This window comes from Wyeomyia smithii, chromosome 3 (genome assembly GCF_029784165.1).
Source record: "Wyeomyia smithii strain HCP4-BCI-WySm-NY-G18 chromosome 3, ASM2978416v1, whole genome shotgun sequence".
In the NCBI taxonomy this organism is placed as follows: domain Eukaryota; kingdom Metazoa; phylum Arthropoda; class Insecta; order Diptera; family Culicidae; genus Wyeomyia; species Wyeomyia smithii.
The window spans coordinates 95,739,117-95,883,295 of record NC_073696.1 but is presented as its reverse complement, the minus strand read 5'-3'; the positions used below and the strand labels follow the sequence as shown (position 1 = coordinate 95,883,295).

Below are 144,179 nucleotides of genomic sequence, written 5' to 3'. Positions count from 1 at the left end.
TGCTGGGTCTCTATCGTAAACACCGCAAACCTCAGCAAAAAACAGCATTTCAGGGAAACGGCTATTATTCCACAGATAATTGATATTTCTGAACGTGTTATTTTGTTGTTGATTAACATAACTTTCAGAAAGTTACTACTTGTTTACAATAAAAAAGAGCTAAACGCTTAAAAATGCAAGTGCTTTGTTCTTTTTTATCGAGCAAGAAGGTATATAACCCCTTATTAGCAAAACAATAATTCTCTTATTTGAATCTATGTTTTCTGTAGTCCCCCTGTCAATTTGGCAGCACTGTAATGTCAGAAAATGTAAATAAATACAAACAAAAGTGTTTTAGCTTGTTGTTCTCACTAGCGAAATCGGAGTTATTGGATTGAATAAGCGTCTAGCAACATATTTCTGATGAAATACACTAAGATCGCTTTTTATGCGTTTTTTTTTACGCGGGTTTCTTTTGACGCGGCTTTTTCCGGATTCCGGAATTTACGCGGTTTTGTTACGCGGATTCCGGAATTTACGCGTTTTTTTACGCGGATTCCGGAATTTACGCGTTTTTTTACGCGGTTTTTTTTACGCGGCATGTATCCCCCGCGTAAAAAGCGACTTTAGTGTATCGGTAAATTTCAATAACCATTATCGTTCATTCAGTTGTTACTTTCGGGACATAACGCTTCCCGTAGCTCGGGGCAAAGAACTCTTTGTAAACAAATTTTTTGCTTACATTTTTTCTTGTTGCCAGCAATGTCCGGAAGTCCAATCGGCGGTCATAGACCATTGAACAGCTACAATCGGGGTTAGAGGCAATCAAAAACAGTATTTCCCAAGACCATACCGCTCGAGTGTATCGATTTCCAAAGAAAACCATGTCGTAGATGACAAAATCGCCCCATTATTGTAAGGTCCCCTTGATGAGATGCGTTTCATCCCATTTGCATGGTGAGGGCTGTTTTACCCCAGCAAGGGTGCATTTTGCCTACATTGGCGTCTTTTCTAAACACTCTTTTAAGGTTAACTTTTTTGTCCGTGGGTAAAAATTGATGAAAAGCTGGATATAACTAGTTTGTAGTGTATTATTTACATGTGCAAAATTTCATAACAATCGGTTCAGTGGTTATTGAGATGTCATCGAAACAAGAAGAAAATCGCGAGAGAATTTTGCGCCCCGAATCACCCATATAACTGAGTCTCGGGTGGTAAAATCGTTTAAGGAATCCCAGACGACCGAGCGGCGGGCTGGAAGTGGAAGAAAATCGAAGCAAACTGACTCTGTGATGGCCCGGAAGGTAAAAGGCTCTGAAGGCAAAAGGCTCTGAAGGCAAAGTGTATTCAAGGTCCGGAAGGCACCGAACCGACGCGATCAACAAAACACGGCGGTCAAATCCCGTGCGAGGTATCGAGAGTGGCCCACGAAACCGATGTGTGTGGATATGATTGATGTAAGTTTATCAAGGCAGACGCAAAGCAAATACCGGAGCTGGAGTTCTACGTTGCCAAATCATGGTCTGATGTCCCGGAAGACATAAGGAAGAAGAAAGTGGACAAATTCACCAAAAAGTACTTGCTCTGGCAGGCCACATGCCTCCAGAAGCGTCTGATGCTCTTCCTGCGGTCCCACGGAGGCAAGACATTATTTTTGCCGGAAATGGCATCATGCCATTACGGGCGATCGATGATGGATTGGTACAGAGCCAATAACCTTGTTTTTGTACCAAAACCCGCCAACCCCTCAAATTCACCAGAAATTCGTCCGGTGGAAAGACTTTGGGCCATAATGAAGACCAAAGTTCGAAAATCGTCCAGGGTGTTTAAGAACGAGTTGGAGTTGAGGAACGAATGAATAAAAGTGACCAAAAAGGTCAACTCCATCATTAAACAAAATGTACTGTGGGGTCGTAAGGGAAAGGTGCGGGCTTTCAGCAATGGAAGAAAATTGAATATAGTAATTATGACGAAACATAATTCATATGTTTCAAGAAAAGCCAATTTTGTTTTTTCCACAATGTTTTAGCATCTGATGCGAGTTTGAACTAATAAATAAGGGTTTTGATATTTTGATCAGTATATAACATTGGTTGGTTCTGGTTGGTATATAACATTGGTTGGATCAGTATATAACATTGGTTGGATTGGTTGGTTCTCAGCTTTAACAAAAATAAACTCTGTTAACTGGTATATTTTACCCCAGAAACTTCTAATTGTGCTATGCACTAAAAGTTAACCGCGAAGACTGTGTTTATACACAGAAGGATTTTCTCAACTATACTTTTACTTGATTTACTTGTTTGGCTCCAGTCTCTATTAACCAAATGATCAATTACAAACCGTAAGAGCCTTATAGATCCATGAAGCAATACTTTTTTTTATGGAAAAACATGCCGTTTTCGACAAAATTTTTCAACTTATGTAGTTATTTACAAAGGTAACAAATCGCAAACCCGAGGTTGGATATAATGAACAGGTTAGCGGTTTGATTTATGGCAGATAAGCATTTGAAGATAAATGCGCGGCATCGCCAACAATAAACAATACCCTTGTTTTCTTTAAATCGCTGCTACCAATATGGTAGCGTTTGTATATCGATGCGCAGGTAAACCCACCAAAGCCTTCAAAGTAACTGCAGCTCCTTGCGCACTTTACCTGTTCTGATTGATGTGATTAGACCCCTCAGGATAGCATTAATTGTATATTTCATGGAAACGGATAGCAACGGATTTTGGAATGTTCACAGAGTCGTGCGCTCAGCCGTAGCAATTGCGTCTGATTTATGTTTGTAGCTGGTCGGAGCTTTGACTTTTCAACAGTTATTTTTATGTAATCATCCAAGCTTCAGAAAGACAAATATGCTAGTTATAAAAGTTGAAGGTAAGGTAATGAAAGCTTTCTAATTCTCAAATTGGTGTTATTTTAAACTTCTACAGGAAGTTTTACTAGAAAACTCGTAAATAGTTAAAAATATCAACTTGAATAGAAACACTTTCTTCTATGAGAGATGATTGAATAAAGTTACTTGCTGATTCGTCATTATTCCCAGAATGAATAAAAAACTTCAAGCAAAACTACATCATCGTAAATTTCACTGAAACAGTCATGGACCTACGTCCGACCGGAGAGCCGATCTGCCCCACTGTGCGTGCGCGGCGCCCAGCTTGAAAGTTGAAGCGTAAACTCTCAATTCTAGATGTCACAAATCCTACTTACATATTTTATTATGTTTGCACAAACCAGCCGTTTAGCAAACATCACCCCAAAGCCACAAACTGCACACGCATCCCGGCCTGATTTATATCAAACCACAGAAAACGCATAGGCCAAAGCGGAAAAGCACCATAAATGCTAGCGAGTTGCCACGGATGTGCCATATTGCACCATTATGCTTATTTTTCTATGTTTATAATTTCAGGATATATCCAATCGAAAAGCTCCGAAAATGGACATGGAGCAACATAAAATATCAACGGCGATGTACGACGCTTAGAGAAATCGACAACTCGATGGAAATCATGTCCTTTTCGTCGTTGGATGGATGTAATCTGCATTTGTTTTTATGAGATATTAGCTTTATAGGTTTCCTCGTTCCTATTCTATTAAGCTAAATGCCAACCCAAACGATTGGCCTAGAGTGAACCTGTGTCCTTCTCTCTATGCATTAGAACCCTTGTTCTCGGGAAGGGAAGGAAAATTGCGTTTATTTACAATACTACCGTGGCTCATGCAGTGGCAGCAGTAGCAGCAAGCTGCTACTGTTAAGTATGGCTTTACGTCTCATTTGGTCTCGCAAAATGCTTGCCTTCATATTCATCACCCCTTTTTCGGTTTACGGATGTGTCCAGAAGCTAAATTATTCATAAAGTCCGTCGTCGGCTCATGCTGGAAAAGAAGTTGCCGGAATATGGTAAATTTGTTTGTTTATAAGCTTTGGGGATTAACCATGTTTACAATCAGTGTGCCACCGTGCGTCTTGTCCAAATGAGTTTATTCACGCCTGGTGCCGGCATCACACTGGCTACCGTGGCGATAACTCAATCGCAAAATACCCTGAGACGAGCTCGAAAGTACACACTGGCGGGTTGTGATTTATAATACAAAATTGCTGACCTTTCACTCGAAGTATGAGGAAATACAAAATCTAACTTAATACAAATGGTAATTTAATTAGAACAAAGTTTCGTAATCATTTCTGTTATATAAAATTTCGACAATTCTTCCATAATGTTTGTTAACTTTTTAGTTTGACCTATTTTTCGCAAATTTTGGAGGTACTAAGAAATGGCTCAGAAATGGCAAATAAATTGCTGTTCTCATCCTTGTCTTGCGAGGTAGTCAGTATCATCATTGTCCATACTTGGTTCTGTCGGGATAACTCGCGTAGTGCTGCGCTGCACTTCCAAAATTTTCCAAAGCGACCCGAGAAGATGCCGATTTTCACATACCTGTAGTTACGTTTAAGACAGGTCTTGACGCAGATAAGTATACATAGCATACACTTCTGCTTGAAAAAGGGTGGGCCAGATACCCATTGGAATAGTTTCCTTAACACCGAGCCCGTAAACTCCGGAGCCAGTGTTGGATTCTATTTTCGAACCATCTGTATAAAAACAGATGATGTCTGATGGAAGTGCAGGACCATCATATGGCCACTGATTTCAATCGCCTTATCGAACGCCATGCAGTCTGATACTGTGGTGACTAAGGGTGTGAATTAAAAACCTGATCGCCTTAGAGAAATTGTTTTGTTTTGTTGAAGCCTTATGCACCAAGTTTTGCCTCTTCCTTCTTCAAGCATGGCTCCCAAAGCTGCTGTTGGTGTGGTGTGCATGGCACTGGTAATGGAGAGACAGGCCAGTCATTAAACTTCATTAAGCTTGGCTTGGGCCACTGGGGTAGTGTGGGCGAAGGGCGGTCCGTACGTACGTTTCACCTTCAGAAAGGTGACATCCGTGAGATTTATTATCAATTAGATGGAAATTTGCTCCTAGGAGTATATTTTGAAGCAATTTTCCAAAAATGGGTAGATTTAGTGCAAAAAAAAACGAGCGTCGAAATCATTTTGTTATCAAAAATTGTGAGAGTTAGAATTTTTGATAACAAGATGATTTCGCTGCATCCTAGTGGGGGTGACACCCAGGGAAAGCAGGGTGACACCCAAATTTTACGCCCCGGGTGTCACCCGATCACGTTTCGGCACTGGCTTGGGCTGTCATTTGATTTACCTTTGGCCACCACACGAGAGCGGCGTAGGTAATTCTTAGCCGTGCAATGGTTATATAGAACCAGAAAGCCAACTGTGATTTTAATCCCCAGACTTTTGCAAGCTCAAATTGCCGTTGTAGCTTTTTTTAATGGGTAGTCAATTTGAGCCGTCCAGAGTGATACCCAGGTCAGTAAACAACCATTCAGTAAAGGAGGAGACAGAGTGTGCACCTGTCGTTTGATGAAGGGTACAATAACTGTTTTAGCGGGATTAATGTTCAGCTCGTCCTGAGTGCACCAACTCAGGGTAATGTCTAGTGCCGTCTGAAGGAAGTTCGACATTGTTGAGTCACATTTTCCGTGAATTATGAGGAGACCTTTGTTGGCGAGTACCAATGCGGTTTTCGAGGGGGACGCTCCACGACGGACCAAATGTTTACCTTGCGACAAATCCTCGATAAATTTCGAGAATACAACTTGCAGACGCACCATCTGTTCATAGACTTCAGGGCAGCGTACGATTCAGTCAAGAGAAATGAGTTATGGCAGATTATGATTGAACGTGGCTTCCCAACAAAGCTGATTCGTGCCACCCTTGAAGGTTCTACATCACGCGTCAAGATAGCCGGTGAGATATCGGACTCGTTCGTGACGTTAGATGGTTTGAAGCAGAGTGACGGGCTGTCGAACTTATTGTTCAACAACGCATTGGAAGGTGCTATACGGAGGGCTGGTGTGCAGAGAAGCGGCACCATCATTAAGAAGTCGCACATGCTTCTCGGTTTTGCGGACGATATCGACATCATTGGTATCAACCGTAGAGCTGTGGAAGAGGCCTTCGGACCTCTCAGGAAGGAAGCTGCGAGATTAGGGCTCGTCATAAACTCGGCCAAAACGAAATACATGGTGGCTGGCAGAGTGCGTGGTAGTCCGTCGGAGGTTGGTGCTGCGGTGGTGCTAGATGGGGAAACATTTGAAGTAGTCGACGAAGTTATTTACCTAGGAACATTAGTGACATGTGACAACGAGGTTAGCCGTGAGATAAAAAAGCGGATAGCAGCCGCAAACAGGGCCATTTACGGACTACGTAACCAGGTAAGGTCCCGCAGTCTGCAAATCCGTACTATACTTGCACTCTATAAAACACTGATTCTTCCGGTGGCTCTCTACGGCCATGAATCATGGACGCTGAAAGAGGCTGATCGGCGAGCTCTTGGTTTTTTTGAGCGTAGGATTTTGCGTTCAATCCTTGGCGGCAAACTAGAAAATGGTGTTTGGCGCAGACGTATGAGCCACGAAGTGTACCAGGCATACAAATCGGCGGATATAGTCAAGCGGATAAAACACGGCAGGCTTCAGTGGGCTGGGCATGTAGCGAGAATGCCGGATGAGCGCCAAGCGAAGGCTATATTTAGCAGGAATCCCGATAGAGGTCGTCGACTTCGAGGTAGACCCCGCACTCGTTGGATGTGTGCTGTCGACGAGGATGCACGCGAAATAGGTGATAGGGGCGATTGGAGGATAGCAGTCCAAGACCGAGAGACATGGCGACGTATTCTGGATTCGGCACTGGATCGATAATCGGTCTGTCGCCTTAAAAGTAAAGTAAAAGTAAAGTAAAGTAAGTAATAACGTTTGCGTTAAAAAATGGACAAAAATTGACGATTTTTCATGAGTTTACCTTCACACACGCTGACGAAACTACGCATGCAGTATCAATTATATTAACCCATGAGTCAGCAAAAAAAATGACAGCTCTATCAGTCGAACTTTAACCGTGATGGCGAAAACAATAAAGCTACTCTGTACAGAAATGTGCGCTGTTGGCGTACCCCTGCACAGCGCGCCGTCGTAGAACAACAACACAGTCGGAGCCGTGCGCATTTCCAAAGAAGTGACAGTGCTCGATGTCAGTACGGTGAGTCGGCAAAGTTGGTCTTTTCTTCTTCATCCAGCGAAACGAGCGAAAGCAGTTATAACCTAAGTGATTAAAATTAGAATTAAAACTATATATACAGTACGGTTGGTGTCTCCTGTGAGTCATATTTTTTGGTAAAATTTACAGTCATACTCTTTGGTAAAAATATTGATTAATTAATAATTCACTAACTTGAACCTAAAATATAACAGGTTGTTGAAAGTGCGGTCACCCATATACCACATTCTGCGTGGGTAGTTAGGCTTAAAGTTCTGATACTTATATACTACGGTAACTAAATTAGAAGATACGTGAACATTATAAAAAACTCTAAATCTAACATTTTAGTACGGAAAAGCTTAAATTCTATTAGTACGGATAAATTTCGATGATCTGGTGATAGAACTAAGCGGAACTAAACGTAAGTTGATTTTCTCTGTAAATTAAAAACTAAGAATTTGATATTAATAATTGCTAAATCCTGTATGTGTTTGTTACAGGAAAATAATAATCATCCTATTAAGTAAACGGTTCGTGTTTTATTGGGAGATTATTATTTCGGAAAATTTTCCTTTTTTGATCCCGTTGGTTTAACCAACAAATTATTATTTTCGTTTATATACGAGAAATCCAGTCAAGTACGGTAATGTCGACTCGAAATTTGATGCTTAAACAAGCAAGTGACGAGAATTTGAATATAACCGTTCGGGGCGATCATGCCAGGTGTGCCGTGGAGGAGATACAGATGATATGGTGAGCTGTGATGTGTGCGAGAAATGGCATCACTTCGCGTGCGTTGGGGTAACGCAGGAAATTGAGCAACATCCCTGGAGCTGTACCAAATGCGAAGTTGCAACCGGTGTCCAAATGTCGAGCTCAAACGCCAATAAACCTTATTCGCAAACTAGTAGTCAACGCCAGAAGCAACAAGCAGCTGAAACCGAATCTTCAGCAGACCTCCAACAAAAGATATCAAAACAAGGCGGTACAGCGAGACCAGCCGCAATTGTTTCATCAGTTGGTGAAAAAAAAAGCAAGATAAATCACACAAACAGCAGCGACAGCGCAATCCTGTACCATCTCAGTCTGGTTCAATCTTCGATAAAAAGCCGCACAAGAAACCGGCATCGCTTGCGTCTGGATCATCTTGCCGATCGACGCAGGCACTACTGAAGCTAAAGCTGCAGAAGCTGGAAGAAGAACAAGAACTCGAACGCCGACAGGCTGCAGAAAAATCTGCCAATGAGAAGGCATTCCTAGCAAGGAAATATCAACTGCTTGAAGAGATGGTGAATGAAAAAAGTTCGAGTTCGGCCCGTAGCTACGTTAGTGAATGGGTGGATAATCTCACAAGTTGTAATGGTTCCCAACGAAGCGTTAGCGTCGCGAAATCTGACGTACAGCGAGATGTACAACGACCGAAGCAACAAATGATTGCAGGGCCTCGTCACCACAGTAGTCTGGCACATGTTCCCCAAGTGGACAATTCAGCACAACGTTCACTTACACATCAACAGCTAGCGTCGAGACAGGCAATCTCCCGGGAACTTCCAACGTTTTCCGGCAATCCTGAGGATTGGCCTCTATTCTTATCATCGTTCAACAGCACGACGGAAATGTGTGGTCTTACAGATGCAGAGAATATGATTCGTCTTCAAAAGTGTTTGAGAGGGCGTGCATACGACGCCGTTAAATGTCGACTTATGCATCCGGCTAACGTCAATGGTGTGATGGCGACGCTGAAAATGTTGTTTGGTCAACCGGAAGCTATTATACATACGCTAATTGCAAAAATTAACTGTTTGCCCGCTTTGCGTGAAGATAAATTGGAAACCCTTGTGGAATTTGCAGTAAGCATTGAAAATTTCTGCGCAACTGTCGATGCCTGTGGAGTGGAAGAATATCTGTAGAATGTATCCTTGCTTCATCAGTTGGTTAATAAGCTGCCGCCGACAATTGAACTAAATTGGGCCCAGTATAGGCAAACAATACCAACAGTTAATTTGGCTGCGTTTAGTCATTGGTTGTACTCTTTAGCAGAGGCTGCTAGTGCTGTGACAATTCCAAACATTCTTGAAAACGTCCATCGTGAAGGCCATGGAAGTAAAAAATGTAACGACTTTGTAAACGCGCACTCCGAAAACCCTACTTAAAAAAACAGTTTCCACGAACCAAGACTGCCTGGTCTGTAATGGAACATGCAAAACTCTGGGTAAATGCAAACGCTTCCTAAGCCTATCACGTGACTCGCGCTGGGCAGCTGTGAGAGAATTTGGTCTCTGTCGCCGGTGCCTGCGACGACACAATGGTGGATGCCAAACGAAAGTGTGCGGAAAAAATGGATGCAATTTCAAGCACCATGAATTGTTACACAACGACGAATTGCAAACTCCTAGACCTTCCGTAGGAGCCCATTTGAATGATTCCTCATCAAATCAGTCAACTTCTCGCGCATCCGATGAAGGGTGTCATACTCATCAGGTCAAGTCCAGCCAAACGTTATTCCGCTACCTGCCAGTTATGCTGCACGGAAAATATGGCTCTGTACATAGCTTTGCTTTTTTAGATGACGGGTCAGCCCCCACATTGCTTGATAACGATCTGGCTGACGAGCTTGGACTTGAAGGGCAGGTAAAACCTCTTTGTTTGCACTGGACCGGTGGAACACAGCGTCAAGAAGATACTTCGCGGGTTGTCAACTTTGAAGTTTCGGGAGTAGGCGAAGGAACCAAAAGATTCAGCATGAGCAGAGTACGTACAGTCGATCGTTTGTTACTTCCATCGCAATCACTAAATATAGAAGAACTATCTCGCCGGCACCCGTACCTTCGAAACTTGCCGATCTCCTCCTATGAAGCGGTGCGACCGAGAATTTTGATCGGTATGAAGGATCAACACCTCACACTAGTCCTCAAAAGTCGGGAAGGTGGTCCAAAACATCCACTTGCTGTAAAAACCCGCCTAGGTTGGACGGTTTGCGGTGGGGGAGACATAGATGACGCACCAAACTTGGTGCATTCAACCTTTCACGTTTGTGCCTGTGGCAACCAGTCAGACGAAGACTTGCACCAAGCGATGAAAGCGTACTTTTCCCTAGATAGTTTTGGTGTCACTAAAGCTTCAGAGCCTCTACTTTCTAAGGAAGATCAGAGGGCACAATCTCTTCTTCAAAACCTCACTAGATTCACAGGTACACGCTTCGAGACCGGACTACTCTGGCGATATGATGAAGTTCGCCTACCCGATAGCCGATTAATGGCTCAGCGCAGATTTAGATGCCTAGAAAAACGCATGGCGAACGACTCTAAGCTTGCCGAAGCATTAAAGCAGAAAATCGTGGACTACATAGACAATTTTATTGGAGAGAAGATAACGGCCAGTTGTCAGTCTACGTAATGCGCGTGATGACCTTCGGCGCGTGTTGTTCCTCAAGCAGTGCCCAATATGCAAAAAACATAAACGCAGAGCGAATGAGCGGACAATACCCAAAAGCAGCGGACATCATTCAAAGGCGTCACTACGTGGACGACATGTTGATAAGCGTCGATACGGAAGAAGAAGCAATACAGTTGGCAAGGCAAGTGAGGTTCATACACGAGCAAGGAGGCTTTGAAATCAGAAACTGGACCAGCAATTCTCAACGAGTGTTGGCAGCTTTGAATGAAGGCAGAACCATCGAGAAGAATCTTGACATCTCGCCGGAGTTGGCAACAGAAAAGGTGTTGGGAATGTGGTGGTGCACTGCATCCGATGTTTTCACCTATAAAATTGGATGGAACCGTTATGAACAATCTCTTCTGCAGGGTCATCGACGTCCAACCAAACGTGAAATGCTTCGAGTGTTGATGTCCATGTTCGACCCTCTAGGGCCAATTGCACATTTCTTGATGTACCTGAAGGTTCTCCTCCAAGAAGTCTGGCGGTCCGGTGTAAATTGGGATGAAGAAATCAATGATGCACTCTTCACTAAGTGGCGTGCATGGCTCCAGGTTCTCCCACAGGTAGAAACACTCAAAATTAGACGTTGCTACCGTAAGCGACTCCCAGCAAGTTGTACCGCAGGGGAGCTACATACGTTCGTCGACGCGAGCGAAAATGGAATGGCCGCTGCATGCTATATACGTTTCTCCCAGGGTGAAACCACCGAATGCAGTTTAGTAGCTGCTAAAACCAGAGTAGCTCCCTTAAAGTTTTTTTCAATCCCAAGGCTTGAACTGCAAGCAGCAGTGCTCGGCGTGCGATTATCGCAAGCCGTTGCTGACTCTCTATCAGTCAACATAACACGACGAATATTTTGGTCAGATTCCCGTGACGTTATATGCTGGGTTAATTCGGATCATTGCCGGTTTATGCAATTTGTAGCACATCGAGTTAGCGAGATATTGGACTCCACAGAAGCAGCAGACTGGAGCTGGGTTCCCACCAAACAAAACGTGGCTGACGACGGCACGAAATGGGTGCATAATCCGGTTATGTCGTCTGAAGACCGCTGGTTTACAGGACCAGAGTTTCTTTGGCGCTCGGACAGGGATTGGCCGTGTCAGCCGTCAATAAATGGTCAAACTGAAACTGAACTACGCCCGTACCGCTACTGCATTTTCAGACAGCCAAGCCGCTTTTTTGCGTGAGTAAATTCAGCAGCTGGAAAAAAGTGACTAACATAATGGCATACGTCTTTCGTTTTTCTCGCAACTACATTGCAAATTTCAAGAAGCAGACAGTAACTACTGGTCCGCTAACTTTGAAGGAGATTTCCAACGCTGAGGACTATTTGATCCGGCAAGCTCAAGCAGACGCCTATCCGGACGAGCTCGCGCTTTTGCAGAAGAAACAGCACAGAACTCACGGCATTACGCTGCCTAAAAATAGTCCTTTGTACAAGCTTACCCCGTGGATCGATGAGCGAGGAGTTATGCGAATGCGCGAGCGGATTGCCGCTTGCCATTATGCTACCGCGGATGCCAAGAATCCAATCATTTTGCCCCATACACACCACACCACTTTGCTTATTATCGCACACCACCACCAAAAATATCACCATCAAAACTATGAAACCGTAATCAACCAAATACGTCAAAAATATTGCATCTCTCGACTCCGCGCTACCGTTACTCGAGTACGTAATAACTGCCAGCAATGTAAAAACGAAAGAGTATCTCCACAGCCTCCCATAATGGCTGATCTTCCCCCAGCAAGACTAGATGCTTTTACACGACCGTTTACTAACGTAGGCATCGATTACTTTGGCCCACTTGACGTTGCTGTAGGAAGACGTACCGAAAAGCGTTGGGGAATGCTTGTTACCTGCTTAACAGTCCGAGCAGTCCATATTGAAGTCGTCCATTCACTGAACACCAACTCATGCATAATGGCACTACGAAACTTCATCTCTCGTCGTGGCACTCCGCGGACGATCTATAGTGATCGCGGAACCAACTTCATTGGAACCTACCGTGTGCTGAAACAAGTTGAGATGTCTTTCAACATGCACGATATGGCTAAGGAGTTTGTTTCTTCAGACACCGAATGGGTCTTCCTACCTCCCTTATCACCGCACATGGGCGGGTGTAGGGAAAGGTTGGTCGGCACTGTGAAGCGGAACCTTATGACGATCTTGCCACCCCATAAATTGTCAGATGAAATGCTACGTAACGCATTAACCGAGATCGAAAATTTAGTTAATTCACGTCCGCTGACTCACGTTCCAATAGATAACGATTCCGCTCCGGCGCTGACACCGAATCATTTCCTGCTGGGATCATCGGATGGAACTAAACCGCTGTGTACACTCGAAGATAGCGGTACCATGTTACGGCGATGTTGGCGTACTTCACAGATCCTCGCGAACCAATTCTGGCGACGTTGGGTAAGTGACTACTTCCCTGTGATCACTCGCAGAGCGAAATGGTTCGCTAATGTGAAAGCGATTGAAGTGGGCGATGTAGTGGTAATCGTTGATCCAAAGAGCCCACGAAACTGCTGGCCCAAAGGCAAGGTAATTGAAGTCTGTCGTGGCAGGGATGGCCTACCTCGATCAGCAACTGTAAGAACGGCGAGCGGTATCTACGATCGACCGGTGGTCAAGCTGGCCGTGCTAGATGTACGGCGCGACGAATAGTAAGCCGACCTGGAGCTCGACGTACCTGGGGGGAATGTTGGCGTACCCCTGCACAGCGCGCCGTCGTAGAACAACAACACAGTCGGAGCCGTGCGCATTTCCAAAGAAGTGACAGTGCTCGATGTCAGTACGGTGAGTCGGCAAAGTTGGTCTTTTCTTCTTCATCCAGCGAAACGAGCGAAAGCAGTTATAACCTAAGTGATTAAAATTAGAATTAAAATATATATACAGTACGGTTGGTGTCTCCTGTGAGTCATATTTTTTGGTAAAATTTACAGTCATACTCTTTGGTAAAAATATTGATTAATTAATAATTCACTAACTTGAACCTAAAATATAACAGGTTGTTGAAAGTGCGGTCACCCATATACCACAATCTGCGTGGGTAGTTAGGCTTAAAGCTCTGCTACTTATATACTATGGTAACTAAATTAGAAGATACGTGAACATTATAAAAAACTCTAAATCTAACATTTTAGTACGGAAAAGCTTAAATTCTATTAGTACGGATAAATTTCGATGATCTGGTGATAGAACTAAGCGGAACTAAACGTAAGTTGATTTTCTCTGTAAATTAGAAACTAAGAATTTGATATTAATAATTGCTAAATCCTGTATGTGTTTGTTACAGGAAAATAATAATCATCCTATTGAGTAAACGGTTCGTGTTTTATTGGGAGATTATTATTTCGGAAAATTTCCCTTTTTTGATCCCGTTGGTATAACCAACATGCGCGTTAAAAGAACTGTACCCCGTCGCGTCGAAAAAAGCATTTTGTGGCAGTTCTTGGACACCGGAAACGCCCGTTCCGGCACCTACAACATCTTGGCACTGTTGGAAAACAACCAGAGCATTGAAAGAAAGCCTAGTTCCGGACGGCCGACGACCCTGAGCGACAAGAAGCTCCTAAGGATGCTGAAGAGGAAGACCGAGAGAAAAGTGGCTATATCGCTGCGTGCGCTTGTCCAGGAGGTCGGTGCAACCGGCAAAACAGTGAAAAAATACCTGGCGAACATGAGAGCAGCAGTCCTGTCCACTGGTCTCGGAGCTACAGGCAATGACGCAGCGGTAGCGCCTGGATAAGATGGTCAAGTCGATTTTCCCGGCAAATCACGACGTGGCGGTGGTAATGGACGACGAGACCTGTCTCACCCTGGATGGCAACGACTATCAGGGAACTTCATATTTTACCTCTCCCACGAAGGAAGTGAGCACCGAAGCGAAGTTTATTTCACAAACCAAGTTTCCCAAGAGAACGAGAAGGGGATGTCAAAATTGCTCCTCCTTCGCTCCGGGCTGGCCGTGAACGGGGAAATTTATAGTACGAAGTGCCTGCCGGAAGTTCATAAAGAAATACCAAAAGGCTGAAGACGCAGTGTTTTGGTCGAATCTGGCGTCGGCCCACTACTCGAAGCAATGAGGAGGTGGAATGGCTGAATGTCGATGTGGTACCCAAGTTAGCGAACCCGCCCAGAGTCCCCAAGTTGAGTCCCATTGAGGATTGCTGGCCAAGCCTGAAGCGTTAGATCTACTCCAACATTTTTTCGCGAAAACTGAGGAGGAATTGATGAAAAAAAACGAAGAAAGAACTCAAAACATGCCTACACGCATGTTCGTCCGCCATGTCGAATGTTCCGGTTAACTGCTGGAAGGCCGCTCGGAATGGCAAAGAATTTTTTTACAAGTAAGCTAACATAATAACCTTCCATGGGAAATTTATCAAACTCAATTATCTGTCCAAGGTTTTTTGCCACCATACGAAAAAAGTCCATTTTCTTTAACGTTAGCAACAAACTTACACTTCACACAAACTTACACAACAATAATAGAACTAAACATGCAAAGATTGTAACATTTTGTTAACCGAAATACTTTTAAAACATTTGTATTTCGTATAGGAGGACCTTTGATGGGAAATTTTTGCTTTCAAATTAGAGGAAAATAGTTTGAAAAACTAAGAATATGTCAAATTAGAAAATTTCAACCCACTGTCGTTTGATTAGGGAGCAACTTTTTTGCCCATGAATTTTTATTTTGGTATAAATCCGAAGTGGGCTGAAGTCTCATTAACTTTCGTTGCAACATAAACTAATATGTGTATATGTACTATATCTACTTTCTCTAGCCGCGTTAATATTTTACGTTCAATTCGAGTACCTACTAATTATTGAAATAAACTTCTTGCTATAGGACCATTTCAAATAGATGAAATTAAAAATAAAAAACAAATCCCTCCTTTTTCAATGACATGAAAGTCTTTTGAGCATACTGGTAACCAAGCCTTTCTAAATGTTTCAAGATTGCCTGTATTTCATCAATGTTGTTGTATTGCTTCGGCATAACGGTGTTAATCCGTCTCACAAGGATTCATCGGAAATATTTCACTGGATTTTAATCCGGACTGAATTCTGGTCTTTCCAGCAAACCATGATTTTTCCACCAACCATTATTTTGTTGAAAAACAAGTATGTTGCGACGGTACTTTGAAATGTCTATATGGTACCAGGTAGTTTTGCAAAACTCTAGGTGAAATCCAACGAGTTCATCTTGCAAGATGTTAACACCAAATTAAGCTTACCTATGGAACAAAATCTAAGCTAAACCATTAAACATCCTCCTTCAAAATCACGCGTGGAAAAGTATTTCAGTTTCTTTGTAAATTTCCCAGTCCCTTTTCGGGCTATCGGGCCGTCCAAGTTAAAGTTCCTTTAGTTGGATAGGATTACGTACGTTGATAAAAAATCAGAATTAATGGAATTTTGTGTGGATTCATAGGGAGTTGCGTAGCCACTAGGTTACAGAGTCTGCTTTGACAACCGGGTTGTCGTGGGTTTGACTCTTAGTAGAATATGGCTATTCGATATCAAAATAATTTAGGCATGGATTTATTCTCATGCACCGTATTTGCTTTTCCTTTCGCTGAATTATATAATACCGCGGTGTGACCCCCCCCTAAGTCCTTTAGATAATAAAACTGGCCAGAAGGATAGCCAATTGAAATTTCTCCCGGGAAATATAATTGGTGATACTTGAGAGCAAAATCATTTCAAATCGCCTGGAAATACGCGAAAATTTAATCGACCATTTTTTATTTGAATGAAACTTTGCACACGTATTTGGCTTAGCAAACTGAGCATTTTTCACAGATGGAAAGATTTTTTACACCCATGAGTTACATTCTAAAAGGGCGTATGCCTTTTGGCATAGGTTTTATTCGAAGCATTGTAGCCCCGAAACCGTTGGTTGTATAGAAAAACTACCTGAGAATGAGTTGTAGGGAATTAAAAATGCACCATAAGAAAAATATATACTGTACAAAAAAAAATTTTTTTGACCAAAAAAAATTAAAAATTAACATTAAATTTCAATTTAAAAAAAACAGAGTTGAATTTTTTTTTATTTTTTTTCTAAAAAAACTTGACGTTAATACGCAACTTTTAAAAAAAGTCCAGTATGAAGAAATGAAAAATATTTTTATTATGGTAGATTAATTTTTTTATAAAAATTCTAATTTAAACATTTTTCAAAATATTTGTATTCTGATGATTTTAAAAGATGCAAAAAGTCATTTTGAATCAAAAAGCTCTCGATAGTAAACATTCTAAAGGCATCGGTTTTCGAGTTATTTTAAATTAAAGCTCAAAAAATTATTAATATTTCGGAAAATACACGTTTTTCTCAATTTGTCCGTGGTTCTCCAGCAAAAACCATACCTTCATTGGAATGCTTGATCAAAAATATACAATTCATTCTTTGACAACAAGACGATTGGGCGAACGGTTCTCAAGAAAAGAGTTAAATGTTCTAAGTGATATAAATATATATAAGAATCAAATATTTATTTTCGAGTTTTATTATCTTAGGAACATATTTTTTTATGACATAGATACTTTACAGAACTAGTTTCACCTTATATTTTATATACATCATAAGTAAATGATTCGTCATCTCTTGAAAACAGCTTTTTTTGTATCTTATTTTCTGAAATCGGAACAAAAGAGTAATACTTTTGTGTGGCAGCTATTATTGTAGATTTTTTGAAAATATTGCTTCATTCTGTTACTCCTTGTTCATATTCTTCATATGATACCCAACTAAATGACTTTTTTGATGATTTTTTATTACCTTTCTGATTAGACCAATCATACAATTCCTTTGCGCTTGTAATGGGATGTTCATGTTCTTTAGCTAAACTTGCATTTCCTGCCATTCGTTTTAATATGCCACCAATTGCATCGCATGGGCCTTTACCATGTGAAGTCGCAAAAAAAAATGCCACTCTGCATCGACGTTATATTTTGTTGCAAAGTTTTTTCTATTTTTATATTGTGAGGCAGCTCCATCAGACATTAATATCGCTTTTTTCAACTCTATTGTTGTTTTAAAAAAAGATCATTAATTTGGCAATGAACACCTGAACCGCAACAGTATCATGATGGAGTACTTCCGATATTATGATGAAGCTGATATTCTTAAGTGTTCCAGATTCTGAATAGTTAACAACGAAGGGATGAATGGTGGCTTGACTATTATTCCAATAACTACACGAATCACAAATTGATAAAGACGTATTAAAATGAGCTTGACTGTTCAATATTTTTAATTTTGCGATAACGTTTTCGTTTAATTTGCGTAAGCTTGATGAGCACCGATGATCAGGAAAGGGTTTACAGCATTTGAACTTGGTGTATTCCATTTTCACTTTATTCATCTTCACAAAATGCAAACTGTTACTAACACATCTGGAGTAGTGCAATCGTATTAATATACGAAAACAGATATTATAGGTAACCCAGTAGTTATTGGTTGCGTACTTTACAAACAGTTATTATTAGTAAACAAGCAGGTAGTGTTGCACGACAAACATATTTTTTTATAAAACATTCGGCAAGGGGAACGTGTAGGTAGGCTAAGGTTTAGCGCTTGAGTTATTTATCCAATCGTTTTGTTGTCAAAGAATGAATTGTATATTTTTGATCAAGCATTCCAATGAACGTATGGTTTTTGCTGGAGAACCATGGACAAATTAAGAAAAACGTGTTTTTTCCGAAATATAATTAATTTTTCGAGCTTAAATCTAAAATAACTCGAAAACCAATGCCTTTAGAATGTTTACTACCAAGAGCTTTTTGATTCAAAATGACTCTCTGCATTTTTTAAAATCATCGGAATATAAATATTTTGAAAAATGTTTAAATTAGAATTTTTATAAAAAAATTAATCTACCATAAAAAATTATTTTTCATTTCTCCATACTGGACTTTTTTTTAAAAGTTGCGTATTAACATCAAGTTTCTTAAAGAAAATAAAAAAAATCAACTCTGTTTTTTAATTGAAATTTAATGTTTATTTTTAATTTTTTTTTTTGGTCAAAAATATTTTTTTTGTACAGTGTATATTTTTTTATGGTGCATTTTTAATTCCCTACAACTCATTCTCAGGCAGTTTTTCTATACAACTAACGGTTTCTGGGCTACAATGCTTCGAATAAAACCTATGCCAAAAGGCATACGCCCTTTTAGAATGTAACTCATGGGTGTAAAAAATCTCTCCATCTGTGAAAAATGCTCAATTTGTTAAGCCAAATACGTGTGCAAAGTTTCATTCAAATCAAAAATGGTCGATATTCGACCTTAGGTCATTTGGCGCGATCTTGCTCTTGACTAGAATAGCGAGCGTCGGTACTCGAATAAATAATAAGCATAGCATTTCACAATAGTGGTATAGCTTTTTTATAGCAGAAATGCGGGATACAGCAGACACCCGGGCATATCTCACAATATATTAAAGCTTCTGGTCGCATTAACTAATTTCTTACAGATAGCGATCCAATTGTAGAATTTGACACCAGTTTTTCCTTTATTGTACAGTTTTGACTTTGACCTTCATTTGGCCTTCATTGTATACTTTTGAAAGAATTGTAGAATTTTACAACAATACCAATGTGGAGCCAATTTCACCTCACTCCACATAAAGCTTCAACATCGCCGGTGCAGTTCGAGGAGCAAACGCGCTAAGGAACGGTACGATCATCACGAAATCTCACATTATCCTTGAATTCTTGGACGACATTGATATCATCGGTATCGACCGTAGGATCGTTGAGGGGTCCGGCGAGCTTGGGATTTATCATTAACTTTGCCAAAACAAAGCACATGGTAGCTGGCAGGGAGCGTAGGAGCTCCGATGGTGTTCTTGCTGAAGTGAAGATGAGGAATGATCTGAATGGTTGATGGATTCGTTTATCACGTGACATGTGACATGTGACGATAATATGAGCCGTAAAGTGACACGACAAGTTGCAGGTAATACAGTTTTTTTTTAAGGGGGGATTTGTTAGTAGCTTAAGTAAAGCAAAGCAAAGCCTTGGTGCTACATTCCGATTCGGAACTTGACCTTCTGTTTTCTATACACATACTTCGCAGCCAACCGTTAAGTGTACAGGACAATTGCGGGGCTAGCGCTACGATCCTACTGACACTAACAGTCTCTCCCGAGACAAGACTCGAACCTACGACGACTGGCTTGTTAGGCCAGCATCGTACCTCGAGACCAGCTGGGAAGGCACCCCCTTAAGCTTAAGTATTTATGATAAAAATTAGTAAATAATGAGTATGTGTGTCCAATCACAAATGAGACTTCTCAACACTGTTAGAAATTTGTATTTTAATTGTTAGGATTTGTTTGCCTTCGCAATTAGGACTTATCATTCGTAGGGATTTAAACCTACTTGTCAAAAAAGGGGAAGTAAATTTACAACTAACTTAATTGCTAACTTATTGGCTATAAAGAGAGCTTATCGTAGCAATTGAGGATTGCAACGATTTTTGTCGAAAATTGTTAATAATTTTATTTGACATAGCTTCTAATGGTTCAACACCAGTAAGTCTATGTAATTCGAGTGTACCAAATCAAGGAGGACGCTTCAAAATCATTTTCAGAATTTTATTCTGAATCCTTTGGAGCGTTTTCTTCCTTGTTGAACAGCAACTTGACCAGATCGGTACAGCATAAAGCATTGCTGGTCTAAAAATTTATTTGTAAATCAAAAGTTTGTTCTTCAAACAAAGTTTAGAATTCCTGTTAATGAGAGGATATAAACATCTCATATATTTGATGCACTTGGCTTGTATACTCTCAATGTGCTCTTTGAAAATAAGTTTTCTATCATAAATTAGTCCCAAGTACTTAACCTTGTCAGACCAACTTAAAATAACCCCATTCATCTTGACAACGTGATTATTGTTTGGCTTGAGGAAAGAAGCCCTAGGCTTATGCGGAAAAATTATCATTTGAGTTTTAGAAGCATTGGGAGAAATTTTCCACTTTTGCAAGTAGGAAGAAAAAATATCTAAACTTTTCTGCAATCGACTGCATATGAACACTTTTTCCTTTTACGGAAATGCTTGTGTCATCGCAGAACAATGACTCTGTGCATCCTGGAGGCAAATCAGGAAGACCTGAAGTGAATATGTTGTACAGGACTGGACCCAAGACTGAACCTTGAGGTACACCTGCTCTGACAGGAAATCTATCAGGTTTTGAATTCTGATAGACAACCTGCAGAGTTCGATCAGTAAGATAATTTTTTAAAATTTTGATTAGGAAAATTGGAAAATTAAAAGTTTGCAATTTCGCAATCAAACCTTTATGCCAAACACTGTCGAAGGCTTTTTCTATGTCTAAAAGCGCAGCTCCAGTGGAATAACCTTCAGATTTGTTAGCTCGTATCATATTAGTAACTCTGAGCATTTGATGAGTAGTGGAATGCCCATGGCGAAATCCAAACTGTTCATCTGCAAAAATTGAATTTTCGTTAATGTGTGACATCATTCTGTTAAAAATAATTCTCTCAAACAGTTTACTTATTGAAGAAAGCAAACTGATTGGTCGATAACTTGAAACTTCAGCTGGGTTCTTATCCGGTTTTAAAATTGGAGTAATTTTTGCATTTTTCCATAATTTGGGAAAATATGCGATTTTGAAGCAGCAATTGAAAATTTTCACTAAAAATTCCATTGTGCTCTCAGGGAGATGTTTGATTAATATGCAGGTAATACAGTGTGGCAGGCTTCAGTGGGCTGCATATGTAGCGAGAATGCCTGACGAGAGAGTCGTCAAAAGTATTTTTAGTAGAGAAGCAAGAAGAGGTCGTCGATTCCGTGGTAGGCTTCGCACTCGGTGAGTGTTCCCGGTAGATGAAGATGCACGATCTACTGGTGTACGAAGTAATTAGGCCGGTAGACGGTACGTCGGCCAACAAAAAAGTAAGCAAGTAAGTAAAGTAAGTACAAAAGTCAAGGTGTTCACAGTGGACGGCCTATTCCGAATTATCCAACGGTGGTTTAGAAAAATGTTCGCTCGTTAGATAGATTTAATTATGAACGAAAACTGAGTAGTCTTCCTTCAAAGTGATATTCACCGTGGACAAAATGAACTGCAAAAGTTTAGTTCACAGAAGCTGTAAATCGGCCCCAGTTCAAGATACGCTACACATGAAAGCAATCGATGACAGTGATTTTGGTAGGTGGCACCCGAAAAACACATTAAATACTTTACGCACAGTAGATGACATGCTGATAGTAGAACTTGTGCTGGTTTTGTGGTGAATTCGAAATTTTCATATCAGAAATGCACCCTTTAAGCAGTTTTGTCATCCTTCAGTTACGTCGGCAGACGAATGAAGCGGGGTAATCCTTGTTTAATCCAGGATAAATTATATGAAAGTTTTATGTGTCCATTTAGACTACCTCTGGTACAGGAGGCTGGCAACAAAGCGGATAAGAATGTGTTTTGCTGCCTCGTTAGTACGATTTGAAGGGTGTCGTTTGGGCAGTTATTTTCATGTATGTATTTATAATCTTTAACGTTTCGCACTTTGTGATCTCGAATACAACTATCAAGTCAAATTATTAACGGATGTTCAGTACAAACTAAGCCTGCACAAATTTATCTAGCGAGGCAGATTTTGCGAGTAATTTCAAGAGTGAAAGCTTTCTTCTTATGTACTAAGTTAAAGAAAGATTGTGTATAGTTACCATGGTTGATGAGCTCTTACTTTTAATTGCCGGCTAATGCAGGTGTCCGATTTCTCTCGCCATACCACATTCTCAAATCTCCAGACTCATAAAATTTGATTACCTTCGACATGTAAAAAAAAATCTGCTATACTGGTCTAACTTCGGTTCAAATTGTAACCACAATGTATCCGGGCGGAGCCGAGCACAAATGGTAACACCCGAAACCGACGCAACGAATGGCAAAGGCACCGTTCAAAGCGTACGTTCGTCTTTCTAGAATTTTTCCAGACTTCTCCTTATTCTGTCCGCAAGTATCCAAAAACCTCATGTTCATAATTGTCTCAACATTCTGTACCCCCATCCTCCCCTCACGACAATGAACGTTCGTTTTGAATGACACCACAGAACTTACCATCATGCGGGAAATATAAAATGCCCGCACAGTGGAGGCGAGTTGCGAATCCGTTTTTTTTACTTCTCTTCTCCACTAACTACAGCATATTTGCGAACTCTTCCCTGGCAAACTTGGGCCGTATTGTTTATGCAATAAAGAAATTCCCCGCATTCTCCAAAGCGAAACGTAAACCCTCCATTCAAGCGGGAAACATTTATATCATGTTCTCGTCTCTCGTTAGTCAATCATTCATCAGTTGCTGCTCCTGCAAATTGCCATAATGAGTAATACGACGTTGTACCTTCCCAGCTCTTCTCCGGAACCTTTGAACTCTGATGCTCTTGGTGATACTCCACGGTGTTTGTGCGTGGAAAAATCCACCAATGTCTTCCAATAACAAATTTGAGACGGAGCACCCGAAGCACGGTTTAAAACAAGGGTGCCCGTGGAGAACACAAGTTGTGCTATCACCATCGCGTTCAAAAGAAAATTGCCATCAAAAATGTGAATTAAAAAACAAAATTTCTAGAGAATTTTTTTTTAGAGATATTGGAGGAGAATATATAAAAAAAGAAAATAAGGATAAAAATAGAACAATCAAATAATTAAAGAAAAAGAGAAAATGTTAAAATTACTCACCAGCTAATTTGATATTTCAAAATGATTGAAGTAGAGAGTAAAAAAAGGTATTTCACGTCATTTTACCCAGTCGTTAGCAGCACCTTTCCTCCAGTTAGCAATGAAACTTTAAGCACACACAAAATTTCAAAACTATAAAATGAAAACACGATAGTCAAAATTATTTTGCTTAAAAACATATCTTTCAAAATACTGAATTTTGAAATTCTTCAAATATCTGGATTCCAAAAACTCAAACGCTTTTTTTTCCGTTATTAAATTAATGGCAACGATGGAATTGAAATATTTATTTTTGTCGTTTTAAAATTGTTTTGTTGTTTTAAATTAACTGTCGTTGAACTTGTATTATTTTTAGGAGGCTTTGCTGTATTCGGCATTCGCCTCTGTTTTTATTAATTATTTTAACAATTTTTTGACGTTTCGGTTTGCTTATGTTTCAACCATCTTCAGAAAACAAATTTTACCCGAATGCACAAACTTAATAATTGAATTTGGAAAACCAGGGGAGCACGGTGAGATGGTTGAAGCGATGAGTAAACCGAAACGTCAACAAATTGTTTAAATAATTAATGGAAGCTCACCGAAAGTCATTTTTAATCCGACAAAAACCACAAATCATGGAGTAAACAAAGCTCGACTTATCGCCAACGTTTCTTCGCTGTTTTCAAGTACCTATTACATTTTAGAGCGAAGTTTTTGAGAAGTTGTCAAGGAAACTTCATCCCTGTAAAAGGACCTCTTTACAAAGCATGGATAATTTATAGAAGATCTAAATTATTGAGGATATTAAAAAAAAATATTTCAATTTTATAGAAAAATTTCCATATTTTATATGAAAAGTTGGAAAAGTTTTTACATTTTATTCTTTTAACAAAATTTCAATGACAGTCCAAAAATTTTCGGAAAATTCAAACGTATTAGATTTTATTCAAAAGTAAACAAAACTGTACATTTTGTAAAAATCGTAACAATTGCCCACATTCAACTTTTCAACCAAAATTTTAAAAATGCCTACGAGCTTTTAAGTGGAAGCTTATAAAAAAAAATTTGGAAAACAACTTAAACCTTTTTTAAAAAGTCGTCCAGATGTCAAAACACAAAATTCGGGAAGGAAAATGCAACAATGGAAGTAAACGCAAAATAAAATGTGAATCAAAAAAAAGAAGGAAAAATTGGAAAGCCAAATGAAAGGCGATAAACCGAAAATCCAATAGTGATGTACAAAAGAAAATGAGAAAGTTTTAACAAATGTTTAGTTGTTTAATGCCAAATAAATATATTTCGAAATATTTCCTGATTATTTTTTTAAAGAAAGCTGAACTCAAGGCGTACGCAACATCCTCCCATCGGGCATGGGGTGGGATGGGATACAAACGAACGTTTCCAAATTCGCATCCACGATGACTGTTTTCTCCGAAGAAGACAGCCAATAGCAAAAACTCTCCGCGCTCTCCGATCTGCTCAGTGCATGTATACCGTTTTGATGCATAAGACCGGGGCACGGTGCATTCCGTTGCATTTTCAAAAGTGCGCGCATATTCCTCTCTTTTGCTCTCTCTTTCTCGTCACTTACAGACTCGATCATTGTGCTGCGCTGGACCCAACGGGAACCATCTGTTTTCCTTATGAAACATATAGGTACATGCTAGTATTGTATACAGCCGAGGCGATCTCGCTACAATAGAGTCGAGCTAAACTTTTGCCGCGGAAAACCCTCATCAGCCCATAGTGCGAAGCGAGCTAAAGCCAGGCACGTTTTTTCGCTTCAAGAGCTTGGATACAGAGAGTAATGCAAGTGGCGGTTCAGTTCATTCTTGACTTTCGAACGGTTTGGGTGTTCTTTCGGACCTTTTCCGCTGGTAGTGATTTGGTGAATTTAACGATAGTTTTCTATTGAAATTTACAGAGTGTGGAAGAAGTTTACAACAGCACAACAGCAATAACTTTCGCATGAAAGGTGAATTTTTAGCGAGTTCCTAAGACTAAATCGTATAAAATGCTAATTTTAAGCCATGCAAAGTAGAGTTCGGAAAAGTTAACATTGTCCAGTGTTGTGCAGGGATATTCATGAGAGCCGCCTTGTGTGCATCCATACAAACGATTCTTCGAGAGTGAACCACTTCAGATGCTGCACACACCGATTAGCGCCTAATTTAACGATCTGTTGAAAGAGGCTAACGAATACAGTTCAAACCGGAGAATTCGCAACGTGCAGAAAGCGAATAAAAACAAAATAATATGTTTGTGCAAAAAATTCAGTGAAACCGGCTTAAGGAAAATAAAGAGCATGGAAAGTGTAAAGATCGGTAGCCAGGAGAGATGTTTGCCAGACGTTTTGAGTTAAAAGGAAAAGATCAACGTACAAAATTGTGCAGTTCATCAAAATCACTTTGAGTGGCGGTGGAATAAATATGTAAACAAAGAACGGCCCTATGCTCCGTTTTGGCTGCCGTCTTTCGGTGTTCGAGGCTTTATCACTTTGGCAATCACGCGCTTGGTGTACTCTGGACAGTCAAAATAAATATGCGATAGTTTCAGTCAGATTCGAAAACAGCAATAGTCAAACAGAGCACGAATTTACGACTTCGAATGGAATCAGAACTATACTACATCTCTCTCAGGTCGTGCGTCGTTACTCCAGTGACTTTTGGAAATTACACAATGCATTGTTGATATTACCGTTCAGTTGTGTACAGTTGCTTGAATTCATTTGCATTCTAGAAATATTTCTGGAAAAGATTGAAGTTTCAAGCATACGATATTACTAGTATGTTATATATATTCAAAGCACTTATCCCAAAGTGGGATGCAGCAGTGTCAAAACATAAACAAATATAAATGAGCCTGATGCTCATAGCAACCACATTACACATTGCATCGTAAAGCGGTTGCTATGGTTAGTCTTATAGACTTTAAATTTAATAAAAAATCTCAGAAAACCTGTACTTTCACAAAGTTTTCAAACAACACGTATTAGTATCGAAAAGATCACATCATTGTCGCACTTTCAACGCTTTTTTTTTTCAATTGTGCGTTCTTCAAGTTATTTAAAAAATCGAAGTTTTTTCTCTCAACTATTGCATATTGAATTCAGTGATTTCTTTGAATCAGCCATGGGTTTCACATAAAATTTTGGGAGATGGCACGCTTTTTTGCACTAAATTGACACGGTTTTTAATTTAAAAGGCTATTATTCTCAACACGATTTTTCGCAACTATTTTTAAGACGTGGTTTTGTGATTGAAATTATTTAGTTTTTTTTGGGTACTCCATCATTATTTACGCTGGTCCCAAGAATGGAAAAAAATGTTATGCTAATGCTCAAAATAGTTGCCCTGAAAAGATTATAGCTTTTTAACCATTCCTGTGAATTATGTAGCCCCTAGTGTATGCAGAAGGGCGTCAAAATGCCACACAGTAAATGCTCGCAGGGGTTCGTCGCTTCTATGTTGGCTTACGGGAAAACTCATTTAGGTCTCTGAAAAAGTTATCTTTGCAGGGGTACCAAAATTCACAGGAAAATAGAGAAATAAGTGAACAATTACTCATCTTTTCATACTTATCTTGTCGACAAAGTTTTTCATTGTCTAAAACAGATTGAACCTTTTAATATTTTTTTTTTTAAGTTGTTCATAATCACGAAGAATTTAATATGAAAAAATAAACTGAACATGTCCAATAGAACTTTATTCATAATCTTATTTTTGTAATGTAAGGCCATAGAGAAAATCATATATTACGCGAAGTAAAACTAACATTCAACTATTTGTAGTAGAACCGTTCGTTTAAAAAGATACATTTTAGCATTGCTATTACTGCTGACCGCAGAATTCTCAATCATGCTGAATATAAAGAAAAATTGCCAAACATAACGAACCTGTTCCATCATAAACCTTCAGCAAATTGATAACATCTCTTCTAGCTACCGGTTGGACTTTCAATCTGTCCCGGCACAATAAATCCATGTTGGGCACTACCCTACATTAGTATATGTTTAATTATCGTTGAAAAACTGTGTACATTTGTGAGAAGAGTAGAAAAACACGTACCCAATCAGCGAACCGTGTACCCAACAGTAGTGTGTATTGCGAAAGCCAGCGGCCGTGTCAAGTGTTTGTGCTTCCATGAGTCAAACGCTCAATGTGTGTTTTTCCGACTATTTCTAAACATCGAAGAAAAATCAATCCAGATTAAACGTTCCGACCGCCGGCCGACCGACCGATAGCAAATAGTGAACCTGCATCCAGCAATAGCAACAACAAAAGCAACTTAAAACGCAACCGGTTCCTGCCCGCCTGCTCGCTTGCCTGCCTGCCTGATCGACGGCACGCCAAACGAGGACGGGGGTAAAAAGGTTCATTAAGCAACACCGACAACTCCAAAAAGGTTCGTGGTAATTAATGGTGTTTAAATTTTCCCAACTATCTTCCCCATCGTAGCTATATATGAGGAGGGCGATAAGCGTACATGAACCCTTCACAAGTTCACAGCCTCTGTAGATACCGATTTATCTAGGCAGACTCGCAGCTTCATATCAAGACGTACGTTTCTCTTTAGCATTAATCCATCTGTCGGTTGATCGAATCCTTCCCGGGGTGACGACGAAGTGCGGAGGGGGAAACAGTTGGAAGGCATTCCGCATCAAAGTACTTACTGCTGCATAGCTCTATGGACAAGTGATGGCGGCGTTCATCCATCCATTGGTACATTTCAAACTCTATAAACAATTATTTACATTGACATTATTTCCAAGCGTAATGCACGATTCGTGTACTTCTCCAAATGTTTTGTTTATTTTTCTTGAACTTCTCCGGTAGTGTTGTGTGTCGCTTGGAAATGCCAATGTGCGGCACAGATCTGGCCCATATGCCGGCGGAACGGAAAATATGAATGGTCATAATTTCCTCGAATGCCACCACAACCATTTCGAGCTCGACTTTATCTGACGTATATGGCCGGTTAAACTTTGTTAACGATCACCCTTTTACAAATGTGCGCATATATGCAAGGAATATACAGACAAGGTTTTTAAAAAGTTGAAACAATCGTTTAGTTATATATTAACAAAATTAGAAAAAATAGTTAATTTTTCACAAAATGAGAAGATAATTTCTCTTGCACTTAAAATTCAGCTCACTAGAAAATTTAGCTCGGTAATCGCTGAATGATAAGCCCATATTAGCGTAACATTCGCTAATCGCTAATCGTCAACTTAATACTACGTACCGGACAGTCAGATTTTTTACGCAGATTTGTTACGAGTTTTTTACACGAATTTTTGAATTGACGCGTTTGTTTTTACGCTGATCAACGCTGTTTTTTACGCGTTACCGCATTAATTAAAAAAACTGTTGCGGATTTCCGAATTAACGCGGGTTTTAAAACGTCCAAGTGTTTATGGAGTAAAATACTTAGTCGGAAAACCTCTCCGCCCTCCGAAAGATCCGGAATGACCTTCAAAGAGGACAATTTTAAATACTGGTCGTAGAGCGTCTCGGGTTTTTTTTCTAAATTATTTCTAGGTGGTTTACTCCACGCGGATTTTTAATTACCCCTTTTTTACTCGGATTTTTTAATTCACGTTGTTTTTGACGCGACTTTTCGTATCAACGCGATTTTTACGTGTTTTTTAACGAGGTATGTAACCCCCGCGTAAAAAAAACTGTCTGTATCCAGAGCCGGATTTACAACTTTAGGGGTCCCGATCCTGAAGCCTTCTGTGGTTGCTTTTTGATCAGATTTATCTTCAATAAGGCGTCGTATACAAACTACGTAACGCTAAAAATCTAGATTTCAGACTCCCCCCCCCCTTAAAAATACGCAACGCTGAAAAACTCAACCCCCTCCAAATTTTTGATTTTGACATAATTGTCTCAGCCAACCCCCCTTCCTCCCACCTCCCCCTTTATGCGTTACGCCTAAATACCTTTTTCTCAGTTGCGTTTGAAATCATTAGACTCAAAAAAACGTCAATGCAACAGAATAGTTTTTTTTCCTCAATTTTTGGTGTCCCCAAAAATGTGAGAACCCTGGGCCCCCTACAAATTCGGCTCTGACTATGTTTATTGCTCAATTTACAATAAAAGGTCCAAAATTCACGAAACTTGTATACTTGTGTGTGAAATAAATACTTTTAGGGATGTTGAAAAAAATCTATTTTTATCTGGATCGGGGAAGTAGAACGGAAATTGCCATAATTTCAAGCGCATTGCAATTTACATAAATTTTTGTCCTGCCAAAAATTTAAGCCAGATCACCATGAACTTGTTCCTCCAAATGTTTCTGTGGCTTGTACGATAACTGGAACCCCATTCTAGGGTGAAAAACTAACTTGTAATGTAAGTAACTTCCGCAGTAAAGTGTGTTTATTATTCGAAGCAATTCATGTACGCCATTAGCAACTTTGTAAATAGTTTTTAGTCATTTCTCTACAAAAATAGCAAATCAGCGATTAGAGTTTCGAAGGCAGAAATTTAAGCGACGCTAACAGTTCACTAACCAGCTCAAAAATTAGCGAAGTCTCTAAACCGCTAACTGAATATTAGCGTCGCAGTTAGCGAATTAGCGGAATAGTGCCCACCACTGCTAAATTGGCAGTTACTAGAACTTTACTTAACAGCTCTCTGGTAAACAAGCTTTAGATTAATTTATTCTAATTCTTCAAAAATTATTTCTTTTGAAGTATTTTTAACAATTGGAGATTGTTTTTTTTTCTTTCACCATTGCTGACAACCATTACGAGTTCAAAACATTAGCAGGAAGGCGATGAAAAGCTTTCAGTGTTACCTGGTCAACTAGCCATAGAATTTTTTTTTCTAGACTGTTTACTATACTTTATTACTAATCCGTTAAAAAAGGGGGTCCACATGAATAGTTCCAAGATTTTTTTAGCATAGGTTCGTCTCTGAACTGCACCGTAGTGATACTTATTGTCAGTGATTTTAGCCTCAAGGTTACAGAGTCTGCTTTGACAAGCGAATGGCCATGAGTTCGAATCTTAGTACAATTCGGCCATTCGGTATCATAGGGACTTTCACACATGAGTCTATTTTCAGTGTAAATATTTTTCCCAGTAAATGTTTTCCCCAATCCTTCAGAAAAGCGTTGCTGAAGTATCGGTGAAAATATTTTTCAAAAAGTGTGTTTTGCTATTGAGAAAAAATAACTTCCAAGTGAAAAGTGAGTAGTGATTTGAACCCTCACGGTGGATGGGCACTGTACGGTAATATTTGTCTCCATAGTGTTTTCGCGAACTTTTTCACGGCAATTATACATGCAATATCAATATGATTTGTATTGCCCATTTTTAGCATAGCTAAAAGAGTGTAATGCTTGTTTATATGGAATTCTGGAATAATTTTCAAATCCACGTTTTATGAGCACCAAACTGTAGGGCTATTTGAGCTGTTAACAAATGTTATTTCTCAACTGTTCGAATAATACGTAAATTTTGCTCCAAAGTAAATGAAATACGTACTTCAGGGTTCATTTTGACGTAGGACTACGTCTAACCGCACTATATAGAGATACATTCTGAGGAAACAAAAACCAAGGTGTAACGCTGGTATAGAGGAAAGCCAAATTCACTTCATCTTGATATTAGAGTTCCGACATTTGTATTTGTATTTTTCAATTAATTTTTTTTTGCATTAGCATCTACAAGAAAATATTACTTTCCATAGCCTTACTTGTAATTGAACAACACTATGCAACATTAATTGCTGTGGTCAATGTTGTGCATCACTCTAGCCCGGTTTATTTATGAAGATAACAGAAATATTATTACTTTCAAATATGGTATCTTCGTTGTTCTTTGGTATCTTGAAACTGATTTAATTTTTTTCTGATTGATTTTGTATACTGATGGAATGTTTAAATTGGCCTAACATGTTCATAAAATTCTATGATAATTTGAAATTTTCTGTGAATATACATTTTCTACTAAAACTGTAATTCGTTATCGATATCGAGCCTAAATCAAACAGAGCTTCAAAAGGAAATATAAACCTATTGTAGTCCTACGTCAACTATGCGGTCGTGTCTTGGATACCACCCTTCTACTATTTCTCAAAATTATGACACAAATAAATTGTGACAGATATGACACTTGGTTGCCCCAGAAAATTGATCAAACAAATTGAGTTAATACAATAATAAATAAATAAATATAACTATTTCAAATACACTTTCTACAACTGCTAGTACATTATACTTGATTTAGATTTTTTTTTTTTTTAAAAAGCGTGATAAAAACGAAAAAAATGAATTTGGCGAGTAGTGAGAAAACGAATGTTGATAAAATTGAAACAGCACTGTAGCAATGTTAAAATTATAAACGAAAGGTCAGTTGATGAACCGGTGTGTAATTTGGTTAATTCGTATACGATGTGAATTATATCATGCTCGTTGGTGATAAAAATGACTTGTTACATACCATCTGAAAAAAAATTGTATTGGTATGAGCTTCCGACACATAAGACGGATCTGATGATGAACCAATATAATACTATATTGATGTAACAACAACATTATTAATTCATGATGATCTCGCAATCCACTTTTCTATTTTTTCTCATCAAATCTAAAATAAGAGAAACTGTTTTCTCGATTTTGGTAAGAATAGCATATTAGCTAATTTTTGAATTATGGGCAGTTTAGTCACATTCTATTTGCCCTATTGTGTGGGCTCGGTCGGAAAGAATTAATATGCCTCCTTTTTTAAAGTGACTCCTGAAATTTAGCTCAAAATTTGGTCAAGGGTTACTTACGATGAGTTTTTCAGATTATTTTGAAAAATGTTTGAAATTCATAAAATTTTTTTTTTAATTATTTATTTTTATGCTATAGCTATGGCGGACGAAAACATGCGTGTAGGCATTTTTTGCGTTCTTTCTTCGTTTCATTTATCAATTCCTCCCGAGTTTTCGCGAAAAAAATGTTGGAGTAGATCTTACGCTTCAGGTTTGCCCAGAAATCCTCCATGGAACTCAGTTGGGGACAGGGTTCATCGATTTGGGTATCACATCAGTATTTAGCCGCTCCATCTTCTCCAACGATCGCTTCGAGTAATGAGCCGACGCTAGATCCGGCCAGGACACCGCGTCTTCGCCCTTATGGTATTTCTTAGTGAACGACACACCTTCCGGCAGGCACTTCGAACCATAAATTCAACCGTTCACGGCCAGTCCAGGGCGAAGAGCGGCTTTGACATCTCCTTCTCACTGATTGTCATTCACAGCCGCACCTTCTTGAGAAACTTGATGTATGAAATGAACTTCACCTCGGAACACACTTCCTTCGTGGGGGAATTAAAACATGAAGTGCTCTGCCAGTCGTTGCCAACCAGGGTGAGATGGATTTCGTCGTCCATCACCGTCGCCACGTCTCGAGTACCGCCAGGAAAATCGACATGACCATCTTATTCAGGCGCTGCCGCTGCGTCATTGCCTGCAGCTTCGAGACCAGTGGACGGAACTGCCGCTTCCTGGCATGTATGTCCATGTTCGCCAGTTATTTTTCAAACAGTGTTGAACCGACCTCCCGGCCAGGCGTACGCAGGGATGTAGCAACTTTTCCTTTGGTCTTCCTCTTTAGCATCCTTTGGAGCTTCTTGTTGCTCAGAGTCGTCGGCCGTCCGAAACTGGGTTTTTTTTTCGATGTGCGGATTGTTTTTCAATAGTACCAAGATATTGTAGATGCCGGAACGGACGTATCCAACGTCCACAAAGTGCCGCACAATGTCCGTTTTCGACGCGGGGTACCGCTCTTTGAACGCGCACACTTCTAAACGGAGTAGCTTCAATGTTTTTACCTTCACGGTTAGAGTTCAATTTTTTTCTGCTGACTCATGGGTTACTATGATTGCTGCGGCATGAGTAGTTTTGTCAGTGTGTGTGAAGGCAACCCATGAAAAATCGGCAATGCAAACGTTAACCTAATTGATAGCAGGAAAGCATGGTACATTGAGCATTAGTAGTAAAATATCAACTGAAATTATTGGCGCACCTGTACGTTAACCCAAAGTGTTTGTCATAGCTTTTTGGTGAGGTTTGTACTAGTCAAAAACAAGATTTATTTATTGATCGTTCGAAGTTAAAATTTCTAGCTACTTCAATTTTCTAGCAGTAACTGATGTCCAATGAATAAAAAGTTTATTTAACATGTTAACATCTCAATCTATCTTGGAAGATTATCAAGCAAAATGTAAGCTTAGTCTTGTTCTTCTAAACGATTTATTGTTTAATATTTAATTTGTTTGAAGATTTCTGTTTGGATTAAAAGATGGAAAACACATATTTTTTGTTGTATATTATTAACAAAAAAAAATACCAAATGCACTTGGAAATAACACAAATTCTGTTGATTTGAATCATTTTCTACAGATGATCAGCGCAAGAAAAACCACGTTAATTGGAAACCTGCGTGAAAACACGCGCAGATTCCGAAATCCGCATAAAAACAGTATATATAAATTCCAAAGTCCGCGTAAAAACCGCCTGAACTTCGAAATCCGTAAAAAGATGCATAAAAACGCAAAAAAGGGACTTTAGTGTATTTTATTTTTATGATTGGCCAGATAAGTAAACATAATCGAATTAACTTTAACTCGACACTTCCATAATGAAAGGAAATCACTTACTTTGCGGCATACTGTTTCGACAAAATATCCAAGTGTTAATCGTAGTGCCAGCTTGCGCCTACACTTAACACAGAAAAATGTGCTGGAATTTATTTCCAAACTTCTTCTTTGGGGGTGGAAAAATTATGACCAAACTTTCGTTTATTTCGAGTTTTATTTTTATGACGTCTGGTTTGTTCGGAAAACGCAGGGATGTAGCAACTTTTCCTTTGGTCTTCCTCTTTAGCATCCTTTGGAGCTTCTTGTTGCTCAGAGTCGTCGGCCGTCCGAAACTGGGTTTTTTTTTCGATGTGCGGATTGTTTTTCAATAGTACCAAGATATTGTAGATGCCGGAACGGACGTATCCAACGTCCACAAAGTGCCGCACAATGTCCGTTTTCGACGCGGGGTACCGCTCTTTGAACGCGCACACTTCTAAACGGAGTAGCTTCAATGTTTTTACCTTCACGGTTAGAGTTCAATTTTTTTCTGCTGACTCATGGGTTACTATGATTGCTGCGGCATGAGTAGTTTTGTCAGTGTGTGTGAAGGCAACCCATGAAAAATCGGCAATGCAAACGTTAACCTAATTGATAGCAGGAAAGCATGGTACATTGAGCATTAGTAGTAAAATATCAACTGAAATTATTGGCGCACCTGTACGTTAACCCAAAGTGTTTGTCATAGCTTTTTGGTGAGGTTTGTACTAGTCAAAAACAAGATTTATTTATTGATCGTTCGAAGTTAAAATTTCTAGCTACTTCAATTTTCTAGCAGTAACTGATGTCCAATGAATAAAAAGTTTATTTAACATGTTAACATCTCAATCTATCTTGGAAGATTATCAAGCAAAATGTAAGCTTAGTCTTGTTCTTCTAAACGATTTATTGTTTAATATTTAATTTGTTTGAAGATTTCTGTTTGGATTAAAAGATGGAAAACACATATTTTTTGTTGTATATTATTAACAAAAAAAAATACCAAATGCACTTGGAAATAACACAAATTCTGTTGATTTGAATCATTTTCTACAGATGATCAGCGCAAGAAAAACCACGTTAATTGGAAACCTGCGTGAAAACACGCGCAGATTCCGAAATCCGCATAAAAACAGTATATATAAATTCCAAAGTCCGCGTAAAAACCGCCTGAACTTCGAAATCCGTAAAAAGATGCATAAAAACGCAAAAAAGGGACTTTAGTGTATTTTATTTTTATGATTGGCCAGATAAGTAAACATAATCGAATTAACTTTAACTCGACACTTCCATAATGAAAGGAAATCACTTACTTTGCGGCATACTGTTTCGACAAAATATCCAAGTGTTAATCGTAGTGCCAGCTTGCGCCTACACTTAACACAGAAAAATGTGCTGGAATTTATTTCCAAACTTCTTCTTTGGGGGTGGAAAAATTATGACCAAACTTTCGTTTATTTCGAGTTTTATTTTTATGACGTCTGGTTTGTTCGGAAAACTTTCTCGTCAAAAATGATTATGTTTCTTCTGGAAGTTCGGTTAGACTCCCAGCAACGGTTCCTCATACGCTCCAAGGAATCGAATATGTTAGAAAAGAATGCAATTACTGTGATTCTTGAGGCTGCCGATGTTTGCGCTAACTTTTTTAAATAAAATTGATAATGACATACACGTGTTTCGTGCCTTGTTTTTAGTATTGTCTTATTTTACCTATTAGAAAAAAAATCAGTGACCAAAACAGTCCTTAGAATTGAGTTCCGAAAATCATATACGAGTAAGTATACCATAAATAGTAAGGTTAATCGAACCGAAAAAAAAAACGATATAAATTCGGCCTCATAACTTTTATTACTCGTCGATTTTCCCTTTTTTCTTCGCCGGCGGCTGGGAAATAAACGAAATTTGCTGTCAGCCGGTCACCCCAAACCCAATTCTGCCCAATCACCCCCTCCCCCCTCAGCTGCTTCATCAACTACTTAGCGGACGGACGGCTGGTAAGCATAAGCAGTTCAGCAAACCGTACGCTCATAACTTGGCGTCGGCGGCATTCTGTGTACTTTGGAATCGATTCGTTTAATAATGTGAAAAACGCAGTTTTGTTTTTATTGGATTCCGCTCTTTCCCACATGTGCGCCGTCGGCAGTGCTCCGAGCTGCGGGAAGTGTCGATATTATGTCTTGAAATAATTTTTAACCTGAGAATTATTACAAGACTTGATTTAGTTTATTATCCCTTTTAGTCAAATTAGTTATTAGATATTAAAATGAGTTTACTATATTTGGTCGTTTGCCATGCATTCTTGATTACAAGAAAACGTAACAACTAGAAATGCTAATGCTTTTTTGTACCAGTGGATACCACGATAGGTTTCGGGTTGCTAAGTTGAAGTTGGGTGCTTGCCCGGAAATCAAGGCGTTCAAAAAAGCACGCGCACATTTTTATGACTCTGTACAATCAGAAATTAAGTGAGACTTAGTGTTACGTATTCATTAATATTTTATGTATCCATCCACATGAAGCCGCAAAATAAACCATGCAGAAAGGGGCTAATAAAACTATACTATCAAATTAAAATAGGAGCCATTTAGGACCACAATATAACTCAAAAAAAATTATTTACTTTCCACTTTTACCATCATTTCATCTGAATCCAGAAATTTGGGTTTTCCAGTCCACAACTGTTGTGTGATTGGAAGGAAGAAAATTAGAAAAAAAAAGAATTAGCGTGAAAGCTGAGCTCAATATCAAGCCATTTCGGTCTATTTTAGGCTGCCTGCACTAAACGTTGCTCAATACTCTAATTTATGCATATGAAAATATATACAATTACATACAATACAAACAATACTAAATTTATGCTGCTTGCGACAAATTTGAAAAGTATATTATTGTAAAAAATATTACAACAGATTTCAAATTTTTGTTTTCACTCAAATTAATAAAATTTTCATTCACATGAATTGTTTTTCAAGTTTGTGAGTCCATTCAGCCCAAACTCTTACGGTAATAAAAGAATGCTCAAATTTCAAGCCATCTAAGTTTTTTTTTAAATTGCTTCAGTACATGTCAATGATTTTGATCAATAATGTTACAAAAAGCACGTTACGTTGCCGTTTTTGATTATCACCTATATTATAATTTGTCCAGGATAACAGTTTGAAAAATTTCATAACTTTTTCACAAACTGCTTTTCAGTTTAAATCAACTGTGGGTTGAAAATGTAAAATTTTGACAATGAATATATCCGCTTTATTAAGTATCATCATCATATCCAATAAAATAGCGTAAAATGAAATCATTCATACAATTTCCATCAGTTTGTTTGGTTCGAGTTTTTTCAGAGTAAAAAATGATAAGTGTTATTTTCAAATTGTACACTACTGAATTCTATGCACGTGATGTAACATTGGTGAATTTGTTGAAACTTTTTTCATCTCGGGTCACAAAGGCGCGCGTATGTCCGTCGCGATGGCAATGCTTAATGTGCGCCAAAACAACGCATTCTGGGGCTGGTGGTAACTGAGAAAAAAAAAGAGAGACAGATTTCAGTAATAGCCAGCTTGCAAAGGGACTGAGCAGCACAGATGAACGACAACAAAGAATTGGAGTCGAAAACAGGAAAAATTAGGGGGATTATACGGAGAAATGTTTCTCGTCGTCACTGAAGCCGGTGGTACCTCTCTCTCCCCAACGCCCATTGACTGCCAGAAGGGTGGGTGAATCTTGGAAAGAAGAAACAAACAAGACGGTTACGTTTGCTTTTTTTCGCAACATCGATAATTTCCCAACTTTCGCATTACACGGCTCATTAAAACGTTTATTTTATTTATTTTGTCAATTTCTCAAACACTCTCTGGCGAAGACATGTACAAATGCGTGTTTCCTTTTCACAAGTTAACAATGCCGCTTATGGATAGCCGCGCTTAGCGTCTTGTGTTGTGCTGCAGCATAGAAATCACAGTCACGTGGATGCAGTCTTGCGCTTATTCTTGGCATTCAAGTGTCATCATTTTAGTGCACAATAGTACTCAACTAGAATGCTAATTGAGCTGCCACGAGGTACGTCAGCCGGCAAGGCAGGCAGTCTGGTGTGGAAGATATCGCGGTTTTGTACGAGGATAGCAATAAATCTGCGAGAAAGAAAAAGTGACGTCCCATCCTCTCTCGACCGTGTAGCCGAGTGAAAAGCACCTACCTATCTATACGGCTATAATTTATGCACTCACGAAGATGCACCATCGTTTCCAAGCATGCGTTTAATGCATCGCGGTCGTTCAAATTGCATCTACCATAACATTGCTTTTATGGCTGTGCAAGCGCATATTCATCAACCGGTGAAGTACTTCAAATCTTTTGTATGGCGGGCTTGTACTTAAGCGAGAATTAAAATACTTTAGCATGACGCAAGCCGCCGGTGTGCTGATACAAAATAATGGCTGACTCTGCGGAAGAAAATCTGAGCGATGCCTTTCACAAAACCTTTTTCGATAAATTCATCTTACTTTTCGGTTGGCTAAAGTTGTCATCTTTTTCTTTGAACGTAAACATCAAAATTGGACAGGTAGAATTTGAAATTATTGCTCTTATATTCAACAGTACTTTCTAGGGTAGCGAACGACTTCGCCAGTGGTTTTCTTCAGCAGAATCCTGCATAAGATTGCTGCAGCAAACCTGCCGAAGAAAACCACTGCTTAAATCGTTCGCTATCCTATATAAGTATCGTTTTGTGGGTGCGGTTCTTTCTTTTAAAAAAAGGCATCGTTTGCATGATCTCTAGCATTGCAGACTAAGGCGCCCGGTTTTTTGGGATTATAGTTTAAAGTACCTGTATGAACAGGCATCGAAATAATCAATTATTATTCCTCGAAAAAAGAGGGGTGTGAGCTGTGTAAGCATTTCAGAACCTACGTTAAACTCAAAATAAAATAAGAAATTGCTAATAATTTCAAGTCATACTGAGCAACTTAGGTAATTAGATCGCTTCTGACAGCAACTGATCAGGAATCAATCCCATTCGTTATTTGGAGGCAAAAATCTTCTGCTTCATACAAAGCAATCCCGTTGGCGCCGGTTCATTAGTTCTGGGAGGAGTTGCCTCTTCAGAATGAAGTGGCTAACAGATGCTGACGAGAATAAACAGCAGAATGAAACTTATAATTCAAATATATTGTTCTTCAAAATCTGATCAACCGTTGTGTGCTCGACAGAAAACACCTGTATGTTCCTTTACACCCGGACTGCCGCGAATTTTTATTTTGTGTTTTTCTGCAATATTTACCAGGTCTCGACAATTTTTCTAAGTAGTGAAGGTGGCCTAAATGCCGATTTTCCTCCAACGTGATTTCCATGATGCGAACTTGTGTTGTTCTAGTCCAGAAAAAAATGATGATTTTTCCAAAGATGACTAACAAGATACCTGACTCTTGCAGAATTCATCATACATGATTGTCGCTGCGCGTGAGCAAAAGTCGAACTAATTTATACACTGTTAATATGATGTATACGTCAAAATCAACTGACGACAACGCCAAGACATGACTGCTGAAACGTGAAACCATTTTTTTCAGTATCCATGTGGACGACTGTACGGTGCTGGCACCCGAAAAATTATAATAATGTGTTCGAATGTTTAGTTCTCAAACATGAAACTTTCCGGAAGAATCAAGAATTACCGGCGCATCATTTAAAATAAAGCGTACCATCAGAACTTCCTGATAACCGCTATGAGCACGCTCTACATCCAAGTTTTCCACTCTTGCCGAGGTTAATAAAGCAAAAATCAGGTGCCCCGGTGAACCTGATCATATGAATAATGGTTCTGAAACCTGGCTTGCAACATATCAAACTTTAAGTTTTGGTAAAATGGGACCTGAAAATAGATGTAACCTCTTAATATAAACCCCCACTCTGACAGTGAATTTCACACTTTTCTTTCGTACTTTGAGAAGTGCAAAAAATATGGCAATGGCATTAAGTGCAAAAAATGACAATATCTTTAATCTGCATGTTATCTTAAGCGTCGAGCTGACCAAACTGCTACACCTTTTTCATATACAATCTTGAACAGCTCAACGATCGATGACGGACTATGCACGATAAATCGGTTTTGCTCATAGAGACAACTTTATAAGAATTTAAGGCATCAGATGGCAGCACTAACCGTCGGAAATCGGTCGTGTTCAAAACGTATGAAAAATATGGAAGTTAAGTATCATGTTCTAGTTATCTTTGGTTTGAAGTTACCACTATTTTTTTCATATAGGGGAACTGCTCCATTATTCATCTCATTAAGCCGATAATCACGAAGAATGCACTGATTAAACTCCGAGTATGAGAGCTTCGTAGCCGCAAGACTACAGAGTCCGCTTTGATAAGCGAGTGGTCGTGGGTTCAAATCTTAGTAGAATCAGGCCATTTGGTTGTCAAAGGACTTTAACATGGGTTCATTCTCAGGCTCTCTACTACATACCCTTCCTTCAAGCTGAATTCTATAGTACCCTTGCTGACTTTCAACCTAACAAAAAAGTCCCTCTTATAATAAAACTGTTCTGAGTAACGTATAATAGTTCTCTTCAGGGAATTGTAATTATGACGCGGTCTTGGCTGGAGGAACGAGGTTTCGATAAGACTCCTTCCTCTTGACAAAAATATAAGTCCTACTTATAATAAACCTGACCAGAGGTGTAGCATTGAGTGCCTCTTCAGGGAATTGTGATTGTGACGCGGTGTTGGTAGGAGGAACGAGGTTTCGATAAGACTCCTTCCTGTTGACAAAAAAGGCCCTCTTAGAATAAACCTGGCCAGAGAGGAACGTTAGGTGTAACCTCAGTTCAGGGAATTGTAATTTGGCGATATTGGTAGGATAGAAAAGAGGCTCGGCGGTATAGTAGAGCAGTAAAATTGAAATGAAAGGTTAAACTCTCACACACAAGCACGGATATAAATAAAATAAAAAGCGTATCATTCACTTCAATAATGATACTGCCAATAATATGAAGTGCGGAGTACAGAAAACACCTGGGCAATATCACAATAGATCAAAATTTCTCTGGTCGCAGTGATGAGTCCACACAGAAGAAAAAAACTCCAAATATTCACGAAATCATTGAACAAATGAACTAAATATGCTTACGTGCTCCTATGGAATCGTTTAGCATTGTATGTGTAGTAAAATTAGCTAGATTTATCCTAAATTTTGTGAAACAAACCATTTTTCACAACGCTTCCATATTTATCTCAAAACTTGAAACATTGCTCAAATATTCATCTCACGACGCCCCCATATTCATCACACTGTTAATCATGAATGAATCACATTATCACGAATGAACGTAGCCGCAGCCCGTCGTAGTAGGTTACCTAGATATCCGCTGCAGTTGTTTACATGCAAAATTGGTAACCTAGGTAACCACTACAGCGCTGTAGATTTATGTCAATTATGTCGGAAAAATTCAACATTTTCATTATGATTTTTCAGAAACTGAGATGCTGATTTGGCGACTTTTGATTTTCTTCAACGCAGTGAAAACAAATGAAAATACATACAGTTGAAATTTAGGAATTGTAGAAATTCATCTGATATATTTCTGCTAATTCAAGCTTGTTTTAGGAAATTTGAGGAGAACATTTCAAGAATTAAAATACTCTCAGTGTAGTGAGTGATTTTGTTTAATGATTAAAATAAAAAGTGGTCCGCTAGTGATGAAAAAAACTTTGGTTGGGTCCTGAACGAGTCCCGTTGTAGCCGTATCGAACAATGCGCGGATTTTATTTTCTGAGGTAGGTGATTGAATTAAATGAGTTTTCGAGTGCAGATTCCCGACTATAATATTAAATTTGGTGCTTTTAAGTGAGTTTTTGAGGGTTATACTTTATGAGGAATCTAAAGTGAACTAAGAAGAATCCATTCCATGGATTGGTTTAAGAAGAAAATACGCGATTTTCCTGTTTACAATTGTGTTTTCATGTTTTATGAGATGAATGTATGGGCTGAGACTAATAATGAAGCAGTTCCCCTATCTGCCGATTGCAGCCAATTGCAGCTCGCAATTGTGAAGAAATTTGCGATTTATTTAATGACCTCACGAACCGTTAGCTTGACGGACTGTACATATCAATGGTTGCTACTCCGTGATTGGTCCGAATCAGTAAAATTGCACAGTGAATCAACTGAATGGGGCTGGGAGTTATCAACCATTCTCATTGTACAAGTTTTAGTGACTCAATACTTTGAAGGATCAATAGCGGCGCCGGCCACGTCCTTGCAATCAGGCGGGAAGAGGAAAGGGATGTAGGCGTGACCTTTGCTTTTCAAAGACCGTGTTAACCTTTGCATCTCCACAAAGGTCACAGAAGAGTGTTTTTTTGTTAGAATGGAAGGATACGTCGGATCAAGATTCACCTTGATGAGTGATGCGATTATGCCTATAATTCGGACTCGTTTTTTAATTTTGCTGCTTCCGGTTTATCCTGTGTCGGCTAATTAGAGAAGCACTATTAGATTGTTTATATTGAGTACTTGACAGACAGTAAGGACGCTTTTTGGGGCCACACACAAGGGTGTGTGGCTTATTTCACTACAACACAACATTATATGACTTTCTGATTCGAGACCAACGGACCAAATGTTGATTCTAAAATCCCCATGAAAATTGGAGGACAAAGAGAAACCTTTAAGACAAATTTGAATATAGTTGTAAGGATTAGTTTTATCGTGCAGTTATATCCCCATTTATGAACAGTGAATAACGCAAGTGAAGAAAAACATGATTTTTTTGGAGGCATCTAAAACCCTTTCCAAGACGTCCTGAATTTGATTTATCTTAATGCAGTATGTTACTGTGTGAAAACTTATAGGCTTTGGTATGACTCTTATAAAACTTTCTTGAAATATGTTTTTGGCTTTGAAGCATAGAAATAGTTACTTGGGATGCCTTCTAAATATGAATGTTAGTTATTCTCTGCATCAATGGTATTTTCGGCAGAAGTAGACGCTCTCGATATTGCTCGAAATTAAAGGGTGCTAATTCAAAAATCATTTCTTATATTTCTATTATGACTCGAATTTTCTGGAACGCAAAAAGCAGAAATACCAATGTCAATGTTAATTTAGGAAATGACGGTTACGAATCATCGCGATGTGTCGCGTTCTTTTTTTTTCTAAATTGACCCCTTTTTTCAAAATTTTTGGAATTTTCGAAAACAGTTATGTAACAAGTTAGATAATCCATTTTCACAAAAAAAGTAGGAGGTTGTATCCAAGACACGACCGCATAACTGACGTAGAACTACGCATACTATTAACAAATGCATTATTGTAAGTGTTTCATTAATGATTCATAAAGTCTAAACGCTTGCTTTGTGCTGCCTCAACAGCGCGGGAATAAAGACACTGAAATCACGAGCTGTAAAAGCTGTTTCACATTCAGTAAATTGCTAGTATCCAGCACAAATTGCTCGCTTGAGTTGTCAAAAAATGATTAACCTTCAAATACTTGTTTATTTGCCTTAAGCTGCCTCAGTAGTGGGGCAATAACGGCAGTCTGACGACACACGCTGAGAAGTGAGAAGAACCGCTCTGCTCCAGAGACATGGTGACCAACCACAGGGCAAGTGATTTGTTTGATTTAAAGGCAGCCACAGGCACAACCCGCTGCAATCCGGTGTTACTGCTGAGTGCTAATATCTGCTGCTACTGCTGTCAACGTTGTGGACGGTCCAGCCAGCTTACCTTCCGACTGATGAATGTAGCTGATTTTTACCAAAAACACTCTTTTATATCCGAAGGTTGCTACGAAATAGGCCACGCCTTTCTGTTCAGTTTTACCATTCTCTAATGTTCTATAGACGAATTATTCCACAATTCTAGAGAAACATTTCAAAAGGTCCTATCTGACATCGATGCTTGTCAGAGAAAAATGAACTTGAAGTTTTGTGAATCCTTTTCAATTTCCAATTAAAACCGAAATAAGATTCCATCCCTTTTATTATCTCAAATGTAAAAAAAAGAACGTCATCTGAACTTCTAGTGCTTTCTCAATCGATTCAATTCTTTTTTCCAGTTTTTATTGATGGTTTTGTTACATAGGACCTATGTTGTTTTCGTTATCACATAGGACCTATCTGATTGGTCTCTTAGTAACTATCAATGACACATTGGACCTTTGATTTAAATGGCTTCAAAGGCTTTATATGAAACAGTATATCATTATGATTAACGTTTGATATCCGAATTCGAGATTCATTTCCATGAAAATATTGTCTATCATTTCTTATGAAAGTTTGGTTTTTTAAACCAACATTTTTTTTTATTTAATTCTCTTTCCTAAATCAAAATTAATAGTATTCAATTAATCACATGATTTTTCAGTGAGGCAGCTGGGGTGTAGTGGTTTGTGAAACGGTCGCTTAAGACGAAGTGAGGGATCAAAGGGAAATGACAATGTCAAACTCGATTCAAAAGAAAAATGTCATGTTGTAGGTTATACAAGAACATTGAAAATACGTAAATATCTAACACTAATTAATTGAATGATTTATTTGTTTTGTTACAATGATTATTATAATTTATTCCATTTGCCTATTATCAAAATTATTTACTATGCGCATCGTTTTCTTCGGGATCCAGATTTCCATCGAAGTGACTATAGAACATAGGGAAAAAATGTGTGTTTGAAAACATAAGGTCGTCGTTTACCAAAAGGCCTTCTGAATTTGCTGGCAATATACAGCTGTCGTTCGAATCATTCTCGTGGGAATCCTGAATCGCAAAATCTGGCACTTGAAACTCGTCCGCTGGACACAGGGGGGGCGCTCTGTCCGTGGAGTTAAGGTAGCAGCCTCGGAGAAGGAAGGTACCATAGTTACAACCAACATATATGGTGTCACGTTTAAAATATTCTGAATAGTCAGAATTAACAGCAATATTCTTCATAGAATCAGTAACCTGCAACTAGTTGTTTTTCCATTTTTCATCATTTTCAATGATGTTCCTTGGCTGGCAATGATTCAAAAAACCCCTATGACAGTGTGCGAAAGTTTTGTAAATTTTCCTTCTACTCGAATGAGTCCATGAAACGTCTGTTTCCATCTGGAAAATTCTTCATGAACAAATAATCGCGACGTGAACGACTCTATGAGACTTCGTGAGGGGAACCTACAACGATGACGAGGAGATGTTCGAGATCTGTGAATCATATTAGAGGTAATAATGTAGCATCTAAGCTAAACATTTTAATTAAGATTTACCAGGTGCACGCTAGTCGTCCGTACCGCTACGTTTTCGGCGTCTTCTGTGGACATCGATTGCGACTTTATTTTTACTTTTTTTCACTTTCTCAAACCGGTAAAGAATATTACACAAAGCTCGAGGTCCAATCTGCATCTGTCAAAGTTTTTGTTCGTATAACAGATTGGCCTACTAGTAGACAAACGTCCAATCAGAGAGCTGTGCGATATTGTATTATTATTCAAATTGGACGTTTTCTTGCAAGCTCTGGAACTTTTATGGATATCAAAAATCTATTGACGTGGGACTACGTCTTTGTTTACTATACTGGGATGCATTCTGTAAAATTGGAAATAAAACTGGCAAATGTTGCGTCAGATTTCAAACGGTAATAACAGCATAACCACATGATGGATAACACTAACCAATATGTTGTTGGATAGATAAAATGTGTAACAATTTTTTAATATGCTAGTTATCACTCTAATTTCATTGCTAAGCGGTAAAATTGATAAAAAGTTTCAATAACAAATTTACGCGAACAATGACCCAATTACATGCGAGCATTCCTAGCACAGACGACGTGAATGGACACCATCCGCTCCCTGTGATATTCTCTGTATCAATATCGAAATAAAAATTGACATAGTCCCCCCGTCCCAATAGGTCAATTTATGTTTGCTTCCATGAGCTTAGACTAATATGATGTCTCGAAGGTAAAGTTTTCCAAAAAGTTTGAAAAGTTTCATTTCTATACGTGTACAATCGAGAAAAAACTGCAATGCTGCTGTTGATGGTGATTGAAAGTTTATCTCATAAATATAATTACCATAAATTACTCAACAAGAATTTTTAATTTTTGCAACAGATATTTATTTAACTTTATCTTCGATAATCACTAAGTAATCATAGATATTATCGAAAGAGTAAATTCCTAAATATATACATTTATAGAAGAGTAAGGGTTTGCGCTTGTGAATTTTTTGTTTATTTGCTAAGATTCATTCAGAACATCTTTTTACATTTCAGACAAAACCATTCATTATGATAACGTCAGTATTATTGGATTTGGTTTTTTAGGATATTGAGTTAATTCTGGCTTCGACGCATTACGAGAAATTATTGGTGCTTCTTCAACAAGCACGATATGCTTGTGCCTTGTCAAATACATGTGGTTTGCACAAAAATATACTACGGGCATAATAACGTCAGATATAAACGATGTTCTTTCGAATGTTGTTGAATATATTTCAAAAATTTATTTCCAGGGGAGGCTGAAAATAAAAATACGTACAGTCGCTGGGCAAACACATTGATTCTGTCTGCAGACTCTGTATATTTTGTAACAAAAAGTCCCCTAATTACAGTGTATAGTCCCACGTCACCATTTCATACAACCCTAGGGCTGTATACCTTGTAGTATTTTTTTCTCAAAGGAACTTATAGACAAGAAGCTCTTTCATGCGAATAAACATAAAATAGGTTTTGTTTACAAATGTCAGATAGGACCTTTTGAAATGTTCCTCGAGAATTCGCATTTGATTTTTGTATACAGCGAATAAACACCGATGGTGCTCTCACACACGCAAAGATTTTAACCCGTATCGTGTTGCGGTTTGTAACATCAAGCGATTTCGTTTGCTCACTGTTGCGTGTTGCATCATGTTGCAACTGAGCAGCTGGGAGATGACGAAATTCTGTTCATGTTGAATGATTGAATCGACTTCAATTTATTCCTGTAAAGTCGAATGAACCATTTTTGTTAAGGCGTTCTAACAGAACAGGACAGTTTGTTGTGCCCCAATAGTGGGGGGCACAAGGTAAATAAATAAAGTAAATTTTTTGATCGTGACAGAATTTGATTGCTAGAACCCAGCACAGAATGCTTGTGTTATTGCCAAAAAATTATTAACCTTCAATTACTTGTTTATTTGCTTTGAGAAAGACATTTTGCTGTTCAAAATCTGTAAAAGCTGTTTCGCATTCTGTAAATAAGACGGCTGCGACAGATTGTGTTTTCTTGGATTCAGCACAGAGTGTGTTGTTGCCAAGATAAAGCAAAACTTTATCGCGGAAAGAATACCGAAGCCCTTAACTGGCATATCGAGACGTTTGGTGCTACCTCGCTGCTGCTTAGATACGTAATGTGATTTCCCGAAAAAAAATTAACGATCTATTTTGCGGTGAGAACAGTAAACGGACAATGTTTTTTTATTGTAATTGTAAAAAACACGGCATTTTTACTGTAAGCTTGCAAACGATTGTTGTCATTACCATGCTTTAACAACGTTTTTTGTTGAAATGAAAAACATTGTCAATGACTTCTAAATGTATGGGAAAAATGCCTGGATATATACTGTTAAGATACATAACGACCCCCCTTTTTCATGATAAAAATGGCAAAAACGATGTTTTTTATTGTTCTGGACAATGATATTTAATGTAAAATTGATGTATTTACAATGAAAAATATAGTTAAATTATGGTATAACTATGTACAATTACAGCAACTTTTAAGGTTTTTGTAATGTTTTTTTAATGTTGTTTTTTTCGGGTTGTTTACTCGTGCAACCCGTTGCTGCTACTACCGCAATTCGCGGCCAACTAGTTATACTATTCTGTCGACCTTTTTAGAGAAAGGTAGCAAGCGACCAATCACAGGACGTTATTTTCGTTTCAACAAGGCTTGACAATTTTCAATTGTACAACAGTTCGCATAATCAATCAACACTTTTCTACATTTGGGTGGATGCGTGTACAATTTTCCAATCATTTGCTGCAAAAATCGAGGAAATCGGTTGAAAACAAACCGATTTATAAGCATTTAAAAAGGGACATTTTTCGTCCCCTTTTCTTTAATAGTTTTCCTATTTACATCCCCATGTGGTACGCTAAAGAAAAACGTAGTTCTATGTCAAAAAAATCAGCGAAATCGGTTCGATAGATGTTGATACAAACGTACCACCAGTTAAAAAACATGGTTTTGAGAGAAACGCTGTCAACAGCGTAATACTCACTATATTAGTATCCAAGACATGTAAAATATATTTCCAAATATATTATAATCAATGGTCAAAATACCCGAGCAAAAAATTACGATTTATTTTTATTTTCCGATCTTCCAGAGTAGGGTCCCCCCTTAAACTATTTCAATTTAAACCTAACAATTGTCAGATGTTTAACGGTTGCAACGACTAGATGATTTCTCTTCTCACCTCACTGAGCTTCAACCAAAGAAAATCGACTCTTTTTTTTCTATTTTCGTCAGGTTCAACCTATTATGGTCAGGAGTAAATAATGTGTAAGATCGTCAATTTCTTACATAATGGTTCTTCATAAAGCAGAGCACCTTCCTGCAAAATGCGAAAGATTAATTCTCTTTGACCTTATTAAGCCCCCGGACGATATTAGGTAAAACCTGACGATAATACAGCCGATACCCTATAGAACAAGCAAAGTAAAAATATTTCTCTAACCACAGCCTCCAGTAATGATAAAAGTAAAACAAAAAAATTGATTTGTAGCTACCCGGGTATCTTCCCCTGGCAAGTAAAAGTTAAACAATTTTAATGCACCTCAACCTCACTGATTTTTTCTAGTCACTCTATAAAAAACTAATGATGTCAAAAGATACCTTTTCTGAAATCAAAAGAACGGAAAGGTCAAGTTTCTTAAGCAGAATGTTAGCGCCTTTGCTTCAAGTTGACAAGAACTTTTTCTTTTTTTAACGGCAAATGAAATGAAAGTTTGTTAGTAATATTTCACTTCTTAATGAAATTCACCAATAAAAACCTTACACACGATGTGTTTAAACTCCCACTCCAATTCGTGCTGCTGTGCCAACCATAAAGCACACACATCTTGACCGGATCATGACAGGCAAGAAGCTTGGTAACGCGGCATAATGCTATTATCAGACCAGCAATTACGCAAGCTTCCTTTCAGTTTTGGCTGACAAACTCATCACAAACGGCATACGACGGAAAAGGGACCGATGTCTCTATGACAAAATCCCACAGAAGTCGGAAAAGACTGTTCTCAGCGTCAACAAGCGTGAGTGCCTGCGACGACGACGACGTCTTCGTCGTCGTCAACACAATAAGGGCAAACCGACAAACAGGCAATAAATAAAATATCAGATCACGTTGGTGATATTGGCCGTAGAAGGAACATTTTCAGTCTGATCTGTGTTCCGCACGGCATCCGGAGGGGTTGCCCTGCTAAACGACAACGCGTGCTCTTGTCGTACTTGGTGATATTCTTCGCCACCCCTAACCTCCGCTCACTTTCGGTTTATTCGAGAAGGATATATTCGACACATCCTGTGCAGTACGACTTGAGGCGCGTAAACAGCAGATGTTGACAAAACATTGTCTCCAGCCGGAATTGTTTTCTCGACCTAGGGAAATCGGGGATGAGATGTGCTCGAGCTATAGGTTGGCTAGAAGCAACCTCCTAGAAACCGAAGCAGAACAGCACATTTAATACCGTTTTGCTCTGCATGAAATCAGAATCCTCTTTTGGGAATCATACCTTACAAAACAGCACCAAGCGGGGATGTTATTTGATCGTAATCATATTTATTTATTGAGAGACAAACTGACGACAGCTACTCAGGCTTGGCAGAAGTCAATCAATGAATGATTTATTTGACATCTGTAACCGAGTAGTTAATAAAGTATTTATGGCTTCTCCGGGGAGGCAGCGTTTTACTGTTTTCCCAATGAAAAGCAGAATGTATTTGTGTATAACAATACACAACGAAACACAAAAATTTGTATGCCTATTATTCAAGGAAGAAACGCAATTTAGTTTGAGTTTTAAACATGACAATGAAGCACAGAGTGGTTTGTCAATTTTAAATTTGTACACAAAGCAAACGGTCATATTTGTTGTTCAATTTCTTCCACACTTCTGTATCTTACTCTGGTGTCCTGCATAATTATTCCTGGATATTGATCGGATAATATTCCCGGTTTGCACAGTACACAAGAACGAGTCACGGCTGCTAATTACTTTCCGGTTGACCGTAATACGAACAAACAGGCTGAGACAGCTAACGAACTTATTAACCTGCTGGAAACCGGCATCGTGTGCGGTCGAAACTGCGAGATGTACATCCGAACGCACGGATAATGAGCAATTATAAGATTATTTATTTACTATATTTCATAAAATAATGGTAATAAACTCGAAATGTAAATAGTAATCATCGCTTGGTATATTCTGCTCAATCTGCATTGTAGCCAGTACGCATCTTCGAGCGTCCTGAATGCAATCCAAGCCGACATCAGCGTCGACTAAAAAGTATTTCGCATTTGCACAGATCCAACGTCGAATCTACAGACGAAGCGAACGGCGCACATTCCTGTGAGGTGAAATGTACGTTTAATTAATTTTAATCGAGAAAAATACATAAAATTTACGATGCAGGGCATTGGTAATTAGTAACAGTGAGCCGGTGCGTGAATTCTATTTCTTTTTTCTTACAACCTACGCGGGTTTGAAGTAAGTCATTATAGTGATGACAAAATTTCGTAGGTACCTAATACATACAATGAGTACTAATGAATTTTAATATACTTTATTGTGTGCTGTAGGACCAGCTACAAATAATTACGAATGTAGGAGATGTTAGGCTAGCCTGTACAAGTCAATGATCCTTGGTTGGTTTAATCTGTTGTGGTCGGCTCTGCCCACCTTAGTTTTATGTACAGACAAATTGAAAACAAAAACTAAATCTTAGTCTGCTGCTGGTTCATTCGCGTTCCTCGAAGAACGTCGCACTTAGATTAATCTATTCAATTTTTGATGAAGGTTTTTTATCGTGCTTCGTGATGTATGGATTACGGAGGTGTGGTGTCGTGAGTAATAAAATTCTATCAATGGTCATTAGTGTAATTGAATGTTTTAGTGACATCATAATGCTGTTAGGTGTTCAACCCATACAATTGAGATTCAATTCAGAAGCTTTTAATCCGCTTTGCAGTGTTGCAAGTTATCAGCGACAACGGATTTTTGTGAAATAAAGCTTGCTTCAGATACAAAGTTAATAAGATAGATTGAAATTTACATCGAATCGCCTATAAGGAATTACCTCCATCGTGTATAACATAATTTTATGTGCGATTTGAAAACTACATGACAAAAAGGTTTTGACGTAGAACTACGTTTCTCACAGGAAGTTCGGTTACATACTACATAGGGATGTAAAATGAAAATCTAAAACAGGAAAAAGTGAAAAATAAGTCCAATTCCGAATGTTAATAAATCGATTGGAAAAATCCGATATAAAATTGAACAACAATTGTCCTTATAAGGATAACAAACAAATTATTGAAGATTCAATATTTAATCGTTTTGCGCTAGAATTAAAAGTAAAATGTTATTTTAATCTGCATGCACTCTGACTGTTGAAACTTGTATGCGTTGTATGGTGTTTGTTCCATTCCTGTTCAGTGCTGTATGAGCAAACTGAAATTCGGTAGCACTTCAACTCCTCTTTTGCACAAAATTTTGAACAAATTCAATACAAGTTATGTAAGAAAGAAACTTATGTAGTTCTATGTCAACCTTGCGGTCGTGGATTTGCAAACAACTCGTAATTCTCTCATGAGTAACACTCGTAATTTTTTAGAATTATTTCTTGGTTGTAGATTCTAAGATTGTTCAGAAAAGCCAATCATTTCAATCACACAGATTCTAACTTCTTTCCAAACGAACAAAAATGCAGAATATAATCGTGTATGAAAATTTGCCTCATTTTTGCATTTCATGCATTTTAACATAGAGATCCTTCTCCTGAACAACGAATATATTTTAAAAACCAATTTGCAGCTCGGGACCGAGCTCTGGAAAATTTTACATTTCCAGTATATATGGATGTGTGCCACGGAGCATAGCGTATTTTCGCACACTGAATCTCACATTTTGCACAAAATTATTTCAAAAATTGTCACAAGAATATTCACACGTAAGCCAAAAGAATTTTTGCGCCCGGTTGGTAAGTTTTATGTGAAGTACGTTGAAATTTGAAACACTTCGATGTTAAAAATACGACAGTCCGTATAAAATTAGGTGACCCAGTTATTGATCTCCAAGCTCTTCAGTTAAATCAAGTGAGATGAATTGTTCATCTGATTGATGTCTTTGGCAATTTTTTGTTTGTTTCTGCCGTGAGTCTCCTCTTCATGATTGCCCAGTATTTCTCAATAAGGCGGAACTGGGGGCAAACACACTGGACTCCTTTCTCTGCATACTATGCTTGAGCAACTTCGCTGTAATGACTGCTCGCCAAATCTTGCTAAAATATCGCGGGATGGTTGTGGAATCGAATGAACGGCAAAATTCATTTTTGGAGACACTCTTTTCGGTACAGTTTCGACGTCATTGTCCTATTTGTAACGAAAACTTTCGTTTTTCTGCCACACTTGCAAATGCCCTGCCAAATCATAAATTGTCGTGCAAATTTGTCGATAAAAAACAAATTTAAATTTGACTGGAACATCCCCCGAGCCATTGTCAAGTACAACTTTTGACCTGGGATTAACCCGAAACTAGCCTTGACATAGGTTTCATCGTCCTTCAGAAGACACCCGTCGAACCTGGTTAGCACCTGGTCGTATAGCTTCCGAGTACATGTTTTGGCTACATTATTCTGTTTTAGGGTCCGGTTTGGTTGCTTGCTCAGACTTCCTGAAATCTCGCTCGCACAAAGAAGAGACAGTGTGCTTTGCGCTACAATTCTCGTTTCTCATTCAGTCGCTTCGTGCTGTGTGCAGCGTGCGAGCAAGAAAAGTTACCATTCGTACGAGCCATGTCTCGTCGCATGGGAATTTTTATTGCGACGTACACGAAGATATCTCGTCTCTCAACTTAACGAGTGCGGTGCATGAGCGTCGCGTACTTGAGACAGCTTGCGTGCAAATTCTCGTGAGCTCGTCTCGCGAGCTTGCCTCGCATGTTGCTTTGCGCTAATGGTGCGAGAAGGAAATTGATTTTGCGCAGAAGGATACAGGCAGGGAATTTTATGTTTTTTTTTTATTTACGGTGTTATAGCAGCATGCATCAAAACACCGTTAGAATTATCAATGATATAACCTAGTTCATTTATTTATCAATTCAAAATTCTATGATTAATTCATCCGACTTTTGTTAACATGAATTAAGAATGTTTTGTTACTATACCTATTATGCTAACGGTACGAAAATGCACCGGATGCAGAGTGTGACGTTGGTTAACAGAAGTGTTCCTTTCGTCGGTTTAGATGTCATTCACTATCTTATGATAGAACTCTGTTTTGTAGTTCTAAGGATAAAAATGAGGTTTGAAATTACAACATAAGTTTTTCGGGAGTTAAAAATAGTAAAACCATTGAAATTCCGGAATCCGCGTAAAAAAACCGCGTAAATTCTGCAATCCGAGTGAAGAGGAACCGAAATCCGCAAGAAAAAAAAATACCGCGTAAATTCCGGAATCCACGTAAAAAAACCGCGTAAAAAGCGACCTTAGTGTATAGATATTGCAAATCAGGTTCTGAAGGTTCGTGATAATCTGATCTTAGTAATATAGTTTTGTGAATTCTTCCGATTAATACACCTTCAGAAGGGTCTGACGGCATATATCGTATGTAGGTACGGTAGGCAGCCTACACACCAGAGGGGCGCAGAGACACTCACCGTTAAGGCAACTGTCAACATCAAAACGGATAACGGCAATGCAAAATTATACAGCTCGCCCGTTTTGATGTTGACAGTTTCCTCAACGGTGAGTGCTTTGTCATTTCTCTAATATACAGTTTCACTAAGGTACAGTACGGGCGTCTCGCTCAGTTCGTAAAGCGATAAGACATCGTGTGGTGCGCCGCAGTCTCTTACCGAAGAAAAAAAGAAAAGAAACCTCTCGTCGTTTCAGTAAAAAGCGCGTGTACAGGAAGTCTGTGTACACGAGAAAGTCTCACGAGCTGTAGCGCACGAGCTGTATCAAGTATGTACAGTACGGGCGTCTCGCTCAGTTCGTAGTGCGATGAAACATCGCCTTGCGCATCGCAATCCGAACCGAAAGAGAAGCGAAAGAGCAACCTGTAAATTGCATGTGACTTGTCTCGTCTCGTCGCACATACATGGAAATTCTACGAGCGAGAGAAAGATTTCTCTCGTCGCTTGAAAAAAAAAGCGCGTGCACGGGAAGTCAGCTTGATATGTCTTGATTCCTTCCAGAAGTCGAATTCTACTCACGGTACTATAGACAGCACCGAACTTTCTGGCCGAATCGCGGTCCGGCTGATTGGGATTCCTCTTGTCTTCAGAATCTTACCACGCAGTTTCCGGTCGACAGTTCCACTCCGATGAATGGCTTGAGGCTTCCGAATCGTCGTCAATTCCTTTCACTGCTTGATAATGCGCCATACGGTATTTCTGGGTATTTTCAGCTATTTAGCTAACCTGCATCTAGGATGAACCACAATGGATTTTAGAAATAACTATACACAGTTGTTTCCCTTCTTTCGGCTTATATGTTAATTGTTTACAAAATAAAGTCGTTTTGCGGAATGTCAAAAATGCATAGGAGTCATTCCATACGAAGTGTACATGCCACTTGGACACGACCATCACAGATTTTGTTCAAAGTTGGGGGAATTATTCATCTACTGTCTCTTTGGAAAAATCCCAATTTTGGTGTCGATTGAAATACCCCCCGCTCTGCAGGACCCCCTCTTTATTGCATAGTCACGCATTTTTTGTCAAAAATCTCTTTTTTCTTTTTCTTACAATTCATAGACGTAAGATGTCCGAAAAATACTGATAGATGATTTTTGAAGAAAATAAACCAAGAAATCCAGAAAAAATATAAATTTTGACCGCAAGTGTTGCCAGATAAATTATTTTTGTATTTGAAAACTTAATTTACATTTTTCGGCAAATGCAGCCATTTTTATTTTAAATTTGATAATTTCATCGTGTTCCTTGAAAATTTTTACATAAGAAACAACTATCACCCCGAGGTAATATGAGCCAATCTCGAGGTATAACGTTTTTACGTAAAAGTTGTAAATTTCGTAATTATTTTATTTTATAATTTATAGACGTAAGACACCAGAAAAATAGTGATAGGTGAATTTTGAGGAAAATAAACCAAGGAATCCAGAAAAAAGTATTGTTTTTGCCCGGAAGTGTTGCCAGATAGATTATTTTTGTTTTTTAAAATTAAATTTGCATTTGTCGGCCAATGCAGCTAATTTTATTTTAAATTTGATGGTTTCATCGTGTTTCTCACAAAAATTTTACGTAAGAAGCGCTTACCACTACGTGGTAATATGAGCCAATCTTGAGATATAACATTTTTACGAAAAATTAATTACAAAATTCAGAACTATTTTCGTAAAAATACAATATCTCGAGATTGGCTCATATAACCACGGAGTGATAAGTGTTTCTTACGTAAAATTTTCCAAGAAATACGATGAAACCATCAAATTTGAAATAAAATTAGCTGCATTTGCCGACAAATGCGAATTTACTTTTAAAATACAAGAATAATCTATCTGGCAACACTTCCGGTCAAAAATAATATTTTTTTCTGGATTCCTTGGTTTATTTTCTTCAAAATTCACCTATCACTGTTTTCCGGGTGTCTTACGTCTATAAATTGTGAAATAAATTAATTACGAAGTTTAAAAATGTTATATCTCGAGATTGGCTCATATTACCTCGGGATGATGGTTGTTTCATATGTAAAATTTTCCAAGTAACACGATGAAATTATCAAATTTAAAATAAAAATGGCTGCAATTGCCGAAAAATGTAAATTTAGTTTTCAAATACAACAATAATTTATCTGGCAACATTTCCGGTCAAAACTTATATTTTTTCTGGATTTCTTGGCTTATTTCTTCAAAAATCATCTACAGTATTTTTCGGACATCTTACGTCTATGAATTGTAAGAAAAAGAAAAAAGAGGTTTTGAACAAAAAATGCGTGACATTACAATAAACAGGGGGGTCCCACAGAGCGGGGGGTATTCCAATCGACACCAAATTTGGGGTTTTTCCAAAGTGACAGTAGATGAATAATTCTCCCAACTTTGAGCAAAATCTGTCACTTCATATGGAATGACCCATAGGTGAAGCTAACGAAATTCTCGACGCGTGAGCACCAAGAACTTCCAAATCCGTCCACCAGGAGCACCACAATATGAGCAAAAATTTATTCCAATTCTAAATGGGGCAAGCTTTATTAATGTTAAATATTGATTGAAAGTTGTAAAAGTAGTACAAAACACTAATTAATATATCTGATTATTCAGTAGCTAATAGAACAATATAGAAGTTAATTGTACTTCAGCGGCTTTAAAATTAGTCGGAACAGATTTGTCAGTGGTGTATACAGTAATATTGTCTTCATGAACTAATTACATTTTTTGTCTTACATTATAAGTTGTAAAGTAGGCAATGTATGTGATTTTTACTCGAGGATGCGAAACATGAACAAGGGCTGAGGGTGTGATTTAGACTTAGAAAAATTCTCCTCGCCCAGACGGGACACAAACCCGCAATCTCCGATGCGGATGAAGGTAATTTTTTCCAAGTCTAAATCACACGCTCAGCCCTTGTTCATTTTTCGCATCCTCGAAAAATCACATACATTTTGCCTACTTTACAATTTTCTCAATATTAGGGTGCTGCATTATTGTTTATTAGGGTGCCAACGGAATGTAAGAGAGAAATTTGACCTTCGAACTTCGTTTGGTAGTAGAGCTCAAAAGTTTCATAATCTCGAAATAAGTCTCCATGCAAAATTTCAGCTCAATCGGACTTGTGAATGTAAAGCCTCTAAGCGCTCTAACTTTTTCCCTTTTTTTTAACGATGAAAAAATGAAAGTCAAATAAAAAACAAACTTGAAAAGCAACACCAGATCTCCACGATTCATTAATGTCTACGACATTTGGCTAAACAAAAATCGATATCAAAAACTCATGTTTGTTATAAACCGGCCAAAAAAAACGAAACTACTGAACTGGATACGGCCCCACACCATCAGCGACGAGACGATGTTTACCCGAGCGAAGTTTGATCATTTGGTGATATCTGCCAGATAACTTATTTTGTGTAGGGATAACTCGCTCAGTAATATTATTGATATCCGCTAAACATATTACTTTGATTCGATATAACAGACTTTGGTAATGAGATAACATAATATATTATTTAAATTTATTATGTTAACAGGGTGATATCTTCTATTATCGAAAGTTTTCTTCAAATGATGAAAACATCGTATAGCTTTAGGATGATTTAATGATCATGTTTTTTTGGCTAAGATAATATTACATTGTGACTAATAGTTATTTCCTCTGTTATTATCTTCAACTGAAATCATGACACATTGTCGAATATTCTCGCTACATCTTTTAATATGAAACTGGTTGCTTGGTTCGAACGAAAACATATTCACATGAAGTTGCTGTGTGATCAAATGATTACCAACAATATAAATATTGTTAGATATATCAGTGAGAATATGTTCTATACAAAAAAAACATTTGTCCAATCAATATGTATGAATCGTCGTATCCGAACCGCGCACAAACATTTCTTGTGCAATGTTGTATGCCGTTTAAGCTAAATTTCTCATGAAAGCTAAATTGAGTTTCCACGATCTGTTCTTCATTAACTATATCTTCACTGAGGGCATCTTCAGCGGTGGTCTATTTTTGAAACAACTTTATACTAGATTTACACCAGCGAAACCTGCATAGAATCAGCTAATATAGACCAACTTTTCGTTCTCCGCACCGGTGTTGTATATCTTGTTGTTTTAAACCGCTGACATCTGTCACACTGTCAACAATTCAATACCCCATGTTATCGGTTAATGAGACTTGTTATATTAAAAATCACTTAATATTTAATAAACGGAAATTCGATAATTTTTACGCACATTAAACGATTACTTTGGCAAGACACTTTATATCCACAAAACTTCATGGATTCGACGGTTTGACCCGAGCGTCAGTGACATTTCTCAGCATGGATTGGTATGATCGAATGCTACAAATAGGGTTACGGAGGATAGCGAAAAATATTTGATCGCGTAGGTGTTCATCTTCCGTTTTCGTCTCATCAATCTTTCAAAACCATGCAGTTCCTCAAACTTGGATGGGTTTTGAGGATATTGGGTGGCATTGCGCAGCTTGATTCGAACAATTTTCGCTATTTTCGAGTAGGTCACATACTGCCAGTTATGCTTCAAGCTTAAAAGGAGCGGTCATTGTCATTTGTCCTGCGGCTCATCTAACCCGCAAAGTCAAAATATACGAAAAACGAAACATAACGCCCCTCAGCGATCATTTGGTTTTGTTCGAGTTGCTCGAAACAAAATGCTCAATGTCACCCCAGCATTTTGAACGTTTTCAGTTCAGTGTCTTCGAGGAACATTTTTCTGGCCTCCTAAGTTCTCCTCTAGTCCCAATACAATTAAGGCGAATAGCCAACATATTTGTCATCCTGGTGGTTGCAAACCAAGTAGTTGAGCCTACGGTTATGGTCTTCCAGAATTCCCCCTTTTGCTGCTCGGTTTCCTTGAAGCCAAAAACGACAAACATGTTCATTTTCTTCTTCAGAAAAGGCACCAAACTGAATTGGGAATTGTCATAAAAAATCTTTGTTTTGTTTATTCCCCAACACTCGCTTTTGCTTATATGAAAATAGCTAGAAATGAGGTATTCAATTAAAATATGACATTTTACCCACCTATTGGTAGCGTACAAAGGGTTTTAGAACGTTCTATTTCTTGTTCCAAAAAGTGACAAAAATAGACCAAAACGTATACCAGTTTCAAATTTTTTCAATTTAGATCTGGTATAAAACAAAATTTACACCACCGGTGCAGCAGTGAATTTGAGTTTGTTCCAAAAAAAAATAGAACAAAACAACGATTTGGACCACCGCTGAAGATGCCCTGAGGTGATATATGCATTTTGAATTGAACGTTATACGTGGAACTTTGCTTAAATTCCAAATGCTGGTATACCAAGTTTCGATAGACTCGTTTTTAATTAATATATTATGGCAGATTTTGTTTAGTGAATATTTTTTACTTATTTGATTAACTGGATGATTATAACCTGTTCTGTACCTCAAAATTACACCATTAGCGCTTTCATATGGGAAAAGTGATGAATTCCAAAGTGCTCCAAACTTTCTTACGCAATCGGCAAGATGCTTCTGGATATGTACGTTAAAAACCATGTTTTCCTCTCCGTAGTAATTTTGAAAATCTCTTACGAAGCTGTTCATTCTCCTCTCGCAAAGAGAAATTTTTGTTTCCAACAGATATGAGCTAAGAAGCTCGTATATTGTACTTGAAAACAACATCGCGTGGTTTAAATATTTTTCTCCTAAATTACCAACGAAACAAGGGTACAGGTAATGGAACAAAAATCTTTCCCAATCACTGGCTTTGTTCTTCTGAATCGACCTCAGTTTTCCTGGATAACGTGGAAAACTACTAGGTGGACGAATATTTTCCATTCTCCTTTCTATTTCACCAAGCCGACGGCCAATATAGTATGGCTTATTATGATTATGACTCGCAGTGAATAAATCATACATTTGCCTTGTCACTCCAAGTAAAGAACTATGCATATAATCAGGACTGAACCCTAAAACAGAAGAGCATACATTTTTCAAAAAATAATAGTTATTATTTTGCCCATAATTATCATATACTATATCAAAATGAGACAAATTTAAAAACACCGACAGTCCCTTGATTCCCATTTTTGGATTTTTTGTTTGAAACACATCAATCGTGATCTGTCGCGTCGAATGATGATTTCTTTTCTTATATGTTTTATAAGAATATCTTATTTGATTATTCATAAGTTTCCCTTCATGAAGGCAAAGCGAACAACCGAATCTTCCATTGATATGAGTACTTTTTTGCAATTTCGGTCTGGCAACTGAATCTACACAACATTGCAAAACAAACACTTTATATTCCTCTGTACCGATTTTTATTTCTTGCTGCAACTTTTTCTATTTCATCCATAAATCCTTTGAAAAAAAGCGACATGTCAGGATCTCCTTTGCTTAACCAAATTGCTGCTTAAATAATGTTATTTTTTGAAAATCGTAAGCGAGGCGGAAGATTATTTATCGTGAGAAATATTGGGTAACACGGTTTGTGGCCGGACCAGCGGTAGGCAGCCGCACCATCTGTGTTTACTGATAATGTAATCAGTTTGCTAGTTTCTTGGTTTTGCAGAAGTTCGAACATTTTTTCTTTCGAAATATCACTAATTTTTTGCTCTCGCACAATATGTTCGTATTCTCTAATTTTAGTGAGATATTTAAGGTATGTTTCTTCCACTTGATTTTCGACAGATAGCGTAATAGGATAATCAAGTTTTTTGCTGCCACATTCCTGTATCGGACATCTAGTTTCTGAATTAGGCGGATCGTGACCAATCGCACAATGACAGTTCTCGCAAAAATAAACTCTACACGAGTCATATGGATCCGGGAACACGGAACAGAAAGAATCGAAATTTTCTGGAAAACATTTAAATCCAAATACAACATTCAACATTTTCAACAAATCAACGAGCGCTTCCTGTGTTAGTGCATGTCTGAGATAAAAATTTAATACCATAAAAATAACGTCACCAGAATTCAAATCATACACTATTTTAATTTGTTTTGAATTATTCTTCTATAAATTCAATTATTAAATTCAAGATGGCTTTTACATATACTTTTTTAATTATAAAAAAATTACGTTTTCGATTGTAGTAAGTCGAACTGCTTCGTTTACAAACACATCGCTCTCATTATCTTCTAGATCATACGACGAAATCTGCGAATTTATGGAGTTTCTGTTGGGTTGAATTATTGTCGACCTTCCTCTTGCACTTTGTTCGAATTCATTTATCATATTTTGTTCTTGACATACGTTCGTGGAAATAATTGTATCGAAAACTGTTCCAACAGTTGAATCCTTCCATTTTGTCTGATAAAGAGATATGCGCCTATGCTAGAAAAAAGAAGTAGTATGGGAGTTGTCATCAATTTTATTCGAACATCACACTTACTTTTCGGCAATATTTTTCGTTGAAACACTCATTCGACAAATAATAATGCCACTTCTGACGACTTCGCATATTGTAGTAAACTAATTTAGTTTTATTTTGTATAGTACTTCCTGAGTTGTAACGTCAAAAGGCAAGCCAGTTAATATTTCTAGCATTAGAAAGAAACTTCAAAGTTTGTTTTTACCGCACACCTACACAAACGCGACAAAGAATAAGGCCTGAAACATGCTGAACGCCAACGCGAGCGATGGGGCGAGATTCTTGCCGTAGGTAAATAACAGCCGTAAATAAAGCTGTTCATGAACCTACGGCAAAAATCTCGCACGATCGCTCGCGTTGGCGTTCAGCCTAGCAGAGGCCTAACTCCGTCAAAGCGAATACTGTCATCGTGAGAAAGGTGTATCTAAAACCCTGTATCATAAAATGTGGCAAGATTAAAGGTATGATGGTAATGCAACACTTTTTGAAGATATTCAGATAAAATCGCACGTGGGTGAGTTTTGATTTTAAAGTTAATTTATGTACGTACATTTATTATCTTTATATGAAAAAAAAAAACAATTCTATGGCGTAGCAGAAATTTGTTTACTTTATTTGGTTATTGATCAAAACGCTGTGTCACAAATTCGCTACACTCTTATTGTAGGGCCTTTGGTAAACTTGAAATAAAAACAACTGTGCATGTATAAAGTTGGTAAGGCAAGTCTTTAATGCATTAAAGCATGGTTTCTAGAACAAATACTACTAAGTATTGTAAGCTATTATAATATGAATACATATTGTTTTATAACTCGACGAGAATAGCTATGGATCAGAAATCTAAGCATTACTAATATTTATGTATTGAGCATGCGAGTCGCAAATACCCGTTGCTTCATGCATAAATTTGAACCTTACTTTTGCCTTTCTCCTAGAAAGGTATAGCAATCACTTGCAAAACCGAAAGTATAAAAGTGCTCCAAAGGGCCGAATGGCATATATCACTCGACTCAGCTCGACGAGCTGAGCATTTTCTGTATGTGTGTGTGTGTGTGTATGTGTGTGTGTGTGTATGTGCAGATTTTTATTCTCACTCACTTTTCTCAGAGATGGCTGGACCTATTTTCATGAAATCAATTGCAAATGAAAGGTCTTGTTGCCCCATAAGACCCTATTGAATTTTATTGTAATCGGATTTTAGTTTAGAGGTTATGTTTAAAAATGTGCAAATCATGAAACATCAATATCTCAGAAACTACACAACCGATTTTAACAAAATTGGTCTCAAAAGAACGGGCTAGAAAACCCTTAAGTTTGAATTTCATAAAGATTGAACATGTGGTTCAAAAGCTATGAAAAGAAACGTGTTCTGAAGACTGTTTAATCTCACTCATGTTTCTCACAGATGGCTGTACCGATTTTCATAGAATCAGTGTCAAATGGAAGGTCTAATTGCCCCATAAGACCCTATTGATTTGTTTTGCAATCGGACTGTTACTTTGCCTGTTGTGTTTAAAAATGTGAAATCCAGCTATGCAAAGGAACATATTCCGAAGACTACTCGGACTCACTCACTTTTCTCAGAGATGGCCGACCCGATTTCCACAAAATTAGTGTCAAATGAATGGTCTAGCTGCCTCAGAAGACCCTATTGAATTTTACTGTAATCGAACTGTAACTTCATTTATAATGTGCCGACTTGTGAAAATTATTGTACTTGTGAAACTTCATTATCTCAGAAACTACACAACCGATTTGATTATTATTATCAGATGAGCGGGCTAGTTAAGGGTTAACTGATGAATCATGATTGAACACGTGGTTACAAAGTTTGGCTGCCCTACACGTTCCCATTTCATTTGATTATAATCGAACTTAAGCAACCGTTATGTATTAAATTGTTAATAAAACAACGAAAGTCTATTATCTCAAAGATTACATGACTTATTTGAACATTACTAGTGTCATACGAACGAGTCATCTCTCAAACTTACAAATAACAAACTTCATAACAATTTGATATGTGGCTCAAAAGTTATGGAAAGAAGAGAAATTCTAAGACTATTTAAAACTATACCTGCTTTGATCGATATATGTGGCCTCAACATAATTTAAATGTGGTGTCGTACTATTTGAACGTTCCAAGTTCATTGATTCCTTGCGGTTTGTTTGAAGTCTGCAAATGCACGACGAATCGGCCATAGGATATGATCAAAGTCAAATAACAAATCGTTTGAAATGATTGGTTTTATCGAAATGACAACATCCTCGTCTTTTGGCTTCTGTACAACGCCTTAATTCTGAATATATTCATATTGGGTGGCATTCTGTCATTATCAGCAGACTTTCTGGCATCAATCTGACACCGGAAATACCCATATTGGGAGGTATTTTTGGTTGTTTTCCAGAAACTAAAAGTGGTCGTCTTCAAATTCAAAATAGTGTCCAGGGTCAATATTTGGTTTCTATGCATCATCACGTTTACGGAAATATCCATATTGAGTATTATTCGGTTATTTCCGACTGTTGCCTATAAGTTGCCATCTAGCAATTCAAAATGGTGCCTAAGGTCAATTGTTAACTCCTTGCATCATTCTGGTTGCAGAGATACTCATATTGGATAGTATTTGTTTATTTTAGGCTGTTTTTCACAAACCGTTAGTCGCCATCTTGGATTGCAAAATGATATTTAGGATACTGGTTAAAGAAAAACTCATATTTGGTGATATTTGGTCACTTTGGACTGTTTTTCAGAAGCCGAAAGTCGTCATTTTGGACTTTAAAATTGCCTGTGGAATCAATTTCTGTCATCTGGGCGTAATTCTGGTTCCGAAAACATTCATATTGAATGGTATTTGGTCATTCCCGGCTGTTTGACAGACACCGGAAGTCACCATCTTAAAATTTAAGATTGTGTCTGTGATCAATTTTTAGCTTCTGTGAATCTTTCTGGTTCCATGAATACTAATATTCAATGGAAATCGTCCATTTCAGGCTGTTTTCCAGAAACCGGAAGTTGCCATCTTACAATTCGAAATGTTGTCTGAAGTCGATTTGTGGCTCCAGTGCATCATTACGGTTCCGGAAGTACCCATATTGGGTGGTATTTGGTCATTTGTCGCTGTTTTTCCGACACTGGAAGTCGCCATTTTGGATTTAATAATGGCATTTGGAGACAATTTCTGGATTTTGAACGGCATACTGGTTAAAGAATAACTCATATTGGGTGGTATTTGGTCATTTTCTGCTGTTTTCAGAAACCGGAAGTCGCCATCTTAGAATTTAAAATGCTATCTGTGGTCGATTTTAGGTCCTGTGTATTATTCTAGATCCGGATATTATTATATTGGGTGGAAATCGGCCATTTTCGGCTGTTTTCCAGAAACCGGAAGTTGCCTTCTTACAATCCAAAATGTTGTCTGAGGTCGATTATGGAACATATTTGTTACTTCTAAAAACATTCACCTGCCAATATGGTTCCATTTAGTTGATTAGTTCGCGAGATGTGCAGAAATTTGTGAAGAAACATGTACTTCCAGAAGAGGGAGGGGCGTCAAACCATTATGGACATATTTGTTACCTCCAAAACATTCACATACCAAATTTGGTTGTATTTTCTTGATTGGTTCTTGAGCTGTGCAAAATTTGTGTTTCATTTTCATGGGATCCCTCCCTTATAGAAGAGGGGGTCGGGTTTCAAACCATTACGTACATATTTAAGGTACAGTGGTAACACTAAAAACATTTACCTACCAAATTTTGTTCCATTTGGTTGATTAGTTCTCGAGATGTGCACAAATTTGAGTTTCATCCAACTATTATGGACATATTAGTTACCCCTTAAAACATCCACATGCCAAGTTCGGTTTCATTTGCTTGGTTTGTTCTTGAGTTGTGCAGAAATTTATGTTTCATTTGTATGGGACCCCTCCCTTACAGAAGAGGGAGGGGTCTCAAACTATCATAGGAACCTTTATCGGCACCAAAAACCCCTACATACAAATTTTCACGTCGATCGGTTCGGTAGTTTTCGGGCCTATATGGATCAGACAGACAGACAGACTTGACTGCATTTTTATATGTAAAGATTACAAAATCAATATTTCAGAACCTAAAGAGTGAATATACATTAAATGGATTGAGCGTTCATGTAAATCTATTTTTACAAATAAAAAATTGAATAAGAAAGGCTGGGTCTGACCGCTAGGTGGATTAATTTAGGTTTTTATTTTCATTTCTCATCACTACATTATTCATTTTTTAAAGTAACATGTAAGGTATAGTGTACCAAAGTTTTACAGAAATTGAATGAATGAAAATGTCCGTATGAAATTGTATACACACATACAAATGTCCGTTTAAAATTAATTCATCAGTCATGCCAGATATACATATATGTCTAAGCTGTTGAATTCATGTATACACCATTTGACTGAAAAAGACAATGTATTTGCTGATACTGATGTTGATTCCGCGTGCGCTATATCAGCTGTCAAGAACTTTGTGCAAAAACTTTTGTTTCATTCGCGAACAGTTATTTTTCAACAAAATTTCTGGCACCGCTGAACCTCACAACAGCATGATGAAAGTGAACGCGATCTCAAGAATTTTATAGTTGTTATTATACATATATTTCTCGTGACAAGTCATAAGAAAATGGGCCGTAAAAAAGGTGTGTGTGGTAAAAAACGCATCCAGCAACTTGCAGTTGACAAAAATTCAATCTATACAGCTCAAAATATTCCGGAACTGAAGGTAATTTGTCCGAAAAATAAATTCATGAAAAACCTAACCTATGTTTATGCTTTAAGCGTTCTGCGACTCCGAATGATTTTGAGGAAAACCCCCAGATACAGGGAACAGCTCAACATTTGCACTGTTCTTCGGAAGTCATCATTGAAGCAACAGAGATAGAAATTGATTCATCTCTTGATGCAAATAAAATTGAATTTGATGCTCCTCTAATTGTCGTCGATTTTCATGAAGAACATTCAGCACCGATGATATCTGAGCAGTGTTTAAACGGTTTGTATATTACCGGAGAGATAAAAAATTTTTACTATTATAGTACCTTTTTTTAGATGATTGTAATGGTTTGTCAATGCAAGTGAACAAATTAAAAGAAAAGCATAAAAAATTGAAAAACAAAATTAAAGAGTTCAAAGATGCAACCAATAACACACAGAAGGCCTTGGAAAAGTTAACAAAAGTGATGAAAAAATATAAAAAAATTAAAAAGCAAAACGAAGAGCTCAAAAACGCAAATCTTCGCTTACAAAACTCTTTAACATCAAATTTAATGCTTGTACAGGAAATACCATTTACAGAAATCGAAGGATTACCAAACAACGATCGCCTTCTAAAATTCTCGACTGAGGCCGGCGACAGTGACTATTTATTTACAAAATTTTTAATGTGCACACTATGGCCTGCAGGATTTTTACGGCGAAGCGTCACCGGAAGAAGGTCCAATAACCCTGCTGGAAGCTCAAAATCAGGGATATCTGAGCCATTTGTTATGCGAACTCCATTAGAAAAGGAGAAGGTAGATTACATAAAAGGTATAAGTATATCAACCAAAATATTTTATGTTTGCTCAATTGTTTTTTGATTTGCTTCCTCAGATCGTCTTTTTGAAAGAAGAATGCATATGAGAGATGGACCAGCAGTTTCATCAAGAAAAGCTCAAGGTGGAAATCGACTAATGACACGAGTAATTGCGAACTCGCTTCGAGATGCGACTCGGTAAAAATATACAGACATCCAATAAATATTTATAATTTTCAAAAGATTCGATTAAAGATTACAGGCAAATACAAATCAAAACAAATCCAAATTTTAATTTCTTTGAATAAAAAAAACTAATTTGGATAGCAGCCCAATATCTAGTTGTATTATACCTAAAATATTATCCAGAAAACTCCTGAAATACTAATTCTGTTATAGTATTTCTGTTATCCCAATAACAAACTGATAACTGTTTATGGTATCAATATCGTTGAAAAATGATTCAATTTATGTTAATTGGATGTTATCTATGATATGTACAACAACATAACATATCTATAATATGTTAATATTAAGAATCCTGTCCTGTAGTTTTTTGTTATTGAGTTTGTTATGTTGTCGCTTAATTCATACAAACTTTTAACAACTTTTATTATCAGTTTCGGCGATACTAGGATAACATGTGTTGCAATTTATTAGTTATAGAACTTTACTCGGGTATGTTTATACAAACTACTGACCTGCGTACCGCAAAAGTATCGGTTTTGCTCTGTCCAGCCTCTTCTTCGTTGTAGCCTACGTTATCCCGTGAACCTTGCGTTTCTTGTACAGCTTGTATCCTAGGTGCTTCGTTATGTGCAGGTCCGGATCTAGCGTTCTAACCGAACGGGACCGCCCAGATCACGCATTATGCTTGGCCAAGTCCGTCTTCCGGTACCTACTAATGGAGATACAGATGAAACTCCGCTTCACCCCGTAAGAATTTAATCGCCGGAATATGTCGTTGGGTCACTCACCCAACAACTTTACTACGACAATTTTAGATTTTCTACGGATAACGTTTGTGGTGAAAAAATGGACAAAAGTTGCCGATTTTTCATGGGTTTACCTTTAAACGCACTGATGAAACTACTCATGCATCATCAATCATAGTAACCCATGAGTTAGTAAAAAAAATTTGACAGCTCTATCAGTCAAACTCTAACTGTGATGACGAAAAAAGTGAAGCTACTCCTTTCAGGAGCGTGCGCGTTCGAAGAACGGTACCCCGCCGCGTCAAAAACGGACATCGTGCGGCACTTTGTGGACGCCGGGTATGCCCGTTCCGGCATCTACAACATCTTGACACTATTGGACAACGATCAGAGCATCGAAAGAAAGCCCGGTTCCGGACGGCCAACGACCTTGAGCGACAAGGAGCTTCAAAGGATGCTGAAGAGGAAGACCGAGAGAAAAGTGGCTAAATCGCTACGTGCACTTAGCCGGGAGGTTGGTGCAAGCGCTAAAACAGTGAAAAAGTATCTGGAGAACATATACATACATATCAGGAAGCGGCAGTCCCGTCCATTGGTCTCGGTGCTGCAGGCAATGATGCAGCGACAGCGGTTGAATATAATGGTCAAGTCGGTTCTCCCGGCGAATCGCGACGTGACAGTGGTGATGGACGACGAGACCTATCTCACTCTGGATGGCAACGATTAGCAGGGCTCTTCGTATTTTACCTCCGCCATGAAGGAAGTAAGCACCGAGGTGAAGTTTATTACACAAACCAAGTTCCCCAAGAAGGTGCGGCTGTAGCTGACAATCAGCGAGGAAGGGATGTCAAAGTTGCTCTTCTTTCGCTCCGGGCTGGCCGTGAACGGGCAAATTTATAGTACGAAGTGCCTGCCAGAAGTTGCGTCGTTCATCAAGAAATACCCTCAGCGCGAAGACACGGTGTTCTGATCAGATTTGACTACTCGAAGCGATCGTTGGAGGAGATGGAGCGGCTGAATATCGATGTGGTACCAAAGTCGGCGAATCCGCTCAATGTCCCCCAGCTGCTTCCCATCGAGAATTTCTGGACAAACTTGTAGCGCAAGATCTATTCCAACAATTTTGTCGCGAAAACGAAGGAGGAATTAATAAAAAAAAACCAAGAAAGAGCTTAAAAACATGGCTACACGCATGTTTTTGTCCACCATGGCGATTGTTCCGGTTAACTACCGGAAGGCCGCACGCAAGAACGTAATATTTTTTTGCGAGGAAGCTAACATGATAACCTTCCATGGAGAATTTCTCCAAGTCAATTATCTGTCTTAGTTTTTTTCATCACCATCTGAAAAATGTCCATTTTTTTACCGCAAACGTTATAACTAGTAGGTTTTGCGTGCAAAAAATTTTTTAAATTAAAATAATATTGATAAAGTATACAAGCAAGACGGTCTAAGTTATGCTGAAATGTATTACGGTTTTTTTCTGTGTGGACTCATCACTGCGACCAGAGATTAGATCTATTGTGATTTTGCCCAGGTGTTTTCTGTACTCTGCACTTCATATAATTGGCAGTATCACTATTGAGATAAGTGATACGCTTGTCTTTCATATCCATGCTTGTTTGTAAGTTTTACCTTCCTGTTTCAAGCATACTGCTCTACTATACCGAGCCTCTGTCCATTCTAACAATATCGCCTAATTACAATTCCCTGGAGAGAACTTGCATACGTTACTCATACCATTTTTTCATAATAGGGACTTTTTTTTGTTTTAAGGAGAGTCAACAGGGGCACTGTAGAATTCAGATTGAAGGAAAGGTACGTGATGGGGAGCCTGAGAATAAACCCATGCTAAAGTCCTTTGACAACCAAATGGCCTGATTCTAGTAAGATTCGAATCGACGACCACCCGCTTTTCAAAGCGGACTCTGTAGCCTTGCGGCTACGGAGCTCCCTTATGTACTACGGTTACTTGCTTATCGTTGATGCGGCTGAAAATCGATCTGTTTACCCTGTTAAAAATTTGGAATTAACAAATCGATACTGTCAATAATCTAAAATAAATAATTTAAAAAAATACGCGAATTAAGCTTTTAGACTCAACCAACAAAATATTGTTGCGTAAGTGGGATATTTTCGATTCCTGAGGACGAAACAACATCTGATAAACCCAATATCTCCTACTATCGACACTGTTTGCATTGAATCAACGTGCTGAGCGAACGAAAAAATATATTGCGGCTTAATTATGTCGGGCTTGCACGCCTCATTCCTATTTCCACCAACCTCCCGGCGATGTAAGGCTCACTGCACTCATAAACGTCTGAGATGAAGGTTTCCGACTCATTGCGCAATTATTCTCCAACCGCACGGCTAGTTGTCATTTAAAGTCTCCGCTAGAGATGGTCGGGTATGGGAAATTTGCTACCCGTACCCGACCCGTACCCGACTCATCGAGAATTTTCAAACCCGTACCCGACCCGAACCCGAAGTCGGGTTTGTTTGAAATACCCGTAGCCGACCCGAACCCGAAAAAGTTTGTTTTCAACTACCCGTACCCGAAAGAAAAATAACCCGAAATTACCGGTACCCGACCCGTCCTGGATTTTTATATTATTTTTTTTTTAATTACCTGATTACCTCGTACATTTTATGCACTGATTGTCATATGGGGTTTCTCGAGATAATGGCCAGAGTTGGGCTAGACCCGAGTGTTCAAGTGAACGAATGTCAATGAACCAGAGCTCCAGGCGATGTATTGGTGCTCCCAGAATCCAGCGTAGCATCTGTCACTGAGAACGTCCGTTCGTCTGATGTTTAAAAATTTGATCATTTTTATCACGCAGCAAAATAACTATTCATAACAGTGTACGGATAATTTGGGTTCCGTTAGTTACCTCATATTAAAATTGATCAAGGATTTCAATTATTTATTTTGTATGCATACGTATGATTCATATAAATAGCTGAAAACTTTTATTTTGTTAATTTACCCTACTAGCACAACTCGCACAACAATGGTGAAAAATGCATGTCTGGTAGAGTTTAAATTAAGGACGAGTTTCATGTGCACATCGTAGCAATCAGGAATCTAAAATTCGGTATAACACAGATATTTCTGTACATGCGGCATCCCTGGTCACAGTGCAAATCAAGACCTGGGAGGGAGAAACGAATACTACACTAAAAAATTATCGAAACACTAAAAAATTATCGAAACATTGATACCCGAGTAATAATTACGTAGGAGGTCTGCCAAAAAGAGTTTATTTGCAAACATTGCTTACACGTTTAAACAACAAAAATGCTTTTAAAAAAATCGGCAAACTTTCAAAACTCGTAGCTTACCAAAGGACAGAAATATTATGTTTCAGAAAATATTGTTAATTTCATTGCTTGTGTGGATGTTATTTTTTTATTTTTAATTGTTTATTTATATCGTCAAGCAAATGTAGATTACATAAATATTTCATACAATTATTATTTATAGTGTTTACAATGTTCTTGTTACGAGCTAAATATTTCTAGTGTATTTCAGACAGTTTTTAATTTCTTTTTTTTTTTTTTTGACATTGTTATGCCAATGGTTTTACAATGTTGATTATACTGACACATCATTCGATTTATGGGACCATTTTTTGCATAATTAGTTCTGCAATGTTTTTCTGAAAAAAAGTTTTCCCGTTCTAAGATGCCGTGAAGGTGTATTAAAGCTGAGTTGTGATAGTAATGCAGATGAGTCTATACGAATTGAAATAATGTCATTGACGAAGAATAGCATTGCAAATTCGTGGCGTTGTTTAAGTATTTGCAGATTAATGAGCATGCAACGTGCTTCGTACGATGACAGAGGAAATGCAGTCCATTTCAAGTTGCGAAGCGCGTTAAGAAGGAGTTGTTTTTGGACTGATCCATATAAGATTACAATATTCTACAATAGGTCTAACATATGTAATATACAATAGTTTGATAGTATACGGGTCTTGAAAATTGTGGTTGAACCGCTTAGCAAAGCCCAGCATACTATTTGCTTTACTTATGATGAAGTTATAGTATCATAATAAGTATTTTTCGAATAAGTCCACGGTCGAGCAAAATGCAATCATTTTTCTATAAAAATCAATAATACCGTTACCGATGTAACTTCGTGCTGCTTCGTATCCGTTTCTCCCTCCCAGACCAAGACTATGCTAAAACACCTAGGCTAGAAAAGTTAATAATTAAATTCTCATAATGCACGAAAATCGAATTACCCGTACCCGACCCGTACCCGACCAGTTGAGAATTTTTCAAACCCGTATCCGACCCGAACCCGAAGCCTTGGTTTTTAAATTACCCGTACCCGACCCGAACCCGAAAAATATTTTTTGGCGTAACCCGAAACCCGACCCGAAACCCGACCCGAACCCGTCGGGTACGGGTCGGGTACGGGTATCGGGTAAAAATACCCGTACCCGACCATCTCTAGTCTCCGCCATGCACAACTATAGGATACACAGCAATTGACAGTCGGAAAATATACCCACCACACCGCTGCTAGCTGGATCTGTTTCAAATCGATCCTCATTGGTTGAAAGCCGTACGCAGGTCCCATAAAATTTATAACAGTGCTTCTAGCAAAACCAATCTCTAGCAAATAATTCAATCCAATTAACGACCCCCGATGCTGTTCATATGGACAGTCCACTACCGGTTCGGTATGGTTTGTACATTATTTCAGATGGTCATTTCACAAGCTGCGAAATAAAATCGAATCGTTGGATTGGATAGAAATGCCTGCCTCGCCTGTTAATCTATTGCAAACCAGCGAAAGTTCCTCCTTCTTTTCAAGCGTTTGCCTGTGCTGCAAAGCGGCCCGTACAGTCATCTTGCAGCAGTGAATCAGTTGTAGAAGGTATTGAACAAAAAAGTTATAGATAGGTGTTTATTTAATAAATAAATAACAATGTACTTTCTATTCGTATGAGTCAATTCGCTCAGAGCGTTATGCTTCCGATCAGCGATCGTCGTTATGTTTCACAATGTAGTCCGGAATCTGGGTATAAGAGCGGCGAATTATTGAAAAATGCTGCAAACCAATAAATTAGAAAATTACGAACTTTCCCGGAAAGAACTTAATAAATTTTACTCATTTCCTCGAACATCACTTGCTTCAAAAAACTTTAAATCGTTCAGCGTAGAACTGAAGTTATTAAATGAATTTAAGTTAAATATTTTAGCAATTCTAAACTAATCACAACGAAAAATCGGAATGTTTCAAAAATGATCATGTGGATGATCATTTACGGATTTTTGTGCTTGAATAATGCCCAGAAAACTAAACACCCTTGTAGATAAATTATCTGAGTTATCTGTCAGCTCCTAAAAATCTGAGTTCTTAATTTTCCGTGAGAAGCCTAGTTTAAGTATTGTTGTCTTTATTTTGGCAATACATTTCCCGATTATTTTTTTTTGAATTTTACCCAATCGTACATTTTTGTGGAATCTTAATTTTGGTAAAAATACACTGTTGATTTTACTCGTCTAATTAATACCTAATTAACAAGGTTCTTAGGATTAAGGCAGAATTTTAATTGGATTCATTCAATCATTTCATTTCAATATTTCGGAGTACATTCGAGTTGCTTTTTATTCAAGGGATATGTGTCGCGTTAAAAAAGTGCTAATTAGGATTATAAATTAGAAAACAAAAATAGAATTAGACGGTCAGGAAAAATAAGTAAATATTTAGGGATTTGATTTCAAAATTTTACCTCAGATTCTGAAAAAAATAATAAAAGCGTACCGCGTGAAAACCGATGCTCCTAAGAAATTCATTTTGCTGTACTGTGTAATGAAAAATATCGCCTGAAACAGAAAATTTCTCGCAAAACATTACACAATTAAATTATATTGAATAATTGCAGCTATAAACATAATTATCACCGCTTAATCTTCGTCTTGAATCGCTTAATTCCTCATTATTCCTCAGCAACAGGCAGGAAAAAAAAAAGATAGGCACTTATGTTTAAGGTACTGTCGGATAATCATCCACAGCATGTTACGAGCCCATAGTCTGTGTATCGCGTAACTTTTTTTGTTGTTGCTTCTAGAACTGGCGAAAATAATGAAGCCTTTTGTGCGCCAATAAAAGCACATTTATTTCATCGTCTCCTTCACAGTCATTCAACTTTCATTTATAATCACAGTCGTTCCAGGAATTATCCTCTTCTCGTGGCCCTATCTAAATATCTGCGTTGCTTTGGTGCTGCCGGCTGATTTTTACTGAAATCTGATATTTTCTTTCCGGTGAAAGATACGAAGCACTGTTTGTTTCTCCTTCCATGAGTGCCTACCGTGCAGTGTAATTCCAATTTTCGCTCCGAAGCGTAATTTAACTTTATTTACCGTTTTAAAATTCGGCGTATTTCTTATTTTTGCCACTTCTTGAGAACACAATTATTTATAGGAAGTTTAAACAAAACAGCATCTAAATTGTGTTTACTGATATAAACCGGGAAAATTGATTATAAACAGGCATTTTTTATGAGTTAACCGTTTAATTTTTGTTGCTCTGATTTCACACTAAAATTTTACGACGAAGTCCTTGAAGATTGATTTGATGATCAACAGAATCTAAAACAATAATTATATATTCAAGTTAAACTCAATACTGTAATCGGAACTGTTTATCCGATTCTTTGCAGGGTTAGATGGCAGATAATTAATACCCGATGAGAGCTGTACGAGAGGAAAATGGTGAAGCATAAAAGTCCCTTTTGCTTCCGATTATCCGACATTCTAACGGCATCGTTCCAGTTCCGCAGTTGGCCAAGAGCAAAAGTACGCAGCAGCCGCGCAGTGCAGTGGAAGACAGTTCAGCTACTGTTGGTTCTGCTCGTGTATTTTAATGGATTCACCAGTGGCAGCTGGTGGCGTGTGGCTGACCTTTCGTTGGACGTTAAGCATTTCCACCGCGATAACCGGAGTTTCGAAATCTGCAATGACAACACTTTCTTCACACAGCATCAGCGGGAAATCTGCTACAATAATCCGGAACTGCTGAAGGTAAGGGAAGAAAACGATTTCTTAGTACACTTTTTTGGCCATATCATACGTATACTTTTAGCTTTACGATTTGGTTGTACATTGGCACAATCTGTTTCGATTTTTTATGAAAATGATTCGGATCCTTCGTGTAGCCAAGCTACGGTGAAATATACTGAGCAATAACATATTACGGCGGCAATTTGTATAATACAGTTAATGCGGAACGTTATAAACGAATACACATTACATATAGAAATATGCTAATTAATTGGGACTCAACCGGTATTCAGGAAGAAGACTGCAAGATAGTATTGAGAATTCACTACATCACATTCGCGAAATGATAGTTGAAAAAACCTTGAATTTACCACCCCCAAAAATTGCAAGCTGAAAAACTTTTCTCCTAAACGCTCGGTATTTCAGATGCACGAAAAATATTAAAACTGGCCTTAATCAAGCAGTTCTAGTACATAATACCAAAAGAATATTAAATTTTGGAACTGCCTGAGGCTGGAAATTTTTGCACCGTGCTCAAAGGGAGAACAAAAACGGAAAAATGAATCGCTAGCGTGCATGTTTTGGGCAATATTGCATGCAATGTGATTGTGTTTATTTTAGCTATTGTCATTTAGATCGTAAAGAACAGCTTTCAAAAATCTTTTACTTGAGACAATAAGCAAAACAAATGTACATAACGAGCACACAAAAAGTAAAGCTTCCATATCAAATAAATACTAGCTTTAACAAAGCATGTGTTGCGAAATTGATATGTTTTTTTTTAATATATTTTTAATAAACCGATCCTCTATATGTGACAATGCCTATGTGACTACTTTTTACCCAAGTGTAGTAGTCTTGTGTTGTCATGGAGAAGTTTATTCATTGAAGTTTATTAGAAAAAAACACAACCTAATACCAAATTATCCCTAATTACCCCTATTGGTTGATTATAATGCGGTATATTCTGAAGGATGGTCGAGTAGCACAGTCTAGCTTACACAGAAAGCTGTAAAGAGGCTACTGAAGAGAGTTAGAGAATCAGTTTGACAACCTGAAACCTGAACCTGAAAGTGACGTTCTTTGAAAGTTTCCAAACTCAAATGCTTAGCGTCGTCCAACGATTTGCAGGTGCGTAAAAAAAATCGCGTAGAAAAAAGTGTAAAAATGAAAATGTGTAACAAATACCCTACTGTAGTCTGTTACCGTTGCTGTTACTTACTGTAACTTACTGTTTTACGCAAGGACGAAAAATCGTAACAAAAAACGCGTTATTTAAAAAAAAACGACATAAAAAACCTGCGTTATATGGAAACCATCGTAAAAAACCGTATAAAATAAAACCGTGTAAAAAAGACCTTATTGTATAGGAGAGCAGTTTCGGACACTTTTTCTATTTTGATTTTTAATATTTTTTTGTTAACTCAAAAAAAAAATCTGAATTAATCCTGCCTGTTACTTGGACATTAAAGTATCATATAAGAGTGTTAGTAGTGTGTGGTGATGCGATTTTGATTGGTTTATTTGAATTTTTCAAATTGGCTTTTTTGTCCGAATGTGCCCCGTGTGTTGTGTAGTTTTTTTTTTAATAGGGGGGGAATGTTTGTAATGATTTATTTATGTACTAATATCTATTCAGAATTAGTATTGTGTGTTCTGCCACAAATGGTGACATTCCAACACTATTATATATATATATATATATATATATATATATATATATATATATATATATATATATATATATATATATATATATATATATATATATATATATGTATTTGTACGCTTTTTTATATTATTGAATGTTATTAGCTTTCGCAGTTAAGTTAATGTAATTGTAGGAAAATTATTAAACCTATTTGTCAAGGAAAAAAAAAGAAATAAAACAAAACTTAAAATAAACTTAAAACTATCTTACTGACTATAAAGTGAGCTAATCGTTGCAATTGAGGATTGCAACTATTTTTGTCGGAATTTGTTGATAATTTGGCTTGACATATCTTCTAATGTTTCTACATTAGTGAGCCTATGTAGCTCGTTCGTGCTAAACCAGGGAGGACGCTTCAAAATCGTTTTCAAAAGTTTATTCTGAATCCTTTGAAGTGTCTTCTTCCTGGTTGTACAACAACTTGTCCAGATGGGAACTGCATATAACATTGCTGGCCTAAAAATTTGTTTGTAAATTAACAGTTTATTCTTGAGACAAAGTCTAGAATTCCTGTTGATAAGAGGATATAAACATTTGATATACTTATTGCACTTTGACTGGATATTTTCAATGTGCTCCTTGAAAGTAAGATTCTTATCATAAATTAGCCCCAAGTATCTAACTTGATCAGACCAATTTAAGACCACACCGTTCATCTTAATAACGTGGTTATGGGTGGGTTTTAGAAATGAAACTCTTGGCTTATGAGGAAAAATAATTAACTGTGTTTTAGAAGCATTAGGGGAAATCTTCCATTTCTGCAAGTATGAAGAAAATATATCTAAACTTTTTTGTAGCCGACTGCATATAACACAAAGGCTTTTTCCTTTTGCGGAGATGCTTGTATCGTCACAAAACAGAGATTTCTCACAACCTGGTGGTAAATCAGGAAGATCAGAAGTAAAAATGTTATATAAGATTGGGCCCAAGATACAGCTCTAACAGGCAATCTATTAGATTTACCATTTAGATAGTTAACCTGAAGAGTGCGGTCAGTTAAATAACTTTGTATCATTTTTGTAAGGTAAAGCGGGAAACTGAAATTTGACATTTTAGCTATCATACCTTTATGCCAAACACTGTCGAATGCCTTTTCTATATCTAGAAGCGCAGCTCCAGTCGAATAGCCTTCAGATTTATTAGTTCGAATCATATTTGTTACTCTAAGTAACTGATGAGTAGTGGAATGCCCATGGCGAAAACCAAACTGCTCATTTGCAAAAATTGAGTTCTCATTAATATGTGTTATCATTCTATTGAGAATTATTCTTTCAAAAAGTTTGCTAATAGAGGAAAGTAAACTAATTGGTCGATAACTTGATGCCTCAGCTGGATTCTTTTCGGGTTTTAAAATTGGAGTAACTTTGGCATTTTTCCATTTCGTAGGAAAATGTGCTAGTGCAAAGCATCTGTTAAAAAATTTTACCAAGAAATTTAAAGAGTTTTCGGGAAGTCTTTTAATAAGGATATAGAAAATCCCATCATCTCCTGGTGCTTTCATGTTTTTGAATTTTTTGAGAATAGTTCGCACCTCATTCAAGTTTGTTTCCAATACCTCTTCAGAAAGAAATTCTTGGGTGGTGATCTGATCATACTTTAGGTTCACTTCATTTTCAATAGGACTTACTACGTTCAAATTGGAGTTATGAACGCTCTCAAACTGCTGAGCAAGTTTTTGAGATTTTTGTTCATTCGTTAGACAAATGCAATCACCATCTTTAAGGACTGGAATGGGCTTCGAAGGTTTCTTAAGAACTTTCGAAAGTTTCCAGAAAGGTTTTGAATAAGGTTTTAGTTGTTCAACTTCTCTCATGAAATTCTCATTTCGCAAGAGAGTGAATCTATGTTTAACTTCCTTTTGTAATTCTTGAAAAATAATTTTCAAAGCAGGATCACGAGATCTTTGGTATTGACGTCTCCGTATGTTCTTCAAACGTATAAGAAGTTGAAGTTCACTGTCAATAAATGGTGCATTAAATTTCACTCGAGCCTTAGGAACTGATAAATTCCGGGCATTGAGTATTAAGCTGCTAAAATTATCTAATGCTCTGTCAATGTCAGCACTATTTTGTAAAATAATATCATCATTCGAATTTTCTTCGATCGTAGAACGATATCTATCCCAATTAGTCTTGTGATAATTTAACACAGATCTAGTGGGATTTAAAATAGTTTCATGGGAAATAGAAAATGTTATGGAAAGATGATCAGAATCAAAGTTAGCATGAGTTAATAAATCACTGCATGAATGGCTTTTATTTGTTAGTACCAAATCAATTGTAGATGGATTCCTAATAGAAGAATAACATGTAGGACCATTTGGAAATAAAACTGAATAAAATCCAGCCGAGCAATCATTAAACAATATTTTTCCATTGGAATTGCTTTGAGCATTATTCCAAGATCGATGTTTCGCATTAAAATCACCGATGATTAAAAATTTAGATTTATTTCTTGTGAGTTTTTGCAAATCTCCCTTGAAATAATTTTTTCGCTCACCAGTGCATTGAAAAGGCAAATACACTGCGGCTATAAATAAAATGCCCATACTTGTTTCAATTTCAATTCCCAAACTCTCGATAACTTTGGTTTCAAGATGGGGTAAAACACGATGTTTTATTCGACGGTGGATAACTATTGCAACTCCACCACCGGCAACATCAATTCTATCAAACCTATGAACCATGTAATTTGGATTCTTTTTTAGTTTAATATTTGGCTTTAAAAGCGTTTCAGTCACAACTGCAATATGCACATCGTGGACTGTTAAAAAATTGAAAAATTCATCCTCTTTCGCTTTTAAAGAGCGAGCATTCCAATTTAGAAAATTTACAGCATTATTTAAAATCATTGCTGAATTTCAATTTCATAACAATATTAGTTGTAAATTTTATACCTTCTTGAACAGCCTCGTACATCGAGTTACAGTTCAACAAAACGGACATTAGCTGCAACATGGATTGCTGTAGGTATTCAATCTTTTCTGGAGTTGGACTACCTAAATCAATACTGGCTGACTTTTCAGCACCAAACACGATAACCGATTACCTGTAAGGACACTGGCATATGAACAGCCTGGTGTTGCCTGAACAGGATTTTTTGTCTGAAATTTGTTATCTGAATTTAAATTATTACCTACAGGCACACCTGCTAATGAAAGTGTTGGTGATGCCTGAACAGTATCGAAAGTCTTTTGTATACCCACATTGACAACAGGTTGTTTAGAATTCCTACGTTGTCTAGAAGCAATAATTTTTGACCTTACAGGACAATTAAAGAAATTAGATTTGTGATTTCCCCCACAATTTACACATTTGAAACTATTAGTGGTCTCTTTCACGGGGCAGATATCTTTCGTGTGACCAGTGTCACCACAAATCATACATTTTACTGCCATATGGCAGTTTCGAGTTCCATGACCATAGGCTTGACAATTCCGACATTGAGTAAGATTATGGATTTCTCCATGTCTCTTGAAATTTTCCCACTTTATTCGCACGTTAAATAAAACACGTGCTTTTTCCAAACATTTCAAATTATTTACTTTGGTACGATCAAAATGTACTAAGTAATTTTCCTGGTGTATTCCAGTTTGATTAATTTTGGCATTTGCCTTTCGTTTCATCAAAATCACTTCGTTGGGAGCAAAACCAAGTGATTCTGACAAACATTCTTTAATTTCCTCAATAGTTTGGTCATTTGAAAGACCTTTCGAAACAGCCTTAAACGGTCTCTCGTTTTTGGCATCAAAAGAATAAAATTTATACATCTTTTCAGTCAAATACTGTAAAAGATGTTTATGGCCATCAAGAGATTCGGCCAAAATACGAATTTCGCCTTGGCGGCCAATTTGAAAATTAACTTTCACATTCGACAGAAACGATGAAAGCTCTGATCGAAATGCTTTAAAATTTGCTACATATACCACAATAGGTGGAACTTTAACCTTCTCCATAACGGCTTTATGCTCAGTATGAGAAGTTTGAATTTCTTGATCCCCAACGGAAGAAAGAATATCATACCTGTTAGTCGAAATTTCAGTGTCACTTGGAGGAGATGCCTCACGTTTCCTTGAAGCCGCATCAAAGCGAGTTTTTTTATTTTTTCCAGGCATAACTGGAAAACTTCACTACACTTTCACTTCACTATAGAATTTAATTAGAAATATCTCAAACCAAATTTACTCACTAAACACTCGTTAACGTTAAAAACAAATTTATTACTTTGCGTTTCAACAGGTAGTCTTTCAAGAAGATTGCCTGTTGAAAGCGAAAAACAAAATTTCAATGTCTCTCGGTAGTCTAAGACTTAGCCTCGAGCTGTTGGTAAAATGCGACCGTACTGTAGGACAGTTCAAGTCGATCTGGGAACGTGTGTTGTGTAGTTTCGGACAGTCCTGGGGCACTTTCGGATAGTGAAGAAAAACTTTTTTTAGATTAATGAAAATTTTATGTTTTTCAACTATTTCTTCCATATAAGCAGAGACTGAGATCAGATGCATTACAAACCTTAAAGGTTATCCTTTTATTTCAAATTCAATTCTGAAGATGACAATGAGGGGGGAAGGAAACAAGAACTATGTCATTTTCTCGGCAATATTTGATTGGTTCAAAGTGCAATGACTTTCTTGATTGTCGAGCAACAGAATTGATTCACATATGCTGCTTTCTTATAATTCATATTAAGGGAACATCCATGAAACCATTTTAGTCTGGTGTACTGATCCGCCACCGCCTCAAATGTTCTACCGACAGTGTCCACGTCATCCGCAGATTAATTGACCGGATTTAACGAAAATCGTACCCCGCGTGTCTGTTTCCGCTCGTCTCTTAACACCTTCTAGCGCAATATTGAACAGCAGACAGGAAAGACCATCACCTTGTCGAAGTCCTCTGCGGGATCCGAATGGGTCGGATAGACCACCCGAAATTCTCAAACAACACTACACATTCTCCATCGTAGCCTTTATCAGTCTGGTAAGCTTCCCGAGGAAGCCGTTTTCGTCGAGCGGCTTTGAAGTCGATGAAGAGATGATGCGTAGGGACTCTGTATTCGCGGCATTTTTGGAGAATCTGCCGCAGAGTAAAGATTTGGTCCGTTGTGGACCGACCCTTCATGAAGCGGGCCTGGTAACTTCTCACGAATCTGTTGGTTAGTGGTGACAGCCGCTGGAAAATTATTTGGGATATCACTTTGTAGGCGGCATTCAGGATAGTGATCGCTCGGTAGTTTTCACAATCTAGCTTGTCGCCTTTCTTGTAGATAAGGCGAATAACCCCATCGTTCCACTCCTCCGGTAGGCATTCCGTTTCCCAAATCTCAGTAATCAGTCGATGCAGACAACTGGCCAACTTGCCGGGGCCCATCTTGAGAAGCTCCGCTCCGATACCGTCCTTTCCGGCTGCCTTGTTGTTCTTAAGCCGTTGGATAGGATCATTAACTTCGCTTTTCGATGGGGGTGGTACATCTCCGTTGCTTGCTGCACCGACAGAGTCTCCTGCGTCGCTGTTCTGGTCTCCTGCCTGTACGCCATTCAGATATTCATCGAAGTGCTGTCTCCACCTTTCGATCACCTCACGATCATCCGTCAAGATATATCCCTCCTTATCCCTGCACATTTCGGCTCGCGGAAAGAAGCCTTTGCGGGATTCGTTGAATCGCTGATAGAACTTTCGTGTTTCATGAAAGCGGTACAGCTGTTGTAGTTCTTCGCACTCCTCCTCCTCCTGGTGGCGCTTTTTCCTGGAAGAGTTGGGTTTGCTGTTTCCGTTTCTGTTTGTACCGCTCCACGTGCGTTCTTTTCATCCAATATCTGCCGACATTCCTCGTCAAACCATTCGTTACGTTCTCTGCTACGCTGATGATGGCTGATTTGACGGTATTCCAGCAGGCCTCTGGAGGGGCTTCTTCCAGGTCGTCCTGTTCTGGCAGTGCAGCTTTAAGAGAAAGCGCGTAGTTTTCGACGACTTCGGGTTGCTTCAACCGCGCGAGATTATACCTTGGCGGGCAACGGTACCGTATGCTGTTCACAACGGATAGTTTTTGGCGTATCTTTACCATCACTAGGTAGTGATCCGAGTCGATGTTAGCGCCCCGATGTGTTTTGACGTCGATAATGTCTGAAAAGTACCGACTATCTATCAAAACGTGGTCGCTTTGAGTTTCTGTTTGGTTAGGTGATCTCCAGGTGTACCGATGTTGGAGGCTATGCTGGAAAAAGGTGCTACGTATGGCCATGTTCTTGGAGGCGGCGAAGTCAATTAGTCTAAGCAAAGCAAAGCAAAGCCTTGGTGCTACATTCCGATTCGGAACTTGACCTTCTGTTTACTATACACAGACTTCGCAGCCAACTGTTGAGTGTACAGGACAACTGCGGGGCTAGCGCTACGATCCTACTGACACTAACAGTCTCTCCCGAGCCGAGACTCGAACCTACGGCAACTGGCTTGTTGGTCCAGCATCGTACCTCGAGACCAGCTGGGGAGGCAATTAGTCAATTAGTCTTAGGCCATTTTTATTTGTCAGCTGGTGTGCGCTGCATCGTCCAATTACCGGTCTAAATTCCTCCTCCTGGCCGACCTGAGCGTTGTTATCCCCGATGACAATCTTAACATCATGTTTTGGGCAGCGATCGTATTAACGTTCCGACTACGCGTAGAATTCGTCTTTGTCGTCATCAGTACATTCGAGGTGAGAGCTGTGCCGTCGCCTGGGTCTTTGCCGAATATTCCGGTTCTGGTTCATCTTATATCAGTATTGCTCAAATCGGTTGTGTAGTTTCTGAGATAAAGACGATTCGTGATTTTCACCTTTTGATACAGTACAGACGATGTTACAGTCCAATTACAGTAAAATTCAATAGGGTATTATAAGGCAGCCAGACCTTCCATTTGACACTCATTTTGTGGAAATCGGTTCAGCCATCTCTGAGTAAAGTGAGTGAGTTTAAGCAGTCTTCAGAATATGATTGTTTTCATAGCTGGATTGCACATTTTCAAACAACAGACAAAATAAAAGTCCGATTGCAAAAAAAAAATCAATAGGGTCCTATGGGGCAACTAGACTCTCCATATGACACTGATTTTATGAAAATCGGTCCAGCCATCTCTGAGAAACATGAATGAGATTAAATGGTCTCCAGAACACGTTTCTTTTCATAACTTTTGAACCTCGAAAGTTAAGGGGTTTTAGCCCATTTATTTGAAACCAATTTTGTTCAAATCGGTTGTGTAGTTTGTAAGATAATGAACATTTGTGATTTTCACATTTTGATAAATAACATACAAACTAAAAAGTCCGATCACAATAAAATTTAATAGGATTATTGTGTTCTAGAAGAGTTCCCTTCCAGAGGACGGGGTCTCGAACTATCCTAATTACCTATTCCGGCTCCCCAAACTCCTACATTACATGTTTTCAGGCCGATCGACTCAGTAGTTTCCAAGTTTAAATGGATCAGACAGGGAGACAGACAGAACTGCATTTTTATATGTTTAGACAGGCAATGTTATTAATTAAAATGTACCTTGTAAATAGTATATACAAATCCTTACAATTTCAACTAATAGTGCACGCAAAAGTTGAAGTCTTGTACAATCATTGTGTCTTCCCGATTCGCACAAATGTTGCACAGAAATCGCACAATTAATGTGTGAAACGCATAACGCAACAGTTGTACTGCGAATACATTGACATAAAATGAAATCAGAATATGTATCATATACCGACACTTTATTTCTCGCGTCGAGTGTATTAGTGACTGCTACTCATGGAGCAAGCAGCAAACAATAACTTGTGAACTCACTAGATTTAAATAGCTATAATACTCGATCGATTTATCTCGATGGATTTGGTCGTTAAAAAGTACCATTTAATGATTTGCAAAAAAAAACGAAACAAAATTCTGTTCACAACATTTTGTAATCAACGCTAGCTTCACCGCAAAACTAGTAAAACCCTCCATTCCACAAAGCCACAAAAGCGTTGCTGATTTTTTATGGCAACTTTTGTAAATTGTGAATAATTATTATTTGTCATTCTGTGCACGCGCTTTTTCTCAAGCGACGAGAGAAATTTCTCTCTCGCTCGTAGAATTTCCATGTATGTGCTACAAGACTAGACACGTCACATACAATTTGGCGGTTGCTCTTTCGCTTCTCTTTCGGTTCGGATTGCGACGCGCAAGGCGATATCTCGTTGCTTCACGAAATGAGCGAGACACCCGTACTGTACATACTTGATACCAGTGTTGTTAGTCTGACTCATACTGTCGGTGCGTGCTTGCTGCTATTCAGAAGAATTCATGAAAAAGAAAAAGTATCTCGAAAGCGTGTGTGCAAAAGACTTGAAATGCGTAGCATATGTCTCGTCCTCAAGCAGAAAGGAGGAGAATGGTTTTGCTTCTCGCTCGCTTTGCAATGCTGCGTGATACCAGTTGAAACTGTTTAGGTGTAGTAGTTTAGAGCTGCCAAATACATTGGAGAAACGCTAGAGCATTAATTGCGTTATGCCCTACACGCAATCATTGTACTGGTTCCGAATTACATCAACAATTGCGCTAAAAACGCACAATTTTGTACTGGTTTTGTTGAGCCCCTTGCACAGCGACAACATCATAGACGTAAAGACAACATCATCGACGTAAAGATATTGAAAACAAACTGTCATCCTTTTATATTTCCGGTTTCTTGAATAAAATCATTCTTGTATATTCTTTCATACTAAAACCATGTGCTCTGATTTCCTTCCGCGATCCTTGCGATAATTTGTCCATTGCGACTATTCCGACAGGTTTCGCACCATCCAACTTTTGCGTGTGGTTCAAATGTTTTGTTCTGAGTAATCCAGATATCAATTATTCATCTTGAGCCATGAGTTTATCTAGTCATTCTTGTTTCCTCAGGTGATCGTAAATGCTGCAAATATTGCTAAATTCGAGTGTCAAAACTACTTCCAGAACAGTAGATGGAACTGTTCGGTCAAGCGTGGATCTGAAATCCTCTATGGCAATTTCGATGAAAAAGGTAATCCGTAGATAAGATTTTTTCAATACAAGACATCTCAGACATGACTACAAATCACAGGAAATCGCGAAACCGCCTATCTCAGCGCTATAAACTCAGCTTCGTTGGCCTGGACGGTCACCAGGTACTGCACCAAAGGTGAGCTGACTATGTGCACCTGCGACCACATCCAGCGCAAGAAGCACAACAAGTGGACCTGGGGCGGCTGCTCTGAAGATGTCAACTACGGCATCAAGCAAGCACGACAATTCGTCGATCCGCAGGAGGATCGCTCTACGAGCTTTGGATTGATGAATCTGCACAACAGTGAGGCTGCTCGAAGAGTAAGTAAGTTTACACCTTTTATTATTTCTCTTATAATTTTGTTGTTAATTTCCACATAGTTTCGTTTCTGGCACAGTCTAAGAATAACCTTTTTTTTTTGTTACTACAGACATTGCGAGCTAAAATGCAGAAAGTATGCAAGTGCCACGGAATGTCCGGCTCGTGTACAACACGAGTTTGCTGGCGACGGTTACCACCGATGAAACTGATGGCAGAAACTCTTGGTTCAATGTTCGATGCCGCTGCTCTAGTCAAAGTAGGTTGATTATTCACTTACATTTTACGTTCCAATATTGTAACTGAAATATTTTTCAGCCGGTTGAAAATAAAGGCGTCATCAAGAAGCTCAAGCGAAAGGATTCGCAGTACAAAAAAGTGAATAAATCCGATCTGGTGTACATTGCTGATTCACCCGATTATTGCGAGGAAAATGATAGGTGGGTACGAGGAATGTGCTATCGTAAATAATTCAGCACTCCTATTTCTTGAAAAAAAAAAGAGAAACAATTATGTTGCAACGCATAAACATTATAGGCATTTATTCACTTATAGCTTTGGTATTTTCGGCACAAGAGGACGCTTCTGCAATCGGACCTCCTACGGTATCGAAGGTTGCCGGTTACTGTGCTGCGGCCGCGGTTACCAAACGCGAATCCGCAACGTTGAGGAAAAGTGCAACTGCAAGTTTGTCTGGTGCTGCTCGGTTAAGTGTGACACGTGCAGCGTCCGAAAGGACGAATACATCTGCAACTGAACAAGCAGCAACATACGCGTGACTTACCCCGCCCACTAAATAATACCCAATGACGGAGAGGAGACATACGGTAACAAATTGATCGATGTAAATTATTGCCATTGTTTGCTGCGACTAGAGGAGAGTATTCCGACAAATTCATTGCACAATTTAATCATGTCATTCGTCTCAAACTTTTGTATATTTTTGAAGAAATATTTAAACGATAATGTAACGCATTCTGGAGTAGGTATTCTCTGTGGACTTAACATGTCAATGTATTGTTTAGAAGAATACACGAACGAACAGATCGAATTTGCATATATGACATACGTGCTAATTGCTTGTTGTAATTCATCATTTTTAACAAAGAAATTTAAACAACGAAAGTCTAAGCGTTTCCAGTATTTTTATAACCACTTTACGGTAAGAACACATTTGCATTCTGTGATTTCTTTTTGTTTTGTAGTAACGATTTTATTTAATAACTTAGCGGAAGTTTTAGTCCTTAAGTGTATTGCGTAAGACTAGACTATAAGACAGCCAAATATACCGATAGCGATGGAGAATAACTTCAACTAGCCAAAACGAACAGAAGATAGTATTTCTATTCCCTGCATATTCAAAGCAAATCATCGAAGGTAAAATGCAAAACTCACTGAAAGTACTCTCTCGTGAATTGAATCCAAAGTAATATTTAGCCATCCTGTATAAATCAAATGATCGTTGTGTTACACCAACCATTTATATAAGTATTAATTGAAATTATCGAATAAAGGAAAAAAATAAAGCTGATCACCCTGGTAATCGCATACACCACGATGGTTCGTTTCTTTTACCCGAGTGTAAGTCACTGGTGACAAATTGTCCCATAAATATCTAGCGCTGGCGTTTTGCTTGGCTGCAATTAATCACCGGAGAAGATTTCAACGAAACGTGAAACGCCGTTTGGAGAATAGTGCTTCATGTTTTACTGAATACAAAACATCGATATGGAAAACCGTGTGATCTGGATATGCGTATTACAAATAGTGAATTGTTTTGAGCAAAAATTTCACTTCGCTTGGAACTGTAAACAAATTCGATCCAGCGAAATCGAGGGTTCGGATCGCATCTTGTTCACTTGGGCTTACGCACTGGTGAAAAAAGAAATAGCTAACGAAAGCTTGACATTCCAGCTCGTTTATATTTTGTCAGTTCCGACAGTTCTGTAAACTGCCGGCTGGTGGAATGCCTGTGTGGCCCACAACCGAGTTTCCACGACAGATTTCGCTAGGAAAAATTAACGCTTCTTCACTTGTCAAATTTTTCACTCCGCTTGGAACTGTAAACTATGCTTAACTAGGAGTTTGAAATCGGGATAATCCAAGTTTACTCCTTATTGTTTTTGAGAAAATTTGTTCTCGTGTTATTTATAATTTTTAATCACCAAAGTTAAGCATTCCATTTTATTGAGTATTTCAAACAAACAGCTTCGTTGTGTAATAGCTTACTAGTTTTAGTTTATTTTTAACACAGTACTGGCAATATACACGTTTTTCGCCTTTCTAGCAACAAGCATAGCTTTTTTGTGGTTTTTGAGAGCACACGTAATGTGAAGAAATTTCTTAGATTTATCTCAAAAGTGACGATAATTTACATGAGACTATTATGCATTAATAAGCACATTAGTAGTTTTCGCTTCAGTATCATTCCAGCATGAATTTTGCGTGATACACCCTGTTTGAAAATTATTAATTTCTACGCCATATATTTGTGCCCTTGTCGAATATTGCACAATGGTCGGGAAATTAAGATTTGCGCCAAAAAATATTTTTTTATATATCATTTCTCATTTTATTAAAACTCTTTTTTTTAAACAAAAATTTGCTGAGTGGAGTGAGATTGACAGTTAAGTGAAAATGAGAAAAGGACAAGTGAAATGAGTTTCGCAGCTTAAAAATTTCGAAGCCCCAGAGAGTAGATTTTACCTTGATCTGGATGTTTTATGCATTACATTAGGGGCCATCCACATTCCACGTGGATAGCGGGGTGTCAAAATCGTAGCGATTCAGGAGGTTCGGTGACCGAATTCCGGAGAAAGGTGATTCCGTGCAGTATACCCTAGTTGTTAATGTATGCATAAGTGTTATTACCCAGCGAAAAAAGAAACACTTTCATTTCATCAGCTTCAAGAAAATTTCACGTATTTTGAGTGTAGTCAAGAAACTAGAGAAAAACAAAAAAAAAATACACTGTTTCCGGTAAAATAGTTAGTTTAGAGAATAAAAGCGTTTGAGTACACACGCGTTTTCTTTTACGTTTTGTACATGGTCCTTCGAAACCGAATAATAATGAATTGGCCATTATGGAATCATTACTTCATAAGCGGAATCTAGCCCTCGAGCGGCTAAAACGTGAAAACGCGAGTGCTAAATCACTGAAAGAGCGGCAAGCCCCGACGTACGAGGTAAAGGATCGACTTCGTAAACTCCATGAACTGGAAGAAGGCTTTGATCGTATTCAAACGGAAATCGAGGATCTTTCGGATCCAGCAGAGCTCTCCTCCGTTATAAATTTCCGTATAGACTTTGAAACATTGTTTTATGCGACAAAAGGATTGTTCACAAGCCAATTAGTGGATGATGCAATCGGTAATGATGCATCGCTGAACTCGCGGCGGAGCACGAACAGTGATGCGACATACATAAATCATCCAAATCAACTGGAAGAGGCGATTCGAGCGCTTCTGGAAACACAGCAGGCATTATTAACCCGGCAGGTTGCAGCTTCAACTTCTGCAGACGAGTTAGCTGTCCAACTTGGAGTTAAAAATGCAGAGCCAGTAGACACCCGGTTATCGTCCTACACTCTTCCCGTCTTCAAAGGTGAAAGAAAACATTGGCCATCCTTTAATGAACTGTTTTTGAGCAGTGTGGATAACAAAAATCTCACCAACGCACTGAAACTGCAGTTGCTGTTGTTACATTTGGATGGAGAAGCCAAAAACCTTGTAAGTACATACAAAATTACGGATGTCAACTACAAGGAAGTATGGGATACTCTCATCGAGTATTACGACAAACCGAAATTCGCTGTAGCTGCGCTTATACAGGAGTTTTGTGATCAACCGGTAATCAAAACGTTGAATCTGCCCAATGTTAGGAAGCTCGTATCAATTTCCGATGAAGTTATACGTCAGCTTAAAGCTATGGGCCCGGAGTATGAAACCAGGGATCCGTGGCTCATCCATATAATCTTGCAAAAAACTTTACGATAGCCTGCGATCGCAGTGGGCTCAATATATAGTTGATATCGATAATCCACATTTCGATGATTTGCTAAAATTCCTGAAGACAAAATGCGATGCCTTTGAGACATGTGCTGCATTCAGTGGACTGATGAATGAGTCGAAGCGCGACTTCATTAGGGATGAAAGAAAATCTACAATCAAAAAGGAAGTCAAAAGTATGATATCCGTGAAGGAACAGAATTGTCCAATATGTTCAGAAAATCGCGTCATCTACAAGTGCAACGAATTCAAGTCAGCTACTGTACAAGAAAGACGAGAGCTAGCGCACCGTGCGAAACTATGTTTCAATTGTCTCAGAGGTAACCATTGTGCTAAATCCTGCTTATCAAAGACTGTTTGCCGCACTGCCGAGTGTAAGCAAAAACACCACACTCTTTTATGTCCAAGCAGTGTTGCTACATCTAATAGCAATAACCCAGTGGAAAAACAATCAAGTTCAGGCGATGAAAAAACATCGCATACAAGTGAAGTGGCAGTATCCTGCGCAACAAATGTCAAAATGGATTGTTTTCATCTCTCTGTCAGTGTGTTACCGACGGCTATTGTCAAAGGGTGAAAGCAATTTTTAAAAGCGCGTGCAATGATCGATTCCGGATCACAAGTATCATTTATTACTGAGAATTGTGTAAATCGTTTGGCTCTGCAGCGGAAGAATGCCAATCTTAAAGACCTTTTTACGTACGAATGTATTAGTGCGCCTAGTTGAGGAAAGTATTTACAAATCGCCTTTTTGTTTGCTATGCTATGTTTCTGGCAGCTGGACAAATATTCAGTTGAATACTTATTATAAGTTTTAAACTCGTTTCTGAATGAATTTTTCATTCGTGATCATGAATCGGGGGAAGCTGCTCAACATTATCGACCAAAAATGGTAAAAAATTTAAAAAGTCGGAGCAACGAGATGCGATGATTTACATTTTGGAGGAAACAAAAGCAACTTTACATGAGTTTACACGTTCATTAGTGTGCGTAGGTGAAAAGTCACTTATCTCTATAGTGAGTGGTATCTCGGATACTACAACGGGGGAAACAAGAGGAGTTGTCGCTTTGGACATTTCGTCGCGTTTCAACTACAATCTGGTTGTTCGAACACAAGCATATATATTGCCCAAACTGGCACGCAATCTTCCTGAGCAGAAAATTAATCTACGTCGTTTGAAATGTCTTCAGTCACTACAGCTAGCGGATCCTGAATTTGATAAACCGGGAAAAATAGATCTCATTCTCGGTGCAGACGTGTTTCTTCATATATTGGAAGAGGGTAAACTGAACGACGAAAACGGCATTCCTGTTGCAGTGAAATCTACATTTGGTTGGATTGTAGCGGGTCAAATCGGTGCGACAGTAGCTTTACGTTCTTACCCGTCAATTATCAATTTACACACTCAGTTAAATGTTGATAAACTTCTTCGACTGTTTTGGGAAGTTGAAGAAGTCAATTTGCTACGACAACTTACACAAGATGAAACTAAAGCAGTTGAGTTTTTTCACTCCACACACCAGCGTGACGCAGCAGGTCGTTTTGTGGTTCGTCTACCTTTCGACGAGTCAAAACCAGCTCTTGGTGACTCGCTCATCTCGGCTACCCAGCGTTTAAAATCAATGGAACGGAAATTCAAGGTCAACCCCGAGTTCAAGAAGCTGTATCGCCAATTTATGACCGAGTATCTGGAACTTGGCCACATGGAACGCGTGCCACCTGAAGAGGTGAATATTCCCGTTGAAAAGCGATTTTATTTTCCTCACCACGCCGTGCTGAAGAGTGAAAGTACCACCACTAAGCTACGCGTTGTTTTTGATGGGTCGAGCAAAACAACAACAGGTATATCACTGAATGATAGACTGCTTGTCGGACCTAACATCAACGAAGATTTTTTTGCAATACTTACGCGATTTCGGACATATGCCGTAGCCTTTATGGCAGACGCGGAGAAAATGTACCGCCAGGTCAAGGTACACAAAGAGGACGCTGATTTTCAAAGAATATTGTGGAGGGAAGAAACTGATCAACCCATCGAACACTATCGATTGCTAACCGTGACATACGGCACAGCTTGTGCTACTTATTTGGCCATTGAATGTTTGCAGCAAGCAGCAAGGGATTGTCAGACGGAATTTCCTATGGCAGCAGACCGAATAAAACATAATTTTTACGTGGACGATCTTTTGTCCGGTGCTGATACGCTGGAAGATGCAATTAAATTGAAAGCCGAGATTAACCGAGAACTTAAGAAAGTGGTCGTCGAATGTTCCAGAATTGTTGGCGTCTCTCACTGAAGTAAATCATGCAGCAGTTCCGTTAAAGCTACCCGAAGAAGAAAATTCAGTTAAAGCTTTGGAGATTTGGTGGCTTCCCGAAGAAGATACTCGAATACTAACTCGGAAAGAAAAAATTTCGAGTTAAGTTTGATGTCAACAAGTTAAACACAAAGCGTCAGCTCTTGTCTGATTCAGCTCGCTTGTTCGATCCAGAAGGCTGGATCGCTCCGGTTATAGTACGTATAAAGATTCTTTTTCAAATCCTGTGGCTACGATTTGGAATGAGACGATCTCCTTCCGACGATGGTTAACGACGAGTGGGATAGAATAAAGGAGAATTTACATCTACTTGAGGCGATCAAACTACCAAGGTGGATTGCCAATCATGGTGGTAAAATAGAACTGCACGGGTTTGCTGACGCCTCAGAAGCCGCTTATGCTGCTATTGTGTATGCTAGGTCAATTGGGAACGACAGGACAATTAAAACATCTTTAATAGCCAGCAAAACCAAGGTAGCACCTATTAAGCAAATATCGCTACCCAGATTGGAGTTAGAAGCGGCTCGGCTTCTCACTGAGCTCAAGCGGAAAATCACGGGAGCATTGACACACCTAGAAGTTAGTTGCTTTACTTGGACAGATTCTACAATTGTCCTTGAATGGTTGTCCAGTCATCCGAGGAAATGGAAAACCTTCATAGTGAATCAAACAGCAATGATTTTAGATTTCTTACCGCGCCACTCGTGGAATCACGTAGCAACCAATTATATCCGGTTATAGTACGTATAAAGATTCTTTTTCAAATCCTGTGGCTACGATTTGGAATGAGACGATCTCCTTCCGACGATGGTTAACGACGAGTGGGATAGAATAAAGGAGAATTTACATCTACTTGAGGCGATCAAACTACCAAGGTGGATTGCCAATCATGGTGGTAAAATAGAACTGCACGGGTTTGCTGACGCCTCAGAAGCCGCTTATGCTGCTATTGTGTATGCTAGGTCAATTGGGAACGACAGGACAATTAAAACATCTTTAATAGCCAGCAAAACCAAGGTAGCACCTATTAAGCAAATATCGCTACCCAGATTGGAGTTAGAAGCGGCTCGGCTTCTCACTGAGCTCAAGCGGAAAATCACGGGAGCATTGACACACCTAGAAGTTAGTTGCTTTACTTGGACAGATTCTACAATTGTCCTTGAATGGTTGTCCAGTCATCCGAGGAAATGGAAAACCTTCATAGTGAATCAAACAGCAATGATTTTAGATTTCTTACCGCGCCACTCGTGGAATCACGTAGCAACCAATTATAATCCAGCCGATTGTGCGTCGCGGGGCATTTTTCCGCACGAATTATTAGATCATCCCTTGTGGTGGAAGGGACCGCCTTGGCTTTGTGAGGAAACTGAAACATGGAAACCACAGACTTCGTTTGAAGTACAAAATGATGATTTATTGGAACAGCGTAAAACGGCAACTTGTTTGGCAGCACAATCGTCAACTTATGAAACGTTGAGCTCGTTTGAAATCGAGCGGAGTGTTTTGGATCGTTATTCGTCGCTTACTTTTGCTCAACGAATACTAGGATGGGTTTTTCGATTCATCAATAATATGTTATCACAGCATCATGGGTCGAAAAAGGTAATGGATGGAATAACACCTGTTGAAATAGCAAAGGCGAATCTTAGTTTTGTGCGAGTTGCACAGGCAGATAACTTCAAACAAGATATCGTTAATCTTCAACGTGGTTTGGAAATTTCTGCTAGTAGCCATCTGAAATCTCTCTATCCATTTCTTGATGCAGATGGGATACTACGAGTTGATGGCATGTTGCAGAATTCGGATCTTCCTTATGACAGGCGACACCCAATAATTTTGCCAAAATTTCATCGTTTTACGCGTCAATTAGTGCTGTCAGTACATGAGCAAAATCTACATGCGGGTCCTACATTGCTCATAGCCACGCTTAATCAGCGCCATTGGATTTTGGGTTGCCAATCGTTAATTCGTTCAATCGTCAATAGCTGCGTACAATGTACTAGATGGAAAGCTCAAACAGCGAAGCAGCTTATGGGAAGCTTGCCGGCTATCAGAACTGATGGAGGTAGAGTTTTCGAAAACGTCGGCGTTGACTACGCGGGTCCAATTAATATGAAATCGAGTTTCCTGCGATCGGCGAAAACCATAAAGCACTACCTGAGCAATTTAGGCATAAAGTGGAAATTTATTACACCATCATCCCCCCATATGGGTGGTATATGGGAGGCAGCGGTCAAGTGTATGAAAAAACATTTGCGAGTTGTGTTGGGAACAGCTACGCTTACTTATGAAGATTTAGCGACAGTTTTAACCCAAATAAAGGCGTGTTTAAATTCGCGACCATTGTGTGCTTTGTCATCTTCTACTGATACATACGAGGCTCTCACTCCGGGCCATTTCATCATTGGTCAGCCAATGAATTTGGTGCCTGAACCAGATGTTTCCCACTTACCAGAAAATCGTCGTGATCGCTATCAGAGACTTCGACAGTATGTTAACGAGGTATGGAATCGTTGGCGAAACGAGTATTTGAATACACTTCAGCCCAGGAATAAATGGCAGAAAGTTTCGGATAACGTCAGGATCGGCGATCTTGTTCTTGTGAAAACAGACAACTGTCCGCCGGCCTATTGGGAACTGGCCCGTGTTGCTGAAGCTCATCCAGATCGAAACGGAATCGTCCGCAATGTAACTCTTCGTACTGGCAAAACTGAGTACCAACGCCCCATTCACAAACTGGTCGTTCTTCCGGTAAATTGAGCCTGGCGTCTCAAGGTCGGAAGCGTGTTAATGGATGCATAAGGGTTATTACCCAGCGAAAAAAGAAACACTTTCATTTCATCAGTTTCAAGAAAATTTCACGTATTTTGAGTGTAGTCAAGAAAGTAGAAAAAAACAAAAAAAATACACTGTTTCCGGTAAAATAATTAGTTTAGAGAATAAAAGCGTTTGAGTACACACGCGTTTTCTTTTACGTTTTGTACACTAGTTATTGCACGTACTTCCTTCAAGTACCACATCTACTGCAGTGGCGGCAAATAGCGGAACGGGGCGTCAGTTTTTTAGTGCTGGGAAATCAGAAAAAAAGTCGCTGGATCGAATTAGTTTACAGTCAAGAGTCATCCGGTGGAGGCCCGTATATATGTGTTAAGAATAAAGGGCAAATTTTTCGACTACAGTTTAATCAACACCTACGCACCGACAAACGACAAATCCGATTCTATGAAAAGCTTGAACAAATCTATGACGATTAACGAGTGCCCAAAACACGACGTTAAAGTCGTCATCTATCCGCACACGGTGATCGAACGTGCTGAAATCTCGCGCAGAGAGTACGACGCGTTTCAATATTTAGCGATTGAAAGCTGATGGCGTGGCAGCAGAAAACTCCAGAGAGCTGGATCAACGGATAGCAGCACAGCAGGAGGAACGAGTGGAAGACATAAATGAACAAGGACGACAACCTGCTTACTGATAAACCGACGGTTGCAGCCAGGTGGAAGGAGCATTTTCAGGCGCTATTGAATGGTGAGGAGCCGGATGAGCAGAGCAGGAACAGGATGACGGTTGTGAGTGACGAACAAGCTGTGGAGCCACCAACACAGGAGGAGGTAAAAAGGTGATTAGTGAGCTGAGAAACGGCAAGGACGCTGGGAATGACGGTATCCCGGCCGAATTTTTAAAAGCGGTAAGCGAGCGGCTGTATTATGATATCCACCAGATAATATAAGGATCTGGGAGGATGAACAAATGCCGAACGACTGGTTGAAAGGCCTTATATACCCTATAGATAGAGGTCATCGATTGGATTGTTGCAACTATCGAGGTATTACGTTGCTCAACTCCGCATATAAAGTGCTTTCCCGTATGCTGTTCTTCAAATTGAGACCGTTAACGGAATCCTGTGTTGGCGAATACCAGGCTGGCTTTCGACAGGGGCGTCCGGGAGTATAACTTGCAGACCCACCATCTGTTTGTAGATTTTAAGGTGACATACGGTTCAGTGAAAAGAAACGAACTGTGGCAGATAATGCTGGAATACAGGTGCTTATTACGGGAGTCTTTTTACGGTGAAATCAGAGTGAAGTGAACAAAGTCCTATTACGGGACACACGTAAGTGAGAAAAACGTCGCAAAGTGACATCTGCCGCGGAATCTGGGTTATTATGAGTGTCATATCAGTGAAGAAAGAACGGAAAAAGCGACGTTTCGCGTGGAATTATTCCACGACCATTTTGAACGGTGAAATGATTCCACGAAGATGCCATAAGTCTTAAAGTTGATTAATTTGTGATCTAATGGTAAATATTGGATTTTTTCTTCAGTAACGAAACGAATCAGAATTTGATCCGTGCCTCAAGGCGGTACAATTTTTATTTTTTTGCCGGAAGGAAAAAAAGCAAACTAGTTCAGGAAATTTTCGATGCCGAAAAAAACATTTTTTTTTTTTGATGCCGAACGTCTTAGAAATGCAGAACACGTCAAGATCTGGTGTTATCTAGAAAAACGGAAAAAAGCCTTTCTGGGACTTAGAGATTTTTAAGCTGGAAAACAATCTCATTTCACTTGTCCTATTCTCAATTTCACTTCACTGTCAATCTCACTCCACGGAGGGGATTTTTGTCACCTCACTTGAGGTGGAATCGGGAATAGGTCTAAAAAAGTGAAGTGAGCGTGAGAGTGAAATATATTTCACCGTGAAGTGACTCCCGTAATAAGCACCACAGTTTCCCAACAAAACTTATTTGGTTTATTAGTATGACTCTGGAGGGATCGGAATCATGCGTGCGGATAGCTGGCGAGACACCAGCCGCGGTTGTAACTTTAGATGGACTGAAACAGAACATCGCACTATAAATCACGCACTCTCACCACGAAATCTCACATGCTCCTTGGTCCATGCAGACGACATTGATATCATCGATATCGACCGTAGGGTCGTGGAGGAGGTTTTCGTGCCATTTAAGGGGGAAGCAGCGAGAATGGGACATTTTTTTAATCTGGCTTATTTACCGTCGGTCTAAATTCCGCCACTGTAGTTGTGCCAATCACAGACGCCCGTGGAGGCGACCCCACCCAAGACCCTAACTTACGACTCGTTGATAACCGGACCGGCGCCAACGGCTTTACTTCCTCATGCGATGGAAGGCGTGATACCAGAGATTTTTCACCTCAGAATATCACCCGGTGTCGGCTAGGATTGAATCTAGACCAGTTAGGTTGGTTGTGAGTGGATCACGCCACCCCACAACCATCGACACCTATGCCGGCGTTAGGATTCGAACCCAGGCGTCGTGCGTGGTTGGCGGAGACGTTTTTTTTTTTTTTTGACGCAGAACTACGTCTCTCAGGAAGTTCGGCTACATAGCGATGTAAAATGAAAATCTAAAACAGGAAAAAGTGAAAAATATGTCCAATTTCAAATTCTAATAAATCGGTTAGTTTTCGATGGATTTCCTTCGTTCTTGCAACAATCGATTGGAAAATCTTCTAATCCTCCCAAATGCAGAAAATTGTAATTTTATTATTCAAACTATTGTATTATTGAAAACTGTCAAAACGCAAACTTCGACCTCTGATTGGTCGTTATATGATTACTTTTGCCTTTATACTGCCGGTAACCGCAAGTCAGTTCCAACTGTAATTTTTTTAGCCTTGGATTTTGGCCTATCTTTAAGTGTATTTTCAGATGTACCAATTAAAAATAAACCACTATTTTTTCAACAAAAGTGGAAATAAATATCAAGTCGAATTGTCCTATTATGAAAAGTAACCGCAAGTTAGTCCCAGAGAAAAAATAACCGAAAGTCAGTCCCAATTTAAAAAAAAAACATGCATTATACAACAATAAAATGGATGGGGAGTGGAGAAGAGAACTTTGATATGACCGTTTATATGAAAATAAGTTATCTAGTAACAATTATTACTTGTTTTTAGTTTGAATTGGTGATAAATGTATGTACAGCAATTTCCTGCTAATACGAATTCAAGTCCATTTTTTTCTTGGTTTGCTTCTTCGTGGATCTATCCGAAAAATATTCGGTATCGAAAAAACTTCCATCAGAATCCAGGGAATCGTTCCAATATATTTCCAAAGGTGATGCTCGAGCCTCAAACGGATTTCGATCATCTTGACATTTGTTGTCGAATGAACCAACTGCTGTCCCGGCTTCAGTTACTTCATCCGAATCCTCACCGGATGTGCTTTCATCGGTTCCGTACATCATGAGATTTTTCAACGCAGACATTTTTCAAACTGTTCTCATGGACACACACTTCCGAACTGCGAAGGACAGCACGGCAACGAATAACAACACGTCAACACGCACTATAGTATCAACATGGCGATGTGACTGACTTACGGTTACTATTCTCTTCGGTGTAGAATGTCACGGCAAATCAGTCACACTCAAGGTTTTGACGTTGACTAACGTCTATATCGAAGTTTTTATCATAAAATCAATTATTTCAGTGGTTTTTACAACGTAATTAGTGCAGGCTAGTATGCAAACTATATTTTGGCATGAATACTGTCAAAATAATTCATCTTAGATAAGTGATAACTGAGCGGGAGATAAATATCTTTCGGAGCTATTTTCTCGATTTCATATTTTTACAGATGGGACTGACTTGCGGTTACCGGCAATAGGTCTAGTAATTAGGAATGCACTATTTGGCCTATAAAAGAGCCTGTTTCAGCCGAAACTGTTCATATTAGTTCTAGACAACGATTACAAGCAGCACCTGCAGTGTAGCGGATAGCAATGGCAGCGGATAGCGGCCGCAACTGTGGCAACGGATAGCAACAGCAGTTGCAGCGGGTATCAGCATTGAAAGTGGCAGGGCCAGCTGACGAAGCGTAAAAAAAAGTATTTTTTACGCGATCCCATACAAATTTGGAACGTATCTCTTGTGTAGAGAAGACCTTACCATGAGTTGTCAAATTTTCAGTGTTAAAACAGCTTTCCACTGTGTTATCAGAAGGAATAGCTCATTCGGACTGTCAATAATGCGCAAAGATGCGATCAAATTAGTATATCCGATATTAAATTGAACAACATTTGTCCTTACAAGGACAACAAACAAATTACTGAAGATTTAATATTAACTCGTTTTGCGCAAGAATTAAAAGTTCAATGTTATTTTAATCTGCATGCACACTGACTGTTGAAACTTGTATGCGTTGTATAGTGTTTGTTCCATTCCTGTTTAGTGATGTATGAGCAAACTGAAATTCGGTAGCACTTCAACGCCTCTTTTGCACAAAAATCTTAAACAAATTCAATACAAGTAATCCAATAAACAAACTTATGTAGTTCTACGTCAACCTTGCGGTCGTGGCTTTGCATACAACCCTTGAGATTTTTGTTGTTGTTGTTAAGGAATTAAAATCACGTTGTCCATTGATGTGAACTTTTGTAATATATCCCGGTCAATTGCTATACGTGTCCCCTTGCAAAATACGTTACCAACCACGCTCGGCCCCCGCCCAAGAGAGAATGGGACTTGTCATTAACTCTACCAAAACAAAGTACATGGTAGCTGGCATAGAGTGTGGAAGTTCCCGTGGTGTTGGTGCTGAGGTAGAGATAGATGGGGAACGATTTGAAGTGGTTGATTCGTTTATCTTTGTACGCTTGTGACTTATGACAACGATATGAGCCGTGGAGTGAAACGACGAGTTGCAGCTGCAAACAGGGCCTTCTACGAACTACGTAACCAGCTAGCTCCCGTAGTTTGCATACTCGCTCAAAACTAGCGCTGTATAGGACGCTGATACCCCCGATGGCCCTTTACGGACATGAAGCATAGACGCTGAAGGAAGAAGGAAGCTGATCGACGAGTGCTCGGAGTTTTTGAGCGTAAAGTTCTGCGATCGATACTACCAGGTATGCAAACATGCGGATCAAGGTTGTTATCCGATAACCTATCGTAAAAGCCGATGACGATACCATCTGCTATCGTTATCGACGATGACGCTAACGTCTTCAGACATTATCGTCATTGCCAAAAACGATAGCAACTGGACGATATCGAAATAATAACGTTTGTTTATGAACAACCATTGCCATATTAATTTTTGCATCATAAGATATATCATTGAGATGAATTTTAATTGTAAATATGACAATGCCACATACCTTACAATTCATATTCGTGCTACAAAAAGCGCCTCGCAAGTTGAAACTAATAAAACTGAGACATTTCTTTTTCTGATGAGAAACCAAACGTAAACAAACAAGGAAAAGTTTCTTCCTGTTGCCTAGTGATGCTTTGTCTCCAACCCTCAGAAGTGAAAAAAGGCTTCCTCACTGTGCTTACTTTTTGATCAAGCTGTTGCACCATTTGCAACCAAAGCAGACAAAACTGACATAAGAGGTTAGTGAGCTGATAATGGCTGGTGACTATATTTGAAGACGCTATCGTCATCGTCAATAACTATACCAGATGTTATCGGTATCGGCGATGACGATTGTCGACGATAATCTATCGTATTAACCACCCTGATGCTGGAACAGTGAAGGTAATACAGTGGGGCAGGCTTCAGTGTGCTGGACCCGAGGACATGAGAGAGCCGCCAAAACTATCTTTAGTAAAAAACCAAGAAGAGGCATCGCAAGCGGTTGATGTGCGTGGAGGAAGAAGATGCATAATCTGCTAGTGTATGAGGAGATTGGCTGCCCAAAACAGAAGAAGCTGGATATCTCTGATTCGTTCGGCCCTAGACCGTTAGCCAACAAAGATCACCAAGCTTGAACCATAACGTAAACCAGAAGAACAACGTGCTTTTTTATCCATTACTCTTATCGGTATTGCACTACCTTCCTTGTGAGTTAATGTTGAGATTTGTAGGATATTATTCACAGTCAAAGCTGAAGGATTTTCGCTTTTAAAATGGTTTACCGTGAACTTTTCTGTCGATATTTTTGCAAGTATGCATAAACAAAACGAAAAATACTAGCATAAAGATGGGAGAGGAAGCTTACATATCCACGAGCGTTAATGGCGGATAGTGCACGCAGCCCATTTGACGTTTTATGTAGGTCAGCCAATTTTCAATCGCAGTAGCGGAGTGAAAAACATAAAAATGTTGCAATATAGCATAACGTAGCATAATTTTCAACTAAAATTCAAAACGAGCCGCCGTGCAAGATTGTCAAAAAGTTTGACATTTGTTGTTTTTTTAGCAAAATCTTTTTTCCCATGGCTTACCCTAACTTTAAATATACGCAAAAAATATATCTGACTGTCACTTTTTTACCATAGAAAATCATGAAAAACCACAGTATTGATCAAGAGATTCTCCTTCAGTACTTGATTTCTCTAGTATCATCTCTCCCAGTTCGACAGATCAAAATACATTCGAAATTCGCTCGCTCAGTAGAGGGCACCATTTCGCTAATTCGCTAACCGCTAATTAACGATGCTAATATTCAGTTAGCGGTTTCGCTAATTTTTGAGCTTCAGATATGACTTGTTCGAATTCTGCCTCCTTGACAAAATTTAGCCTATTGAGCATTCAAAGAGCAAAAGAGCGAAACCAAGCATGGCCCAATGACAGGTCGGTCATTGATTAGCATAAGAAAAAGTGAATATTTTTCTAAATTGAAATCCCCTGTTTCGAATGTTTCTAAAGTTTGTATTCAATATTTCAGAAATTCCTACAATGTTGTTGATTTTTTTCAAAATTCGAGTAGAAGCCATCTTGAAAAATATTTCATTGAAGGAAATATAATTGTAAATTTAAATGCATGCGAATGATTTCGGAATAAAACATGAATGAAATAGGTTTATTTTTTTTCTCATTTATTATGCGATTTTGATTTTCATCACAGCGACAACTGCTAGATTTTATTTCTGTTGTTATACATACATTTTATGCATTTTTAGTCCGGATTGTATTTTTGAAGTGTGGTCATTTTGGTACGATTACTAACATTATTTGACAATGACATAGTTCGAGGATCAATTGTTACTGAAGGAAAACACGCTCGAATGGTTAGAAAACCCATGACTGTTTTTATTTCCTAAAACAAGACCAGAAACCTTGTACACCTAAATATCAACTTCTTCCGACCTGTTCATGATGGGCCAAATTACTTTCGGATCGATCATAGGGAAGCAATGCATTTGTACGATTGCTGCTATTCGACCGCAGAGAAAAGGCAAGCGAGGTGTCTCGTTTTGTCTCAGGATCAGTTGAGTAGGTATCACCTGAACGCACTGAGTGTTAATCGTTACTAATGTTGAATCATGTTGAAACTAATAACGATTCACAGCGGTCATGTACTGGTAATTGACGTCACACAAGAATACAGATCAGAAATGCGATATTTTCATTTTCGCTTCGTTTTTTTTTTGGTTCTGCGTGTAAGTAATACGATAAAGAAAAATTGGATATTCCACCTTCTGCATTACACGTATTACTTTTCCTGCCTATTCTAATACACATTTGAAAACATTAACAAATCTTAAAGTCTGAATACCTAGTAATAGTATTTAAACTAAAGGGCATTTTTAATCCTTCCAGTAACAAGATTCCATTTAAAGGGAAAATGTGGCAAACGTGGTTACAAGTTTATTTCTATTTTTTTTTTTTGTATTTACATTCAGATTTGAGTCAATTATAAATATTGATAAATCTCTTTTTCGTTTTGTTTAAAAAATAAGTCTATACAAAAGGTACACTTACAGAGACGTAAGGCGCAAGCTGGAACAAACTTGTGCGAGTTCTCTATTTTTTTAATGTTTTGAATTATTCGTCGTTTTTGCTTTCTCTCATTATATTTTTTTTCATATACACAGCATACCAGTGTTAGATTTTGGATCGCATTCGAAAGGTACTGTCGATGGTTGAAAATAATCTTCTAATTGTATATGTTCATCTCAAAAAATATACACTATATGAGATATACTTACTGTTAAACATGCACTTTCACAAGAAACTGGAAAAAAGGGGAAACAAAGCAAAGGCAAAAAAAATTGTAATGAAATTGAAATTGAAGAATTCCACAACAACAAAAAAATATGTCATCGACAAAGCCGAATAAAACTTTTCACACACGTTCGATGTGCAAGATTTGGTGCAGATGGAAAACCAATTTTTAATTAAGTAGTTTTTGAAACGTGTTGTAACATAAGCCTTAACTTAGAAGTTATAACTCAAACATGTTTGATTCTTTTGAAATGAAGTTTCAAAAAATGTCTTAACTAGTTATGACCAGTTCTATCGATTTTAAATAATGAAGTACGAAAATGTGAAGAAAAGAACGTCACTTTTGATTTATTTTACATTATTGGAGTAATTGTTATTGTTGGCGAATAACTGTGAATTACTTGGCAAACTTGAGTCAAAAGTTTGTCCCAAGGTTTTGCTCAAAGTGCTGGATAATCGGAACAACTACGTCTAGCGAAGTTTAAAAAAACACCCAAATGGTTTAACTCGTCACATAAGAAGAAACGTTTAGATTGATCAATCTTAATAACTTCTTGTCTCGATTATGAAAATACTTTAATATGTCTTAGTTCACAGTTATAAACAAATCATAAGCGCTTCCACAAAGCCTAAAGTATGGTACGCAATTAGAAAAATAGAATACTGGGAATCAAATTGTTTACGAACAGAGAAAGTACAGAACATAACGCTTCCAAAAAATGTCATTAGAACATTCAAACCGCTTTTTTGTGATACTACACGTCTCGCAGCTGAATTACGCAAATCGATAAGCGACCCCAAAAACAAATCATGACTCAAAGCACTTAAAAGAAAATATTTAGTAAACTGAAGAAAAACGATATAGCAATAACACGAAGAAGTTGCTAGTAGTCACTAGATAACGTTCCTGCTTCTAAAGCAAAGCAAAGCAGCCTTGGTGCTACATTCCGACCTTCTGTTTATTTATACACAGACTTCGCAGCCGACTGTTTAGTGTACAGGACAATTGCGGGGCTAGCGCTACGGTCCTACTGACACTAACAGTCTCTCCCGAGCCGAGACTCGAGCCTACGACGACTGGCTTGTTAGGCCAGCATCGTACCTCGAGACCAGATGGGAGATAAACGTTCCTGCTTCTATGTGCAGAAAAATCCACCGGTGCTTGCCTATTCTGAACACTTTTTTATTGAAGCAGCATCTTGAGTTCGACCAAGGTTAGGTGATGTAGATTCTGAAACTTGCAGTGTACTGATAAAAAAGTAGAAATTTCCGTCAATAGGATTTTCAAACTAGTTTTTGATACTAGAAAAGCAATCAAGTAACCAGTTCCGCATAACATTTAACGTCTAAACTAAGTAAATATTTGGTCCAAGTACCAATACCTTGTTCCCAAGAATAAGGCCATAATTTCTGGAAAATCGTACGAAGTACAACGAGAAAATGCTTTCCTTTTCCATACCTGTCAAATCATGAAGAAGGGGCGTGATCACAATTGCTTTGAATGGCACAGAAGTTTGACTGTACCATTCGTCATCGGGAACAGCAAACAAAAACAATCAATAAAAACTGGCAATAACATTAAAACGTCGTAACGAACTCTGCAATATTCTTAGCGAAAATATTAACCTCGAAAAACAAAAGCAAAACCAACGAATTAACACATCAGCTGAAAATAAAGGACCAACAAATTAAAGAAAAAACAAACAGAAACCATATTTCATCTTAAAACATACTTTATACATTTTTGTTGATGGTCTTAGTGTAAAATTTACACTAGGTCGTTTTTCTTCACATTCGCTTCAGAGTTTTTGATAATTCTTTCATTCTTTTTTTTTGTTTGTCTGTTTCAATTTCAATAATAAACAGGTGCTTTCCATTCATCTGTTGTGTTGTGACCATTGCTCCATTTGTTTTTGCTCGACGTTTAGAATAAACTTCGAAGTACACTGATCTGTGGTTGTCCCTTTGTAACGCAAAAATGTGTATTAGGTGAAGATCGTTTGTTAATTTGTTTAATCGTTTCGAGGACAAATGTAAAACGGATTGTATAATAGATAGGAAAGAGAGTAATGGTTTAACAGTATTATAGCATGTATCTTAGTAGAAGCATAGTGAAATAGAATTATTCACAGACAGTGACTGCAAGGCTAGTTGGAAATGCGACTTTTTGAGAGAGCAATATCGAGAGAAAATGAACAATATTTAAACTGCTATTCAAATTTTCGGTTTGGTTATATTGTATAAAATTTCTGGGAGCGATTTTATTGGATTTCTATTTTTCTGCTGCAGGGAAAAAATGGTTTTGATATGTTACGATATTTATCTTCTCAACTAGTTTTTTTTTTCTTAATAAAATTACACACTGTCTCTCTTAGCCATATATACTTCCTTGCATGCTGCTTTCGTTTGGATTTAGTTTTCTGAAGGCTCACAAGTAATTTATTTTGCATATAACTCTATCTAAATACAGCTTCATCATTCTTTCGGTAGTTGTTTTTGTAAAAGATTGAGACTCACTCATAAAAAATCATCTCAGTCACAAACGATCTTGTCTTCTAAATAAATGTTAAGTATTTTCCGTAACTCTTCGCTTCAACTAGCATACCAGGCCAGTGACGTGCTAGTACGATTATTGTTAACGTAACTTCTGATTACCGCAGATAGATAAACTACTATGGTCATGTATAAACTCGCTAACGTAAAGCATGCAATATCAATCCATGATATTAGTACGGAATTTAACCTGATCAACACAGAACTAAAAAAATTTGCGCCAAAATTAAGGTAAACGGTATACGGAGTCGATTTGTGCTTTTATGTCTATTTTCCAATTCAGGATATCTGCCTCATGCGGGAGGTTTCGTTCTCTTCCCCGGCTCTGTACTACTTCGGTAAGTCGCTCACATGCTAGTGTTCTAAACTATTCACCTTTGCCCTGCCGCCGCTATCGAATAACTTACCTAATTGTTCCTCATTATCTCAAGTATCTGATCATTCTTACGGTAAAACCTTAAAACACACTAACCACTTGTAGTAGTACTGCACATTAATAGTCTTATGATATTTCGGGGTTACCTACGTTTTAAAAGCATGACTCGTATTAAAATGAACCATCTCATACGCGAAGTGCTTCCAGAAAGAGAAGGTATCGGTATAGATACTTTCCTCCCGAACGCGTAGCTTTTCATAAACGCAAACGTAAACTCTAAAACTTAAAGTAATTTAACAAAAGCTTGTAACCGCGTTGTCGTTGAATCATCAGCACGACCAGCCGGAACGTCGTCTCACTGAAGCTCCCGTCGAAAACTGTCCTCGTCCATCGGGTCAATCATTGTGCCGGTATCGGAGAGCATCTGAAAACTCTGGAAATCCATCTGCCCAAGGCCCAGTTCGGATTCAAAGTCCTCTGCTAAAAGAGACAAAAATGGGCATTGAAAATGCTATGAAAATCGGGATCTACGAGAGAATGGGGTCAACTGAAAAATATCCAAGAAAAATGGTACTTTGATCATACGTTTCAGCAAACAACATTCATTCAGATACGGTGACAAAGTATGGAGCCTTAACATTAGTATTGTATTTCTCACTACCCATCATGTACCATCATATTATGAGGAAGGAATCAACCCTGACTTTGAAACACTCTGCACAACAAAATGTTCTTCTTTCTTGTGAACAATGATACCTTCTAGTATGCGAATCCCTTGTTATGGTGGGTTACAAGAACAAGTAAATACTAACCTCTCGTGGAGAAATCTGCAAGAGATGAAAGAATGACAATTAATCACACCATGCATCAAACGGTATATGAATGAAATAAGAGCGAGCATGACATTCAACTTACCGGTAAACACAATCTCTGGTATCGTGGTGGGAGTTTGAATTATTGGAGCTGTCTGTAAGCTGAGCAGTGGTTCGTTACTTCCGTTGTGATTATGGCTGTAACTTTGGTGATTTACACTGTTCGGAAGTGAACCACAAGTGACTGAGTTAAGGTGTGGCGATTGCTGCGGCGGTGTCTGCTGTGGATGTTGCTGATGTGACTGTTGTTGTTGCTGTTGCTGCTGTTGTTGGTGCTGCTGGTGCTGATGCTGCTGCTGCTGCTGCTGTTGTGATTGCTGTGGTTGATGTGATGGATCCGTCCGCAGGTTGAGATCGTTGTTTAGCGTAAGGTATGAATCGTCAAACTGTGTAAGGGCAAAAGATATTGAATAACCGGGCAATTTGGGAACTTCACCTGTTCGTACCGTTCCAAATACCAACTGGTTTGCGGCAAAGTCCGGTGGTAATGCGTTGTCTCCCTGTAGGATGTGTTTGATAAGAAAACGTAGCGTAAGCGTGTAAACAAGTTTGATTGCGCATGAAAAACTCCAGTAATACCAAAAAGCATAGTAGTACTACCCTAATGAAAGCAGGATGATGCAGAAGTTTATGTTACTTGCAACTTTGATAGATAAAGATACTGATGATCAAAAGATCGCGTGTACACAAACAGTCGTAATAATACAGAATTAAGATTGTCATAAAATAAAATCGAATTCAGAATATTTTTAGAAATAATTACCAGTAGTAGAATATTGAACAAACTGAACTATAATGTGTCGTAAAATTGTAGCTTGATTTTTGATCGCTTACTTTAAGTTGATACTCTTCAAAATTTTTGAGCAAAGTTGAGTAAAATTTCGAAAATCATTAATTTGTTTATGGCAGCAGGAAGAATCTATCGAAAAAGAGGTCTCCAATTTTTTTCATTCCTTAACCGTTCTGCAGGGTACCCGGGTACTCACCTAAATGAAATGCTTCTAACATTTTCAATTCTTGACCGATTTTGGATCTGAGCCCATTATCAAATTGGGAAACTTATCTATTTTCAGCATCTGGTACCAACAGAAACCTAGGGACACATTTGCTTCCTGTAAATCCGGATATTCGAGACCATGTTCCGGTGACACAAATTAGTACAATTGTAAATAAAACTGAACAACATTGGTATCAAAACTCATGAAATCACTCAAGCAGCTAATTCTCATTCTTCTGATTAGTTGTCTCCGAAATGGCCATTGTGAAGCAGATTCCCGTGTGGCCCTATATATGGCGACCAACATGATTGATTAGAAACGCTAACAATATGTATGTCAAAATTCATGAAATTGTCCCCTGAATGGCACCTCCAGAGCAGATTTTTGTAGTGCGCTATAAGGCCGCCAGCATGATCGGACAGAAACCCTAGTAATATGTACGTCAAAATTCACGAAATCACACCAGGAGTTGATTTAATTCCATTTTGAATTCCCGTGAACAGCTGTCCACTCCGGTGCAGATTCCCGTTGGCCGTTGGGCTTCATGTTGCCAGCAATATAATTGGATAGTTGGATTTATATGTCAAAATTCATCAAACCACTCCAGGAATCCTTTTTGAGTCCGTATGTCAATTTGTCACCAAAAGCACATGTTTGTTGTCATAGAGGGCCCCACGAGAATCTGCCCCGAAGTGGCCATTTCGAAAACATCTCGGTGGATGCACTCAAAATGGATGAAAATCAAATCCTGGAATAAGTTCATGATTTTCGACAAATATATTTCTAGGGTTTCTAGTCATACATGTTTGTGGCCATTTAGAGCCACATTGAGCTGACCAGTGGTGGCAGCCGACTTCAACGCATGGGCAACCGAGTGGGAAAGTCGACGCACAAACCAGAGAGGCCGGATCTTGTTGGAGGCTTTGGCAAAATTCAACATAGATCTGGCCAACGTCGGCATGAAGAGCACCTACAGTAGAAACGGCGCGGAGTATACCATCGAAATGACGTTCTGTAGTCCAGGACTGATCACGAACTAGAGGGTAGACGATGGCTACACTCATAGTGACCACCTGGCGGTCTGCTATAGTGTAGACCATAACACGAGACAGCACGCGGCGAGTAGAATTAACACATCAGCCCTTTGCGGGTAGGGGATATCGCGTTTCGATGCAGAGGTATTTGCGAAAGCAATTAGACGAAAGCGCGAGGCGAGCAGAATTCGTGGCCCGAAAGCCGATCAACTTTTTGCCATACTTTTTCGGGCGTGTGAGACCACAATACCTAGGAACCACCAGCCTAGGCATGGAAGGTCACCAGTCTATTGGTGGTCCGACGGGATAGCGGACCTTCGCAGCGCGTGCCTTCGAGTGATAAGAAAAACGCAACGCGCGCGAACCGACGAAGAAAGAGAAGATCGTCGAGCGGCATTCAGTTCCGCCAAAACGGCGTTTAAGAGAGCAATAAAAGCTAGTAAACGTGCGTGCTTCGAAAAAGTGTGTGCTAGTGCCGCCAACAGTTAGCCGTCAAGGGTGCGGAGATAGAAGCGATTTCGAAAGAGGAACTCATCGTGATCGCCAACTCCGTAGAGGTGAGCAAGGCACCGGGCTTGGACGAGATTCCGAATCTGGCTATAAAAAAGGCCATCAAAAAGGGGCCCCGGACGATGTCACGAGTCATGATTCCCAGAGAGATGGAAGCGACATAAGCTGGTCTGATTTCGGAAGGCAGGGAAACAACCTGGTAATTCGTCGGCATATAGACCGATATGTCTGCTCGATACGGAGGGTAAGGTGCTCGAGAAGGTTATTCTCAACAGACTGGTTAGGTACACCGAAAGAGCAACCGGTCTGTCGAGTAACCAGTTCGGCTTCTGGAAAGGCAAGTCTACGGTGATTGCTATCCTGTCTGTCACCAAAACAGTAGAGGTAGCACTCCATCGTAATAGATGGGGCATTCGCTATCGCGCAATCGTCACGTTGGACGTGGAAAATGCGTTCAATAGTGTTACCTGAGTTTACAGCACAGACAAAAGTCGGAAACGCATCCAAATTACCGCAGGGGTTCTGCAAGGTTCCATCCTGGGCCTGGTATTGTGGAATGTCATGTACGACGAGCTACTGAAACTAAAGCTTCCTTTAGGGGTTGTGATCGTTGGTTTTGCCGGCGACATCACACTTGAGGTCTACGGCGAATCGGTCGAAGAGGTTGAGTTGACGGTTTCACACTCTACAGGCGTGCGCTCCAAGAAACTGAAGCTGGCGCGTCATAAGACGGAGATATTTATTTATTTGTTTATCAACATCAACAGACAACAGATGTCCCAATGATGGTTAAGTGTCTTAAACTAAAAACAGTTATGTTAGCCACAATACAATAAGTACAATACGATACAAACAACAAAAACTTCCTTATTCGTCAAGTTGTAGTAAAAAACACAGAAAATCTACGGCGGATTGTATCGCGTGATAAATTAAAATCAAAAACAGAAGATGCCTTGTTGAAAACTCGCTGTATACCGACCAAAGCGCTGTTCTGTCCATAGTTGGTGCGTTGAAAGGGTATCCTCAGCATGGAGTTGTTCCGCAGTTGTCAATAACCGTAAGTCGAAGAAACCGGCGTTGATCAGCGTCGCGTATTGCACCATCGCCTCTCAGCGCTCCCTGAAGCTGCTGGGGGTGATGGTGGAGGACAAGCTCACCTTCGGGAGCCATGTCGAATATGCCTGTAAGAGAGCTTCGATGGCTATTGCAGCATTATCTCGTATGAATGGCAGCAAGTGAAAACTTCTAGCAAGCGTGACTTCATCCATACTGAGGTACGGCGGGCCAGCGTGGTCCAAAGCACTGGGTACTAGTAAATACCGTAGTAAGTTGGAAAGTACCTACAGGCTCATAAGCCTGAGGGTTGCGAGCGCGTATCGCACAGTGTCGTACGAGGCATATTCGTCCTATCTTGCATGATGCCTATCAGCATCATTGTCAAGGAGAACGTAAAGTGGTTCGGTTTACACGGCACGAGGGGTATACGACGAGACTAAGACCATCTACGATGGCAGAGTGGCAGCGGAAGTGGTCCACTTCCGCGTAGGGTAGATGGACGCACCGACTGATCTCGGTGATATTTGAATCGAAAAACGCCATGGGAAGGTCAACTTCCACCTGACACAGATTCTGTCAGACCATGGCTGCTTTAAACAGTATCTGCATAGGTTCGGGCACATGGAATCTCCCAAGTATCCCGAGTCGCGCGCACGAGAAGAGACATGACGGCAGTGAGCGGGATGGACACTACCACGGACAACCTAGTGCGGAGGATGTTCGGAGATCCGAACACATGGAGGGCTGAAAGTGCGGCCGCCTCCCAAATAGCATTAGAGCTGCAAAACGCGTTAGGTTGACCAGTAAAGCGCCGGCGTTAGCTAGTTGCCGGTCTCCAGGCAGTTTGCTAAGAGGCTTAAAAGAGCCAGGAGGATGCTTAGAGCATAGAAGCCGTTCCCCGGAACAATAACTAACGGTGGTACTGGGGAGTATTATGGGCTGGAGACTGGGGGGGATTTTAGTAGGTCAAACCCAACATTATTTGAGGTTGGTCGCTCATTCGTCTAGCAAACAGATTCCCACTACCATAAAACAAAAAAGGGCGCCATAGGAATCTGCTCCGGTGTGGTAAATCCGAGGGCAACTCGTCAGATAGGCTCGCCATGGAGAAGAATCAACTCTTGGAGTAACCTCATGAATTTTGGCCGAGGTTTTTGTAAATATGATTGCGGGCGTATAGGGCCCTACGGGAACCTGCTTCGAAGTTTCCTTTCGGGGACAACACGTTAGATGAACTCAAAATGAATGAAAATCAACGTCTGGAGTGAATGCCTGAATTTTGACATACATATTACTGAGAATTGTATAAAACATGCTCCACTGTAACCTGCTCCTGAGTGGCCATTTGAAGGCCAACTCGAAGATGGACTCAGGATGGATTAAAGTCAACTCCTGGAGTGATTTCATGAATTTTGATACCAGTTTATTTGATTTTATTCCCAATTGTGTAAATTTGCCTTGGATTTTAAACATGGTCCCGGAGATCCGAATTTTCAGGAATCATATGGGGACCAATGGCTCTTTAGGTCCCGTATACTAAAAATAGACGAATTTTCCAATCATTTGACGGGATCTAAAATCGATCAAAAATGGGAAAAGTTAGAAGCATTTTATTTTGGTAGGTACCCAAGTGTCCTACCGAACACTGAGGGATGTTAAAATTGGCGAATATATAACAGTTTAATGCTACATGTACAGAATATCCTCCCAAATCTGCAATTTGATTGGATTAAAACTTCAAAAGAGAAAGAGAACCTTTTTGGAACCTTTTCACCTTTTTCACCGCTTTCGAAACCGAAATCGTGAACTCATCTTCCAAGTTGAAACGCAATGAAAGTTGCAACAAATATCGTGTTTTTGTCTCTATAAACTGTAAAAAATATATTATTTCTAAAATGACTAAGTTTTGACTTTTCGGGATTAGGGGCCATCCACCTACCACGTGGACAGATTTGGGGGGGAGGGAGGAGGTTTGGCTAATGTCCACGGTCTATACAATTTTTTTAGAATTTATATGGGCAGTTGTCCACGGAGGGGGAGGGGGGGGGGGTCAAAATCGTTAAAAATCTGTCCACGTGGTATGTGGATGGCCGGCCCCTTATTAATTCTTGGATCTTTATTCGATGTTTTTAGCGTAGAAGTAAAACATTTGCATGGAACCATCTGCAGAACAGCAATCGATCATTTAGGCACCCTCTTTTACTGGAACGTCTTAAACCATATTCATAATACTAAGAACAAAAATTTAGAAATGAAAACACTTCATTTTTTTTGAGGATAACAACTCCCAATGAGTTTGGTATATTTGAACTTTAAATAAGTGTTCTAGATATTTTAACAACCACCTTTCAAAAAGGCTCAAATAATCGAGACATTGTATGTTTAAAATAAAACGATTTTCAAGTTGTGTATCGCACTTGTCTGGTTTATTAAAAATATAAATTAGAGCATAAAAATGAATCTGAAAGCATTCCATAATAAACTACTAAACTGCGAAAAGGAGAGCATCATGCAATTACAGTATAAATACCTACTACTTAAACAACAGCACAAAAGAAGGTTACAACATTCGATTCGAAAACAATGATAAAAGATACCGATAAGAATGCTTCGAAGGTAACAACCCTCTACTATGCAGGATTTTAATTTGCTTGATCCAATAATCGAGAACACATACAGAAATCAAGAAAGACCCAATTGAAAATTCTTGGCAAATTTATTTTATTCAATGAAAGCAATGTTTGAAATAACAGCATCAGCAAGAATAAGAAAAATGGAGTAAGAGATATAAAAAGAGAAAATATTTGAAAGAAATAGATATTGGTATCAACCTGAACTTGGGCGGTTAATGTACATCCAGACTCGACAAGACTTCGAACCAAAGTAGTCCAGTCCTTTAGGAAGCGCACACCCGGGTTTAGCGCAGTGCATTCAATTTGCGGTATGTTATTTTGCAATATTCGTTACCATCACGTATTCGTTTTATGATCAACAGTTTTGGGTGTTAGATACGGGGCATACGGTACGGTATTAGCATTTAATTCGCGGCGGCACACGATGCATATACAGTAATGGAGGAACGAAGAAACGATGATGATTTATTTGGCGGTTGATGGTAATTGTTTAAGTAGATGGTTGGAAGGTGAATTGAATCAACATTAGTCATTCGGAAATGATAATTGTTCTTATCACTGAATGTTTTCAATTGTAAGATTGGTTAGAGAAACTGTACAAATCAAAACAGGCCGGTAGGTAAACGGCTCGTCACAGAACGATTAAATAAAGCATTTAAAAAATCAATTCAACGAAACCAAATTGTGGGAGAAGCTGAGAAGTGGTGATAATTTCTAACAATAGAGATAAAGTTTATTGTGATGCGATATGTGGAAGAAGAATATTTACAATAACTGAACCAAAAAAAAAGTAATAATATAGTTCAAGGGAAAATTCGGTTAATTTTTCTTGGAATAGTATAGGTTAATATCTAATCGAATGACTGAGAAAAGCGAAACTTAAAAATTCGATTAAATGACCCAATGTTTATTGTAATGTTGTTGCAGTAACAACCACTTACCAGGGTTATGTGTTCCAGGTGCTGTGGCAGGGTGTTATGAACATAAACATCATTCGATGGATACTTCTCATAAGATTGTCTGCAATAAAATAAAGAGAATGATAATCGAAATCATACTAAAACTATGATAAACTATTCGCGAAAATAAAACATTTGTAAGCAATTTGTTTTCAACTTTGCTCAAGCTTACCCGTTATTACTTCCTATACTATGAGACACAGGACTGCATGGCGCGCTAGAACTTGAGTCAAGGTTGAGCACCAGGCCAGGACTAGAACCAGGACTTGGCCTATTTCGATAATCTAGCATCACATGCTGCAAAGAAACAAAAACACAAAAATGAATTGATTCAACGTGCTCATTGAGAGAGTTAGTGATTTTTACCGGTGAAATGTTCCCATGAGATCCGTACAGAATATTTTCGGGAGAATTTTGCTGGTTCGGCGACGATAGGCCATCATTCAACTGACTAAAGTTGTCGTAGTTAATCTGATCCAATGTTGGTACCCGCTGTTGTTGCTGCTGCTGTGGCTGGGGCGATTGGCTCAGCTCGTAAGTATTATTACCCTGCTGTAAGAAAAATAATTAGGGGCATGTGCAACACCAATGGCTAATGTTGTTACTAATTAACTAGCTAATTCTATCTCACTGAAGCTTATCTCGTTGTTTCCAAGTATAGAAAAGGAATTTTTTATAGTATTTTTTTCATTGTTTAGAACCACGAGATAACACCTCAGAAAAGGATTATGTTGCACCATAACACACGACTGCGTTATTTATTATACATAAAGTTTATACTGTTACGAATTAAAACATCAAGAAAAAATGCTATTGCTTTTGCTTTCTAGCGGTATAAGAAGTATCTTATGTACAGTTAAATATATTTTTGTCTAGCAACGAAAAAACAGGTATTAAAATATAAAATAAAACAGACGCGTGTTGCAATGAGTAAAGAAAATGGGTTCAAACCAGTCGCCGACCGGAGTGATGCTTAGAACTAAAAAATAAATAAATAAAATAGAAATTATATACCTTCGACATAAATGAAAATCTATTGCTATCTGGTACAGATAAAAAAGGCTGTAAAAAATTAATGATGAAGAATGTAAATAATTTAACACATTGAATGAAACAAGCCTGCAAGCGAAGACTAAAATTTTGAATCAAAAATGGCCTATTAGAAAAAAACATAACTTTGCACAATATTTACATGAATAAAACACAAACAACGTTTAAGCCTTCAATTGTGTTGTAACGTTGGTTCAAGGGATGTATGGTACGAAAACAGGGTCACAGGAAATCCAGGTGTAGTGTAAAATGAGTTTCTTATTGAAGGAGGATGATTTTAACGAAGACTCGTTTTTTTTAATCTATCACATGTACACACTAGAGCTTTCCTTTGTTTCACAAAGCAGTTTGAAACTAATCTGTTAGTTATGATTGCTAAGTTTAGGTTATTTGTCAAATTGTCTCATGTTAGCTTGAATCTGATAGGAGTTACGCACAGAATTACATAAAAGGACTGAATCTTTGGTGCACAAATCAAAGTCGCAAATCAATAAGAAGCAAAACATATCTTCAACAAGGCAGATTCGTGTAGTAAAATTTGGGCAACTAATATGACTGACACTTCTTGGATTCCCGTTTATTGCAAAACACAGCAATGAAATGCCAGTTGTAAACCCGCATTTATATCTCTATTAGTAAACGGCATATTATACTTGTTAGCATGATCTACTATGATGCTGTTTATCACTAACGAAACAATACTCATGCAGGCTTTAAACGTTAGATTCTGTGATAAAGTGAGTGCACGCGATAAGTTATGCTTCTATTTTATCGGCCAAACTGGCTTTTCACTTTACCAGCTAATGTTTGTTTTGAATAGCTACTAGTTCAGCTGAACACTAGCGGCATACAACATCTATAGCGCGCAAAAGAAAATCCAGTGCTACTGGATCGCTACTTACTTGACTAGACTTCGGCTTTTGATTATTATTCTTTGTTTTGTTGTTATGATTAGTACTACTACCGTTGTTGTTGTTGTTATTGTTGGTAGTGTTGTTTAGGTTAGTGGTGGTGGTGTTGTTGTTGTTGCTGGGGCTAACATTGCCACTGTTGGGATGACTGCTGGTCGGAATTTGATAGCCACCGCCTCCTTCACCTCCCCCACCAAAATTGTTTGGTCGAGGCCGCGGGTGATGGTTGTGAATGGCCGATGTTGGGGATAACGATGACGGAGATGTTCCAATGGGACTCTGCACATACGAAAATGTATTAAAATAGAGCGCAAACACTACTTGATTGAAACATGGTTACTTACAGCACAGTAACTATTGTTATGAGCGTTATGATCATACTCCTGATCTAGTGATGATGAGTACATAGGATAACCAACGGAAGTCAAATCCGGTAGCGAACCTGTATTACTAGGAATAGGGATTTGTATACTATCTGTGTGGTTCTGCGATGGATAAATGCTGGAATATTACAAAAACACATGTAGTCTCTAAAACTCGGCCAGGGGAAATTGATTTTAATGCAACATACTTTATCCCTGGTAGACCGGCCAGACCAGTCGATGATCGGGATCTCATATCATGTGGCGAATGGTTTTCAAGATGGTTCGATGATATATGCTGATGCACTTTAGAGATACTTTGAGCATTTGAAATCTTTCTTCGAACTGTTGGACTTAACGTAAGAGGTGAGTGTGTGTTCAGGTGATTGGACTCTGGCTGCAATTTACAAAGAACATAACATTGAAATAATCTGCCAGGTCAAGAAAATGTATAACTGATATTACCTGGTTTTGGCATATACTCTGATGGATGGCCGAGTCCGAAATGGATCGATGCCAGTTGCTTTCCATCGGAGGTATAAGATGCACCGAATTGCTACCGTAGGGCGACGTGTCGTGGTTCCGACTTGACTGTCTATTACGCATTGGTCCACCAGGAGTTCGTACTGAATTTAGAGTTCAAGAAAAAAATATAATCAATATAAATTTAATAAACATTCCAGAATACCTACCCCTAGACTCTCGACTGTGATTGGATGGAGTATTCGGCTTAGCTACTGATTCCTTTTTGATTTTTACACTTTCCAGCTGTGTGTAGGACTTCAGCTCTGTCAATGTACCACCATCGTCGCCCTGACATGGAGAGACAAAATAACATCGTTAGACAAAACCAATAGTGAACAATTTGTTTGACAGTTAATAACAACAATGTGCGACACCGATGATGCTACTACTAAATTAAATCGTGTTAAAATCAGAGACGCGTAACCTGTAACGCGTATGTACAAACGACTTCAGCGAATTAAGAATCGAAACCAAAAAAAAGTATTCTATTGATTTTAAGCATTCTAGCAAATAATTTCTGTTATAACTACCAACTACTGCTCCGATTGGTACATAGTGGGAAAGTATACAGTTACTAAACACATGCTTTACATAATTCGTTCTATAACAAAAACACAAAGACAGAATACCGTTGCCATCTTTGTAGATCATAATGCTTCACGAGAGTTTATAAGCCACATTAAGTTATACGTCATTAGACTAATTTTCATGATTTAGAATCAAATTTAGTTTGGATCTTACAGCAAAGGGGGATAGAATAAAAACTAACGAACGAAGGTTTAATAGTGTATGTAACTATTATCATGGAGTTTCATAGGGTTTGATAATAGACCAAAACATTAGATAGTCTTAAGGGGCCTTCACGTATCGTTGTCAAAAAAACAACTCCAAATCGTCCTTTCCCAACAGTCAATGATTTTTTGTGTGTTAGAAACGTCGTTTCTATCGGTTAGATATTATTCTCGTATCCTTAGTGAGGTCACCTTACAATTAACATAATTAACGACGCGCCAGATGTGGATACGGAGGCAAACCGTCGGTTGCTAAAACTAGTTTTGTATTGACTAAAGCTACACGAAGCACAATTAGCGAACAGCGATAAAAACAAGTATTAATATCTCCAGCTAAACTGCCAACATCCAAATAAAACGAACTGAAACTCAGTGCAAAATCACAACAATTAAACCGACACTTTGGGAAGTTTGCATGCCGGACCTTTTCCTGATATTTATCGTTATCGTTGTTGACGTTCGGCAGTGAACCGCCTCGAAATGTACCCAAACCACCGAGTGTGGGTGTGAGATTGGCACTCCTCGAAACCTGCATGCCATAGCACCCGATGACCAAGAGACGAGGGTTTGCATTGTGTGAAACAGGAAATGAGCAAACACAAGTAAAGCGTTAGTTCGATATACGGTTCTATGCAGTAGTTGCGCTAGTAAAATAATGTTTTATTATAATACTTATAAAGACTTATTTTTTTTATTATAAACGACTAGCTGAATGTACCCGGCCTTGCTCGAGTAAAAATTTCTGCCTTTTCTATAATATTCTATATTTCCATATATTTTTTTCAACCAATCATTTCAAATAATATTTCTATTTTAGTTATAAACTTGCTTATATACCACCTTTTTCGTTGATTAACAATCGATGCGGAGGCATTCCAGCTGGGTCGAGTGAGTTCAAAAATTCCGTTGGAAAATGCATTGCCTCATTAGCATCTTCGACGGTATCGATTAACTTACAATGAACTCAAATTACATAATCAATAGCCTAAGCTCACCTCCGATAGTTGAAATTTTTGCTTGCTATGTCTTCTCGTTTTACTTTTTTTGTGTAAACAATATCAATATCATCCTTATAGTTGAACATCAGTATTCATGAATTGATTAACAATTTGCAGATACGGGGACTATCTCCACATTTTCCTCAAGTTTTGAATAACTTCCAATGCAGAAAAACAACCCTCACTATACCAAACGTTCGGACACCAATTTTCGGTTTTGGGGAGACAGCTCTGACTTATGAACCTAATATCAGGGAGTATTTGAATATTTTTCTTCTTGAATTTGAAAATAGCGTTGGACGCCCGTAGTCATTTTCTGAACATAGTTCTCTTTTAGAAATATTGACATTATTTAACCATTTTACTCAGTTTTACACAGAAAGCAGGAATCGCGGAATTGATTTCAAAACAACGTTTCAATATAACGTCCAAGCCTTCTTCTGTATTCTAGTAACCTTTCCAGAAAATGTAATCCGCCATGTACGAATTATAAATTTGCACCAGACATGAATATTAGAATTCTGGACGTCATCTTGGTATCGAAAATATACATATGGGTCATTCCATACGAAGTGACCACGAAAAAGCACAAACTTGGACACGACCATCACAGATTTTTCTCAAAGCTGGAAGAATGATTCATCTACTATATTTTACGAAAATATTTCTGAATTTCGTAATTAATTTCTCGTAAAAATGTTATATCTCAAGATTGGCTCATATTACCACGGGGTGTTAAGTGCTTCTTACGTAAAATTTTCTGAGAAACACGATGAAACCATCAAATTTAAAATAAAATTGGCTGCATTGGCCGAAAAATGCAAATTTAATTTAAAAATACAAAAATAATCTATCTGGCAACACTTCCTGGCAAAAACAATTTTTTTTTGGATTCCTTGGTTTATTTTCATCAAAATTCACCTATCACTATTTTTCGGGTGTCTTATGTCTATAAATTATAAAATAAAATAATTACGAAGTTTACAACTTTTTTCGTAAAAATGTTATATCTCGAGATGGGCTCATATTACCTCGAGATGATAGTTGTTTCTTATGTGAAATTTTTCACGAAACACGATAAAATTATCAAATTTAAAATATAAATGGCTGCATTTGCCGAAAAATGTAAATTTAGTTTTCACATACAAAAATAATTTATCTGGCAACACTTCCGGTCAAAACTTATATTTTTTCTGGATTTCTTGGTTTATTTTCTTCAAAAATCATCTATCAGTATTTTTCGGACATCTTACGTCTATGAATTGTAAGAAAAAGAAAAAAGAGATTTTTGACAAAAATTGCGCGACTTTGCAATAAACAGGGGGTCCCACAGAGCGAGGGTTATTCCAGTCGACACCAAAATTGGGATTTTTCCAAAGAGACAGTAGATGAATAATTCCCCCAACTTTGAACAAAATCTTGTATCCAAGTGGCATGCACACTTCGTATGGAATGACCCATATTGCAGAGCATATATTCGTTTTTCACAAAATTCTGAAACCGGAAGTCGCCATATTGAATATGACAAATGTCGTTGGACTTTTATTTTTGGTTTCTAAAGGTCATCCTGGTTCCGGAAATACCAATGTTTGGAGGTTTGTAAACGTTTTCTACAGGTGTATGGGGCCATCCACATAACACGTGGACAGATTTTTATTAACTATTTTAACCCCCTCCCCTCCCCCCGTGGACAACTGCCCATATAAACTCTAAAAATTTTGCATGGACCGTGGACATTACACCCCCCCCCCCCGCTGTCCACGTGGTATGTGGATGGCCCCTATACAGCTTCCCAGAAACCAAAAGTTGCCATCTTAGTTTTAGAAAAGCATCGGACATCATATTCCGGTCCCTAGACATCAACTTCTGGCCATGACCGACCAAGGGCATGAAAGTTATCGTATCTTTTCAAAAAGTTCCCATAGGGCACTAAAAGACCTGACTTTCCTAAAAATTAAGACCCCCTCCCTCTTTGATAGCTGCCCCTTTCTCTTTTCGACATCATGTTCTTCCTTTGGGGGTTGCTCCTTTCTTTTCCCAATACACTAAGGTCGCTTTTTACGCGTTCTTTTACGCGGCCTTTTTTACGCGGATTCCGGAATTTACGCGTTTTTTTTACGCGGATTCCGGAATTTACGCGGTTTTTTTTGCGCGGATTTCGGTTTCTCTTCACTTGGATTGCATAATTAACGCAGTTTTTTTACGCGGTTTTTTTACGCGGATTCCGGAATTTACTCGGTTTTTGTTTTACGCGGCTCGTATCCCCCGCGTAAAAAGCGACTTTAGTGTATTTCTATGACCACTTCCTCTGTACAAAGAACACGTATGCCAAGTTTGGTTAAAATCGGTACAGTCATTCGAGAGTTAGGCTGGAACATACATACATACATACAAAACTTTTTTTTTAAATAAATAGCTGGATTTCAGGAGCTCTTATCTTATTTGATCGATGCTCTTAACCGAAATTTTAATCCGGTAATAGTTGAGCTTCAGCAACTTTTCCAAACATATTTTTTATCCAAAACGCTAGATTGGACTCTCCGTTATTAATTAAATTTATGCAAGGAATATGTCAAAAAATCGTTCCAAAAACGGATCAAAGCAGGTTGGATGTTTTGAAACATTTCTCTAGAAACATTTACATGAAAACCGATTTTCGGTTGCAAACAGACGTCAGTACCCAAGTAACAGTATGGGTTTTATCAATGTTTTATAGTGCTCAATAAAGCCAAAACAGCGCTATAAAACTTTGATAAAACTCGTTTTGTTACTTGGGTACGTTTCAAAAAGGGCCAATATTTGGAAATATATGATCGATTTTCGTATGACGACGTCATTCCGATTCCGAAAATACCCATATTGCCATATTGTATATAATTCAATTATTAATTTTCGCAGATTTCCAGAAACCGGAATTCGGCAACCCAAGTTTCAAAGTATCGTCAGACATCGATAACCGGTTCTTAAGAGTCATTTTTGCTCGGTCTCTGGACATCAACTTCCGGCCTCCAAATAGGACCAAGAGCCCGAAAATCATCAAATTTCAATGAAAGGTTTCCATTAAGTATGAAAATTTATTACTTTTAACCCCCTCCTTCTTTATAGGTGACCTCTCCCCCAATCCAAAATTTCTATGACCACTTCCTTTGTACAAAGAACACGTATGCCAAGTTTGGTTGAAATCGGTCCAGGCCTTCGAGAGTTATGCTGGAACATACATACATACATACATACAAAACTTCTCTTTTATATAAATATATAGAAGAAGAAAAGATTGTTTGATTAAATTTCTTTATGCAATTTCGACACAATCTGCTTGCTATGAAATTAAGACCAAGATTGAAAGTTTCGCGACTTTATACAGCTTGTCAATTGGTAATCACACATCTACAACAGAAAATTTCTCGTCGAATGTAATGAACAATTTATCGTTTGTACATAAAAAATCTCTCACCTAATTGATGTTTTGAATTGAAATTTTTTGTTATTGTTACTGTGACTGAAAAGTCCGATCCGAATCCGTTTATTCTAGAACACTAATCACGCGTGACAACGGAGCAGGCAATGCAAAATTATTCTTCTGGTACTGCTTTTCACGGTCATGAAGTGAAGACGTGCAACTTGTCTATTCTTATTGCAAAAAAAAGATACAAGTGAAGTGACAGTGAAATTTTACGGCAATAAAGTATCATGTCAGAGTAGATGCCTAGACAAACTACAAACAAACTCAGAAATCAAATGAAAGGCATCAGTGCTGTATAAATATAAATATCATTTTTTCTTGACATTTTCGGTCATTGCTAAAGAACTAAATACGAAGCGATTTTCGTACGATCATTATCTGCCATTAAAATCGATCACAAGAAAATTCTTGAGAAGAGGAATTGCTTTACTCTCGAATAAACCTCACACCATTTTTTTTTTTTTATATAGGGGGGGGGGGGGGAGTTTGTAATGATTAATTTATGTACTAAAATATCTATTCAGAATTAGTATTGTGTGTTCTGCCACAAATGGTGACATTTCAACACTATTATATATATTTGTACGCTTTTTAGTATTATTGAATGTTATTAGCTTTCGCAGTTAAGATAATGTAATTGTAGGAAAATTATTAAACCCTTTTTGTCAAGAAAAAAAAAAAGGAATAAAGGGAATAAAACGAAACTTAAAATAAACTTAAACCTATCTTACTGACTATAAAGTGAGCTAATCGTTGCAATTGAGGATTGCAACGATTTTTGTCGGAATTTGTTGATAATTTGGCTTGACATATTTTCTAAAGTTTCTACACTAGTGAGCCTATGTAGCTCGTTCGTGCTAAACCAGGGAGGACGCTTCAAAATCATTTTCAAAAGTTTATTCTGAATCCTTTGAAGTGTCTTCTTCCTGGTTGCACAACAACTTGTCCAGATGGGAACTGCATTGAACATTGCTGGCCTAAAAATTTGTTTGTAAATTAACAGTTTATTCTTGAGACAAAGTCTAGAATTCCTGTTGATAAGAGGATATAAACATTTGATGTACTTATTGCACTTTGACTGGATATTTTCAATGTGCTCCTTGAAAGTAAGATTCTTATCATAAATTAGCCCTAAGTATTTAACTTGATTCACACCAAATTTAAATTATCAATAGGTTCTGAGTATATCGTGATTTGTGCAGAACTAGCAATGATTTTTCACTTATGATTTAAATTTCTAATTCAGTTCTACCTATAATAATTTTCAAAAAATAGTTTTATTTTGGTAAACTTTGAAATAAACACTAACTTGGTTAATGTATTCATTATGATAATTTAATTCTTTCAAACTAGACTGGATGCGGATTCCTGATTATTGCCCGAAGAATATTTGAAAAAAAGGTTCATCTAATTGAATAGAACTCAAACTCAAGCAATCTTCACCCCAGGGAAACATCAACAAAAAAATCAAGTTCGCTGATTTCTTATGCAAACCACATTAGCCATTTCTTAATTGAGCAGCGATCAAAATGCCATTCATTTGTTAGCATAGGGACAGTGTGCGAATAGCAATTGCAAAATGAAAACAGAAAAAAACTTAGTAATCTACAATATCGAGAACGAATCATCATCGGGACTTTCGATCATCTGTTGAATCACACATAAAAACGTGCTCGATTCTTAGTTCTGGTACTCTAGGATGTTTCAGGCGTTTTGAATATCATGTCATGTATGTATCATGTTTGAGCAGTATATTGCTATGAATTTCAACTGACATTCGCGTTAAAATAAAAACCCTTATATGTACCTATATATTTATTAATGGGGTCGCTTCATTAATTCCACGTGATATTTTCAGTACATTTAAATGTGCCATTTCTTTAAGTCAAAAATGATTGTTATTAGGAAAAAAAGCCTCTCAGCTGAACTCGGGGTACGATGTTGGTCTAACAAGCCAGTTGTCATATGTACGAACCCCATCTCGGTAGAGACTGTTAGTGTCAGCAGGATCGCAGGCTAGCGAGCCCCGCAATTGTTCGTACACAAACAGTTGACCGCAAAGTTTGTGTATAATGAACAAAAGATCAAGTTTCGATAGCGAGATGTGGCACTAGGGTTTATTAGAGAATGAAGGCATTGATTTATCATGAGGAAAGTGTATTAGCATAAAAATTGTTTTCATTTAGCTAATGCAAACAAATCTTCAAAGCGGTGCCAAGGGTTTGAAATCGATAAAATTGAACAAGAGATAAAAATGTATTTTAGTACTATGCTCTAATATGAAATAACAGATTAAAAAATATTTTTTTAAATAGTTGGAAAATTCAGATTTTTTAAGTAAGCTTATATCAGAATAATAACGTTATACGTAATATAGATAAAATGTAATAAAAATCGTTTTTTTTTAATATGAGAGTTCTGCATTAATGTATTAGAAATATTTCTTTTAGCGGTAGGGCTCAGTTTTTCGACCAAAGAAAAAATGCACAGTTTTTGTGTTCGAAACGTATAAAACTACCAGAAAGTCGATTTAAAAAAAAATTAGACGAAAAAATTTCATTATCAAAAATTTCAAGCTTTTTTCTCTTCGGTCAGCAAAGGCACAACTTGCGGACTGCACAGACTAAGTTAATTTTTAAGACCTTTATCACGAACTTGTTAATGTATTTCGTCGCCGTACGCGCAGAGCAAATAATTCGAAAAAAAAACAGGGAGGAAATTGGAAAATGCTTTCTTCCCGGGGTTTCAGTAGGTTAGTTTTCACTAAATTGTTAATTATTAAACTAATTTCCTTTCTGTTCTTTTTTGACTTAACTTTAACCTATAGAGACAAAAAAAGACTTTCGCAACCCTTTTTTTTAAATAAATGTAATGAACTAATTATTTATTTTTATATTTATGTGTTCTGTCACAAATGGTGGCACATCACCACTTTTTCGCTACTCGTGTTTTTGTTGTCTGCTTAATTCACTGCCAGTCGTCGTTGTTTCTCCCACGGAAAACAAGGTGTCTAGTATCAGTACTTCATTCCGGCGAAGGAATGTTAGGAAAATATACTTTTTCAGAATATGCAACGGAAGGTTGCATCGGATATCTGTGTGTGGGAATGGAATTTTGGTATTTACCTGGTTCTGGAAAGGAGGATACAACACGTTTGGGCTGGAGTTTTTTTTTTTTTTTTTTATTCTGGCTTATTTACCGTCGGTCTAGTTCCGCCACTGTAGTTGTGCCAATCACCGACACCCGGGTAGGCGACTCCACCCAAGACCCGTTGATTAGGCGCCAACGGCTTTACTTCCTCATGCGATGGAAGGCGTGATCCCAGAGATTTTTCGCCTCAGAAAATCTCCTGATGTTGGCTAGGCTTGAATCTAAACTAGGGTTTGCAATATTCCAGGGAATTGGTTTCCCGGGAAACGGGAATGGAAAATCTTATTTCCCGGGAATTCCCGGAAGCCGGGAATGAAAAAAAAGTTCATAGCAGAAATGAGATATTAAATAAAATTATTAATAATTATAATAGTTGTAAGTATTATAATTATGATTATCAATAGTTATTAATAATAAATTAACTCTAAAAGGTAAAAAAATGTTTACAATTTCATTATCAATTCGCATGAAAAACGAATTAAAAAAACATATTCAAGTTGCAAATTTGTGCAGTAACCTGCCAGTTGGTCTCGTGGTACGATGCTGACCTAACAAGCCAGTCGTCGTAGGTTCAAGTCCCGACTCGGGAGAGACTGTTAGTGTCAGTAGGATCATAGCGCTGGTCCCGCAATTGTCCTTCACATCAAACAGTTGGCTGCGAAGTCTGTGTATAATAAAGAGAAGGTCAAATTCCGAATCGGAATGTAGCACCAAGGCTTTGCTTTGCTTTTGTGCAGAAACGAGGTTTAAGGGTCTTCATATCGTCAAACAATCGCTTCCGCTGACAATTTTCCGTTAAGCCCAAATAATGTAATTTTCTTCTGTAAAACTTTGATTGAGTCCATTGGATCACCGCTGGTTTTCAAATTTTATAGAATACTTCCAAATCATCGATTCCAGCTCTTGCTAAATTTTATTTTATACTGAAGTGTCCAATTCTTTCAGTTTGTTGAAGAGAAACTGAGTGTTAGACAGGCATTAGACGAGGCATATATTTACTATATTTGGTGCGGACTTTTTTGGGAAAAATATTTCTTTGTTTTAATATATATGCTATACTTTTACACTAGAGCAAATATTCGCTCAAAACTCTGTTTGCTTTAAAGGTAGCAAAGCCTCTTCGGTATTTTTTTTTTTAATATATTTGCTATTCCATTACCCAAAGAAACTGCGAAGCAAATCTTAGTGGAATTGGTATCACCATTGATCAGAGAGTAGGGTTCCGTGTAAGGATTTCGGTTGATTAACTGGAACGTTATTTCTCCATTCGGCGGTTTCCTGTGAAATGCCGAGACAAACCAGAATGAAACGATAGAATACTAAATAATTAGTTTAGTACGACTCAAAATAAGTCAGTTTTAAAGCATTCGTATACCTACTTAATTATCCCACAAAGATGATTTTTTCGTAGTCAGGACTTAAGTTAACCTGACTTTGAGGTAATTAAGTGATTTTAATAAGACAACTATTTGCTCAGTAGTGAACTAACAGCAAATATATTTATTTTTTTTGCACTATTACATAGCAAAATATATTATGCGAAATTTTCCGAGGATCTCGGGAGTCTAGGGATCCCAGGAATCAATATTTCAGCTCCCAGGATCCGGGAGTCCCGGGAAAAGATATTTCCCGGGAATTCGTTCCCGGAATTGCAAACTCTAATCTAGACCAGTTGGGTTGGTTGTGAGTGGATCACGCCACCCCACAACCATCGACACCTATGGATCATCCACAAATTACGTAGTGGTTTAGGGGGAGAGGGGGGGTTCAAATTTAGATAATTTCTTTCGAATGATTACAAGGGGGAGAGTAGGATTCAAGAGAGTCTTACGTAAGATTGAAAAAAATTTAAACTAAAAAAATTAAGAAAAATAAAATTAGTTGAACTATTTTTCGCTGCGATCCCAACAGTTGGACCTCGGGAAAGCAGTAAATTCACCGTCACTAAATGATTATGTACTTCACTTCATTTCTACCTAATTTTAAATTTTATTTACTTTAACAATAACTTTAACTGAATTAATTAGTTTTGTTTTTATCCCCTGCGAATACGAATACGTGTAAAAAAAATTTCATCTTCGAAAATAATCTTCTCCCTAAAAAAAATCTTACGTAAGATTCGTGGGGGGAGAGGGATAATGCAAAATCTTACTAAATCGAAAATTTCGAAAAAGGTCCTTAGATAATTTATGGATGACGCCTATGTTGGTGATGGGATTCGAACCTAGGTGTCGAGCGTGGTTGGCGAAGACGTTACCAGCTACGCTAGGCCCTCCGCCTTAAGTTGGAGGTTTCCATGGGGACTTTTTCGAGAAACTTTTGAGACCCACCGCTTATCGAAATTGAAAAAGTCTATTTGCATTGTTGGCACTCTACTAATTATGTCATGTGATAAACAATAATCCGAATGTTGTTCTCGAGTTGACCATTGCCTGAACTGCCCGGACGTCACAGCGACAACGAAGAAGGTGGCGGCGAAATATAAGCGGGATCCTAACCTCTCCATCCGGGGCATCTTAATGTCTCCCATACTACTGTAAAAATCGAGCCAGGTTGTCGATGTGTCAAAGAAATACGTAACGTAAAAAAAAACAAATTTTTCATCACCACCCTCCCCCCATATATAACAAACCGCAATGCCAACATTCATCCCGTCATAAGAATTACGTAACGCACCAGAAGAATTTGATTTTTAAAGATGTTTGTTTTTGGAGGAAAATTATAGCCTTCCCAGAGGTTTTTGGTTACGTAATACTGATCTTCACTCCCCCTCCCCCTTTCTGTAACAATTCGTAACGCTCAAGTGTACCCACCATCCAGCCCCCCTAAGAGCGTTAAGTAATTTATGGATGCCGCCATACAAATCTGCTCACAAAGTTCAACTGTGTCGCCGTGGACGACGAATCGTATGTGAAGGCGAATATCAGCAGCTTCCGAGACAGGAACTTTATATCGCATCAGGAAGAGGAAAGGTGACCGGAATTTTCCGAACCATCAAACTATCGAAGTTCCCGGAAAAAATACTTCGTTTGGCAGGCCATGTCTACGTGTGGTCTAAAAAGCGGCATTTTCAGCACTATGAGAACCATCCATCAAGAGATCTACGTCCAGGAGTGCCTGAAAAAGTGGCCCCTACCATTCCAAAAGCAACATTATAGACCTGTGCAGTTCTGGCCGTACTTGGCGAGCTGCCACTATGGAAAAAGGCAATCGAGTGGTACGGTGCGAATAACGTGGTTGTGGTAACCAAAGACCACAACCCTCCCAACAGCCTAAAAATCCGCCCTATCGAACGGTATTGGGCCTTGGTATTTCAAAAAACTAATAAATCCATGAAAACGAGCAGACTAGACTCAGAATTGCAATTGAACGAATAAACGAATATAAACTTCCAGACACCAAATTATACCTTAGCGAAAATACTAAATTAAGTAGAAGAGAAACTGCCAAAACAAAATACAATTTGTTAAACCATGTCAACTTTTCGAAAAAAAAAACTCGTTGAATCGTGAAAATCTATGTGGAACTTAATTTTTTCGAAACACATTGAACCAAAAAACAAAACGTGATATTAAACACATGACACAGTTGGCAGAAATTATTTATTTCATATTCATATCAGTAACTGTGGGGGTCTTTGAGAGCGATGACATTTTTGCAGCATCGTGACTTGGAAATCGCTTCAACAACCTCTGAGATAATTGTATAGGATTGTTTTCAAACACGCTTCGAAACAACTAACACACATTGTTTTTATTAGTAGAAAAATCGTCTTCTACCATATGCGAATTTCGTTCATTTTCACACACTCTTATAATGTGTACAGGATCGTATTCAATTCCTGCTAGTCACATCGCAATACGATTCAAGCATCACACGAACATGCAAAACATGACTACACGTCATAGTTGCGCGGTACGGCTACAGTGGGAAAATCAACAACAATCAACAAGCAGGCGTTTTATTTATCAACAACTAGGTTCAATTTGATGCCGATCAATGGTTGCATTTTCACTGTTTACTTGTCTAAAATAGCAACAAGTTCAAACTCTCGCTTCTGCTTTGTTTTTATTTACTTTCATTCCATTTTTCGCGCGCTTCGCTTCGGGCCCAGCACTTTACAGGTATCGCACTACGACTAAGAGCACAACCTACTACTAATATACAACGAAAAGTTTACTCACAAACAGCACTGTAACTGCGGCAGTGTAGTAGCAATCAAAAGTACACACCCCTTCGCTGCTTGATTGAACAAACGCTAGTAGCATTTAATCAGAACTTGAAGTTCCTACATGTTGTTTTCACCAGAACCAAGTCAACATGTTATTTAGTAAGAATTCCATTGACAGAGACGATAAGAATAAAGCGAAATACTCAAATCATCCATAGCAGTGTGATTATGCGCTGCAAATGTGTAAGTACACGACTCTACATATACCCGCCAGCATAACTCCTGTAGCGCGTATATCAACCCTGTTGCTCAAAAGCTAAATGAGTGCCTAGTCTCAAGATATATAGTATTCGATAATTCTAAATATAACCTCGACATTCTTTGTTTCACATGAAAACCTCTCAATGATTATTCTGCCTTGCGTGGACCCATTAAGCGCCATGTAAAAATTATTTACACAGTTGCTTTCCACATTTTTCAAGTGACAAACAAAACATACCATTTGGTAAAAAAAGCAGTTTAATTTTTTTATTTATCAACATTTTTGAAATTTATTAACGATTTCACTAAATATGCAAATTAGCATATTCGTGTAAAAGAGTTTGCACATCATGAATAAGTGGGTACCGCCGGTGTCTACTTATTGGCTCATGCAGTAATGCCACACAATATTCGACGGTAGCCCAACCCATCGTATAAATTTAATATGAAAGTCAAAGTAAGAAACTGGGAAATCCGCAAAAAGAAACTAGTTTGTTTCCAAAAATCTAAAATTTTACCTCGAGTAGAACGACACGATGGGAAGTTAGCCGCATCGAAAAACTTGTTTTTCGATCGATTTGCGTCACTGCGGCCACTCATTAACAAACCTAACCCCTTTATTGTTAACCAGACTGGATTTCACGTTGCGGTAAGAAATGTTTGAAAAAAAAAAACTATTTGAAATGGTCACGTGAAAGAACTGCCTTGAGTCATCAGATTCTATTTCTATCTGTGAATACGTCAATATAGTACATTATTGGGATAGCATAACTGCTTGTTGACGTTTGCAATTCCAGCCAATAGAAATTGATCACCTTGAATTATAAACATAATATTTATGACATTATGAAAATCGCTCTAATTTACGGCATTCAAATGTGATGCCCATTGGACTGATAAACTGATCCATGATGGTCAAAATTACTTGGCACTCTCTAAATGGTTTGGGTACATATCTGGTTTTGACTTTTCTTTCAACTCTTAAAGATATATTAATTATTGTTCAACTAGCTGAAATAAACAATAATTTAATTTCACACACCTAATTGTGTGCTTTACGTTTTGTACCTGAAATAATAGCTCAATATCTCTTCATTTTCCTTCAATTAAAGTGCTGCGAAGTTGTTCCACGTTATTGGAACTTTGGAACTTGAGATATAGACGGAGTAGAAATTAACCATTTAAAGCATTCAATTTTCTTTTTTACACAACAATTCGGTTAGAATGCAATAAAAAATAGCTGATATTAGTTCGATTCCTAGGTTATCGAACTACTTCGACAGCGGTTTTCTTCAGCAAGTTTTCTACAGCATGCGTATGCAAAACCTTGGACGAAAATTTTTGACGAAGTAGTCCAATACCCTACGTGAGTGATGAAATTTTTTGGGCAGAACTTGATTGCGAAAATTCTGATTATGTATAGTATTAAGGCTTTTCAATACTTATTTCAAAAAACGCAATTTCCTTCATTAGAACTGGTAGAAACCAGTTAATACTGTTTGAAAATGATATAATTGTTTTTTTTTGTTTACATATCCATAATCTGTTTCTATTGTCATTCATTGCTTAACGAAAAAGTAGGTTTTTGTGTAACGATTTGATCATTTGTTCACTTTTATTGTTATGCGAAAAATGTAATGGATACAAATAATTTTCATAGCACGCTACTCAAATGTAAGGTCAGATATCTATCATTTCCACTTTAGATGAAGCATATTGCGCGCTAAAAAATTGCCAGCAATAAATCCCGTTATGATAATCTTCCCTTCATTTGAGACACCAACTCGGTAACATCGAGAATTTTTCTGTTTCCTGGCTTTAGTCCGTCATAAACTAAAACAACATTAAGGCGGTTTTCAGCAAACGCGACGAAAGTGAATGAACAAAAAATGCATCTCATGAATGAAAACTGACAATATGCGAACAACACAACACCAGCTACTCATATAGGCCTGTATACAGTTATTCTGCTTTTAAGTTCGGTATAGATCAAATGGAATTATCGGCTCGTAATCCAGATAGCTCCCAGCTTGACAAAAGCTTTCATTGTTGATAGCGTTAGCTTCTGCTTTCTTTATCTTTTACATCTCGCGTTCTTTACGAGTAGATCAATATTCACTTTTACACAAAGAAATGTTATCACAAGTAAAAAAAATCCAACAGCGCAAGTAAAATGCAACATCAACAAGGGCTCATTTACTTTAACAGTTTTAAGTAATTCTCACCCTGGAAACCAATATGGGCGACACCTCCCGCATCGTTCTCTCGAACTCTAACTGCTGTAACTTCATTTTTTCTTCATGAATTTTTATTTTATCACGATATTTTCTTGGATTTGTCATGGTCACAGTTTTTCCAGTTAACACAAATTTACAAGTTAAATGTTTAAATTCTCACTGCCTCAATCGCAAGCACAGTTTAAATTTTTTATCACTAAAGATCCAAGCAAAATATATTTTCACTCTACAATGGCAAAACTGTACAATCCAAAGTAAAATTTTGAAAAGTTTCCCAATTTCCGATTGCGATCCGCACTCTTAGCTTCCCAAATTCGGACTGAGTCCGACGAATTCAATGGTCAAAACGGATTGGTACCGGTTTGGCTAAGAAGCAGCTACATTCCAGCCAACGCTACATGTTTTCTTCTGCGCATTTTCGACACCTGTAGATCTTTTTTTTTTGCACTGAGAACCTTAACACAAATACCCAAAAACATTCGTGACGGGCAAAAAGTGGAACAAAAATTGCCTCGCCTCCAAGCGGGAAGACCCAGTGCACGACTCAGCGGCAATACACTCGAAAGCTTGGCCTTGAATGTGTGTATTGATCATCATTATCATCACCGTCATCGTCATCATCAGCTTTCGGCTGGCAAAGAATAGAATACGCGAGTCGAACTGTATTTGTCAGAAGGGTAAACAACAGTTCTCATCGGATGCTGATTGTGCGAAAAAAATGTTTCATCAATATCATTGATATATAAAAATATTACCACATTGACAAACAAACAAAAAAGACGCAAACAAGCTTTATCTACTGTTTCAGATCACTAATTGTTAACACGACTGTTTAGCAACATTATTTCCTAAAAAGGTCACAGAGGCCTCACTATCCCATCTATTGGTTAGCTAGGAAGTACAAGCAATGTGGGATGATTTTCCGATGCAACCACAAACGATTACTGCTGTCATGTTCATCCACGATATGAATAACATTCAGGAAAGAGTGAAGAAAAAGGTCACCAGACGCCCAATTACCCCCTGTTCTGATATTCAACCTAGTAACAATTCAACGTGACACCAGAATGAACGCATTGTGTTGCGTAAGATTTATTAATGCTAAAAAAAGCGTGTCAAAATGTAAATTGTATGCCGCATTGTATCCTTTCTGTCGGCAATCACCTACCTAATCGATTAATTTGCTCGGTAATTCAACCGCAGCTGTGCCTTGTAATCTCCACTCGTTGGGTGAGTTTTCAGTTGAATTCGTCATAAGAGTGTGAGAGAGAGAGAGAGAGAGATAAAAAAAAACAAGATAGCCCCAGCGCCAATGGCCAGTGTATCATAACTATCAAAATACTGTCTGAAGATAAACGTATAAAAAAACCCGATGGTGGTCGTGACTCAGTGACGCTATAAATCTCCGTACAGAATAAAAAATTAGATTAGTCTGACACAGGAGGAGTGTGCCGAATAGCAATCATATAAATGCTGCAGCTCTAACGATTTTTAATTAATTCTTCTCAGTAACATTTGGTAGTCGCTGATAGGATACTTTTTCGCAAAAGCAATCCACCGGTTTTGAAATATATTCTGTATATGTTGATACTAATCAAGGGACAAATATGCAAAACAAAATGTTTTTGAATATTAAAAGCAATGAAAATTAATTTGCGCTAGTGAAAGATCATCTCATCTTACTAAATATTCTTAGAAACTAATATTCGAAGTATTAGATAGAAAGGGTTCTAAGAAACCTGGTACACATTTTGGAATCATATTAAAATTGAAACTCTGGATTTTGATTCTCTTTCTTCAAGATTTAACTCTAAATTCGACTATAAACTAATTCTAAACCGAATATGGATTCAATACTTCGGAATCTGATGTATAACATGTAGACTTTGGGGAGTGTGAAGTTCAGAGTTTATGCAAGGTAGAATTGTAGACTTGTCTCGAAACATTAGGCTTTGTTCCCTGAACACTGAAGTTTCTAAATACTAGATTTCACTATTTGAACTCCAATTTCTGAATTTGGAAATCTCAATCTTATCGTAATATTTCAACTTCTTAGGCACTCAATTTAATATATGTGTAAAATCGATTATTTGTAATGTTTTTTTCGAAAACAGTGTATCGAATCATGCTAAAAATCTGAATTCCCTAGTTTTTCCAGCAATTATTTCAACAGTATATCCTCGTTTTCCGCATTTTATTAATTTAAGAATTTTCTCAGCAGTATTCGACAATCGCTAGTAGAATCCGCCAAATTTGGAAAATTTGGAAACTGGTTAAATTATGTTGTGCTAGTGAAAGATCATCTTGGTAGAGTTATTCTCAGAATTTAATATACGAAGTACTAATTAGATATGATTTTTGACTGGAAATAAGATTTTAGGATGAGAATGAAAGTATTAGGCTTGATTGAACTAAAGCCTAAGTTTTTCCAGAGAATCGGATACAGTTTTTTCTATACTCTGAATCTGGGAGGACACTGAAAATTGATCGATTTTGATAGCGTGTTATTATCTTCCTTCTGTAACCCGAGCAAGACTCGGAGCAAGTTTTCAGTAACATTAGGAACTCTAAATGGGCAAATTTGTTTCAAAACACAAGTTTTTTTCGAGCCAGTTTCTTCAGATTTTTAAGTTTACATATATTTTCGCAGACTTTTTGAAAATTGGTACGAGAGCATAACCTGTGAGGCAGATTTTTCGGAGTCAGAAGTAGTTGCAAAAATTTTACAATTTTATTCCTCACTATTTTGTGAAACGAAAATCAACATTCGACCGTCATGAAGTGTATAATTCGAAATTGTGACTAAACGACATTTTTTAGGGTAGAGTTGTACGTTTTTGGCAGTGTGACTCCTATGTTTTTATGGGCGGTATTATTTATTTATTTTTATTTATTATTTTAAGGAAAAATAAGCCAATGGTTTTACACAATTCATACAAAAATGTTTGAGTTAAATATTTTTTTTCAATCAACGCGATACTTTTAAGTTATTACAATACTTATTACTAAACGATGCTTTTTTTCTCCTGGCTAAAATTGACAGCTCACTCTGGTTCATTTTGACACTCCCACAGCTTTGTATCCGTTTCTCCCTCCCAGCTCTGAACTATGGTTCTCGGAATCCTAATTCTCTTTCTTCAACGTTTAAACTCTAGGTTTTCACTATAAACTCTTGGCCCTGTACTCAAATCAGAACTATGGATATGGATTTCTAGTCATAGAAATCTCGATCATGAACAGTGAGCTCTTGGTTCTAGAAGCTGAGTTCTTGAATATGAACTTCATAATTCGATTGTAAGCTTCTGAAGTTTAGATTTTAAATCTAGTTCTCGATACTCCGGATTCCACTTCCGGAGTGTAAACTTCAGAATTTATTCAAGAAAGAATTGAAGACCTGGTTCAAAACTGTAAACTTTGTACTCTGAACACTGAACTCTGGGTTCTAGACACTAGACTTCACTATTTGATCACCAATTAGGCTGATACAAATACCGAGCTTTTTAAGCTTTTTCGTAACATGCACTCAAATAAATTAATTTTGAAAAATAACCCTCCATTATCATTATCATTTCGCTTGCCTTTTGGCGACACTCTCGCTGTCACTGGATTTGTTAACATACACGCTGTCGAAAATCCGATTAAATTAACATAACGGCTTGAACATTTTTTTCTTCACCTTCCAATTTTCAATATTTTCTTGACAAAAAATGAAAATAAAATTTGCAACGGCCTTAATATCGCAATACTACAAATTTTTCCTCACTAGACTAATACCTTTCGATTTAAAAAATGAACATCTTACCTATGTATAAACATTTTTCTTTCTATACATTTCCGTTATGTCGATATAGATAAACAGCGAGGAGACAGCGTAACGGCTGGTTTGAAGCCGAGTGCCAGAGAGTGGCGGACGAGAAGAACCGTGACAGGAGTCACAGATGTGTAATGACAAAGGCGGCACCGTCAGGCGCTATTGAACGGTGCAAAATGAGCAAAAGAGTAAAAAGATGAAGATTATGAGTGACGAACAGACTGTGGAGCCACCAACAAAGGCGATTAGCGAGCTGAAAAACGGCAAGGTCCCTGGCAAGGATGGTATTCTGGTCGAACTGCTTAAACCGGGATTTGAACGGCTGTACTATGCGTTCCACGAGATCATACTAAGGATCTGGGTGGATGAAAAAATGCCAAACGACTAGTAAAAAGGCCTCATATATTAAATTTACAAGAAAGGCCATCGACTGGATTGATTTTTTCATTTGTATCCTGTTTTTCAGATTGAGACCGTTAACGGAATTTTCCGTCGGCGAATAGTACGAATAACGTTTTCGACAGGGGCCTTCAACGACAGAAAATTTCACCCTGCGACTGATCTTCAATAAGTTCCCAGAGTATAACCTGCAAACTGACCAGATTTTAAGGTGACATACGACTCAGTGAAAAGAAACGAGCAATGGCAGATAATGCTGGAACACGGTTTTCTAACGAAACTAATTAGACTGAGTCGTACGACGCTGGAGGGATCGAAATAATGCGTTCGGAAAGCTAGTGAGACATCAGTCGCGTTTGTAACGTTAGATGGACTGAAGCATGGGGATGCGCTCTCCAACTTATTGTTTAACATCGCCCTTGAAGGTGCAGAGTACGAAGAGCAGACGTGCAGAGAAACGGTACGATCATCACAAAATCTCACATGCTCCTTGGTTTTGTGATCCCCGTGGTTCTGTGGTTAGCGATGTCGATCGGCTAGCTCTCCCACACGGTCGAGGATCTTTTCGAGCTGGAAATTTTCTCGACTCGTTGTACTTATACAACATACACAATGTGCCGAAAAACAATATCGATAACGAATTCTCTCAACTAATCTGGTTGCTGGTGCGAACGGGACCTTCTACTCGCACATAACTAACGCTGTATAGGACACTGATCCTCTCGGTGGCCCTTTACGAACATGAAGTATGGACGTTGAAGGAAGCTGGTCGATAAAGTAGGAATTTCTGAGTGTAAAGGTCTGCTATCAATACTTTACGGTAAATTGGAAGATGGAGTTTGGCGCAGGCGCACAAATCATGGGTTGTAGGGGAATTGTGGGTAAAATGAACAGGGGTGGTAAAATGGACACCCGTTTAAATCTCGACTATTACGTTGAAAAATAGTACAAACTTCTTTGGCACCTTATCTTAGAAGCACTAGAAGCTATTTGAGACAAAGTATGCGACATGAAACAGTCAAACAGTCAAAAAAATAAACAAAACCAAAAAACACGTGTACATTCGTGACGATGATGTTATTTTTGGCCTATAAAAAATAAGGTTTTTTCTAGTGTAAAACAGTATTTTAGAGCGATTTTTCTGCAAATATCTGTACTCAGACCACTAGCCAGCAGAAATCATCAGAGGTTAGAAATTGTTTAAATGATTTTCTCGATATATTAAGGTACTTTCAATAATGTTTATGTGCGGGTAAAATGGACAGCCCATGGTGATCGTGAAAAAATTGTGTTAATTTCTATTGAAAAATCTAGATGCTTCGTGTTTATATCAGAAAAACGCAAAGGTAAACTCGGACCGATGAACAGATGACCGCCGCTAAACGTACCATTGAATGCGGAATGTCCGTAAAAAAAGCTTCCGCCATTTCTCAGTTTCTTGCGGATAAATTTAACTGTTGGTGAATGCATAAGTGTGTCACGTGCTATGGAACAACATTTCACTATCTGTAAAAGGATAATTGATGTTCACGCCCAAGGTGTTCATATTACCACCTCCATATGTTCATTTTACCCACACGTGTCCATTTTACCCCCAAAAAACTGCTTTCGAAAATGCTCATGAAAACTACGAAAAATATTATATTTGAGTATTTCTTCTTATTTTTTGTATTAACCATTAGTGACTCAGTTAATCTGCGCTATCGACTCATAGTTGTAGTGTTAAACTGTGGAGGAAATTGGGAAATGGCTTAGGGTGTCCATTATATCACCCCTTCCCCTACCAGGTATACAATCATACTGATGTAGTGAAGTTAATACAGCGTAACAGGTTTCAGTGGGCTGGACATGTAGCCAGAATGCCTGACGACAAAGCCGCCAAAACCATAATCGGCAGAGAACCAAGAAGGGGCCGTCAACTCCGTAGTAGGCCTCGCACTCGGTGAGAGAGATTTCGGATATTTTGTGCTGAAATTTTAGTTAAGTAGAACCGAGATTTACCAAAATGTGTGACAGCTGTCATTGAATAGTACAACGAATGCCATCTAACATTCAATTACACCAGCAGAAGATAAATTTATCCAAATATGTACTTAATTACATTTTACATTCTTCTATTAATTTTTGTTCAATTAAGCAAATCAATCAAATCTTGTACTGGGGTGCTGAAATCTCGAACTAAAATTGTACCAAAGTCTAAACTAATGAAACGATCGATTCAATTTTAAGATCTAAAAATTCGTTAGAGGCTGTTTACTTCTATTCGTCTTTTGAATAGTAGATTAATAAATTCCGAATTCTATTACTGGTTAATCAAGACTACTTTTTACTGATAGGAAAGACAAACTATCTAATTTTATATATTTGTAATACAAAAAAAACAATTCTCAGAAACACAGGGCAACTAACATCAAACATGATAGTTGTTTTTCAACGGCTTTTGCTTATTGCTAATGAACAATTCTTTACCCTAGTGAAACAGGAAATCAAGAGAAAAGCAAAATTTAAGGCTCGCCACATCCAGCACCAAAATGTTTCACCGGTCAACGTTCATCTAAAACGTACCGTGCGTCGTCATCACTCCTTCCACGAGACTAAGAATTGAATTACGTGCCGCGAGAAGAGAACTGCAAGGAGGGAAGCAATACCCAAATACAACGATCCGCTAATCGCGTATTCTGTCGGTGCTTGTGGCCAAATCGGTGTGTATAGGAAATAGGACGCCTACCGTCTGCTGAACCTTTTCATCTCTCATGCCATACACATACGTTCACTATAAACAACTTGAGCAGTTAATTTCAACAAGTCTCTATTCGGCGAGGCAGAAAAACGTTTTCTCTGCCGAACTGGCAGAATGGGGAACCGTATAATGATTGATAGAGTGTTTTAAACTACATAGTCGAGAAACTAGCACTGAAATTGCATGTCATCGCGTTGAATCTACAAAAGAGGTTTTTTTCGTAGAATTATACCCATCAATCGAGGTGTTGATTTTGAATTAGCCAGCGTATTGCAAAGCCTTGTTTACTATAGGTGGACCTAACTCTTACACATTCGTAACATTTATTCTGTATGATAACGCCGGAAACTTAGTGTACTAAGGGTAAACAAGGATGTTTAACTAAAGACACCGTTGAACAGTGCCATCATTCATACTTTGACATATATCGACTCAGATGTTCATTCTAAAAATGCGCGATGATATTAGTCGGGTAATAAAGGCGTATTGCGAAATAGTTCCAAAGAATAATCGATAAAGCAGTTCAGAAAAAGGCATTATCATCAGCTTTTATCAGTAGGAGTACAATTTTTAAAATTTGTACTAGAACCAAGCTACGTATGTCAATGAATATTAAGTCACGCACATTATACATCACTCTCCTCTGTCGAGAACCAACACACCGCTCAAGTCATAAACTCATACAAGCAGAACGTGTTGCGCCGTACCACGAGGCAAAAAACACAAAACACGTTATATTTATAAATACAAAACAGAAGCAAAAAGAGCGAACCGACCCGCAAACAGAGAGACAGAAAGGAACACAAATCGCATCGCAGTGCCAACATGTATTACGCGACCGCCAGTATAACTATCTTGAAAACCGCATACTTTGAAACTCATTCCTATATTTTCTTATCGCAAAAATCGTGGGAACGGTATGCACCGCGGAATAACAGATAACTCATAGCGAAAAGCATTGAAATAAAATGTGAATAATTTGAGTCATCAAAACAAATTGCCCGCTGATTTCGTATTGCTGACATTGCCTATAAATTATCTTACCGTATCCTCAAAATTATTTTTTATCCTACGCCATATATCTCCTCGTCAAGAATCCTATAACTCTTCACCCTTTATTAGATCACGTTTGAACTTCGGCAAACGTAGTTTTTTAAATTATCGTGCTAGAGTTCTCTACAAAACAAAATGGCAATGTTTTCATTGATATTTTAGTTTTTTGTTTATGGACATTTTAAAAGATAACGAATACAATTTTCTTTGTCGATGTGTGACTCAAAAGAGTATGCTCAATGTTAGAGGATAACTTTTTCAGAATTAAGTTCGCTATATTTGGGCATAAGGTTACTATAGAAGCTCTAATGTTACACTTATTTAGTAAAAACCGTAATCTCACTAATCTGTAAATAACCAGATAGTTTTCATTATGCGCAAGTTTTTATTTAATGCTCCTTGAAAGGTTAATCTAACGTTAAGTTTGGCCGCTTTCGCTGACATGCACATGAAGATGTCAATAAACCTTTACAACATAGAAATTTGTTTCTACTGTGAACGGTCACCGTATGTAACCAGTCTGGTACACCCTAATTGAGTGAAAAACAGCTAATAAAAAATTAACACATTATACAGCCCGATGCTATACCGATAGGACAAACTGAGTAGGATGCATAAAAATAGGATTGACAAACTTGAAGTCACATGGTGGTTTAATGACATTTATTTTGAATCCATAGCAAGTCAAGGATCCTGATTTGAGGCAATGAGCACTGAGTTACAGAACTGGGAGAACGTACGGAAAATAAATCGAGTTTTTTTTCAAACGCGAATCATGATAATACTGCATCTGATCTTGATGCTGAAGCTGCTGCGGAGTCTGTTCCTGTCGATTTGGTAGACCTGGATTTATTTCACATCTCCTCTGACATGATAAAAGCTGCTGCATAAAAATTAAAACACTCGTACTCTGCAGGACCCGACGGAATCCCGGCAGTTATAATAAGTCCTTGTGTACACGCTTTAGCCGAACCCCTCTGCCATATATATATAACAAATCTTTCGAGCAAGGCAAGTTTCCCACAGTTTGGAAACATTCTTACATGTTCCCGATATTTAAAAACGGGGACCGCCGGAACGTTAGGAACTATCGTGGCATAACTAGTCTTTCTGCTGCATCTAAATCATTCGAAATAATTGTGAGTTCGTCTTACGCACTAAGAGTTATATTTCTAGTGACTAACACGGTTTTATGCCTGGTCGCTCAGTAAGTACAAACTTGCTTGACTTCACGTCGACTTGCATATCGCACATCGAACAAAAAGCTCAAATCGACGTAATCTACACAGATTTAAAAGCTGCGTTTGATCGGATTGACCATAAAATATTACTGAAAAAAATCCTACGGCTTGGTGCATCGCAGAGGTTTGTCGGTTGGCTTAGCTCATACTTATGCGATAGAGTTCTTCGAGGACACATTAATTCCTGCTGTTCGTCTCAGTTTTCAAACACCTCCGGCGTTCCACAAGGTAGCAACTTAGGACCATTGCTGTTCACGCTGTTTTTCAATGACGTTTCCTTACTGCTGGATGTTGGCTGTAAACTAGTATACGCAGACGATCTTAAGCTGTATCTGATTATACGCTCTATCGACGATTGTCGGCGGCTTCAGGGACTTTTGGATAAGTTTGTTTACTGGTGTCGCAAAAACCGGTTGACGATTAGCATTAATAAGTGTCAAGGGATGACTTTTCGCCGAAAAATGAATCCTATTTTATTCAACTATCAAATCGATAATCAAGACCTAACAAGAGTTGACCGCGTTAGTGACCTCGGAGTTTTATTGGATACCAAACTTACATTCAATCTACATCGTACCAACATAATTGCTAGAGCGACGAGACAACTTGGTTTCGTATCGAAAATTGCTCGCGACTTTATGGATTCCCATTGCTTGAAGGCGTTGTATTGTGCTATCGTTCGGCCACTCCTCGAAAATGCCAGCTTAGTTTGGGGCCCCCAACAACTTGTCTGGAATTTGCGACTTGAGCGAGTGCAAAAAAGATTCCTGAGGATTGCGTTAAGAAATCTTCCATGGCGTGACCCGATTAACCTGCCTCCATATCCTGATCGTTGTCGTCTGCTTGGGATCGACACATTGCAACGACGCAGAGAAGTTCAACAAGCGGTTTTCGTAGCAAAAGTTTTAAACTCTGAAATCGACTCACCAGAAATCCTTTCTAAATTGAATTTCCGGGCCTCACAGCGTCTTCTTCGCTCTACTGGATTGTTACAACCTAGCTTCCACCGAACTAATTTCGGATTCAACGACCCGTTAGCTTGCTGTATCCGATCATTCTCCAAAGTGGAAGATCTCTTTGATTTCGGCACACCATCATTCAAATTTTCAATAAGAGTTCGTCGTAATTTTTAATCACATTGACTAGTCCATATTCATTAAAACTTTTTTGTCAGATGAATTTTTAACAAATAAAGAATAAAGAATAGACTTATCACTATTGTAAGTTGTACTGGAGCGCAATGGCATTCATTTCGTTAGTTGCATACCACCCTTGAAACGAAGATTTCCCCTCTAACACTCAGCTATAATTCCTATTTTTCAGCGCTCATATTTTTAGGTCGAAATAATCCTCACTGTGTGTAGCAAAAGAACAAATATTAGCGATAATGTTCTGTTTTGATGTCGTATTAGGAGCTTCCATTTTTTAGTCATAATCCCGAGAAAGGAACAAAAGAAAAACACTTTTTAGTCATTTTTTCCCCAAAACCAACGACAGCTGTAGTAATATGTTTGTTGAGCAGTATATGCCCATCTCATTCGTCATACAGATATCTGGTTATTCGAATTGGGTCTGCTGCTATCTTACCTTGGACGTGACATCCGAAACTTCCCGCATGATTCTCTCAAATTCCGCTGTCTCTTCAGCCTGCTTTTGGTTGTGCAAGGCAATTTTCTCGCTGAATTTTCGTGGATTCGCCATAGTTCAGAGAACTAATCCGGTTTAATCTATTTCTTTTAGGTGTAACTTTTGTTGCAAAACTTTCCTATCACCGGCCGGACGGGAAATCATCAAAGCACTTGGGATGGGTTCTTATAGGATTTCTAACTTCCCTTTTTCTCAGTACATAATACACACACTTACACACACTTTTTGGTATTATTTTCTGGTAAATGCAATAGGAAGAGAATATTTTATTTTTGTACAAAATCAATTGCAAGTTTGGCCAAAAAAATGCCTCGCACTTTCATCAATGCCCGTTGCGTGTTTTTCACAGATTTTCCTCTAAACACTAGTGCCAACTGGGGACGCACTTTTGCAAACAAAACGCATTTTCTTACGCATCCCGCAATATGGAGATTAGTGCCTTAGTCGAGAGAAAATTCAATGATAGGCTGCAGCGTTTTTCCTTTCCCAAGAATTTCCTAGAGCAGCAGAAAAGTTCACCCTCCGACTCCGTTTGATGAAGGCCACGACGGACGAAAGAGGAACGGCAACGACGAATGGATAGGAAAAAATAACTCCACAGAAAATTTTCTACTCAGCCATCCGCTAGCTAGCACTGACTACTTTTGCACTATTTTTCCTGTCCTTTCCAGATGAAAAATTCCGAAGTTCCTATCGAAGAACCGTAAACTTTACCGGAAATCGGATCTCGACACTGTAACCTGTAAAACCCACTGCTCAAAACGCGACGAAATATCTGCAAAATCCGATTTTTTTCGCTGTATAGCCCGTGAAGAAACTTCTTCGATCTCCTCTTCGCTATTTACGTATCTGTACAATATTTTTTCTCCTCTGCTCTCTGCTGACTTGTGTGACTGAATCCGTTTCATTTCGAGCAAATCTAAAACCCACACTAGCATAGCTACAGGACAATTGACAGCATTTCATCATCACTAACACATTGACATGTAAAACCGAGAGCCCGGTGCGAAACTGAATTCAAAATAAAATTTTTCGCATAAAAATATATCAATCTCGATTGCATAAGTACATAGAATAGGAATAAGCTAATTTTACAAGTAAATTCAAAAATTTAACGTGAACTAGGATTTATACATGGATTATAGTTCTCCTTTCTGCTTAAAAAGGTTATGAACGCGGATTCTGAGCAGTTTTTTTGTGTTTAAAAGATAATAATCGTAGATATACAATCAATTATTTATGAAACAACAAACAAGTAGGGCATAGATCCCGAAAAAAAAATTACGATATATTTTGCGGTGAGAACAGTAAACGGACAATGTTTTTTATTGTAACCATAAAAAACATGATATTTTTACTGTAAACTTGCAAACGA

At 38.3% G+C, this 144,179-nt stretch overlaps 6 protein-coding genes across 19 annotated transcripts; 5 read left to right on the top strand and 1 right to left on the bottom strand.

Moving 5' to 3' along the window:
• Positions 1 to 10,503: 10,503 nt before the first annotated feature.
• Positions 10,504 to 11,736, top strand: LOC129728428 (uncharacterized). Its single transcript, XM_055686866.1, has one exon. It carries the CDS (start codon positions 10,504 to 10,506, stop codon positions 11,734 to 11,736), a length of 1,233 nt encoding a protein of 410 aa, XP_055542841.1.
• Positions 11,737 to 11,771: 35 nt separating this feature from the next.
• Positions 11,772 to 13,226, top strand: LOC129728427 (uncharacterized). Its single transcript, XM_055686865.1, has one exon. The coding sequence runs from the start codon at positions 11,772 to 11,774 to the stop codon at positions 13,224 to 13,226; it is 1,455 nt and encodes a 484-aa protein (XP_055542840.1).
• An 11,853-nt stretch (positions 13,227 to 25,079) lies between these two features.
• On the top strand, positions 25,080 to 87,296 carry LOC129730913 (protein Wnt-1-like). 5 transcript variants are annotated; one of them, XM_055690516.1, is made up of 8 exons: positions 25,080 to 25,237; positions 27,203 to 27,666; positions 74,347 to 74,707; positions 85,300 to 85,420; positions 85,481 to 85,743; positions 85,854 to 86,000; positions 86,060 to 86,181; positions 86,297 to 87,296. In XM_055690516.1, the coding sequence occupies exons 3-8, from the start codon at positions 74,396 to 74,398 to the stop codon at positions 86,496 to 86,498; spliced, it is 1,167 nt and encodes a 388-aa protein (XP_055546491.1). In that variant the 5' UTR covers positions 25,080 to 25,237; positions 27,203 to 27,666; positions 74,347 to 74,395; the 3' UTR covers positions 86,499 to 87,296. The 5 variants fall into 5 exon arrangements, with proteins under 5 accessions (XP_055546491.1, XP_055546494.1, XP_055546492.1 ...); XM_055690519.1 differs by having other exon boundaries at positions 25,081 to 25,237; positions 27,313 to 27,666; XM_055690517.1 differs by having other exon boundaries at positions 25,081 to 25,237; positions 27,268 to 27,666.
• Positions 65,588 to 67,052, top strand: LOC129730914 (uncharacterized). The gene is made up of 4 exons (XM_055690521.1): positions 65,588 to 65,933; positions 65,990 to 66,203; positions 66,260 to 66,739; positions 66,803 to 67,052. Exons 1-4 carry the CDS (start codon positions 65,835 to 65,837, stop codon positions 66,925 to 66,927), a joined length of 918 nt encoding a protein of 305 aa, XP_055546496.1. The 5' UTR covers positions 65,588 to 65,834; the 3' UTR covers positions 66,928 to 67,052.
• A 1,528-nt stretch (positions 87,297 to 88,824) lies between the features above and the next one.
• On the top strand, positions 88,825 to 92,046 carry LOC129728426 (uncharacterized). The gene is made up of 3 exons (XM_055686864.1): positions 88,825 to 89,678; positions 89,737 to 90,068; positions 90,767 to 92,046. The coding sequence occupies exons 1-3, from the start codon at positions 88,825 to 88,827 to the stop codon at positions 92,044 to 92,046; spliced, it is 2,466 nt and encodes an 821-aa protein (XP_055542839.1).
• Positions 92,047 to 101,867: 9,821 nt separating this feature from the next.
• On the bottom strand, positions 101,868 to 143,689 carry LOC129733316 (uncharacterized protein DDB_G0283357). Of its 10 annotated transcripts, XM_055695088.1 has the most exons (17): positions 143,519 to 143,689; positions 142,745 to 143,042; positions 118,058 to 118,162; positions 117,010 to 117,130; positions 116,783 to 116,943; positions 116,527 to 116,714; positions 116,300 to 116,456; positions 115,947 to 116,234; positions 115,009 to 115,056; positions 114,361 to 114,546; positions 114,167 to 114,291; positions 113,977 to 114,055; positions 113,234 to 113,296; positions 107,251 to 107,304; positions 106,848 to 107,190; positions 106,745 to 106,759; positions 101,868 to 106,412 (listed from the first exon to the last, which is right to left on the bottom strand). In XM_055695088.1, exons 2-17 carry the CDS (start codon positions 142,856 to 142,858, stop codon positions 106,288 to 106,290), a joined length of 2,172 nt encoding a protein of 723 aa, XP_055551063.1. In that variant the 5' UTR covers positions 142,859 to 143,042; positions 143,519 to 143,689; the 3' UTR covers positions 101,868 to 106,287. The 10 variants fall into 10 exon arrangements, with proteins under 10 accessions (XP_055551063.1, XP_055551062.1, XP_055551064.1 ...); XM_055695087.1 differs by having other exon boundaries at positions 142,745 to 143,689; XM_055695089.1 differs by having other exon boundaries at positions 101,868 to 106,409; positions 142,745 to 143,689.
• Positions 143,690 to 144,179: the final 490 nt, after the last annotated feature.

Bases quoted from the DNA above. Each gene is read 5' to 3' on its own strand.
- LOC129728428 (XM_055686866.1), top strand. From the start codon at position 10,504: ATGCGCGTGATGACCTTCGGCGCGTGTTGTTCCTCAAGCAGTGCCCAA.
- LOC129728427 (XM_055686865.1), top strand. From the start codon at position 11,772: ATGGCATACGTCTTTCGTTTTTCTCGCAACTACATTGCAAATTTCAAG.
- LOC129730914 (XM_055690521.1), top strand. From the start codon at position 65,835: ATGGGCCGTAAAAAAGGTGTGTGTGGTAAAAAACGCATCCAGCAACTT. The intron at 66,204-66,259 runs GTTTGTATATTA...ACCTTTTTTTAG, and splicing joins ATCTGAGCAGTGTTTAAACG to ATGATTGTAATGGTTTGTCA. The intron at 66,740-66,802 runs GTATAAGTATAT...TTGCTTCCTCAG, and splicing joins GAAGGTAGATTACATAAAAG to ATCGTCTTTTTGAAAGAAGA.
- LOC129730913 (XM_055690516.1), top strand. From the start codon at position 74,396: ATGGTGAAGCATAAAAGTCCCTTTTGCTTCCGATTATCCGACATTCTA. The intron at 86,001-86,059 runs GTAGGTTGATTA...AATATTTTTCAG, and splicing joins ATGCCGCTGCTCTAGTCAAA to CCGGTTGAAAATAAAGGCGT. The intron at 86,182-86,296 runs GTGGGTACGAGG...ATTCACTTATAG, and splicing joins TATTGCGAGGAAAATGATAG to CTTTGGTATTTTCGGCACAA.
- LOC129728426 (XM_055686864.1), top strand. From the start codon at position 88,825: ATGGAATCATTACTTCATAAGCGGAATCTAGCCCTCGAGCGGCTAAAA. The intron at 89,679-89,736 runs GTATGAAACCAG...ACTTTACGATAG, and splicing joins CTTAAAGCTATGGGCCCGGA to CCTGCGATCGCAGTGGGCTC. The intron at 90,069-90,766 runs GTAACCATTGTG...TTATCTCTATAG, and splicing joins ATGTTTCAATTGTCTCAGAG to TGAGTGGTATCTCGGATACT.
- LOC129733316 (XM_055695087.1), bottom strand. From the start codon at position 142,858: ATGGCGAATCCACGAAAATTCAGCGAGAAAATTGCCTTGCACAACCAA. The intron at 118,163-142,744 runs GTAAGATAGCAG...TATGGCATGCAG, and splicing joins TTTCGGATGTCACGTCCAAG to GTTTCGAGGAGTGCCAATCT. The intron at 117,131-118,057 runs GTCCGGCATGCA...TCTCCATGTCAG, and splicing joins ACGATAAATATCAGGAAAAG to GGCGACGATGGTGGTACATT.